Consider the following 144179-nt stretch of genomic DNA (forward strand, 5'->3'; position numbering starts at 1 on the left):
ACCTCACAAACTCACCCCTCACTCCACCGCATGCGTGTTCCTTGGGTATCATGCCTTGCACCACAGTTATCGGTGTCTAGACTTACCGTCGCGCCGCATCATCATCTCTCGCCATGTCATTTTTTACGAACACACCTTTCCCTTTGCCACCACTCGCATCGCTCAGTCTCCGGACGATCTCGACTTTCTCCTAGACCTGGTCGCCACACAGCCGGCTCCTGTGGTCGTCGTGCCCCTAGCGGGCCAGCCCAACATGGTGCCGGCCTCCCCGGCCCAGCCCGCTTTGCATGGCACGGGGCCTGTAACCCCGACGTCGATCGCCACAGCGCCCGCCTCACCTGTGCCGCCCCCGTCTGCGTCCCCCGGCCAATCCCCTTCCCCACCACCGCCGTCACCTCCTCCCCCTCCTCGTCGGTCTCGCGGCAGCACCGCTTCCACCACCAACATCCATACCATGCTCACTCGCGCCAAGCGTGACATTTTTCAGCCCATTGACAAACTTAATCTCTCGGCTGAACACTCCTCCATATCCCCTATTCCAAAAACCTATCGCTCTGCTCTCCAGGATCCTCTTTGGCGTGCAGCCATGTCCGAGGAGTACGATGCAATTCTTCAGAACAGCACTTGGACTCTTGTTCCTCGTCCGGTTGGTGCTAACATTGTTTTAGGGAAGTGGATCTTCAAGCACAAGTTTGGTGCTGATGGTGCTCTTGCTCGGTACAAGGCCAGGTGGGTGGTCCGTGGATTCTCGCAGTAGCCTGGTATTGACTACGATGAGACTTTTAGTCCCATCATCAAGCCGGCCACGATCCGCGTTGAAGATTAAGTTTCTCAATGGGCTGCGAGAGTGTCCAGCCTTTCTCTATATCGCCGTCTCACATGCTTGGCCGGTTCATCAGCTGGACGTCAAAACGCCTTTCTCCATGGCGATCTCGACGAGGTGGTACATTGTGAGCAGCCGCCCGGCTTCATCGACCCTACACGCCCTCACCACGTCTGCCTGCTCCACAAGTCCCTCTATGGACTCAAGCAGGCGCCCCATGTGTGGTACCAGCGGTTCGCTCATCACGCTCATCGACTGGGATTTGTGGCTTCCCAGAGCGACGTGTCTCTGTTCGTGCTTCGGCGTGGCTCTGAGATGGCCTATTTGCTTCTCTACGTGGACGACATCATCCTCACCGCGTCCAGCGCCGGGCTTCTTCAGCACATCACCGACCAGCTCCACCGGGAGTTCTCCATGACCGATCTCGGGGACTTGACTTACTTCCTCGGGATCTCGGTCTCTCGGTCCGCTTCAGGGATGCTTCTCTCAAAGCGCCAGTACGACATCGACCTTCTTCAGCGCGCTGGCATGATGGATTGCAACCTGTGTGTTACGCCCATTGACACCCGTTGCAAGCTCTCCGCCGATGAGGGTCCCCTCGTCACTGATGCCACTGAGTAGTGGAATTTTCTCGGGGCCCTTCAGTACCTGACGCTCACTCGCCCTGACATTGCTCATGCTGTCCAGCAAGCATGCCTCTACATGCACGCTCCCCGGGAACCTCATCTCAACCTCGTCAAAGCGGATTCTTCGCTATGTTCGTGGCACTCTCGACCTCGGTCTTCAGCTCCACTCCACACCGGCCGCCTCGCTCACTGCCTACTCCGACGCAGATTGGGTCGGCTGCCCCGACACCCGACGCTCTACATCTGGCTACTATGTCTACCTCGATGACAACCTGGCGTCTTGGTCCTCCAAACGCCAGGCCACGGTATCTCCCTCCAGTGCCGAGGCCGAGTACAGAGCCGTGGCACATGTCGTGGCTGAGTGTTGCTGGCTTCGTCAGCTTCTTCTTGAGCTTCATCGTCCTCTTTCGTCTGCGACCGTTGTCTTCTGTGATAACGTCAGTGCTGTTTACATGGCAGGTAACCCGGTCCGGCATCGCCGCACGAAGCACGTTGAGATTGACATCCACTTCGTTCGCGAGAAGGTGTCTCTCGGTCAGATTCGGGTTCTCCACGTGCCATCCTCACAGCAGTTTGCCGATATCTTGACGAAGGGCTTACCGTCTCAGCTCTTCCTGGACTTTCGGTACAGTTTATGTGTTCGACCGACGCACAAACTGCGGGGGGGTGTTAACGTATAACTTTGTATAGCTAACCTCTCGTATTCTGTTTGCATACGGTTGTACATATACACGTATAGGGTTTATTTCTTGGTCTCCAAGACTTGTAATCCTGCTATAAATATATGAGCCGATCGCCCCTTGAGAGGCGTCTTCCCTCAAACTGTTTCACGTTTATAGTTAGCAACTTTTTAGCTAATTTCGCCAGAACTGAAGGTAGAACAGTAGTTTGGTTGGGCTCTGGCCCCTGGAGGCAGTGGTGGGAGAAGAGAGCGGGGAAAGCTGTAGAAAGAGGCTCTGGAAATATTCATCTATCTAACCAGAAAAAGGTGGATGTGCCATCACCGATCATCACCTATGAAATATCACAAAGAGTATCTAGATGTTTGAAGATGGCCTTGCCAAGGAAAGAGGATTTTTTTTTCCTAGACCTATGTGGAGAGGGGAATGGCACATAATCTAGTCTTTCCAAGGCAAGTTTTTTATAGTGGAGGGATTTGTAAGCAGATTTTAACATAAGGCAAAAAAATTGTGCTTGTAAGTTTTTGGTAGGCATGTACTCCCTTTGTACTGAAATACTTGTAGTTGGGGGAAACTAGTACAAGTTCCCCCAACTACAAATATTTCGGTACACAGGGAGTAGTAATGATAAGCTAGATGCTGGGAGTTGCCTTTCAAGTCACCTCGGTCAAGATCACCTTGCCAAGTCCATTTCATGGCAGTCATTATTGCACTCATTGTCCTTGTTCTCACAGTCCTTTCGACCTAGGGTTGATCTGTGTCACTCTCTGCTACTTTATTTGCTACAACTACAATGCTACTCACACATTGGTTAGTTGTGTAGTTTCCATATTCGTGTATGTGCATACAGTTCACACTAGGTTATGAATAAATACAGGTAAAAAGAGAAAGGAAAACAAATGTGAACCTTTAGAGCAACCCTAGCAGAGTCATCATAATATTAATCGCCACCCCATGTAGTTTTGTTAATGCCATGCATAAACTCAGAATCGCTATAAATGGATCCTCTATTTCTTTTATTGTGTAGCATATGTTTATCATTGGCTATAAGATCTCTTCGTTCTTCCCCTCAACATTTGAAGTTTCGAACAATGAACATGGATTTCAACATATATAGATTACAACTAGAATTTGGACATGTATTACAACTAAGATTTAAACAACCATTTAAAACTATGATTCTCAACTATGGGCTCTTCATCCATTTGGAAGTGACCTCGCATGCGGGGGAGGCTTTGACCACCACAACTTGTGCGGCCACGCGGTCAACGAACGCATGTGCGCCCTGGATGCGGGATAAGGCGATAATTTAGAAGGACGACTTGAGCGCGGCATCCATTTCTGTGGAGGCGGACATCGAGATGTGGTCAAAGAATTCGAGGGTGGTGGGGGGAGGCATGGCTGACGGTTGCTTCAGCCTTACAGCAAGCATCCTCATCTACCCACTAGGACTAGTTCCACGACACCTCACAGAACTCTCCTGGCTCGCTCCTCTTCGGTCTCGCCGGGGAAAGGTTTGCAAGAAGGACGCGACCGTTACATGGTCGATGGGGGATGAATGTGGCAGTGACTATGAAGGGTGGACATAGGGGCAGTGTGGCACAAAGGGGCGATAGGGGTTTATATATCCGTGAATGGGCGTGCTCCTGCGAGGAATGGGGGCGGATTATGTGTGCCCATGGGAAACAGGTGTGAAACACGGTGGTGGACATTTATTGGTACTCTTCCCAGTGGAAAAGTGGTTGCGCCATTGGCCTGGGTGAAAGTGGCAGTCATACGAACGACATCGCTATTGACCGGGCTATAGGCAGCGGGAATAGTCCGGGATGAAACTTCCCTCGCATATGAACGGTTGCGGATGGAGGCCACTGCATCTCAGCGCCCTAGCCTCCGAATATCAAGGCTCGCAGCCTTGATTTAGAGTGTGCTCCATATATTATGCATGCCGAGGGGTGCGTATATGGTGACTCTGTTAGAGCAGCCTTTTTGACCGCGATCGGTATAGGGGTGGTTATTATGCCGATCAGGGCCATATGGCGACTCTTTTAGAGTTCCTCTTATATGCTCAGAGAATCCAGATGGCCCTATCACTAGTACCAATTCTTGTCTCAACTCTCAACTCAAGCTCCCTAACCGTGGGAGCATTTATGGACAGAATTTCCATTGCTTTAGAGCAACCCACGAGTTGTCGTGCTCCATATTCCCGGAGGAGCCGCCGTCATGGCGCAATCCCCAGCTTAGGGTCGTGTGATGCGACGGGCGGGATGCGGATCGTGTTGTTGTACAAGAACGACCTCAGGCCTTCGTCTGACGGAACAAGAGTAGCAATGATGAGTGGGTAGAGGAGAGAAGGATCCCGCCATGGGCGTAGATCTGGGTGGTGGAGGGTTCCATCGTGCTGGGGACAGCGGGAGTCTCTGGCCTCATCTCCCTCGACCTCTTCACCATGGAGTTTAAGCGCCTGAGTGACAAGGACAAGTACTCCAACGCCCATGGGCCGACGCGGTTGGCAGCGGCAGTGCGGTGATCGATGGCGGCGACGGTGGTCGGCAGCGGCAGCGCGTTGGTGGGTGGTCGGAGGCGGCGACGCGGTGGGCATGATGGTGGCACGCTAATGTGGCACTTTTACGAGAAGATTTACGGAAAGGATATCGAAGAAAAGCTGGGCAGTTTTTATAGTGCACCCTTTAAAAATAGGGCGCTGATAGGCGCCGGCGGACCGGCCCAACTTTTGTGCCGGTCGTTGCGTGTACGTCCGATAGAGTCTTTTTCAACCGTCAGATTAAAATTAACTTCGTCCCCATAAAGTCAACACACGCAGGAAAAAACAGATCAGAAAAAAGTGAGCATGCACGCATGCCCCACTCCGTGCAAGCTCGTCGGCCGCCTCGCTTGTCCTCGGCTACCCGAGCTTGCCGGTGACTCGTGCCACCACGCCGGCCATCCGCGCTCGCCGGCGACCCATGCCACTTTGCTCGCCTTGGCTGCCTCCACTCACCATGGTTGAAGCTCGAACACAAGAAGGGTCTAGAGCGCCATCACCATGGTTGCAGCATCCCGACGTCCTCGTCTCCGGCTCGCCGCCGTCGTCGACTTGCACCGTCATCTCCAGCAAAAAAATCTAAAGTAACAAAAAACTTCGGTACTCCGTTGAAACAAAAATATTTGCCACTTCCAGCAAAACTTAATAGTGGTTCCAGCAAAAATCCCAGCAGCAAAAAACTCCGATGATCGATTGTATCAAACACATTAGCCAATTCCAGCAAAAGAAAACACTGGTTCCAGCAAAACAATCTCGAAGCAAAAAACACCAGTGCCGATGGTAGCACATCGTCGTGCTGGTTGTAGCAAAAACATGCATCGCCGCTGATGGTCGCAACAAAATTTCTCGACGGATCCAGCAAAAAATCCTGCCAGTTGTAGCAAAGAAAGGAGGTGGCAGAAAAAACTACTCGACGATTGCCTGGTTTCAGCACTGGTCAATGTGGTTGAAGCTTTTTTGCCGGCCGGTTCCAGCAAAAAGACTCACCGGTTGTAGCACCGGAGGCCATCGTTTCCATCGCCTGCTCCAGCGCCACGACCACGACCAGATGAGGGGGAGGCGGCGGCCATGGCGTTGATGGCTAGCAGCAGCAACCTCACAACAGCGACTCCGCTCCTTCTCGGCCCCGCCCCCTTGCATCAGTGCGAGCTGCAGCCGTATGTACTGCCAGGGGAGAAAGCCGATGGGGATGCAGCGGCTGCGGTGTGTGTGGAGCTCGTCGCCGAAGGGGGATGGGGATCGAAGAGGAAAGAGGAGAACGGCCGGCCGGAGCTCGTCGGATTTTGTGAGGGAGCAAGAGAGAGATGGATTTTAAGGTGGTGACGAGGTGGATGGGAGAAAGGATTTCGGAGAAATTCATCGTGGGAGAAGATAAGGCAGAGCAAGAGAAGATAAGGGAGAGTGGGGCTGCCCCGTGGACCTACAGCAGATACCTCGTGGTCGTTGGATCAAATTCAATCCCACGTCCCGCACGCATCCGGTGGAGCGTTCGGCCGGTGCTCCGGCCTGAAACGTTTTCCTTAAAAATAATCGCGCTTACAGGACTTGTTAACGCACTTTTTTTGTCCAACTTTCCCTAAACCAGATTCCTTGTATAGAAAAGAGGACTCGTTGGAGATAAGACGACGCGTGCTCATCCATCTAGCATGGACCGATCATGTTAGCCTGACAAAACTTCGCTAGGGTTTTGCCTCCGCCGCAAGAATACGACACCACGCCGTGAGCCGGACTTTTGATACTGCAGGTGGCCATGGCAGACCGCGGCGAGAACACTGCGGCACCGCTTGCGACGACGACGACGACGGTGCACGATGTCCCCGACGACCCGCTCGAGCTGATCCTCCTGCGCCTCCCCACGTCCCTCCACCTCGTCCGCGCCGCGTGCGCGTGCAAGCGCTGGCGCCGCGTCATCGCCGACGGCGGGTTCCTTGCCCGCTTCCGGTCGCTCCACGCGCGCCCCGTCGTCGCCGGCCACTACCGCGTCGACGAGCGCAAGCACGGATCGCGCCCCCGGGCTGCAACCCCGTCTTCTCCCTCTCGGCGTCGGCGGACACCGCCGGCATGTGGCCCCAGCACTTCTCGATCTGCTTTCTCCCAGACAGCTGCGGCGGCCGCGGCTGGGACCTCGCCGATAGCCGGGGCGGCGTGCTCCTCCTCACCAGATGCGCCGGCTTCGGCGAGTCCAACTACTGGCCATGCCTCGTGGTCTGCGATCCCACCACGCGGCGCTGCAGCAGGGTGATCAGCTACCCCTCGTTCCTCCGCAACTGGTGCTGCCTTGGGGCCTTCCTGCTCGACGGCGACGACGGGGGCATTAGCCCGTCGAACTTCAGGATAATCATCGCGGCGGCGTACGACCAGGGCGCAGTCACGACCAGCGTGTTCACCTCCGCTGATGACAACTGGCGGGTCGGCGGGATCCCCTACTCTGGGCCGTGGGACGGCTTCTTCTTCCTCGCCGGTAACACCCAGGACGCCGTCTACTGGACGGCCTGGATCACCAACAACATGCGCTCAGAGGTCATCGCCCTCGACAAGCGCACCCACGAGTTCTCGTCCTCCCTGTTCCCGGCACAGCTGCCGTAACGGTGCCACCCCCAGCTGAGGGCCGTGCGCTGCAACGACGGTGTGGTGCGGATCGCGCTACCGTACAGAAACTGAAAGATCGTGGATGTCGCCTAGAGGGGGTTGAATAGGCGCTTTAAAATAATTACGGTTTAGGCTTGAACAAATGCGGAATAAACCTAGCGGTTAATTTGACAAGCACAAAACCTACAACAACTAGGCTCACCTATGTGCACCAACAACTTATGCTAAGCAAGATAAACAACTAAGTGATAGCAAGATATATTACAAGAAACAATATGGCTATCACAAAGTAAAGTGCATAAGTAAGGGTTCGGGTAAGAGATAACCGAGGCACGCGGAGACGACGATGTATCCTGAAGTTCACACCCTTGCGGATGCTAATCTCCGTTTGGAGCGGTGTGGAGGCACAATGCTCCCAAGAAGCCACTAGGGCCACCGTAATCTCCTCACACCCTCGCACAATGCAAGATGCCGTGATTCCACTAAGGGACCGTTGAGGGCGGTCACCGAACCCGTACAAATGGAAACCCTTGGGGGCGGTCACCGAACCCGTACACTTTGGCAACCCTTGGGGGCGGTCACCGGAACCCGTCAAATTGCACGGGGCGATCTCCACAACCTAATTGGAGACCCCGATTCTTGCCCGGAGCTTTACACCACAATGATTGAGCTCCGAACACCACCAACCGTCTAGGGCGCCCAAGCACCCAAGAGGAACAAGCTCAAGGGTACCAAGCACCCAAGAGTAATAAGCTTCTCAACTTGTAACTTCCACGTATCACCGTGGAGAACTCAAACCGATGCACCAAATGCAATGGCAAGGGCACACGGAGTGCCCAAGTCCTTCTCTCTCAAATCCCACCGAAGCAACTAATGCTAGGGAGGAAAATGAGAGGAAGAACAAGAAGGAGAACACCAAGAACTCCAAGATCTAGATCCAAGGGGTTCCCCTCACATAGAGGAGAAAGTGATTGGTGGAAATGTGGATCTAGATCTCCTCTCTCTTTTCCCTAAAAAACTAGCAAGAATCCATGGAGGGATTGAGAGTTAGCAAGCTCGAAGAAGGTCAACAATGGGGGGAGAACACAAGCTCAAAGGATAAGGTTTATTGGGAAAGAAGACCCCCTTTTGGATACAAGACGACGAGTAGCATCAAAACAGTGACTGGTTATAGTAAGAAGAGGCAGGGGAGGTATGCCAACAAATAGAGGAGTGAAACCTCCAACCGAGAAGAACTGGCATAACCTCCAACATCGAAAACATCATAGAAGATGCGAGTGAACTCCGTTTTCGATGAACTCGAGCTTGTCATCAAGATGACCATAAGCTCCAAAACTCACAAAGAGAGAAACCAAACAAGAACCAATAAACATGATGCAAGGATGCAATGGTTTGAGCTCTCTATGAACGATACGATCAAGCTACTCATCGAGAGCCCCCCTTGATAGTATGGCAAACGATCCTATAACCCGGTCTTCCAACTACCATCATGGTACCAGTAAAATAGAAAACCTATCAAGAGCACACCTTTGCCTTGCACATGGTCCACTTGAGCTAGATGATGACGATCTTGACTCCCTCAAGTTGGACCACCTTTCTTGGTTGCATTGGCTCGATGAAGACTAGTTGATTGCTCCCCCATGCTCCACTATGGGTGAGCCACTCTTCCGCACATCTTCACAAGTCCATTGTCACCATAATGGACGGCAAGCTTCAAGCATTTGATCTCTTCATGATGCTTCACTTGAACTTGCACACCGCAACATCTTCACAAGTCCATTGTCACCACAATGGACGGCAAGCTTCAAGCATTTGATCTCTTCATGATGCTTCACTTGAACTTGCACACCGCAACCTAACCCCACAAAGAACTCTCACGAAGATCGTGGGTTAGTACACAAAGCGTAATTGACAATGCTTACCACACCATGGGATCGCTTGATCCCTCTCGGTACATCTTCTACGCTTTGTGAGTTGATCAAGTTGATTCACTCTTGACTTAGTCTTGATCAACCATGAATCTTTTCAACTCTCTTCATTTGGATGATGTCTTGAAGATATACATGAATGATCACACAATCTTCTTCTCCAAGACATGCTTGCAATAAGCTCAACTCTCACATGACCAATCTTTGGATAATTCCTTAATAACACCTTGGTCACCACATAAACTCCTTGAAACCAACACATGAACTTCAAGAAATGCCTATGGACAAATCCTTCAAATATAACTCAAGGCAACCATTAGTCCATAGAGATTGTCATCAATTACCAAAACCAAACATGGGAGCACCGCATATTCTTTCAGAAACGAACTTAGGACCTTCGGTCGACGGAACAACCTCGGTCGTGATGAGTGGGCAGAGGAGAGGACGATCCCACTGCCACAGTCAACCTGGGGGCTTCAAGGTTCCGGTAAACGAGTGCTCATGCCAATGAAGATCCTCACGGTGGTGGAGGGGTCCGTCGTGCCGGGGACGGCGCGAGGCTCTGGCATCATCTCCGTCGATCTCTCCACCATGAAATTCAAGCGCATGAGCGATGGCGACAAGTACTCCAACGGGCCAGCGTACGAGTACCAGCTGCCATGGCCTCCCACCATCCGAGCTTGCCTAGACTGAACTGAACAATCATGGCCGACAGAGGGCACATACACCGATTTTAATTGTTCAACAGTAATGCTGAAAATTCTGCTTCAAAAACTACAAGCATTATTTTGCATAAAGGTCGAAAAATGAAAATTCAGTAGCGACATTCTCATTCCATGTGGCAACTAGCGTATGTCCAGGATCGAACAATGGAACTTGGGTGTTGAACCCCTGGGAAGCCATAAACATGAGCCTCCGCGAGATCTTTCTGTACTCGTCCTCCTCCCGCTTCTCCAGAAGGTATGAGATGATGCCTTTCACCTCCGACTTGATGTGCGCATAGAGAACCGTCGCGGCCCGACGGCCGGTGAGGACGTCCTGCCTGCCCCTCATTGGGATCGGCTTCGCGAACCGGTAGTAGAACCGGCCCGGGATCTTCATGCACACACCGGGGAAGATCACCTCGTGCTTGGCATCCCTGCGGCAGCCAGAAGACAGATATGTTATTCCTAGTTATGAACTGGACCGGAAAAAAGAGTTAGTAGCAGCAGGGCATACCGTACCAGAGATTCAGATGCTTACTGTAGGCCCTCATTATCTCCTTGTAGAATGGCGCGCTCCTGATACCATCAAATGTGCAAAGCAGCTGTGGTTTTTAGAAATAAATTGGCTTATGTTTACATTCTAAATATCTAGCGGTTTCAGGATTGATAAACTCTGGCTAGGGATCTAAGCTTGAACCTAAGAAGGTTCACATGCAAATTAAGAAAGGGATGACCAAATCCGGTAATGGCTTACATTCACGATGTCATCCTCTCCGACGACTCCAAATGGCACTATTGTGGCGTTGCACTGCGCTGCCATCCTAACAAATTCAGTCTGTTCTGGCCAGAAAATCCTGTGCTCTTCACCCTACAATCCACAAGTTTAAATGTAAGTAAGTCCACAACAGTTTCTAGAGTATAATAAATCCAACCAATGAAATCAACAAATTTTATTCTGCAAGTAGCTTGCAGTGGAGTGCCTCCCTGTAGCCACCCGGATAGAGGAGCACGAACTCCCCAGCTGCTAGCAACTCGTATATGTACTTGTAGGTCATGGGCACACCTCCCCACAGGTTGAGGAAGTCGAATAAATCGTGTCCCTCCGACCATGTCTTCGTCTTCTTCGGGAATAGCAGCGGGTGCGCGATGCCACGGACCACGACCTTCTTATGCCGCATGAACTCCGCGGCAAGAGAGTGAGCTCAATCCCCAGCAGCATGTGGTTGCCTACCAGCAGCACCGGCCCATCCTCGGGCACCCCGGCGAGTCCCCGCACCACCGTGCCGTCCTCCATTGTAGAGAACATCGCTGGGCACGTTCTGAACAATAGGTCGCTGCATTGTACCAATGCATAAATGTGACGTGCAATCAATGTGTTCAGGATTCAGCGCATATGATTTAAGGATTTGCTGGGTGGTGATTTTGATTACATGCTAGCTTTGTCGACTTCCTTTAACTCGGTTGTGGATGGCGGGATGTAGTCGAAAACTCGATGATAGCGCCTCGAATGGCGGTAGAGACCAGCACACTTGATGATGGATGAGACATGGACACCATGCTCCTGAAATTTGGAATGGACATCATCGGCATTGTCCCTTCGAGGTATATGACTTGTTCCTTCCAGTGCAAAAGATATACAGCAATCTGATAAAGTCAGCTAAAACTCACCAGCAGTAAGCTGTGCCCATGCTTCTCAAAGAAGAAGACTTTGGATTTAGGTAACTTGTTCTGCAGCCTGTAGGCTTCAGATTTGCTCGGAAGTAAGTTGTCAGCACAGCTGAGTGCAAGCATACAAAAGAACTTCAGTCATGATAAAAAATACGCCACCGTGTTGGTCGTCCAGATTGATGGAATGCCGCTGCGCTTCACCAACGGGGTTGACGTAGATCAAGTCACCGGTCAAGTCTACTTCACCCACAGTTCGATGAACTACGACAGGTCAGAACACGAGATGGTCACCAAGACAGGGGACTCCACAGGCCGCCTCATGATGTATGATCCACGAACATCAGACGACACCGTGCTCCAACCAAGGATGACATACCCAAACGGCGTCGCGCTCAGCGCCGACCGCACGTACCTCGTGGTCGCATCTACTGCCCGTGCAAGCTGCTGAGGCACTAGATCAAAGGGGTCGACGCGGGCAAGTCCGAGCCTTTTGCCGACCTGCCGGGCTACGTACCCAGATAACGTCAGGCCCGACAGGAAAGGAGGTTATTGGGTGGCGTTGCACCGTGAGAAGAATGAGTTGCCCTTTGGCCATGATAGCCATCTTCTTGCTGTCAGGGTTGGTGCCGACGGGAAGATAGTCGAGCAGATGAGAGGGTCAAAGAAAGTCAGGCCAACCGAGATCATGGAAAGAGATGATGGCAAACTCTACTTGGTTTCGGTGGAGCTTCCTTATGTCGGCATAGTAAAAAGGAAGTAGCGAGAAGTAGACAATAGTATGTATAGGATGGCTCTTAGTTTCGTATTATTCTTGCGACTAAATGTAATTATCCAATTTGTTTTCGTACCGGAAAAACTATTGTAATCCTTCTTTTTAGTAGCATATTGCGCAGCCCATTCGATGAGTTTCATCTTCCATTTCAGTGTGTCTTCTGGTAGTTTGTCCAGTATATTACGCAATTAAAGGCATACATATTTTCCTTTAAAACGGTTGAATGCACATATTCTGGACGCACCTTAACCTTGCAGACCAAGAGAAACGTGGGAGAAAGATAGTGCGGAAAGACACCTTAACCTCGCTCGGTTAGATAGCTGGGCCGGCCGCTGACATGGAGGGCTTTCTGCCATAGGAATGCCCAGACTTTGGCCAGACATCTAGGCGCGCCTGAAAACCAACCCAGATTTAGGCAAAACTGGCCATAACCTGTCATTCCCGCAAAAAGTCCATTTTCGCTTATTTTAGTAGGCCATGCCTCGTTCCAGGCCAGACTTTGGCCGCCTACTTCTGGGCATTTACCCGGTCTCGCCTGCACATAGGGGCCATTTCATTTGGGCCTCGTTTCTCTTTCTCCCATCCCATGCGAGGCCGCGTTCCTAGGACTCAATTCTATACGGTGATTTGCACCAGCAATTCAAGTTGGCATGCATATGCGTCCTCCTAGGTTTATCGACATGCTGAGTTTCTAGGCATGCAGACAATGCGTGTACATAGTGCAGGAACTCAAGATGATAATATGATGATGCGAAAATCCATATCTGCACCCGAGCTCATTAAATTAAAACAAATACTAGAAAAATTCAAAAAATTCCAATTTTTTGTGCGGTAGACAATTTGATGCGTGAGGTCCGCTCCAATTTTCAAGTCACTTGGACATATGAGGAGCTCTCACCAAAAAAGACAAATTGAGAGTCTATAAAAATGTTTACTGTTCATGTACTGTTTTGGCTCGATTTGTCTTTTTTTGCTGAGAGCTGCTCAGATGTCCAAATGACTTGAAATTTGGGACGGGCCTCACGCATCAAATTGTCTACCGCACAAAGTTTTTTGGAATTTTTTGAATTTATTTCGATTTTTTTACGAATTTTTTTCTAACCGGATGCAGATGAGCCTGGGCACCGAAACGCCCTACTCCGATGCGATGTGTCTATCTTCCCGCTCTCGATCGGCGAAATCAAAGCATTCAACAATATGCATCCTCTAAGCAGCCAGAACCGCGAGCTAAGCCTCTTCATGGAGCTTTGCAACCAGTCGAACAAGCGCCCGACTCGACTCAAGGCGGGGATCTCAGAGAACTCACGTGGATAACGTCAGCCGTCTACTTCTATAAAAAAACTAGGTGATAGATTGTGGTCCCAAGCGCAAGGATACTGCTTTACGACATCACCATCCACATCCAGTTGATCCAAGCGATGATGAGCTCTATAAAGAAACTAGCTCCCACTTCTTCGATCCACATCACACCACACTCACCACCTGCTCACACCCCTCTCTACCGAAGTAATCAGGTCCAAGGAGGTCCTCTTTCCCAACTCTATTGAGAAGGCTCGCCGCCAATCATTCCGCTCGCTTTTGTGAGACATCCCCGAATTCTATGCACCCAAAGCATCACCGAGCAACCCCTTTGCTTGATCAGGCACCTCACTATAGATGCATTCTTCCTCCAGCACCACACTTCCACAACAACCGTGCCGCTTCAGGTAGCGAAAACGACCGACATGTCTTTTATGTGCAAGCCGGGGATGCACACATGATTAGGCGTCATCGCCGTCACCTCACGACCATGAAGACACCACACAAGCATCCTACCGAGTCCCTCAGAGACACCGACAAGGCCAACTCCGTGGAGTTCCGATGCCCATAATAGCCGGGGAGAGAACTCCATGAGTGTAACATCATTTAGAAACGATGTGAGTCACTGCATGTGCGCCCTTGACATTGGGGTGGAGTCTTAATCGCTAATAACCACTCCACCTTACAATTACCACGTGCTTAGACCTGGTATCATTCAACCATACACGCACGGTCGGGCGGTGTTGTATAAGCCTCGTGTCGCTAACCTAGCTAGTGGCGGGCATCGCTCCGACGGTGGTGCAGAAGGCAGGCGTACCTACTATAGCGGGACGAGGAGGAGGGGAGAGGGGGGGAAGGCGGGACGGGACGCCCGCGCCAAGCGGCCGGCAGCGGCGGGAAGGGGCTAGGGCCCGCTGACAGCGGGGGAAACCCTAGCGGGAGCGGGGGTTCCTCCTCACGAGCCCTCAAGTCTCAGCGTTTTCACACGTGCTGTTTAGTTGCACATATATAAGCCGTGGTTGTCAGACTTGTTATAAGCCATGCATGGATTAGTCCGTGACATCGTACAAGAACAGAGTATACAGGGTTTATTTCTCAATCGATTGAGAAATGCCAATCCCGGACCGTAAAAAAAATTCGGTACGTACGTGTGGAGTGACGTGCGTACCTCCGTTGGTAGGTGGTGCTGTTGTCCGTGAAGTAGACGTCGCCGTCTCCTGGTAGACGTCGACCCCGTTCAGGACTTGAAGGGCACGCCGCCGGCCTCCGTGGCAACCACCTCTGCCTGCCCGCCGCGCCACCCCACTCTCATCAGCCCCAGGCACTACTGGAATCGAGCTATATGCCAAGTGCCACGGACATTCAGCAAAGGGCCTATAACCACCGGCAAAGCCTTTGCCGAGTGCTACACTCGGCAAAGCCAACCGGCGTACACTTCTCCGGTAAACAGGAATCTGTCATGAGACAGGGCATGGGCACTCGGCAAAGTCTTTGCCGAGAGCCAAATAGTATAACTTGGCAAAATAAAGTGACTTTCACGTCGGCTGGTTCCGTCAGCTGTTTTTCAAGAGTGGCTCTCGGCAAAGATGCCACAGCCAACAGCTGGCGCATGCCACTTTTCCGAGAGTGGCTCTCGGCAAAGCCGCCACAGCCAACTGCCAGCGTGCCACTTTGCCAAGAGCGGCTCTCAGCAAAGATCCTTTCACACACAACTTTTTACTGCTTTCCTCCTGATCCCAGCCGCAAAAATTTATATACAATACACAAACAAGCATTTCAAGTCTCAATGCCTAACAACAAACTCACATAACCATTACATAAAATAGTTCACACGAACTTCTTTTGAGATCACAAGCTGGTAGCTCTTTAGTACAAATGCCTACTTACTAAATAATAAAGTGGTCAATGCATTTCTATATGCGACCACAAGATAAAAGCAGCACCATAATTATCACAAACTGAAGAAGAATTATCAAGTTTTTCCATCCACTAAACCCGATAAGCCGTTTCTGGTTAGCACATCCAGTCAACCCATCCACCGAACCCACTAATTCAGATTTTCTCTTCTGCAGCACATACTGATTGTAATGATACTCCGCCTTCTCTCTACTATTGAACGAGTCGTGGGAGCTGTCTTCATAGTAAATCACTTGTTCATTGCATTCAAACCATGAATCGTAAACTCATGGACATCTACCTCTGTACACCGCATACCACTTCATGTGCAAAGATAGAGAAAAAAGGTAGTGAAATAATGCAAGGTTAAAATAGCACATCATACATAATCCACGTAAGCGTTCATCACTTATACTACAATCAAAAGCATCGCAAGTGGCAATCTAATAAGTCCATACCAGCATCTACATGACTACATCACTAAATCAACGCCAAACTATCTAGGTGGACTACTCAGAGGTGTAGTCTGTGAAACCGGTAATCGTGGAGTCAGAGCACGTCGTGGCATCCCCCACGGTGGAGGACCAAGCGTCGTCGGTAATGTACGTCGGTGGACTCAATGTCGTCGAGTCGTCACACTCCTTACGTGGTGGGGCCTTCTTCTCCTTGGTTGGGGAATTCTTCTTAGCCAGATCCTCAAAATACTCTATTAGGATCAGCTGCGGGTTCTTCGCAATGAGCGCCGCCAAGCGGTCCTCGGCGAGCTTCTCCTTGACCGCGGAGTCAACCCTAATGGAAGATGCGTTGTTGGAGGAAGCCATAGCCACGAAATCGATCGGTGCTAACACACCTTTCATCACACAAAGAAAAATAGCATAAGAATCAAACATCAAAGATTACTTCTAAGCAAATTAATCATGATGGACACTATCTCACGGATATTTCGACTTTCAGTGATGGTCGATCTGGGCGAGTCCACCGTGCGTGAAAAATGTATATCACAGGTCAACCGCCATCGGCAAAAGACGATTTTTTCCCTCCAATAACAACTCTCATCTCTCTCACGTATATATGGTGGAACTCTCTCTGCTGGTGGTATATATGGTGGACACTATCTCACGGATATTTCGACTTTCGGTGATGGTCGAGCTGGGCGAGTTCATCGTGCGTGACAAATGTACATCACAAGAAGAACTCGCCCAGATCAACCGCCATCGTGAAAAGTCGATTTTCTTCCTCCAATAACAACTCTCATCTCTCTCACATATATATGGTGGAACTCTCTCTGCTAGTGGTATATATGGTGGACACTATCTCACGGATATTTCGACTTTCGGTGATGGTCAATCTGGGTGAATCCATCGTGCGTGACAAATGTATATCACAAGAAGAATTCGCCCAGATTGACCGCCATCGTCAAAAGTCATTTTTCTTCCTCCATATAGCATCCATACGAACAACAAGAACTATTAAATGCAACAACAATTAATTATCTATACAAAAAAAATAACAATTATCTACATTCATCCATACTTCTTTGCATCCATCTATGCATTCATGCATACATACATACATCTATATATTGATACATAACAAAAACTATTAAAAAAATTACTACAAAAAAAGTTCATGCATTAATACATACATATATACATTCATACATCCATGCATCCATCAATCCTTGCATCCATATAAAAATCCATGCATCCATCAATCCTTGGGGGCCGCCGGTGAGGAGGGCGCCGGTGGGGTCGGGGGCGCCGGTGCGGAGGGCGCTGGCCGGGGCAGGGGGGCACCAGTGGGGTGTGGTGGGGGCGTCGGTGAGAAAGAGAGAGAAGTGAGAGAGAGAGAGAGAGAAGAGACCGCGCGGGGGGTTAAGTGTTCGGCGACCTTTACTGAGCGTCTGTTGGTGCGGCTCTCGGTAAAGGTACAAGACCTAGATCTAGGTTTTACACCTTTTTCGAGAGAAATGCTCGGCAAAGGATAAAGCACACTCGGAAATGGCAAACATACCGAGCGAGGCACTCAGAAATGACACTCCTCACTCATCCAATCAAGGCGTAGGCATGCCACAAGGACATCACAAATGATTCCTCATGCCATTACCCGGCATGATTTCATGTGCCGCCTTGCTGATCTGCAATTCCCGGCGATGAAATCCTAGCAGAGCAATAAATTTCTCGAATATTGCGCGCGTCCCCGAAAAATGTGAGGCTGTGGCACGTGCCATGCGGTTGCCCCCTCTTAGAGCACGAGAAGTTTCGAGGGCAACGGAGCAATAGGACCAGCACTTCCCACACAAACCGGACACGTTCCCTCTTGATACCCAGATACTAGCTCGGAGACGCTGCGGTTTACAAGCGGCCTCGGGGGAGGCTTACTCGAAACGCGTCCAAGCTTTTACCACACCCTACAGAAGCCCTGTGATGACACCGTGCTAGATCCCGAGCAATCCTACCATTGTACGATTTTCCGAGGATTTCAACGGTTGCATCAGGAATGACATCGAGGTACTTTTGGTAACCCGGTGGCAGGGCATGCCCCTCCCTCGTCTGTGCAAGGTGTAGGCATGCCAGAAGGACATCACAAATGATTCCCCATGCCGCTACCCGGCATGATTTCATGTGCCACCTTGCTGATCTGCAATTCCCGGTGATGAAACGCTAGTAGAGCAATAAATTCCTCGAATATTGCGCGCGTCCCCGAAAAAAGCGAGGTCGTGGCACGTGTCATGTGGTTTCCCCCTCTTAGAACACGAGAAGTTTTGAGGCCAACGGAGCAACAGGACCAGCACTTCCTGCACAAACAGGACACGTTCCCTCTCGATACCCAGATACTAGCTCGGAGACGCTGCGGTTTACAAGCGGCCTCAGGGGAGGTTTACTCGAAACGCGTCCAAACTTTTACCACACCCTATAGAGGCCCTGTGATGACACCGTGCCAGATCCCGAGCAATCCTACCATCGACATCACAAATAGTCCATCTCCTTAACAAGGGTGTAATGAATACCGAAGCTTACTGCATCTGGACTACCCCACTATTTATATTTAAACAGGTCTTGTTGCTTGTCTGTAGGCGAGGTGGGACTAAACATTGATGGTGGTGTTATCTTTACCGAGATCCACTCTCGGCAACTGCTCGTTTACCGAGAACCAGTCTCGGCAACTGCTCGTTTACCGAGAGCCACTCTCGGGTAGCCGAGTATAGCTCCGAAAAAATACATCCGTCATCCATGCTCTCCACTTGAAGAATATACATGATGAATATAGATGATAAATCATACTCATCCTGCATATCCTCCAAATAGAGTGCAAGGAAGACACACGCTTGTAACAATCTAATAGATGAAGGTATTTAAGCAGGTGCTGGACTTGCTGGGGGGGCAAGGTGGGACTAAACTTTGATGGTGGCCTTATCTTCACCGAAAGGCACTCTTGGCAACTGCTCGTTTACCGAGAGCCGTCTGGTGCTAACTGACGGACCCGTCTAGTGCGAACGGACATGCCACGTGGCTCCTCTTTGCCATGCGCGGCTCTCGGCGTCTGCGTCATTTGCCGTTCGGTGCTTGTTCGCCGTGAGCCAGTGATGGCATAGTAAGCAGTTGCCGTGAGACCAGGTTTGCCGAGTGCCGTTCTCGGCGTCGTTTAGTTTGCCGAGTGCCTGCGTTTTGGCTCTCGGTGAAGACGCCCACACCCGGCGTATACGAAAATTCCAGTAGTGAGGTACGCGTCGACATTGCCTGGCCTTCGCCATATCCATCAATTTGAGAAGCAGCGCCACGGCCGACATATGCCGTTTTAGAGCATCTCCAGCCGTTGGCCCCCTAGGGGGCGCCTAAAATCGTCGCCTAGGGGTGAGCCGGCGCAAAAAATCGGCCTGGGGGGCGAGTTGGTCCCCAGCCGCCGGCCCCAGGGCCGCCCCCAGGCGCGTTCAAAAAAGAAAAATATATAGCAAATTTCGGCGAAGTTCGGCTAAACACGACTAAATTTCGGCAAACTTGCGCATATATTAGACATGTTCGCGGATTTTCATTACATAGCAAATATATAACTAATCTAAAAAAGAAACTGGCTGAACGCCGAGTAGTCGCCGTCGGCGGCGGCGGCGCTCCGGAGAGGTAGACCTCGGCGGCTAGGGCGGGGCTGGTGTGGTCAGAGGTGAGCGAGGCCATCGGCTTATATAGCCGGGCTGCGCCCGTGTGTACGCGTGCGAGGGAGGGGAGGCGTCGGCGCGCCGTCCCGTGACGCGCCGCCCTTGAGGAATCAATGGCAAGGCTGACCGGCGGCAGCCTTGCCACTGATTCCCCGGGGGAAACCGAGGCGTTGGGGGAAGACGGGGCGCTGTGTCACTGACGCGGCTGGCCCGCGGCTCTTTCGCGCCAAAACCGCTCGCCCCGGCGCCCCCGGGCACCCCCAGCGTGCCGGGTTCGGCCTGGGTCCACCGGGCGCTGATTTCGGCCCAGACCGGCGAACATCGGGCTCCTGGGGCGCGACTGGGCGTTTTTTCAGCGCCGGCGCGAAAAAATCGCCTGGGGAGGCCTTTCTGGGGCGCGGCTAGAGATGCTCTTATAAAAGCGGCCAGGACATATACCTCGCCGGCATCTATCCCTTCAAGTCACGTCGATCGAAATCACCTGCCATTCAATGGGTGTTATATTATTCATGTTTGTATTCAAACCTGGCCCTGTCACTCGTACCAATTCTTGTCTCTCAGGAACTCTCAACCGCAAGCTCCCTAACCGTACCAACGTTTATGAACAGGATTTTCATTGCTTTAGCCCGGCTAGTGCGTACAGTTTGCATTAACAGTATATCTGCATCAACGGAAGTTGAAGAGATATATCATACTACTACCTAATATAACGGGTAGTATTAAACTAATCCAACGTTCTTGATAATTCCCATTTAGGGGTATATTTCTCCTTTCTGATTTTTAACTGTAACGATTCAGATAATTAATTAAAATATGATTCATCTGCACATTGTCGTCCCCAACCTTCAGCATCCCGACACGCCGCCGCCAATAATCACAGTCGACCCAGCCTACGGGCCGCCGGCGGCAACCCCCAACCTTCGCGTCCCAACGCCACTTGCAGGCCACCGCCCCCACCAAGACTTCCATCATCTTGACGCTGCCTGCAATCCTCCCGGCGCGCACCCTCGTCCATGGCGGTGTGAGTTAGCAAGGCTGCAAGTTGGAGTGGACTAGCAAGCCTATGTCGCTCAAGGCTCATGCAGGTATGTATTGATTAGTATACAATTTTGTACGCAGCAGCCAGCACACACCAATCCATCACACACACTACGCTCCAGCGCCCCCCACGCGCACACACCCATCGTTAAGCTAGCACAGACACCCAGCACTCGGCACGAATGACCAAAACACACAAGGAACCGGAGGAGAGATAAAGACGAGGGACTAAGCTACCTTCGTGAGGGGGGGGGGGGGGGGGGGGGGGGGGGGGGGGGCTTACGATGGGTGCCGGTGGTGACACGGGGAAGGAATTGATCTCGGAGCAATGGCCGGAGGTGGTGTCTGTGGCGTGGGGCTCCGTGTGATGGAGAAAGGCCGCCGAGCGTCCGAGTAGACCGCAGCCGAGCGGCGTGGTGGACGGCTCCGTCGAATTGCTGGGTCCGCCTTCGTGCGTCGGTGACCTCAGGGCGTCCTTGCCTGGCTGAGTTTTAACGGATTACTACCGAAAATGCCCCTACCGTCTTAATATACATACTACCCAAACCGTGTTGTAGTATTGATAAATCTGGATCGTTCGTCCACTTAAATGGATGGATAATATATCTTAGAGAGACCCACTTCGGTACAACCCCCCTCCTAAAATGTACTTACTCTTTTTTTTCTTTTCTTTTTTTGACCTGGAACACCATGCATTCCAATTAACCAGTGGACACGGTTAAATCACCGGCCACGGCACTGAGTACATCAGGAGGTAAATTATTGAGCCAAATACGCTCACTACCCCTCACCATCCTAGAACCAAAACTAGCTAGTTTATGCGCAGGCATATTACATTAACGTGATTTCTGAACTAGCTTAAATTGAATGAAACCTATCTGTAGTTGATACTTGGTCTCACGAAAAAGACTCCCCAGCTGTGAACGATCTGCATTACTGTCATCTATGGCTTGCTTCAAAGGTAGACAATCTGTCATAAATATCACCCGGCCCATACCAAAATTCTCTGCAAAATTGATGGTCCTCATTAGAGCAAGAGCTTCTGCATGCAATGGATTAGACACATCCACCAGGGGGCAGCTGCAGCACATAAGACATCGCCGGCTGCATATCTCGCTATACAGCCCCACCCACCGGTTCCCAAGCCCCCAATGAAAGAAGCATCAAAATTCAACATAACCCAGTCCTGGGAGGGGGTTCCCACTGATTGATCTGCACTTTCGGGGGTCTGGTAGGTGGAGAATGGAACTGAATCCATTCCTCAATAAGCATTGATATTTGTCTTGCAAATTCCGGCGGCAAAGTCATACCCTCCCCATGTCTTCTTCTATTGCGTTCAGATACTTTTGTATGTACGGTAGGTAGCCCGCTGGACGTATTTGTATGTACGGTGGGTAGCCCGCTGGACGTGTACGTACAGAAGACCACCAATTTGGCCGGCCCATTAAGGTAGCGTATAGCAGCGCTTCAAAAATAAAACCACGCCTGCAAGAGTTCGAACTCGCGACTTCCAGACTTCGACAAACGTGGTACAACCAGCTCGCCTAACCACCGTCATTGGATTAAAGGCAGCGCGAAGCATTAAGTATAACATCACAGAGAATATTTTTAAAATCTTCCAACGCAAAATATTTTTTTGTAAACAAAACGTGATTTTTGTGTGAATCCCAAACACTTTTCAGATTTTTGAACAAATATATAATAAAATGAAACATTTTTTAAAAATCATGAAAAATTTTGAAACGCAATTTTTTTTTAAATCACAACATTTTTTCTAATTATTTTTTATGGAAACACAAACAATTTTTGGAACGTGAAATTTTTTTGCAACTCCAGAAAATAAATGGAAAAACAACAAACATTTTTGTAATTGCGAACAATTTTTGTAACAGAAGCATAAGACCATCATTTTTGAAATTTTTGGGAAAAATATGAAAACAGGAACTTTGATTGAAATTTGAAAGAAATTATAATACATGAAAAAAATTGGAATCCCAATCATTTCTCTAATGGTTGTGAAAATTTTGAATAAACACATTTTGAAGAATTTTTGGAAAACACGTTCATTTTCTGAAATTCCTGACTTTTTCTTTGAAAAATGACAAGCAAAAGTTGAAGATATGTACGTTTTTTTTTAATTATGAACATTTTCTGATTTTTTTTAACATTGATTAATAAATATAAATATTTTTGAAATTCTGAAAATTGGTTTTAAAAATATTCGAAATATTGAAGGTTCAGTGGTCGCTAAGGATGCTAAATAGGCCAGACCATAACGTTATTTGCTCCGCTCGTTCTATCTGTTTGATTGATAACTTCATGCGACGAGTGTCAATTAGGAAATTCCATATGTTTCGAGAGTAGCGTCAAATAGAAGGCAACACATGCAGGAGGCTGGCCGACTGGGCTGGCCCATTGACGCTCGCAAAAAAAAGGAATTTGTTCACCAATATGATAGTTTTAAGTAACTATTTTAAATTATGATTTTAAATACTTTTTTCCCTCGTACCGAACGCACGGCACCTCCGCGATCTGCACACGTTCAGCTCGGTGACGTCCCTCGTACTCTTGATCCAGCTGAGGCCGAGGGAGAATTTCGTCAGCACGACGGCGTGATGACGGTGATGATGAAGTTGCCGACGCAGGGCTTCGCCTAAGCACTACAACGATAGGACCGAGGTGAAAATCTGTGGAGGGGGGCACCGCACACGGCTAAACAATCAACTTGTGTGTCTATGGGGTGCCCCCCTCCCCCGTATATAAAGGAGTGGAGAAGGGGAGGGCCGGCCCTCTCTATGGCGCGCCCCAAGGGGGATTCCTACTCCTAGTAGGAGTAGGTCCCCCCCCCCTTCCCTAGTTGGAGTAGGAGAAGAAGGAAGAGGGAGAAGGAAAGAAGGAAAGCCCCCCCCCCCCCCCCCCAAATTCGAATTGGGCTTGGGGGGCGCGCGCCTCCCACTTGGCCGCCTCCTCCTCTCTCCCACCATGGCCCATTAAGGCCCATTAACTCCCCGGGGGTTTCGGTAACCACCCGGTATTCCGGAAAATGCCCGAACTCATCCGAAACCTTTCCAGTGTCCAAACATAGCCTTCCAATATATCAGTCTTCATGTCTCGACCATTTCGAGACTCCTCGTCATGTCCGTGATCACATCCGGGACTCCGAACAACCTTCGGTACATCAAAACACATAAACTCATAATACCGATCGTTATCGAACGTTAAGCGTGCGGACCCTACGGGTTCGAGAACTATGTAGACATGACCGAGACTCATCTCTGGTCAATAACCAATAGTGGAACCTGGATGCTCATATTGGCTCCCACATATTCTACGAAGATCTTTATCGGTCAAACCGCATAACAACATACGTTGTTCCCTTTGTCATCGATATGTTACTTGCCCGAGATTCGATCGTCGGTATCTTGATACCTAGTTCAATCTCGTTACCGGCAAGTCTCTTTACTCGTTCCATAATGCATCATCCCGCAACTAACTCATTAGTCACATTGCTTGCAAGGCTTATAGTGCTGTGCATTACCGAGAGAGCCCAGAGATACCTCTCCAACAATATATGCCAACTCAACAAACACCATCGGAGACACCTGTAGAGCATCTTTATAATCACCTAGTTACGTTGCGACGTTTGATAGCACACTGAGTGTTCCTCCGGTATTCGGGAGTTGCATAATCTCATAGTCATAGGAACATGTATAAGTCATGAAGAAAGCAATAGCAACAAACTAAACGATCATCGTGCTAAGCTAACGGATGGGTCTTGTCAATCACATCATTCTGTAATGATGTGATCCCGTTAATCAAATGACAACTCATGTCTATGGTCAGGAAACTTAACCATCTTTAATTAACGAGCTAGTCAAGTAGAGGCATACTAATGACACTCTATTTGTCTATGTATTCACACATGTACTAAGTTTCCGGTTAATACAATATAGCATGAATAATAAACATTTATCATAATGTAAGAAAATATAAATAACAACTTTATTATTGCCTCTAGGGCATATTTCCTTCCGCTCCCTCATGCGTGTCACCCAACACCAAAGGCTTAATCGTGCGCGCGTGTCCAACCATGCAGGATACGAAGGGCCCAGTGCATGCTTTTGTTCACACCTTGTTGCAAGGCCCAAGGGCAACTACTCGTACTTCTATGGGCAGGCAGAGCATGCAACGGCAAACGTCTTATTTGTTTAGTACCACATCGCGTAGGTATCCTCAGAGGATAAAGGTTGTCATGGATATTAGAGAACGGCACGAGGGAAGTGCTAGTAGTTGTATCGTAGCTTGTATGTGTGCTCTACAAAAAGATTTTCATTATAAACCGAAAACCAAACGAAATCAGGTTGTTAACGAAATATCGATTTGTTGTATTGGGTTGACATTTTCGAGTTTTAGGTTTGCTAACCAAAATAAAAAACAAAATGGTAAAAATGGAAGTTTCAATTTCTACCACACTACCACCCTGATGGGTGATCTCATCACTCCGGTCAGGCACCTATTGGGTCGGCCCAAGCGTTCGTAGATTTGAAATAAGTTCATCGATGCTGAAAAAATGTTCATGTTGAAAGTTTTCCAAAAAAGACCACCAAAAAAGTTGAAAAATAAGCTCGAGAAGTTGAAAAGGATTGAAAATTTTGAGAACTAATTCATGATTTTTTTTATTTTAAAAGGTTCACACATTTGAAATAACAGGAAAAAAATAAAAAGGGAAACAAAGGGATAAACTAAAAAAAGGAAAACAAACCAGAATAAAGCCCGGTTTTAAAAAAATGAAAACGGCCTAAAACTTCACGAAGTTACATTTGCCACATAATAAGCCAGAAAGAAAGCAAGTGTTCAAGTTGTGTTCATAAAATTGTTCAGAATGTTACCTCTTAAGTTAGCACGCTCCTCATATCTCCTTAAAATTATTGAAAATGTTGTTCCAAAGAATATTCTGAACATTTTGAACTAACATATCTCTTTTTCTGGAATGTTCATGCTTTTAAAAAATGTTGCTCAAATTTTTCGAAATATGTCATGCTTCTAAAACAATGAAATTTTTGAAAACAGTTGGATTTTAAAATATTATTTCAATTGTAAAAATTTATTCAGATTTTCCAACAAATGTTTGAATTTTTTGAAAAGGTACCTGAATTCTTCATTAGTGTTAGTTCTTAAGTATGCGCGCTCCTCGTTTTGCACAAACATTAGTCAGCTTAACTGGTATGCCACTCACGGTTGTTGCAAGAGATATGTGGTTAGATTCCTAGCTGGTTCATTTCTTTAGTGACTTTTTACACGAACAGGCGCGCTCCCTGCTGTTAGTTTTTAAGATTTCATGGTCATTAGCTAACATAGTCATCAGCCGGGTCAACTGGTGAGCCACTCACGCTTGTAGCAAGAGGTCTGCGGCTCGAATCGTGGTAGCTTTAGTTGTTTTGGGTTTCTTTTCAATTTTTACTTCCAGTGAAGGGACACGCTTACTACGGCGATCACCATTGGGCCCGGCCCAGACCGGCGGGGTTGGGTGTCGTATACACGCTGGCGGATAAAAAAAACCATCCTTTATTATGAAGGGGTATAAACAAATCTCCACCGTCGATGTGTTTAGGGAGGTTGTACCGAAGAAGAAGTGTATCTTAGATGTACTGTAAAAGGTCTCTTGAAATATGGATTACAATAGTTTGCGTGATACAAAAAGAAACTGGAGGATTATATTTAGCCGCAAAAATAATAAGAAACTAAATCCATCCTATATCGACTATACTCTACTTCTCTACTTCCTTTTTACTACACCGACATAAGGAAGCTCCACCGAGCCCAAGTAGAGTTTGCCGTCATCTCTTTCCATGATCTCGGTTGGCCTAACTTTCTTTGGTCCTCTCATCTCCTCGACTATCTTCCCATCAGCAGCGACCCTCACAGCAAGAAGATGGCTATCACGACCAAAGGGCAACTCATTTCTCTCACGATGCAATGCCACCCAGTAGCCACCTTTCCTGTCAGGCCTCACGTTATCTGGGTTTCTTTTCAATTTTTACTTCCAGTGAAGGGACACGCTTACTACGGCGATCACCATTGGGCCCGGCCCAGACCGGCGGGGTTGGGTGTCGTATACACGCTGGCGGATAAAAAAAACCATCCTTTATTATGAAGGGGTATAAACAAATCTCCACCGTCGATGTGTTTAGGGAGGTTGTACCGAAGAAGAAGTGTATCTTAGATGTACTGTAAAAGGTCTCTTGAAATATGGATTACAATAGTTTGCGTGATACAAAAAGAAACTGGAGGATTACATTTAGCCGCAAAAATAATAAGAAACTAAATCCATCCTATATCGACTATACTCTACTTCTCTACTTCCTTTTTACTACTTCTCTACTTTCTTTTCAATTTTTACTTCCAGTGAAGGGACGCGCTTACTACGGCGATCACCATTGGGCCCGGCCCTGACCGGCGGGGTTGGGTGTTGTATACACGCTGGCGGATAAAAAAAACCATCCTTTATTATGAAGGGGTATAAACAAATCTCCACCGTCGATGTGTTTAGGGAGGTTGTACCGAAGAAGAAGTGTATCTTAGATGTACTGTAAAAGGTCTCTTGAAATATGGATTACAATAGTTTGCGTGATACAAAAAGAAACTGGAGGATTACATTTAGCCGCAAAAATAATAAGAAACTAAATCCATCCTATATCGACTATACTCTACTTCTCTACTTCCTTTTTACTACACCGACATAAGGAAGCTCCACCGAGCCCAAGTAGAGTTTGCCGTCATCTCTTTCCATGATCGCGGTTGGCCTAACTTTCTTTGGTCCTCTCATCTCCTCGACTATCTTCCCATCAGCAGCGACCCTCACAGCAAGAAGATGGCTATCACGACCAAAGGGCAACTCATTTCTCTCACGATGCAATGCCACCCAGTAGCCACCTTTCCTGTCAGGCCTCACGTTATCTGGGTAACCCGGCAGGTCGGCAAAAGGCTCGGACTTGCCCGCGTCGACCCCTTTGATCCAGTGCCTCAGCAGCTTACACGGGCCAGTAGATGCGACCACGAGGTGCGTGCGGTCAACGCTGAGCGCGACACCGTTCGGGTATGTCATCCTTGGTTGGAGCACACTGGCGTCCGATGTTCGTGGATCGTACATCATGAGGCGGCCCGTGGAGTCCCCCGTCTTGGTGACCATCTCGTGTTCTGACCTGTCGTAGTTCATCGTGCTCAAAAGGAAAACAGATACTAGCTCATCTTTCCTGTCGGGCCACCCAGTAGCCACCTTTCCTGTCAGGCCTCACCTTTCCTGTCGGACGGAGGCAATTGAGTCGGAGTCCAATCGGCAACCGAATCCGGCCGGGTACAAGGAAAACAGATACTAGCTCATCTCTACACGTACGCGCGCCATGAGAAATCGTTAAAGACGACGTACGTACGTGTTCTTTTTTTTCAAGCAACCGGCACAAGCTCTGTCTTTTCATTTTCATACAGAAGAAGAGAATTGACCGGTTAATAAGAAAAACTGGTCAAAACGGATACAACTCAGCGAGACTACGTACCAATCGAGCCGACGAGTCAGCCTCCCAAGCGACCAGAGCTGACACCCTATAACATGACCCGGAGCCGCCACTCGGGCTTATAAAGAACACATACACACCATCCCCGAGGCCGCGCACCAGATGAGCCAACGAACCAATTTCGGAGCCACCGTTCCGGCTTCCACACCAGCCTCGAGGCCACGCACCAGTCGAGTTGGCGACTCCGTCACCCAAGCGACCAAAGTCGACGGCCCACACAAGCAACCAGCTCCGGAGCCACCGCTACGGCTTATAAAGAACACATACACACCAACCCCGAGGCCGCGCACCAGATGAGCCGATGACTCTGCCACCCCAAGCGACCAAAGATGACACCCTACAAACAACCAACTCCGGAGCCACCGCTCCGGCTTCCACACCAGCCTCGAGGCCACGCACCAGCCGAGTTGACGACTCCGTCACCCAAGCGACCAAAGTCGACAGCCCACACAAGCAACCAGCTCTGGAGCCGCCGCTCCGGCTTCCGCACCTGCCTAGCCGATGTCAAAACTACGAGAAAACACGAGACCCTAGGTAGAAGACTAGACTTCCAAAGTCGAAACTTGAGTTTTCACCCGGAGAGCTTGATACCCAAATGACTGGGCAGGTGAAGAGGCTCCTCAACGACGCCTCCGAGGAGGGAAACAATGTGCTAGGACGTACGTCGTTACCGGCATCCACCATAGAAGTTTTTTTTTTGCAAAGGAAAGGGAGTTTTATTACTGAGTAACAGTGTTACAATCAAGAGGTCATAAATCCTCGATACAAGGTGGAGCCGAGGTCAACCACATAGCAGTTGGGCTCTCGGTGCGGCTGTAATTGGCCAAACGATCTGCAGCTCTATTTTGACTACGAGAAATTTTCTGAGGATAGAACTCCCTACTAGACATTAACTCTTTGATCTCACTAACCAAATGACCATATGTTGAGCGCTCAAGTCCCCGGTTCAACAAGCAAGAGAGCGCTTCCGTTGAGTCTGACTGAACGATAACGGGAAGAGAAGAGTGTTGGACAGCCAAAGCCATGCCCTGCATGATCACATGTATCTCAGTATCCAAAGAGTTGTTGCAGTGGAAGATCACACGGTACGCCGAGAAGATGATATGTCCAGTATTGTCGTGAAGTACCATCCCAGCGGCCGCCGAACTGTCAGAAGCATTGAAGGACCCATCCACTGAGAGTGCTACTTGCCCTAGTACTGGTTTCGGCCATGGTGCTACTAGAGGCCCTGGTTTCTCAGCCATGAAAGGGGTAGCCGAAGTTGGCATCTTCCCTTTGATAATTTCATCCGTTGAAAACCTCCCAGCTAATCTGACCGACTGGTAGTAGCTGTCCAGGAATTCTACCGTTACCTGAACTGGAGGAACCTCTTTTCCATGTGTTTGGTCTGACCGCAGCTGCCAAATACGCCAACAAAGCATGATGATCATATCACGTGTATTCTCTGAACATCTAGACAGAAGATGCAGCAGCCACTCCTTTCCATTATCAATCAGCATTTCATCGCCAGGTAGTGGCCATCTTATCCGCATACTGATCCAAACATTCCTGGCATGAGGACACGCCACCAAGACATGATAGGATCATTCCTCCTCGACGCCACATAAGGGGCACGTGGATCTTGTTGTGAGATATCTGAACATTTTACACTTTTGTGTTGGAAGGGCCCCCGTAGCTACTTTCCAAGCTGATATTTTCATGCGTTGGGGAACCGGAGATTTCCATATGCAATTCCATAACATGCGTCGTCCACACAGGACGGAGCTGGAAAAGCCTCCTGCAAAGGTGGCATCATGATCACATGTGGCCAATTTGTACGCACTTCTCACTGTAAACAGCCCACTTTTCTCAGGCGCCCACGCGACAAAATCAGTCCGCTGCCTTGGAGAAGTTCGTATCTTTAGTATATGCTCTATATCCATTGCCCAAAAGTGATCTCTTAGTATGTCCATCCTCCAAGCACCATTTACATCCAAGAAATCTGAAACTCTATTGAAACGACAATTGCGCTTCGGGGTGATAGGCCGGTAAGAGTACGGTCGTGGGATCCAAGGATCTCTCCAGGTCCGAATGAGAGTCCCATTCCCGATGCGCCACATTATACCCTTCTTTAACAGCTCAAGCCCATGCAGGATGCCCTTCCACACCGCCGAGCCATTACCTGAGAGCACTGTATCGAGAAGATGACCAGAAGCATAGTACTTGGCTTTCAACAGTCCAGCACACAAGCTATCAGGTGTTTCAATGAGCCTCCATGCCTGTTTATCAAGAAGGGCCTGGTTGAAAGCCCTCATATCTCTGAAGCCCATGCCGCCCATGGCTTTCGGTAGTCTCATCTTCTCCCAACTTAGCCACGCCATTTTCCTCTTTCCTTTTTCCACACCTCCCCCCCCCCCCCCCCCCCCCCCCCCCCCCCCCCGCAGTACTGACGAATCATACGTGTGAGTTCATCACATACTGACATAGGGAGCTTAAAGACACTCATTACATAAGTCGGAATCGCTTGGGCCACTGACTTGATAAGAATCTCTTTATTGCCTGAGGAAATGTACTGCTCCCCCCAGTCTACCAATCTCTTCCTGAGTCTCTCCTGGACAGTTTCAAAAATTACCTTGGTGCATTCTCCCCTCCAGCACTGGGAGTCCAAGATACTTAGGCTCAAAACATTCCTGAGTAATTTCGAGATCTTTACTTCTGTAACGACTGCCGGCGAGCAATGATAGAAGAAAAGGATGGAGCACTTTGATGGATTAATTAGTTGGCCCGTGGCCATCCACCACAGAAGTTGGTGCGAGGTTTTCACCCGAAGCTTGCCAAACCCCACATCGTTGCTTCATGCTCAGCCAAATACCAAGCCACGCGCCGGCATCGCGTCATCGTAAGTACGGCGTCGCATACTCGTATTTTGTTTTGAACTTGCAAGGAGGAACCACTTGCGTTGCGACGTGCCTCATTTCACATGATGAAGGAGAGCCTCATTTCACATCCAACGAGTCAGAGATATAAGACCATACATGACACATGTGGTTCCTACGTGCAACTAGTTTTTCTTTTTCTTTCGACAAAACGTTTAGCTAGCTACACATGCATGCATGCATTCTAGCCAGTATAGCTAGACTACTCCTGCCTGTACTGTACGAATTAATCGATCCATCCATTGTAAAGATCTCGTCCTTAAATGGGTCAAAGCGAGTGGGCCAGTTTGGGAGAGAGTGAGATTAGAGAGAGAAAGAGAGTGGGGGACCAATCGATCAAAGCCAACTCAAGTTATATGGAAGGTGAGGGGCCGATTGGTTGTCTACCGGTTTGGCTGCCTCTGATGGGCCAAATGGGTCAAAGAAAAATGGGCCAGATGGGCCAATACAGCCACCGTCCCTTTTGGTTTTATATAACTTAAGTGAAAGAAATGGTTAACGATAAATATGATTTAAAAAGTGTTAAAGATAAAATACTTAAAAGACTCCAAAAATCATATAAAATGAATATTGTTTCAAATAATATTCTTGATTTAATAAAATTAGTATCAAGATTTTTAGTCCACTTAAATTAAATCATTAATTAATCCAAGTTAGATAGTAATGAATAGCAAACAGAAATCACTAGTAAATCCATTTAACAATCCAATAAAATAGTTCCATAATTTTTGGAAAAATTAAATATGATGAACTAGGAAACAAGAGTTGACAATAACCAGTATTAATTAGAATTCATTAATAAAATTCACTTATAATCTAATAAGTGGGATTTTGAGGGAGAAAAGTCATGTCATCATATGCATAATTAATACCATGAAACCGTCGTATTTGGAAGTCTCAAGTTGCACTACTTCTTTTCCACCTGGCAAGTTCATAGCTTGCGCATGTCCTTTGTGTGTGCTTTCGCAAAGAACATTTGCAAAATTCTATTATTATTCATACCTATTCATTGCATTAAATAAAAGTACTTTTACATTATAAATTGTGGTGGCACTACCAGGAAGAGGCTTATAGGTGGCACCAAATGAGTGGCGGCATGGCTAGGAACCCGCCACTGCAATTTGGAAAACTAGCGGTGGTGGGTAAAAATAAAAGCCCTCCACTAAAATTACAACAACAGTGGCGGGCTGAAATACTGACCCGCCATTTGTAAACTCTTCCAAATTTGCCCGCATGATGAAAGCAAGCAGTTGCTGGCACGCCAGAAGTTCCCGCCTGCAATAGTGCTGGACCAAACTTATGTCCGCCACAACAATAAATTCAAACATTGCAGAAGTTAGCGATGGTGGGTCGTATGAGCCGCCCGCCACAGATATGTTAGGTCCAAAATTTCTCAGTAAATCATATTTACTAAACCTAGAATGGTCTCAAAGTTGAGCTTGGGATTTGGATGGTATGTATTACTAATGGAGTAGGGTGCGGAAGGCGGTGGTTTTCGTTCGAGAACCCGACACTTCGCGTGAGAGTGTTTAGTTTAGGGAAAACTTTGTTTTTGCCACTCTAGCTTTTGCGCACTTTGCTTATGCCACTCCAGAATTTGACATGTCATTTTTTCCACTCTTAGTTTTTGACAATACATCACAAATGCCATTCTGTGGCAAAAGCAATAACTTTTCATTTCACTTTTGCCACTCTTAGATTTTGACAATGTATCACTATTGCCACTCTAAAATTATTGCTTTTGAGCCTTGGCTTAGTGGTTAGGTATGCGGTTGTGCAGCCCAACGACCCGAGTTCAATTCCCAGAATTGACATGTGATGCACAGGGGTTTTCTCCCGTTTATTGAGGATCAAGCTTGATATATGGTGGAACCACTCATCAAGAAATATCTTGATACTCATTCAAAAAAAATTCTGAGGACCATGTTTATCTTGGTACTCATACTAAAATGGCCGTATGCATCCTTAGTTGGTGCAGAGGCCGGGAAGTGAAATTCTCTCCCATTTTTAAGGTGTTAAACTGAGAATATCATTTTTCCCGACCCCCACGTCGCCCTCCTCTGGCGACACGGGGGGAAACCCTAGCCGCGCCGCCGGGGGGATCCCGCCCTCCTCCCCCGCTGCGCCGCCACTGGAGGGGGCGCCGGCGAAGCCGGGCGTGCCCTGGGAAGGTGGCAGCGGGGCGATTTCTTCGACTTGGGCAGAGATCGCGGCGGTCCAGCGTCAGGCGGCCCGTGCTGCTCGTCTCTCGCCGCAGGGCAGGCTGGGTTGGGGCGGGGCCTCGCGACGGCATGGGGCGGGCCAGTCTTCGCGGAGGCCTTCGGATCCAGCGGCGGCGGCCCCTGCTGGCGGGGCGTGCGTCGTGGATGGCGAGCCGCAGGCCTGCCAGATCTTGAGGTATTGCCCCCTTCCCTTCCATGCATCCCTTCCCAGTCCCCGGTTCGGTTTGGATCTTCCGGATCCACCTCCGGTGTGTTCTGGTGGAGTAGATCGGTGTCCGGGGGAAACCTTGGCCGCCTTGGCTGGCCGGCAGCAGCGACGCCGATTTTTGGCGCCGTTTTCCTCCTTGGGGGCGCTGCTGAGGGCACCATCTCTCCTCTCCGAACCATGTCCGGGTGAAAGCCCAAGATCCGTTGCGGATCGGGCGTCGGCGGCGCCCTGTGCACCGTTACCTTCCTGGAGGCGACGCCAAGGACATTGGGATAGGATGGAAGGGTCTGTAGGTGAGGGGTGGGGGTGTGTTGCCTCCCTTTCGGTGGAGCGGTGTTTCTTTATACATATTCTTGGCGGCGGCTCTTGGCGGCATGGAGCAGCGGAGGCTTGGCGTCAGATATGTGGTGACGGACACGCGTAGGAGGTCGACGCTGTCTGGCGTCGTGGTGGCGTCGGCGGCAGCGAGACCGGGCAAGGCCGTTGCAACAGTACAGCTCTGAAGATGGATATGTGGTAGGTGGTTGTGGCGGCCTCATACTCGGCAGGCGGCCTGGTTGAGGAGCACGCCGGACTGGTGGGTGCCCATACCCGGCAGGCGTCCAGGTTGGGACCTCAGGTCTTAGATGTTAGGTTTGGCTGCGAGGTCTGTTTGGTATTAGGCCCAGACCGTCAGCGCCCCTTCATCAGTTAGATAGGAGTAGCGACAGAGGTTGCGAAGACGGTGGCTTTGGTCTTACTGTTGTACGACTTTGTAAGGTTTTGTGCTAATAATTAATAAATTAGCCGTATGCATCGATCAGATGTAGAGGCCGGGGGTATTCCTCCTTTTCTAAAAAAAACCACGGAATGACAATTGTGATGTATTGTCAACAACTAAGAGTGGCAAAAGTGACATGTCAAATTCTAGAGTGGCATAAGCAAAGTTTTCCGTTTAGTTTATACATGAAGTGAAACAAGTTTTTGTCGTAACGCTTTCAAATTTTACCACACCATGTCAGGTTTGATCCCTTTCTGAACTCGTTTGCACGCTCAAAGCTTTTTCTCCTTTTTAGTGTCCGAGCAATTAGTTAATGTCCCGTAAATAGCAGACCAACTCGAAAAGTGGCAAAATTTGAGCATATGGGTTTTGGATGGTGTGTATTAATCAATATAAAAGTTTGAACTTCAAATGATTTTAAATAACAGAGTTGTTTGTGTAAGGCAGCGTTTTCTGTTTGAAACCCTGACACTTCAGAGGAGAGCATCGGTTAGTACACGAGGTGCATCAAGTTTTTGGTGTAACACTATCAACTTTTTACCACACCCTACAGGTGTCCATTTAAGACACCATGCCAGGTGTCGTACCTTTCGGTGCTAGTTTGCACTCTATTTTCATGATGAGCGTTCTGCCTTTTTAAGTGGCCGAAAAATCATTAAATGCCTCAAAAATAGCAGACAAACTCTAAAAGGTTCCAAATTTGAGCATGGGGCTTTGAATTGTGTGTATTAATCACAGAAAAAGTCTAAAGTCCATATGAAGTAGAAAAATAAGCTAACGATGTAGAGCATGTTATGATGCTCACATGAAAATAAAGAATGAAAACATAAATGGGAGCATCATATAACATGTCACAAGAACATTTAAGTCTAACCCTCTTCCTATATATATGCATATTATAAGTAAACAAATTATCAATGCAAGCAATAACTAGCATATGCAAGCAAGATGAATCTTCATTAATAACTTCAGCAAAGAGAGGGGTAATTTAGTGACATGAAGATTTCCATAACCATATTTTTCCCCCTCATAATAATTGTATGTAGAATCATAATCAAATTCAACAATATAGTTATCACATAAAATATTCTCTTTTATTATCCACATGCATACAATTTCGTAATCTTCCCAAATAGTGAGATTAAATTTAAATAAAGTCATGACCTCTTCAAACCAAATTTTATAAAAAAAAATAAGATTGATATTTCTCCAATATATATAGTGGGATCTTTATTACCTAAAGTTGACACTCTTCCAAACCCACTTTCGATAGTATTAAATAAAGTATCATGTTTAGCAAATAAATAGATTTTGCGGTGTTTGGCGACTTCTTCTCTTATGCATCAGATATCTTATGGCCAAGAGAATTAAATCTAATTAATACTTTTGGTATGCACAAGATCAGATTTGAGAGATATGAGCAGTAGACAGTAATAGGTATTAGGATTTCTTTTAGTCTAAATAATATTATTATTTTTAGGATTCAAGTAATAGGTATTAGGTGGTGTTAGGTAGTGCTAACCTTGGTTTTGCTCCTTGGCTGGAGTTAGCCCATTAGATGAATTAGCCCATTACTTAAATATTAGTCGGACTCTTAGTAGGAAAAATTAGCTAGTCCATTGCTACCTATGAAAATAAGCTAGCCCATTGTTTATCACATACGTGCATACATGCATGGACCTTTTTTAAAACCATCCGTGCATGCACCGGTGATAGGGTAAACCACGGCCAATAGTAAAATTTGCCTGACAGCCAACGAGCCCGGCCAAGTGCCCGGGGCGGCTGGGCGCTGGCTCCGTCCCTGCGGCGAGCACCGCCGCAAGGCGGAATACGTCGATGATGTCTAACGGTGGGGAAGCGTGCAGCATGAGGCGTCACCGGGTTTAGGTCCGTGCGCGGCTGGAGTAGGGATGACGTAGCTAGCTATACACTGTTGAAGATGAGATCTTTATAATCGATGGATCAATTAATCCGTACAGTGAAGGCAGGAGCTAGAATGCATGCATATCCATGCATGTGTAGAGAAAAGTGATTCTACCATGCACGGGATATAGCTGAGCCTTCCATCTTTGTTAGAGATTCATGCACCCATGCCATGAGTATTTGAAGTCATCTCACAAGAAATGCTACTGCAGCTTACTATGCTAAGTCGATGCACTCCATCCCTCTCTTCCAACTACTAGTTCTCTCTCCTACACACTAGTGCATGGATTTTACTTTCATTCTTTAACTTCAAACAACCATATATTTTAACAAAAATATAGGATTAATCAGTGGATGATATCTTTGAAACAAGGTCAATATTTAATATGTTTTAGCAATTTTGAGTTATCAGTTTTTGAAACACAGTGAACCGTGTACTAAATGGTGTATGAATATGCATGCGACGCACGTGATGCCGGTGGGAAACACGTACGTACGTCGTCTTTAACGTTTTCTCATGGCGCGCGTACGTGTAGAGATGAGCTAGTATCTGTTTTCCTTGTACCCGGCCGGACTCGGTTGCCGATTGGACTCCGACTCAATCGCCTCCGTCCGACTCGCCCTACGTGACTGGGAACCATGGATGGTCCGAGTCGGACCCTTAGTTGTCCGTCATAGTACATATAATAGGACCGCTAGCGACCTCCCATCAATCCATCAAACCAAACCATATCCAGCAGAAGATCGACCACGCTCCATCGAACAAGTACGTACCGACGTGATCGAGGTTGATCGATCCACAAGCTTAAGGTAGCCAGCCAGCGAGGAGGGTAGCCGCCAACATGGGCTGCGGCATGAGCCGCCTCCTCAAGGCCACCGTCGCTCTCGTCATACTCGTCCTTCTCTTCATGCCCGGGGCCATGGCAGCCGCCGCCGCAAGCTTCGACGCCTCCCGGGCACAGCAGCTGCCCCTGCCGCCCGGAGAAGTGCACGGGCCGGAGAGCGTCGCCTTCGACGCTCAGGGCCGAGGCCCCTACAGCGGCGTCTCCGACGGCCGCATCCTGAGGTGGAATGGGCCCAAGCTCGGTTGGACAACATACGCCTACGGACCAGGCTACGACACCGAAACGTGCACCACATCCAGGTTTGGCACGGAGGCGGACATAGAGAGCCGCTGCGGCCGCCCGCTTGGCCTGCGTTTCAACCAGAAAACGGGCGACCTCTACGTGGCCGATGCGTACAAAGGGCTTATGCGTGTGCCGCCCGGCGGCGGGGAGGCCACCGTGTTGGTCGACCAGATTGATGGCATGCCGCTGCGCTTCACCAACGGAGTTGACGTTGATCAAGTCACCGGTCAGGTCTACTTCACCCATAGTTCGATGAACTACGACAGGTCAGAACACGAGATGGTCACCAAGACGGGGGACTCCACGGGCCGCCTCATGATGTATGATCCACGAACATCGGACGCCACCGTGCTCCAACCAAGGATGACATACCCGAACGGCGTCGCGCTCAGCGCCGACCGCACGCACCTCGTGGTCGCATCTACTGGCCCGTGCAAGCTGCTGAGGCACTGGATCAAAGGGGTCGACGCGGGCAAGTCCGAGCCTTTTGCCGACCTGCCGGGCTACCCAGATAACGTCAGGCCCGATAGGAAAGGAGGCTACTGGGTGGCGTTGCACCGTGAGAGAAATGAGTTGCCCTTTGGTCGTGATAGCCATCTTCTTGCTGTGAGGGTCGCTGCTGACGGGAAGATAGTCGAGGAGATGAGAGGGCCAAAGAAAGTCAGGCCAACCGAGATCATGGAAAGAGATGACGGCAAACTCTACTTGGGCTCGGTGGAGCTTCCTTATGTCGGCGTAGTAAAAAGGAAGTAGAGAAGTAGAGTATAGTAGATATAGGATGGATTTAGTTTCTTATTATTCTTGCGGCTAAATGTAATGCTCCAGTTTCTTTTTTATCAGGCAAACTATTGTAATCCTTATTTTTTATTAGCAAACCATTTATTTCTTGCTTCATTTTAATGTCGGGCGTGATACTGATGTCGTTTACTGCTATGGGCTAGAGAGATGCAAACTTGAAGAGACGGACGTAGGGCATGTCGACGGAGCCGATCCACAGCGACCCGTTCCGCTCCACCACCTCACTCACCGTGGAGTCACTGAACCCGCGCAGCGCCACGGCCACCGTGCCGCTCTTGGCATCTCCGGTGACGGCGACCCTGATGGCGCTCATGGAGTTTGCCATGGTACCGTCCAGTTCCCCCTGCTTTTCTCGGTTCAAGCCCACCCATCCTAATAGCGCTTCGAGTCCCCTGTAGCTGGATTGCACTCTCCCGCCGTGTCTGGACTGGAGAAATTGTTTTCCCACCTAAAATTCTGGGTTTGGGCCACCGCTCCGCTCCGCTGTGGGGGGTTTTGTTTTGGTTTGAAAACCGATACGCGCGAGCCCCGGAATTTTGAGAGAGAAACGCACGCGGGAGTTGCCGAAGAAAATTTTGAGAGAGAAACTCCTCCTCCCACGGATCGCTCTGTGTGACTCAATCTCGGCCCCTCCTCTCTCCTGGATCCGACGGCGCCCCACCGCTCTGTCAAATTTGCGTATAGAGGTTGATACGATCTTTCCAGGCCCATACAAATGTCATGGCGCGCCCGGGGGACTCAAGAACAGCAAAAGTATGAAGTGTGATGTGGAAACGAAATCCCACATACAGTCCAGATATTTGTTGGCGCGTCCTTCATGGAATTATCTCGTCGATACTCACTAACTGACACATCAACTCAGATGGGGCGTGCCTGATTTGTCATCAGGATGCGGAGGATATCCTTAATTTGTTGTTTGATTGCTGTCACGCTAAGGAGTTACGGAACCACCTAGGCATTTCAGATATTGTGGAGGAGGCCAAACAAATTGATCGATCAGGGCTGTCATAATGGAGCACCTAATCTTAGCGTCAGATAATCCATTGTCAATTAAGCCAAATCTAAATGTCAAACAGGCACTATTGGTTGGCACCTGATATCTTTGGTGGATCAGGCGCCAGTTCACTCATGATGGTATTCCACCACCCCCTATGAGAGGGCATATGTCAGTCCTAGCAATTACAAATATTTATCATGAGGCTATCACCAAACAGATTGTCACAAGGGAGCAAAAGTGGTGCAAACCAGATCCTAGGTTTGTGAAGGTGAATGCTGATGCTGCTTTCTTTGTTGGTGAAGGGGTGGGAGCTACAGCAGCAGTAATTATCAGAGAAGATAAAGGACACTTCCTAGCAGCACAGTGTAAGTACATCACCCATGCGGCTGATGTGACACGTGAAGCAACTGCAATGTGAGATGGACATGTTTTTGCAAACTCTCTAGGATTTCCTCAGGTGCAAGCTGAATCAGATTCCCTAAATGTTATAAACTTATATGATGGTCAGTCAAGATATTGGGATGCATCGGCAACATTATTCACCGAGTGTATGGGTGTGGCTTCTTTGATTGGGAAAGACGTTTTTAAACATTGTTTCCGTTCTAGTAATCAAGCGGTGCACATGCTAATTTTTATTATTGTAATAAGACTTCTCTTAGTTCGACAGATGAGCTCCTGTCTCATCTGGATGATGTATTACCTTTGTTAAATCAAAGGAAAAGGCTATTAATAATCAGCTGCCAGATCGCTCGGCCGCATCCACCGCCTGCTTCATTTGTGTTCGCTGTCGTGACTCATCGGAGATGCTTTGCAACAAGGGTTGTGTTGCAATGAGGTTCTGCAACAGGATCTGTGTTGCAAACAAATTCTGTAAAAAAAAATCTACAACATGACCTCTGTTTCAAAAGAGTTCCACAACAGGATCCATTGCAAAACTTTCTGCAACACGAATTTTGTTGCAAAAGTTTTTGCAACATAACCTCAACACTGTCGTTGTTGCGGTCGTAAGGACTAGTCTAAGTCGTTAGTTGGCACCGGATCTAATGGTTGTCGGGGCGCAGATCTTTAAACGGCTGACGTGTAGCATATGCCCCTAAATCAAATCAATAAAGCTAGCCATGATGTCTATAAAAAAACCTAGCCATGAGCCCCTGATAACCTTTCACACAAAAAAAGCTTTTTCTTCCAACTTACCCTAAACCACATTTCTTTTATGGAAAAGAGGACTCGTTGGAGATGAGGACGCCTGCTCATCCATCTAGCAATCGACCGAGCATGTTATGTTAGCCCGATCAAAATTTTGCTAGGGTTTTGCCTCCGCCGCCAGAAGACGAGTAATGTTTTAAATAGCCGGCTATAGCCCGCTATATAGCCTTTTCACTAGGGTGCCGCTAAATAGTCCCAGGTACAAATAGCCCGCTGTAGCCTGCTATAGCCCGCTATAACTCCGCTATAGCTGATTTTGATGTCCGCCACTATTTGGCAATAGCCCGCTGTTTAAAACATTGAAGACGACACCACGCCGTGAGCCGGCCTTTTGATACTGCAGCCGGCCATGGTAGACCGCGGAGAGAACACCGCGCCTCCGCTTGCGACGACGACGACGGTGCACGACGTCCCCAACGACCCGCTCGAGCTGATCTTCCTGCACCTCCCCACGTCCCTCCACCTCGTCCGCGCCGCGTGCGCGTGCAAGCGCTGGCGCCGCGTCATCGCCGGCGGCGGGTTCCTCGCCCACTTCCGCTCGCTCCATGAGCGCCCCGTCGTCGCCGGCCACTACCACGTCGATGAGTGCAAGCACGGGTCGCGCCCCCCTGGCTGCAACCCCATCTTCTCCCTCTTGACGTCGGCGGACACTGCCGGCATGTGGCCCCAGCACTTCTCGCTCTGCTTTCTCCCGGACAGCAGCGGCGGCCGCGGCTGGGACCTCGCCGACAGCCGGGACGGCGTGCTCCTCCTCACGAGGTGCCCCGGCTTCCGCAACAACGACTACCGGCCCTCACTCGTCGTCTGCGATCCCACCACGCAGTGCTGCAGCAGGGTGATCAACCACCCATCATTCCTCGGCAACTGGAGCTGCTTCGGGGCCTTCCTTCTCCATGGCGACGGCGGGGGCATCAGCCCGTCGAACTTCAGGATAATCGTCACGGCGTGCGACCAGGGTGCGGTCACCACCAGCGTGTTCACCTCCGCCGACGACGACTGGCGAATCGGCGGGATCCCCTACACGGCTCCATGGGGCGGCTTCTTCTCCCTCGCGGGTAACACCCAGGATGCCGTCTACTGAACAGGCAGGGACAGCGCCACCGGGCGCTCGGAGGTGCTCGTCTTCTTTTTTTTTTTGCGTTCGGAGGTGCTCGTCTTCGACAAGGGCACCCAGGAGTTCTCGTCCTCCCTGTTCCCGGAGCAGCTGCCGTACCGGTGCGACCCCCAGCTGAGGGCCGTGCGCTGCGGCGACGGCGCGGTGCGGATCGCGCTGCTGTACAGGAACGAACTTAGGACCTTCGGCCGGCGGAACAGCCTCGGCCGTGATGAGTGGGCAGAGGAGAGGAGGATCCCACTGCAGCCAGCGATCTGGGCGCTCCAACGTGCCAGCAAACTGCCCCTTCCGAGGGAGATCCTTGCCGTGGTGGAGGGGTCCGTCTTGCTGGGGACGGCGGGAGGCTCTGGCTTCATCTCCGTCGATCTCTCCACCATGAAGTTCAGGCGCATGAGCAACGGCGACAAGTACTCCAGCGGGCCAGCGTACGAGTACCAGCTGCCATGGCCTCCCACCATCCGAGCTTGCCTAGACGACTGAACAATCATGGCCGACAGAGTGCACACACACCGAATTTAAATTTTTGAACAGTAATGCTGAAAATTCAGCTTCACAAATTACAAGCATTATTTTGCATAAATGTCTGATCGGAGGTCGAAAAATGAATATTCAGTAGCGACATTCTCATTTCATGTGGCATCTAGCGTATGTCAAGGATCGAACGATGGAACTTGGGTGTTGAACCCCTGGGAAGCCATGAACATGAGCCTCCGCGAGATCTTTCTGTACTCGTCCTCCTCCCGCTTCTCCAGCAGGTATGAGATGATGCCTTTCACCTCCGACTTTATGTGCGCATAGAGAACCGTCGCGGCTCGACGGTCGGTGAGGACGTCCTGCCTCCCCCTCATCGGAATCGGCTTCCCGAACCGGTAGTAGAACCGGCCCGGGATCTTCATGCACACGCCCGGGAAGATCACCTCGTGCTTGGCATCCCTGCGGCAGCCAGAAGACAGATGGGTTATTCCTAGTAGTTATGAATTGGACCTGACAAAAGGAGTTGGTAGCAGCAGGGCATGCCGTACCTGAGATTCAGATGCTTACTGTAGGCCCGCATTATCTCCTTGCCGAAGGGCGCGCTCCTGATACCGTCGAATGTGCAAAGCAGCTGTGATTTTTAGAATAAATTAGTTTATGGTTACATTCTAAATCTCTAGCGGTTTCAGGATTGATAAACTCTGACTATGGATCCACGCGTGAACCGAAGAAGGTTCACTTGCAAATTAAGCAAGGGATGACCTAATCCGGTAATGGCTTACATTCACGATGTCATCCTCTCCGACGACTCCAAATGGCACGATTGTGGCATTGCACTGCGCTGCCATCCTAACAAATTCAGTCTGTTCTGGCCAGAAAATCCTGTGCTCTTCACCCTACAATCCATCGGCTTAAATGTAAGTTACTTCACAACAGTAGCATTTACTCTGAAAAAATTCTACTCCCTCCGTTCCTAAATACTTGTCTTTCTAGGCATTTCAACAAGTGACTACATACGAAGTAAAATGAGTGAATCTACACTCTAAAATATGTCTACATACATCCGTATGTGATAGTCATTTGAAATGCCTAAAAAGACAAGTATTTAGGAACGGAGGGAGTAGAGTATAATAAATCCAACCAATGAAATCAACAAATTTTATTCTGCAAGTACCTTGCAGTGGAGTGCCTCCCTGTAGCCACCCGGATAGAGGAGCACGAACTCCCCGGCTGCTAGCAACTCGTATATGTACTTGTAGGTCATGGGCACGCCTCCCCACAGGTTGAGGAAGTCGAAGAAGTCGTGTCCCTCCGACCACGTCTTCGTCTTCTTCGGGAACAGCAGCGGGTGCGCGATGCCACGGACCACGACCTTCTTATGCCGCATGAACTCCGCGGCAAGAGAGATGAGCTCGATCCCCAGCAGCATGTGGTTGCCTACCAGCAGCACCGGCCCATCCTCGGGCACCCCGGCGAGTCCCCGCACCACCGTGCCGTCCTCCAGCGTCGAGAACATCGCTGGGCACGTTCTGAACAATAGGTCGCTGCATTGTACCAATGCATAAACGTGACGTGCAATCGATGTGTTCAGGATTCAGCGCATATGATTGAAGGATTTGCTGGGTGGTGATTTTGATTACATGCTAGCTTTGTCGACTTCCTTTAACTCGGTTGTGGATGGCGGGATGTAGTCGAAAACTCGATGATAGCGCCTCGAATGGCGGTAGAGACCAGCACACTTGATGATGGATGAGACATGGACACCATGCTCCTGAAATTTGGAATGGACATCATCGGGATTGTCCCTTCGAGGTATATGACTTGTTCCTTCCAGTGCAAAAGATATACAGCAGTCTGATAAAGTCAGCTAAAACTCACCAGCAGTAAGCTGTGCCCATGCTTCTCAAAGAAGAAGATTTTGGATTTAGGTATTTTGTTCTGTAGCCTGTAGGCTTCAGATTTGCTCGGGAGTAAGTTGTCATCGCAGCTGAGTACAAGCATAGAGAAGAACTTCAGCCATGATAAAAATACGACAAAAAATACACATTCAGACAAGAAACCTTAATAAACCATGCGGTAGAATTTACCATGTGACAAAATTCTGCAAAGCTAACGATGAAATTGGAAGTAGAGAACTGAGCTTAGGGCCACAAACCTGGCTAGCAGTAGCACCTCAGCTGTAACTGATTGTAAACGGCAATTAGCGTATTGCGCAGCCCGTTTCATCAGTTTCATCTTCCATTGTAGTGTGTCTTCTGGTAGTTTGTCCAGTACGTTCTGCAATTAAAGGCACACATATTTTCCTTACAAGATGGACATATTCTGAAAACACCTTAACCTACAGAGCAAGAGAAACATGAGAAAAAAAGATAGTAGGCAACGGAATTCATTTTCACTTCCTTAATTTGTATTTTTTTTCTATGGAGAATAACCTCTGGCCTCTGCATCGATTGATCCACGCAACTATTTATTAACTTATTTCCTCCCTTAATTAGTATTTTCTTGATAAATTAGATACATAGAAACATTACGCAATGAAGTCAATGGTACAAACCGTATGCTTCAGGGAAGACGACATGTTATTTGTCAATCTGATGAGTGCTTCTAAAGGATGCTTCCCACTTTGCATTCTACTCAGTGCCATGTTCACCTCGTTGTCTGGTCTCATGATCAGGAAGAACAGAAGAAGCAAGTACGAAGAAATTAAAGAACAGATGTAAACAGATGTATATCGTGCTAATTATCAGACAACCTGAAGTCCAACAAATGCATCACCATTCCTGCTTAATTTCTAGTACTAGCTTATTTCAACACTTGTTCTGTCTTCAATTTTATATGCTGGACCCTACGAGGTACTTACCGATGTTGTAGTTCAGTAGAGCTGTAATTGCAATACAGGCGTTGTTTGATAATGGGCTGAAAACCGACAGAAGCTTTTTTATTTCTGACCTCTCAAACGATGTAGCTTTCCCAGGAGAAAACAGAGACAAAACAAAATTGTGCATATTAGAAATTTCATAAATAGGAAGGTTCACTCGCATACCATCAGATTTTCTTGCCTACCTGGATTAACTAGTACCAGTATCAAATCAATACGAGGATTGCGAGCAGCAACTGCAAGAGCTAAGCATCCTCCAAACGAATTCCCCAATAGATACATGGGCTTATTAGGAGAAGTGGAGTGCTCTGCCCTCACAACATCTTCTACCATTGTGACAAGTTCTGAAAACGAAAAGCAGCTAAAATCATACAAATAATATTTCGAATTTAATGACTGGCCAGGCGGCTAGGTGACGTAGATCGGCTCTGCTTAAATGTGTTTTTGGCATCTTTTTCTTTTCCCACATGTTAACCTGAAGGTATCTATCTAAACACGACTTCATGTGCTGTGTGCAACTTCTTGGTGTGGACGCTGGGAGAAACGAAGTTTTCCTTTTCAAACCAAAAGGATGTCTTTCACTCTGAATCTTAAAGTAAACTCAAAATTTTCAATTCAGATGCAAAATGCTTCAGAGATAAATTAATCAGTTAATACACAGGTATCTGATACCTTCGAATGGCGTGCGGTCGTGAAAAGGAATGTGCAAGCATCTAAGTTCAAATATCCTGCAAATGGAGAAACAAGTGTATAATATATTTCAAGTATCATAACTTCCCTCCTGGTTTGCCATCAATTTTCCAGGGAACTTCTATTTGTATCTAACCTTCCAAGAGCCTTGTGGTGCATGCAGAGCCCCATCCCCATTCCATCCACCCCTGAAAAGATTAAGTTTTAACCTCAAATCAGCACCTGAAATCAGTGTGTACTACTAACCTAAACATTCAGGCATCAACACACTGGAAAGAAATGCAGAGAGAGACACAGGAAAATGTCGACGACACATCATTTCCACACATACTCGATCGTTTACCTGGCAAATACAGCATGAGCGGAGCATCCTCGACTGTCGAGCCGGCGTCGACGGGGCATAACCAGCAGGGCGGCCCACTGTCATGCTCAACCAGCTGCCCGAGTGCCTGATAGAAGTAGTCCAGGTCCTTGACTGTCCCGTACCCATCATCATACAGAGCTTCAAGCCCTCTGTAACTGGATTGCACCCTCCCGGCGTGTCTGAACTGGCAGCTTGGCGAGCCATGCAGTCGCCGCGGCCCTTGTCGCCAGAGGGAGACCTGCGGGTGTACCAGAGGGAGAGAAAGAGTCGCCATTGCTGCATTGAGCTGCGAAGCTTTTTTGAGTATCCCAGTCCTGATTTCAAGGGAGGCTTTAGGAAGCATGAGCCACGCATGCACTCATGCATCCGGTGCGTAATAGAAATAACCGAGTTTTAGTGAGGCGCAAAGAGTGTGAGTAACACCATGGCATGGCGGTTCAGTAAGGACCACACTATAATAATTGTTGTGGAGATCTGATGTTGGCATGTCAGTATGGGTAAAGACTTTGGACACCTACGTGATCAGATGCTGGTGATACTCAAAGATGACGGTCTAATATCAACAACAAAAAATTCCCTCAACACAAAAACCTTCAAAAATATACTATTAACGTAGGCTCTTCCATTGTCCATTATGTGTCTAATGCGTATAGCAGTAGGAAACAGAGGTATTAATATCAAGTAATATAGCCAGTACAGATCTGCAATCATGGGTAACCAGAGAGTCATACCAACATCAAGATTTAATTGGAAGGGTGACAAACATAGTAAAACACCAGAGTGCAGCCATGTCGCACAAGAATTCTGTGACGAAACAACTACTTTACCTCAGAGTTTCGAAAACTTCACCGTCCATCTAATAATCTGCACCAAAACAGCCCAGGCTTAGATTCTTTCAAATGTAGTCAGAGACGGTATCGAAGAAACCTAACCTACGATAACAATCACTATTAGGGGCAAAAACTAAAATGCAGGTCATACACTTCCTGATATACTGCAAAAAGAACATAAATATCATTGCCTTGAATAGATCCTTCCACAATGCACAAGGCTTTCCACCATCTACCTAAGAAGATTCTTGCCTAGACACATCACTAGACTGAACGAATTTCGGAAACAATTCAAGCCGCGATACAAACTCTGCTGTAGAAGATATGTTTCAGATTTTAATGCATGAAGAATGAGGGTCAGTAAGAAAATTATTGTCAAAACCATATCCCAATACCAAGGAACACGAACAATTTATTATGATATAAAGTTGCTTCTTGGGTACTCTTTCACAATTTATAGCAGATATTCATAATTGTAGAACAGAAATAGAAAGTTATGGACCTTTTAGCATTCTTTCCTTAGTGATGTCTCATCTAGGAAGAACTGGGTGTCCTGAATCAACAACTTGGGGTCTTTGCCAACAGTTAAACATGATAGTGCTGCTGGCAGCATGATTAACAGGTAAAGCGATACAAATCGAGCAAGTCAATCTGCTGAAATCAGTTCATTGTTCAGGGACGGTGATAACTAATAAATACTAAAATGTGCGTTTTTTTCCCTTGAAAAGTTGAGCCACTAAAGCGCCTGCTTTATGAAATTTAGTGGAAGTATTTGATTCCAGTAGATAAAGTAGTTAGCATCCGGTTTGGTCCTATGATAATACCCATAGTGAAGGAATACTATATTCTCCAGAATATAAGCCACTCGAAAGCAATTCCATCAGAAAACCCCATTTCCGTTTTATAATCAGTTACCAAGCAGATAAAAGAAAAAACATGACTACATCTCTTCAGGTTTTACTTTCCACGAGGATGACTCAAATTAACCCCTAGCTACTACTAACATTCATCTGTACATATTCTCTTAGAACCAACTCCCTGAACCGAGTTATGCAGTCCATTGCCTGGTCGAATTCGCTGCTCTCGAGAGCAAAGCTGAACCGGCAGTAGTCCGGTATCCCAGTCCACTTGCTGCTGGATATGCAGAGCCCAGTGGATCTAAGGAGCGCTTCCCTGATGTTGCAGCCATCGAGCTCACCTTCGAAAGTATCTATCTTGAACGATTTGCCGATGTAGGCCATCGGTTTCGCCAGCATTGAGATACCACCATGGCAGCCGACGACATCCCAGCCACAGCTCTCGAGTGTCTGTTCATTGCAGGAAATCAGAAAATGAAAACAAAAAAGGGGCGTGCATGTCAAACATAAGATTTCTCTGAACTGCCAATCTTTATCCTTTGTCTCTGAACTACAAACCTCCCATCTCTGGACTAAGATTTGGGAGGGGACACAAAATTTGAGAGGGCGATTTAGACTGTCACAGAGCGCTAACCTTAGTCAACTTGTCGGCACGATGCTTCAGTGTTTCCTTTTGCTCCTTGATGAGATCAGAGAAGCGCTGGTCCCTCTTGTTCTTAAGACACAACAGTTTTCTGAAAGTATACTTCAATGTGCGATGTGGTTGACTCAGGCTTGTTAACATATGTTTGATCAAGGACGGGTCAATGTAAATCATAAACCCGAAGTCAAACCCACTCATGGTCAGCTGAAGGGACAGCTCCCTGAGCATAAAAACGCGGAGTGCGAGACATGAAGCAATATTATAAGAAAAACGATCCAAATTCCACAGGCTGCAGCCATCTCCGGTTTGGAACTCCAGACCAGAGAAGGAGGTGTCTATCACTACCCTAGCTCCATGTTCGGCACAAACAGAAAGTAAATCTTTTATCTCCTCATCACTGTACAGGGAACCGGAAGGGTTAACTGTAGGGCCAGAAATATACACCCATGGCCAATGTACATTCTCATTCTCACATGCATCATCCAGAGCTGCTCGTTTTTTTTTTTTGAAAAGGGGGGTCTCCCCGGCCTCTGCATCAGAACGATGCATACGGCCACATAGATATATAAATAAAGTTGTTCAACAAGGTCGTAAAGTCTGAAAGCAAAATAACGGCGAGCTCACAAAGAGCCACAAACGCCAGAAACACAAGGCCTAAAAGCCACAACCGGCTGGCAAAACAAAGATAGGTAAACTAATTGCCTATCCTATTACATGACCGCCATCTAAACCGGTTGAAGATATCCCGCGCTACCATCTCCCACCGGACAGATCCAGTAACCAAACGCTCCCTGGCCTCCATCGGAGTGAGTAAGGACCACATACGGATCAGCGTTGTAGCTCGGAATAAAACATGCAAAAAATGAATATTCGTTTTTCTGTTAAAGGTCAAATCATTTCTGCAATTCCAAATTGCCCACAACAAAGCACATACTCCTACACGAATGTGTCTGGCTGTTTCGGACTCTATCCCAACAAGCCACGTTCCAAATAACGTACTGACCGAATTCGGAGGAGTAATGTTAAAGGCAATATGCACCGTGTGCCACAAGACCTTTGCCAAAGGGCAGTCAAAGAAGAGGTGCTTGATGGTTTCGTCCCGACCACAAAAACTACACCTAGTAGATCCTGTCCAGTTGCGCTTAACCAAATTATCCTTTGTTAGAATGACTTGTTTATGCACAAACCACATAAACACTTTAATTTTCAAAGGAACTTTGACTTTCCAAACCTCTATGGAACTAGGGATATGGAAGTGCGTTATATCGACTAGAGGGGGGGTGAATAGGCGATTTTTATGAATTCTTCACTGAGGAATTTGCTAGTGAGGAAATTCCTTAGCGAAGAACTACTTGCAGCGGAATAAGTACTCAAAAGTATGTATAGCAGAACACAAGTATAGTCATCATGATGAAATGAAAACAAGCATAGAGTACAGAAAGCGTAAACACAGGATAACACAGGATGAAGACAAACAGACTGAGGAAATTGAACTGAGGAAATTGAGAAAGTCTTCAGTCAAAGTCTTCAAACACAGATATGAACAAGCATACAACACAGTAATGAGGAAATGGAAGAGTTGAGGAAATAGAACCAGTAAGCTTGGTGAAGACAATGATTTGGTAGACCAGTTCCAACGGTTGTCTCGGTTGTACGTCTGGTTGGAGCGGCTAGGTATTTAAACCTGAGGACACACAGTCCTCACCGTATTCTCCTTGAGCTAAGGTCACACAGACCTCGCCCAATCACTCGTGGTAAGTCTTCAGGTGACTTCCAAACCTTCACAAACTCGGTCACTCGGCGATCCACAATTTTCTCTTGGATGCTCTAGACCATGACGCCTAACCGTCTGGAAGAAGCACAGTCTTCGAAGGTAACAAGCGTCGGATCCACGCAGGATCAATCTCTTTAGTGATGCTCAATCACTTTGGGTTTGTAGGTGTTTGGGTTTGGGGTTTTCCTCACTTGATGATTTTCGCTCAAAGTCCTCGGGGGATGGGATGCTCTCAAATGACAAGTGTCAGTTTCTCTTGGAGCAGCCAACCAGCTAGTGGTTGTAGGGGGCGGCTATTTATAGCCTAGGGAGCAGCCCGACATGATAAGACATAAATGCCCTTCAATGATATGACCGTTAGGTGTGTAGATATTTTGAGACAGCTGGCGCATAGCACAGCAACGGTCGGAAATTTGAGGCTCAACTTCCTCAGGGCTATCATGTTCCTCACCGTGTAGGCAATCCGCACTGGCGAATTCCTAACTCCTCAGTCAGAACAAATTCTTCAGAGACCAGAAGAACTTCATCTCTGTCACTGAAGAATATGACTGAACTGTATGAGATTTCCAATGACTTCACTCGAAGGGATTGGTAGGTGTAGGATTTTGAGTTGAGTATCACATGGAAATTTTTCCTTAGTATTTCCTCGACCCCCTTTAACAGTACGGTGTTTCCTATGACTCAAGAAAGAGAAAATGAAACTACAAAAACAAAAGTCTTCACGCTTCATGTTCCTCAAATGAATACCAAGTCTTCAAGGTTACACCAATTTCTTCACTTTCAAAGTCTTCAGAAAGTCTTCAGAAATACCAAAGTCTTCAGTCGAAGAACTTCATTTTTAGGGGTCGACTTTCTCTGTAAATATCAAACTCCTCATAGACTTATAGACCTGTGTACACTCACAAATGCATTAGTCCCTTAACCTGTAAGTCTTCAATACACCAAAATCACTAAGGGGCACTAGATGCACTTACAGGATAACACTTGAGTTTATGACATCGATATACATCGACTTGACAGAGAACTCACCAGACCTAGTAAGCTTCCAACACAACTTATCGAGTTGGTGAGATTGCTGAACCTCCATCAGTCTACTCACCAAGTGAAGCCATGCTTCCCACCGGTCGCCCACAAGCGCCCTCCTAAACTGAATATTAAGGGGAATGGACTACAAAATCGTGGCAACAAGAGCATCACGTCGTTGAGTAATACGATACAGGGATGGATACTGAAGCGCCAATGGCGTTTCACCAAGCCAAGTATCCTCCCAGAAGCGAGTGGTACTACCATTACCGACTATAAACTTAGTTCTGTTAAAGAAGGCAGCTTTGACTCTCATAAGCCCCTTCCAAAACGGCGAGTCTGTGGGTCTCACTGTCACTTGGGACAACGTCTTGGACTGCAGATACTTACTTCGAAGAATCTGCACCCACGTGGCCTCGGTGTCAACTGAAAGTTTATACAGCCACTTGCTGAGAAGACATCTGTTTTTGACTTCAAGATTCTCAATACCAAGGCCCCCTGGTCCTTTGGTCGACAGATGATATCCCATTTGGCTAGTCGGTATTTTCTCTTTGTTTCATCACTCTGCCAGAAGAACCGGGATCGATAGAAGTCCAGCCTTTTCCTAACACCAACTGGGACTTCAAAAAAAGATAAGAGAAACGTAGGCATACTCGTGAGCACCGAATGAATAAGTATTAGTCGGCCTCCATAAGACATGAGTTTGCCCTTCCAGCAACTTAGTTTCTTCTCAAACCGGTCTTCGATGCTCGTCCATTCTCTGTTTGTCAGCTACGATGGTGAATGGGTATACCTAAGTAGGTGAAAGGTAATGCCCCCAATTCGCATCCAAACAATTGCCTATAAGCCTCTTGTTCCTCATTGGCTCTACCAAAGCAGAACAACTCGCTTTTATGAAAATTGATCTTCAGTCCGGTCAATTGTTCAAATAAGCATAACACCAGCTTCATATTTCTCGCTTTCGCCAAGTCGTGCTCCATAAAGATGATTGTATCATCAGCGTACTGCAGGATGGATACACCTCCATCAACTAGATGAGGCACCAATCCACCCACCTGACCAGCCTCCTTGGCCCTTCCTATCAGAATTGCCAACATGTCAACCACAATGTTGAACAGAATAGGAGACATTGGATCACCTTGTCTCAAGCCCTTGTGTGTCTGGAAATAATGACCAATGTCATCATTCACTTTAATTCCAACACTCCCTTTTTGCGTGAAGGATTCTACCTGGCGTCGCCAAGCTTCATCAAAACCCTTCATGTGTAAGGCCTGCTGAAGGAAAGGCCATTTGACTTTGTCGTACGCTTTCTCGAAATCCACCTTGAAAACAACTCTGTCTAGCTTTTTCGTGTGGATCTCATGAAGTGTTTCATGAAGGACCACAACCCCTTCCAGGATGTTCCTGTTCGGCATGAAAGCAGTTTGGGTAGGTTGCACCACAGCATGCGCGATCTGTGTGAGCCTATTAGTCCCGACCTTGGTGAAAATTTTGAAACTAACATTGAGAAGACAGATTGGCCTAAATTGCTCAATTCTCACAGCCTCTGTTTTCTTAGGAAGAAGGATTATTGTTCCAAAATTCAGTTGGAAAAGCTGAAGCTGCCCAGAGAAGAGATCATTGAACAAGGGCAACAGATCCCCCTTAATGATGTGCCATCACTTCTTATAGAACTCAGCCGGAAATCCATCAGGGCCGGGAGCCTTATTATTTTTCATTTGCGATATAGCCTCGAAAACTTCTTTCTCAGTGAACGGGGCCGCCAAAATATCGTTCTCCACTGCTGTTAGTTGAGGAACATCCTCAATCCTGGACTCATCCAGAGACACACAGTTATCCTCTGGGGGTCCAAACAACCGCTTGTAATACTCGGTAATGTATAATTTTAGGTTTTTCTGTCCTAAAATCGTTCCTTCATCTTGTTCAAGCTGGAAGATCCTCTTCTTTCTGTATTTACCATTAGCGATCATGTGAAAGAATTGAGTGTTCGCGCCCCCCTGGACTACTCGCCGGACCTTGGCCCGCAATGCCCACTTCAATTCCTCCTCTCGAAGAAGCTCTTTCAGCCTCATCTCCGCGTCAAGCTTGGCATGAAGCTCCGAGGATGGCAGAACAGTGGTTTCTACTTTTACATCTAAGGACTGAATAAGGTTAAGGAGCCTTTCCTTTTCGACCTTATAGATCCCACTAAGATGCTTAGCCCACCCACGCAGAAAACTTCTCAAATGCCTGATCTTATTCTGCCAGCGCTCAAGCGCAGACTTACCTCCGGAATCCTTAGCCCACTCTCTGGCTACGAGATCAAAGAAGCCGTCTCGCTCAAACCAAGCAAGCTCAAAAGAGAACGTATTCTTATTTCCCACGTGGGTGGCCTCACCAGAGTCAACAAATAACGGCGTGTGGTCAGAAATTCCACGGGAAAGGGCCTGAACAGTTACAAAGGGAAACTTCTGTTCCCATTCAACGCTAGCCAACACGCGATCCAACTTTTCAAACGTCGGATTTGGCATCGCGTTAGCCCAAGTGAATTTTCTTCCCGAAAGCTCAATCTCTCTCAGATCCAAGCTTTCAATGATAGTATTAAACATGAACGACCATCTGCCGTCAAAGTTGTCATTGTTCTTTGAAGGAAATATGCCCTAGAGGCAATAATAAAGTATTATATATTTCCTTATATCATGATAAATGTTTATTATTCATGCTAGAATTGTATTAACCGGAAACATAATACATGTGTGAATACATAGACAAACAAAGTGTCACTAGTATGCCTCTACTTGACTAGTTCGTTAATCAAAGATGGTTATGTTTCCTAGCCATAGACATGAGCTGTCATTTGATTAACGGGATCACCTCATTAGGAGAATGACGTGATTGACATGACCCATTACGTTAGCTTAGTACCCGATCGTTTAGTATATTGCTATTGCTTTCTTCATGACTTATACATGTTCCTATGACTATGAGATTATGCAACTCCCGTTTACCGGAGGAACACTTTGTGTGCTACCAAACGTCACAACGTAACTGGGTGATTATAAAGGTGCTCTACAGGTGTCTCCAAAGGTACTTGTTGGGTTGGCGTATTTCGAGATTAGGATTTGTCACTCCGATTGTCGGAGAGGTATCTCTGGGCCCACTCGGTAATGCACATCACTATAAGCCTTGCAAGCATTGTGACTAATGAGTTAGTTACGGGATGATGTATTACGGAACGAGTAAAGAGACTTGCCGGTAACGAGATTGAACTAGGTATCGAGATACCGACGATCGAATCTCGGGCAAGTAACATACCGATGACAAAGGGAACAACGTATGTTGTTATGCGGTCTGACCGATAAAGATCTTCGTAGAATATGTGGGAGCCAATATGGGCATCCAGGTCCCGCTATTGGTTATTGACCGGAGAGGTGTCTCGGTCATGTCTACATAGTTCTCGAACCCGAAGGGTCCGCACGCTTAAAGTTACGATGACAGTTTTATTATGAGTTTATGTATGTTGATGTACCGAAGGAGTTCGGAGTCCCGGATGAGATCGGGGACATGACGAGGAGTCTCGAAATGGTCGAGACGTAAAGATCGATATATTGGATGACTATATTCGGACTTCGGAAAGGTTCCGAGTGATTCGGGTATTTTTCGGAGTACCGGAGAGTTACGGGAATTCGTATTGGGCCTTAATGGGCCATACGGGAAAGGAGAGAAAGACCCCAAAGGGTGGCCGCACCCCTCCCCATGGGCTAGTCCGAATTGGACTAGGGAGGGGGGGCGCCCCCTTCCTTCTTTCTCCTTCCCCCTTCCCTTCTCCTACTCCCACAAGGAAAGGAGGAGTCCTACTCCCGGTGGGAGTAGGACTCCCCCCTTTGGCGCGCCTCTCCCTTGGCCGGCTGCCTCCTCCTTGCTCCTTTATATACGGGGGCAGGGGGCACCCCATAGACACAACAATTGATCCTTGAGATCTCTTAGCCGTGTGCGGTGCCCCCCTCCACCAAATTACACCTTGATAATACCGTTGCGGAGCTTAGGCGAAGCCCTGCGTCGGTGGAACATCATCATCGTCACCACGCCGTCGTGCTGACGAAACTCTCCCTCAACACTCGGCTGGATCGGAGTTCGAGGGACGTCATCGAGCTGAACGTGTGTAGAACTCGGAGGTGCCGTGCGTTCGGTACTTGATCAGTCGGATCGTGAAGACGTACGACTACATCAACCGCGTTGTGATAACGCTTCCGCTGTCGGTCTACGAGGGTACGTGGACAACACTATCCCCTCTCGTTGCTATGCATCACCATGATCTTGCGTGTGCGTAGGAATTTTTTTGAAATTACTACGTTCCCCAACAGTGGCATCCGAGCCTGGTTTTATGCGTTGATGCTATGCACGAGTAGAACACAAGTGAGTTGTGGGCGATATAAGTCATACTGCTTACCAGCATGTCATACTTTGGTTCAGCGGTATTGTGAGATGAAGCGGCCCGGACCGATATTACGCGTATGCTTACGCGAGACTGGTTTCACCGTTTGGAGCACTCGTTGCTTAAAGGTGACTGGCGGGTGTCTGTCTCTCTCACTTTAGTTGAACCGAGTGTGGCTACGCCCGGTCCTTGCGAAGGTTAAAACAGCACCAACTTGACAAACTATCGTTGTGGTTTTGATGCGTAGGTAAGAACCGTTCTTGCTAAGCCCGTAGCAGCCACGTAAAACTTGCAACAACAAAGTAGAGGACGTCTAACTTGTTTTTGCAGGGCATGTTGTGATGTGATATGGTCAAGACATGATGTGATATAATGTGTTGTATGAGATGATCATGTTTTGTAACCGAGTTATCGGCAACTGGCAGGAGCCATATGGTTGTCGTTTATTGTATGAGATGTAATCGCCATGTAATAGTTTTACTTTATCACTAAACGGTAGCGATAGTCGTAGAAGCAATAAGTTGGCGAGACGACAACGATGCTACGATGGAGATCAAGGTGTTGCGCCGGTGACGATGGTGATCATGACGGTGCTTCGGAGATGGAGATCACGAGCACGGTGCTTCGGAGATGGAGATCACAAGCACAAGATGATGATGGCCATATCATATCACTTATATTGATTTCATGTGATGTTAATCCTTTATGCATCTTGTCTTGCTTTGATTGACGGTAGCATTATAAGATGATCTCTCACTAAAATTTCAAGATAAAAGTGTTCTCCCTGAGTATGCACCGTTGCAAAAGTTCTTCGTGCTGAGACGCCACGTGTTAATCGGGTGTGATAGGCTCTACGTTCAAATACAACGGGTGCAAAACAGTTGCACACGCGGAATACTCAGGTTAAACTTGACGAGCCTAGCATATACAGATATGGCCTCGGAACACAGAGACCGAAAGGTCGAGCATGAATCATATAGTAGATATGATCAACATAGTGATGTTCACCATTGAAACTACTCCATCTCACGTGTTAATCGGACATGGTTTAGTTGCTTTGGATCACGTAATCACTTAGATGATTAGAGGGATGTCTATCTAAGTGGGAGTTCTTAAGTAATATGATTAATTGAACTTAAATTTATCATGAACTTAGTCCTGATAGTATTTTGCAAATTATGTTGTAGATCAATAGCTCGCGTTGTTGCTTCCCTGTGTTTATTTTTGATATGTTCCTAGAGAAAAATTATGTTGAAAAATGTTAGTAGCAAAGATGCCGATTGGATCCGTGATCTGAGGATTATCCTCATTGCTGCACAGAAAAATTATGTCCTTGATGCACCGCTAGGTGACAGACCTATTGCAGGAGCAGATGCAGACGTTATGAACGTTTGGCTAGCTCAATATGATGACTACTTGATAGTTTAGTGCACCATGCTTAACGGCTTAGAATCGGGACTTCAAAGACGTTTGAACGTCATGGACCATATAAGATGTTCCAGGAGTTGAAGTTAATATTTCAAGCAAATACCCGAGTTGAGAGATATGAAGTCTCCAACAAGTTCTATGGCTAAAAGATGGAGGAGAATCGCTCAACTAGTGAGCATGTGCTCAGATTGTCTGGGTACTACAATCGCTTGAATCAAGTGGGAGTTAATCTTCCAGATAAAATAGTGATTGACAGAATTCTCTAGTCACCATCACCAAGTTAGCAGAACTTCGTGATGAACTATAATATGCAAGGGATGACGAAAGTAATTCCCGAGATCTTCATGATGCTGAATCGACGAAGGTAGAAATCAAGAAAAACATCAAGTGTTGATGGTTAACAAGACAACTAGTTTCAAGAAAAGGGCAAAGGGAAGAAGGGGAACTTCAAAAAGAATGGCAAGCAAGTTGCTACTCAACTGAAGAAGCCCAAGTCTGTACCTAAGCCTGAGACTAAGTGCTTCTACTGCAAAGGGACTGGTCACTGGAGGCGGAACTGCCCCAAGTATTTGGTGAATAAGAAGGATGGCAAAGTGAACAAAGGTATATTGGATATACATGTTATTGATGTGTACTTACTAATGTTTATAGAAACCCCTCAGTATTTGATACTGGTTCAGTTGCTAAAGAGTAGTAACTCGAAAACGGGAGTTGCAGAATAAACAGAGACTAGTAAAAGGCGAGGTGACGATGTGTGTTGGAAGTAGTTCCAAGATTGATATGATCATCATCGCACACTCCCTATACTTTCGGGATTAGTGTTGAAACTAAATAAGTGTTATTTGGTGTTTGCGTTGAGCATGAATATGATTTGATCATGTTTATTGCAATACGGTTATTCATTTAAGTTAGAGAACAATTGTTGTTCTGTTTACATGAATAAAAACCTTTTATGGTCATACACACCAACGAAAATGGTTTGTTGGATCTCAGTGATACACATATTCATAATATTGAAGCCAAAAGATGCAAAGTTAATAATGATAGTGCAACTTATTTGTGGCACTGCCGTTTAGGTCATATTGGTGTAAAGCGCATGAAGAAACTCCATACTGATGGGATTTTGGAATCACTTGATTATGAATCACTTGATGCTTGCGAACCGTGCCTCATGGGCAAGATGACTAAAATGCCGTTCTTCGGAACTATGGAGAGAGCTACAGATTTGTTGGAAATCATACATACAGATGTATGTGGTCCAATGAATATTGAGGCTCGCTGCAGGTATCATTATTTTCTGACCTTCACAGATGATTTGAGCAGATATGGGTATATCTACTTGATGAAACACAAGTCTGAAACATTTGAAAAGTTCAAAGAATTTCAGAGTGAAGTGGAGAATCATCGTAACAAGAAAATAAAAGTTTCTACGATATGATCGCAGAGGTAAAATATTTGAGTTACGAGTTTGGCCTTCAGTCAAAACAAAGTGAAATAGTTTCACTACTCACGCCACCTGGAACACCACAGCATAATGGTGTGTCCGAACGTCATAACCGTACTTTATTGGATATAGTGCAATCTATGATGTCTCTTACCAATTTACCACTATCGTTTTGGGGTTATGCATTAGAGACAGCTACATTCACGTTAAATAGGGCACCATCAAAATCCGTTGAGACGACGCCTTATGAACTGTGGTTTGGCAAGAAACCAAAGTTGTCATTTCTTATAGTTTGGGGTTGTGATGCTTATGTGAAAAGGTTTCATCCTGATAAGCTCAAACCCAAATCGGAGAAATGTATCTTCATAGGATACCCAAAGGAGACAGTTGGGTACACCTTCTACCACAGATCCGAAGGCAAGACATTCGTTGCTTAGTATGGATCCTTTCTAGAGAAGGAGTTTCTCTCGAAAGATGTGAGTGGGACGAAAGTAGAACTTGATGAGGTAACTGTACCTGCTCCCTTATTGGAAAGTAGTTCATCACAGAAATCTGTTCCTGTGACTCCTACACCAATTAGTGAGAAAGTTAATGATGATGATCATGTAACTTCAGATCAAGTTACTACCAAACCTCGTAGGTAAAGCAGAGTAAGATCCGCACCAGAGTGGTACAGTAATCCTCTTCTGGAGGTCATGTTACTAGACCATGGCGAACCTACGAACTATGAAGAAGCGATGGTGAGCCCAGATTCCGCAAAATGGCTTGAGGCCATGAAATCTGAGATAAGATCCATATATGAGAACAAAGTATGGACTTTGATTGACTTGCCCAATGATCGGCGAGCCATTGAGATTAAATGGATCTTCAAGAGAAAGACGGACGCTGATAGTAGTGTAACTATCTACAAAGCTAGAATTGTCGCAAAAGGTTTTCGACAAGTTCAAGATGTTGACTACGATGAGAGTTTCTCACTCGTATCTATGCTTAAGTCTGTCCGAATCATGTTAGCAATTGCCGCATTTTATGAAATATGGCAAATGGATAAACAAAACTGCATTCCTTAATGGATTTATTAAGAAGAGTTGTATATGATGCAACCAGAAGGTTTTGTCAATCCTAAAGGTGCTAACAAAATATGCAAGCTCCAGCGATCCATCTATGGACTGGTGCAAGCATCTCGGAGTTGGAATATACACTTTGATAAGTTGATCAAAGAATATAGTGTTATACAGACTTGCGGTGAAGCCTGTATTTACAAGAAAGTGAGTGGGAGCACTACAGCATTTCTGATAAGTATATGTGAAGGACATATTGTTGATCAGAAATAATGTAGAATTATTCTGCAAAGCATAAAGGAGTGTTTGAAAGAAGTTTTTTCAAAGATAGACCTCGGTAAAGCTGCTTACATATTGAGCATCAAGATCTATAGAGATAGATCAAAACACTTGATAAGTTTTTTCAATGAGTACATACCTTAACAAGATTTTGAAGTAGTTCAAAATAGAACAGTCAAAGAAAGAGTTCTTGCCTGTGTTACAAGGTGTGAAATTGAGTAAGACTCAAAGCCCGACCACGGCAGAAGATAGAAAGAGAATGAAAGTCATTCCCTATGCCTTGGCCATAGGTTCTATAAAGTATGCCATGCTGTGTACCAGATCTATTGTATACCCTACACTGATTTTGGCAAGGGAGTACAATAGTGATCTAGGAGTAGATCACTGGACAGCGGTCAAAATTATCCTTAGTGGAATAAGGATATGTTTCTCGATTATGAAAGTGACAAAAGGTTCATCGTAAAGGGTTACGTCGATGCAAGTTTTGACACTAAATCTAGATGACTCTGAGTCTCGGTCTAGATACATATTGAAAGTGGGAGCAATTAGCTAGAGTAGCTCCGTGCAAAGCATTATAGACATAGAAATTTGCAAAATACTTACGGATCTGGATGTGACAGACCCGTTGACTAAAATTATCTCACAATCAAAACATGATCACACCTTAGTACTCTTTGGGTGTTAATCACATAGCGATGTGAACTAGATTATTGACTCTAGTAAACCCTTTGAGTGTTGGTCACATAGAGATGTGAACTATGGGTGTTAATCACATGGTGATGTGAATTATTGATGTTAAATCACATGGCGATGTGAACTAGATTATTGACTCTAGTGCAAGTGGGAGACTGAAGGAAATATGCCCTAGAGGCAATAATAAAGTATTATATATTTCCTTATATCATGATAAATGTTTATTATTCATGCTAGAATTGTATTAACCGGAAACATAATACATGTGTGAATACATAGACAAACAAAGTGTCACTAGTATGCCTCTACTTGACTAGTTCGTTAATCAAAGATGGTTATGTTTCCTAGCCATAGACATGAGTTGTCATTTGATTAACGGGATCACCTCATTAGGAGAATGACGTGATTGACATGACCCATTACGTTAGCTTAGCACCCGATCGTTTAGTATATTGCTATTGCTTTCTTCATGACTTATACATGTTCCTATGACTATGAGATTATGCAACTCCCGTTTACCGGAGGAACACTTTGTGTGCTACCAAACGTCACAACGTAACTGGGTGATTATAAAGGTGCTCTACAGGTGTCTCCAAAGGTACTTGTTGGGTTGGCGTATTTCGAGATTAGGATTTGTCACTCCGATTGTCGGAGAGGTATCTCTGGGCCCACTCGGTAATGCACATCACTATAAGCCTTGCAAGCATTGTGACTAATGAGTTAGTTACGGGATGATGTATTACGGAACGAGTAAAGAGACTTGCCGGTAACGAGATTGAACTAGGTATCGAGATACCGACGATCGAATCTCGGGCAAGTAACATACCGATGACAAAGGGAACAACGTATGTTGTTATGCGGTCTGACCGATAAAGATCTTCGTAGAATATGTGGGAGCCAATATGGGCATCCAGGTCCCGCTATTGGTTATTGACCGGAGAGGTGTCTCGGTCATGTCTACATAGTTCTCGAACCCGAAGGGTCCGCACGCTTGAAGTTACGATGACAGTTTTATTATGAGTTTATGTATGTTGATGTACCGAAGGAGTTCGGAGTCCCGGATGAGATCGGGGACATGACGAGGAGTCTCGAAATGGTCGAGACGTAAAGATCGATATATTGGATGACTATATTCGGACTTCGGAAAGGTTCCGAGTGATTCGGGTATTTTTCGGAGTACCGGAGAGTTACGGGAATTCGTATTGGGCCTTAATGGGCCATACGGGAAAGGAGAGAAAGACCCCAAAGGGTGGCCGCACCCCTCCCCATGGGCTAGTCCGAATTGGACTAGGGAGGGGGGGCGCCCCCTTCCTTCTTTCTCCTTCCCCCTTCCCTTCTCCTACTCCCACAAGGAAAGGAGGAGTCCTACTCCCGGTGGGAGTAGGACTCCCCCCTTTGGCGCGCCTCTCCCTTGGCCGGCTGCCTCCTCCTTGCTCCTTTATATACGGGGGCAGGGGGGCACCCCATAGACACAACAATTGATCCTTGAGATCTCTTAGCCGTGTGCGGTGCCCCCCTCCACCAAATTACACCTTGATAATACCGTTGCGGAGCTTAGGCGAAGCCCTGCGTCGGTGGAACATCATCATCGTCACCGCGCCGTCGTGCTGACGAAACTCTCCCTCAACACTCGGCTGGATCGGAGTTCGAGGGACGTCATCGAGCTGAACGTGTGTAGAACTCGGAGGTGCCGTACGTTCGGTACTTGATCGGTCGGATCGTGAAGACGTACGACTACATCAACCGTGTTGTGATAACGCTTCCGCTGTCGGCCTACGAGGGTACGTGGACAACACTCTCCCCTCTCGTTGCTATGCATCACCATGATCTTGCGTGTGCGTAGGAATTTTTTTGAAATTACTACGTTCCCCAACATTCTTCTCCTCACGCCTCTAATGATGTTAAAATCACCCCCCACCAGGATAGGGAGCTGCTCAGAGCCACAAATCCTAACCAGATCAGCCAAGAACTCAGGCTTAAGTTCAGGCTGTGCGGCCCCATATACTGCCACCAAAGCCCAATTGAACCCATCGGCCTTTGACCGCACCCGAAACTTGACTGCAAAATCTCCCATAACCACACTTCGAACCTCGAGCGAATCGCATCGAACTCCGAGTAAGATCCCACCCGATCTCCCTCTCGGTGGGAAACAGTGCCAGTCAACAATACCTCCCGACAAGGTATTTAGAAATTGTGGCGCAAAATTATCTCTACCAGTTTCCGATAAAGCAATAAAATCTAATCTATGCTCTAGAGACGCCTCCGCCAGAAACCTTCTTTTAGCCAAGTCTTTCAGACCTCTGCTATTCCAAAAGATTCCTTTCATAATTCATCATGGAATTTTTTTTTGTCGTACGGATCCTTGCACTCCTACGCACTGTGGACACCGGATAAACCTTCCGCTTCCACTTGCGTTTGGTGATATTCTGACTCTTCAACCAGTTCTCACAACCAGTCTCAGCAGGTCTCGCGACATCAATCACCGCTGTATCATCCTCCTCCTCCGACTCAGGCATGGGAGGAATAAGATCCGCACAAAAGTTATCGAGCACTCTGACCCCCAATGCATCAAACTCTGAATCACTCATGGGCTTAACCGCTGCTAAGTTGCGAATCATCTCTAAAGCCCGCTCAGCCTCTAAATCCAGGAGGTCATTAACAGAATTTGAAATTTCAGTAACATTACTACCTAGTGAAACTCCTAACTAATTTGCATTATCGACAATCTCATCATTAGAAAAATGCAAAATGGAATGAGAGGTATTAACCGACATACCAGTACTGACCTCGACGTCACGAAGCTTGGCCGCCCTCATAGCGCACCGCTGCTGAATGTCGTCCACCTCCGGATGATTCTGGAGACGGCAGCTCAACCGTCGTCCCTCAGAAATCGAATCCGGAATCCCTCCAAACGCAATGACCTCCTCTCGAGAAATCCTGCTCGATGTGTGGCCTCCTGCCTCACCCCGAACACGGAGCTGGTTAGCCTCTACGGACGCTCTAGCGTCAATGCCAGGACGCGGTGAGGCCCTCGCCAACGCCGGAGAAGTCGGACGCGCCCCACAGGGCGGAGACGGCAGCGCACCGGGGGAAGGAAGTGCATGGGCCACCTGCCCGAACTCCCCTCCCCCCCAGCACCGGAGAGGCAGCCACCATAGGCGCCCCAAGAGAGTAAGGCCCCGAGGCCTCCTGCCCCGAGCCCCCTCTCGAAGGCGATGCCGCAACCTGCAGAGCAGACCAAGCGGTGGGAGAAGGGGGATCCGAGCCCACCTGCATCGGGCCCCCTCCCAAAGGTGAGACCGCCACCGCCGAGGCCTCGTCCAGCCCTGACGAAAGGGAAGACATGGGGGCCACCTGCCCCGAGTCCCCAACAGAAGGCTGAACCGCCCCCTCCAACACCTGCACCTCGACAGTAGAGGAGAGAACCAAGGCCGCTTGCCCCGGGATTCCTCCTGAAGACAGCGCCTCAAGCACCGGATCCAGTACCTGATGAGAGACACTGTGCTGAGCACGTGAGGTAGTGGCCACCTGCCCGCGCACCTCCTCCTCTCCCCTGACTGAGACCGTCGAAGCCCGAGGAACGGGACTCACAGCATTCTCAAAAACCAAAGCAGGTAACGCAAGCTCAACAGCCTCATCCGAATCCACTCGATCACTCCACAACCTCGGTGGTGCAGACGCAGGCTCGAAAGCCCCAAATCTCAGAGTCGTCGTAGGCACCGATGATAGTGGAACCGCCCCATCCTCGGTCGTCGTAGACCCGGACCCCGGTCCCTTGGACAACTATCGTCCCGTATCATCGACCGTAGTCTCCTTAGCTCCCGCGTTGTCATCACCCTCGTGCATATCCACGTCAGTCCCGTTAGCCCCCTCGGCCAACAGGGTCTCGTCCTCAAACTCAATCAGAAGGTCAAAAACCTTTCCACGATAAGTCCACTTGACAACCTCAGGCACATACTCAATATCCAAAATACTAACCAGTATACGAGCAATCCCATGAGCTCTGGTGAAAGCCATATCCACACGCTCAGGCTTCCCCACCATGATTCCCAAGCTAGCCACGACCCTAGCATCCTGCATCGGCTTGGAAGGGGCCCCGGAAAAACGCAACCACGCCTGAGTAAGTGGCTTGCCCTGAGGCTCCACCTGCTTCCACTCATGGAACTCAAGGATGCAATCTGTGCCCGGCACTTTGCACATCCCAAAACTCAGAAGCCTCTGCAGATCCTCCACCGAAGGAAACTCAACCCGAAACATCTTATCCGCGAGACTGACAAGCTCCCACTGAAAGTCCCCAGGGGCCAACTCCCGGAGCCTCTGCACAATCTGAGTCTCGGAGACCTCTCCTTTGGTCACCTTAACAATCCCAGTAGTCATGCTCTGGGCCTCATCAGGAACCTCCCTCTCATTAGGAGATTCAAAGAACATGAGTTCAGCACAATACACTCCATACATCATGAGAGATGGTGCCTGATCTCGCAGAAGTGGGCAATCCCCCGAATCATGTTCTGGCTTACCACAAGTGTCACATAACACAGCTATACACTCAGCAATAAAATGACCCTTGTCACTCCAGAGCTGCTCGTAGAGCGGTCGGTTCAATCTTGAAGCCTGAACCTACATTTGTTGGAATCGTCAATGTTTTTGCGTTCATAAACTTTGCTGCCGAGACATAGTGCCCATTGGTGCCCATGGGGAAAAGGAAGGCGCCTTGCTCCCTCATACAGCAAAGGACAAGCTTGTTGAAGAGTGTAGGTGCTGCCAGCCTGCCATATATAATTTCCTTAGAGAAGCCACATGAACGGTTGTTAAATGTAACGTCGGGACAACTGTCTCCTGGGAAACCATAGTTATCTCCCACCAGCTGTTCGATGCTGGAACGAACGTCAGTTTCAAAATCCATGATGTTCCGCCGAGCAAAACTTTCTAAAATGGAGGCGCCCAGTGGAGAAGGTACTGGTAAGAAGCTGCGGTCTAAATCCATATGAATGACACTAGAATCCTTGGAATCAGGAGTGAAAAATTCAGCTTCTTTTAGGGTAGACATGGCTGAATTAGAAAACTGTATCATCTTCTCAGGTATCTTTTCTGCCGCTTGTCTCTGAAAAAGATATTAAAAGCCAACAAACCAAAACAGTTAAACATTAAGGTCACAAAAGTATTCCACAGGCGCCCTTTTTTTCTTGAGGGTGGTTTTCCATAGGTGCCTGGCCATATTATTAATAATTTTACTTGCTATTAGTCATGATGAAAACATAATCAAATATCCCACTGATAAATTTAGCTGGTCACTGTAAATAAGTGTGTATCCAACTAAGGGAGGAGCGACAAACCCAGGATTTTAGAACTAGCTGACTTATGCCGGGAAATTAGACAAACCCAAGATGTTATCGTGAGGCGGAGAATCGGAGGAGGGAAATTCTGCTTACCACTTGATGTGCATGCTGATGACGGTCACCAATTTGAAACGCCAGCAGCTCATGGAAAAGAGAGCCATAATATTGCTGGCTGATCAGAGAAGTATTTCCTTCCAATAGCTCAATTGTTTGTGACAATGCCTTGCAGACAGAAGCATCCTCAGAAATGGCAAAAGCAACTTCCAGATCAGAATAAACCTGCAAATTTTGACCAAAAGTAAGATGGAGCAGATACAAAATGAAACCTTAAGACTGTTTCCAATGTAGGTGCAAGAATGCACAGAAGTTCTAATAGAGTTCCAGGCTAAATGGTATGAAATGGTATATAAGTCTCCTTCACAGAAAGCACAACTCAAAGTATGGCTTTTTACTCATGATCATCTTATGGTGTAAATATCTGATGAGGGAGATCAGGTTGTTAATTCATCATAACAAAATCATACTTAACATGCCATATGTGCAGTCATTCTGAAATGGGAAAAATAAATTTCTCTGGTAAGTTATAGGCACCTGGTTTTTTACTAGACCCCACAATATAGCCGCATGTGAAGGTAGGGTGTTTCCAACAAGATATTTCAACACACCATTTGAGCTTGGCAGACAAGACCACTCCAGGTTCTCTGAAATATCTAGGAACAACCGGCAACCAACATCTTCTGTTGCGCTTAGTATGTCCGAGAAAGCAGCACTGGTGATAGCCTCAAACTGGGTAATGCTAGTAACGACAACCTGAGGCTTCAGTTTTCTGACCAACTCAATCAGTAAATCTGATTGGCGTGGTGCTTCAATTACAGTGATCACGCCTTCAGCATTGTTGCAATCTATTCTTCCCTGAAATTTCGAAAAGAAGCAGTAGTATTCAACATTCTTGAGCCAACATTTTTCTTCACATAACAGGCATGTCTTTTCCACTGTTCCCATCAAACAAGATATTTTTATAGAACACTACTAAGCAGTACAGATCAGATGCTGCTCAAACAAGAAGTGTTGCATGACACACACGCACGCACACACACACAGAGAGAAAGAGAGAGACAGACAGACAGAGAGGTACCTCGATTTCTGAATATCCTAACCATTGCATGGGCAAGTGCCTGGTCAAATGTTCATCAACAATTGCAAGCGCTGGTGAGAACAGTCGAAGATAATTTTCGACTGCCACCGCACGGGAAGGGAATACAACAAAATTCTGGTGTACAAGAAATGAAAAGGGAGCATCATATAATGCATAAGATACAAGCACAGAATAGCTCGATATAAGAAATTATGGTATAAGTAATTGTAAAGACAATAGCCACCAAGCCTTACATCAGCATTTAATGGGATGTAGTGGTAGCTCTTAATAAATTCAGCAACAAGATTCCGGAAGTTCAATCATTCAGCTGGAGGTTGACAAGGATTCGGCTTGTTTGCATTTAAGAAACTAGCTAGGTATACTAGGAATGTGATCTTTTCATGGGCACTAGAATCATCAGCGAAGGACAAATCAAGGGACCTGCTGAGTTCATGGAATCCATTTTTAAGTATCTCAATTAGTTTATTCACCTGAAAAGTCTCTGAATTAGTAATATTTATGTCGCTATAACATTGTTTTTACAAATCTAAAGAGAATGATAAAGAACCTGGTTGGGTTGGCGAAGTTGACAGCTATACACGGACAAAGCATGTGAAACATGGCCACCAGATTTCATGTACGCCAAGGCAGTGCGTGCAGAAATGGGCTGATCCCCCACAGAACCCATGAAGAACTCAAAGCGATGCGGGCTATTTTTCTCAAATTCAACTAAGGCTGAAATATCTGTGTTCGCAGCCTGCAAACAACCCAACTAGTTGGTAATCCACACAAAAAGTGGCATTTTAATATATAATGATAAGCCGGCATTTCCTTGCAATATAACCCTACTAACTGTAGTACAACTCAAAATACTTCTTTTAAGAAATCTCAGAGTATATATTGTTGGCCAAACAAGGAATTCCTGGTTAATTAACATATGGTATGTCACAGCAATGCTACCTGCATAATTTTTGTTTGCCGGAGCTTAGTGATGCGAAATCCACGGCGTAGAAATAGGCATTCACAGACACCTTGACCTGGTCGGCCTCCCACGTTGAATATCATAGTACCCGTAGGCTTTATGACAGCCATCCCTTCTTCAACTGCCCGAGCAATCAACCCGAGGCCAAATTGGTCCTCCACAAAACCCTGGAGGCAGTAAGTCATGCAGTAAGTTTACAAGCATACAAGAAATGAACAAAAGGGAAATTGGAATAAGAAATATTGACTTTATGAGAAAATATGTGTACATCATGTCAGACAGATTATCAATGCATAGCAACAAATCAAAACTCTATTCAAACAGAGAAAAATTGAATACCACTGCTAATAATTCCAGTATTCTAGAAGAAACTGTGAATAACTCCATATTTCAGCAATCATTCATTCATTTTTCATGGAAAAGTGTGGAATGCTAATCATGTTTATAGTTATAAATTGTAACACAATAAAGCCATGCAAAGTTGAGATGAGGAAAGGATTACTCCCCAAGAAAGTAATTCTACTGTCCATCATTTGTTCTGGTTGCCCATGTTAGTGTAGAGCCCAAAGCTGTTAACTCAAATATAGTCATACAGATCATATAGTATTTCTGAAGTATACTTTTATTATATCAGGGGTAGGAACACGCCTACAAGGAAATGACATATGTTTGAAACACATTTTTTTTTCTTCTAATCTGGTTATAAAGAACAATAATGCAGTTACAGAAAAAAAAATGTGTAGGTTTAAAGTTCACTCTTGATCCTGTTAAACCACATTGATATGTACGTGACAAGGAGGCTGCCGCACCGTATCATCTTAGGTAGTTGGTAGTTTGTTAGCTAGAGTTTATCTTCCCTTTGTAATCTTATCTCTATCTAGCTTCCTCTCCAAGATGTAATCTAAACTGTATGCGCTATCAGGGAGGTGCGCCCCTGCCTATAAACACGTACGGCGTCCCCTCGAGTAGAGGCACGACGCTTTCCGCCATCGCACATGGTAATCAGAGCCCTTCTCTTCCACAACGTCTAAACCCTAGAACTCCAGTGCAACTATGTCGTCTTCTTCTTCCTCCGGTGCCTCCCAGGCTGGCCCCAACGGCCAAGTCACGGAGAGGCTCTCCCGCACCAACTACGTCCTCTGGCGCGCGCAGATCGTGCCGCAGCTGAGGGGCGCGGGTGTCTTCGGCTACGTCGACGACACGACACCGGAGCCGGCCAGGATCCTCCACACCAAGGACAAAGATGGGAAGGAATCAACTGAGCCGAATCCCCTCCACTTCATCTGGATGCGAGAGGACCAGCAGGTGCTCGGGTACCTGCTGAACAACCTCACCAAGGAGGTGCTCGTGCAGGTGACCGCGATCACCATGGCGCACGAGCTCTGGACGGCGCTGTCGGGGATGTTCTCCTCGCAGTCGCTCAGTCGCGTCAACAACATCAGAACCTCTCTGGTGAACGCCCAGAAGGGCAACAAGACCGTCACCACCTACTTCGCGAGATGCGCGGCTTCGCTGATGAGCTGGTCGCCACCGGGAAACCTCTCCAGGATGATGAGCTCATCTCCTACATCCTGCACGGCCTCGACATGGACTACCAGCCACTTGTCTCCGCCCTCGACGCCCGCATCACCCCGGTATCCCTCGATGAGCTTTTTTCAATGCTTAGCAACTTTGGTCAGAGGGTGGCGTAGTACCAGGGATCGGGCGGCTCCAAATTGTCGGCTAACGCCGCGACGCGCGGGCGCGGCGGCTACGCACGTCACCGTGGTCCCCCTCGCTCCAAGGGCAAGCAGGGGAGCGGTGGCAGCAACGGCGGGTCCAACTCCCGCAATGGACGGCCCAACTCCACCAACACCAGGGGCCGCCGCGGCGGGTCTTCCAGGTCGCGCCCGGACGCGGTGCGCTGCCATATCTGCGGCAAACCAGGCCACACGGCGAGGGACTGCTGGTACCGGTTCGATGAGGATGAGGCCTCCTCTGAAGATGAAGAAAAGGTGGCTGCTGCTGCTAACGGCTCATATGGCGTCGATACCAATTGGTATCTCGACAGCGGCGCAATGAACCACCTCACCAGCGAACTAGAGAAGGTGACACTCAAGGAGAAATATCATGGCAAAGACCAGATCCACACCGCAAGTGGTGCAGGTATGAGGATACGTCACATCGGTCATTCAGTTTTTCGTACCCCACGTCGAAAATTTCATCTTAGGAAAATTTTGCATGTCCCTAGCACTGACAAGAATCTTCTATCTGTCCATCGAATCACCCTTGATAATCATGTTTATATTGAATTTCATCCCTTTTTCTTTTTGATCAAGGATCAGGTCACGAGGAAAACACTCTATCGTGGTAGATGTGTTCGAGGCTTTTACTCGTTGATTCCGGAGCTTCGAAGATACAATAAACAAGCTTGTGGTGCTATCAAGCTTTCGGCCACACGATGGCACGGCCGCTTAGGGCATGCTTCATTTTCCTTAGTTGATTGTTTACTTACAAAGAATAAGCTCCCGTTTGTTGGTGAGCGCAATGTTGAAACCATTTGTGATTCTTGTCAGAAAGCAAAAGGTCATCAACTTCCTTATCCTGTTTCCACTAGTGTTTCTACTCAACCGTTGCAATTAAATTTTTTTTTCTGATGTGTGGGGTCCTGCCCCAAGCTCTGTTGGTAGACATACATACTACGTTAGCTTCATTGATGACTACAGCAAGTTTTCTTGGCTCTATCTTCTTAAAAAGAGGTCAGAAGTTTTCCAAGTCTTTAAAAACTTTCAAGCTCTTGTTGAACGGCAGTTTGACAAAGAGATTCTTGCTGTCCAATCCGACTGGGGAGGGGAATACGAAAAACTAAACACTTTTTTCCAACCGTTAGGGATTTCCCATCATGTGTCATGCCCTCGCGCTCACCAACAAAATGGGTCTGCGGAACGTAAGCATAGGCACATTGTTGAGGTTGGCCATGCTCTCTTGGCCGGAGCTTCTATGCCCTTAAAATTTTGGGACGAAGCATGTTGGAAATATGCCCTAGAGGCAATAATAAATAGGTTATTATTATATTTCCTTGTTCATGATAATCATTTATTATCTATGCTAGAATTGTATTGATAGGAAACTCAGATACATGTGTGGATACATAGACAACACCATGTCCCTAGTAAGCCTCTAGTTGACTAGCTCGTTGATCAATAGATGGTTACGGTTTCCTGACCATGGACATTGGATGTCGTTGATAACGGGATCACATCATTAGGAGAATGATGTGATGGACAAGACCCAATCCTAAGCCTAGCACAAGATCGTGTAGTTTGTTTGCTCAGAGCTTTTCTAATGTCAAGTATCAGTTCCTTAGACCATGAGATTGTGCAACTCCCGGATACCGTAGGAATGCTTTGGGTGTACCAAACGTCACAACGTAACTGGGTGGCTATACAGGTGCACTACAGGTATCTCCGAAAGTGTCTGTTAGGTTGGCACGAATCGAGACTGGGATTTGTCACTCCGTGTAAACGGAGAGGTATCTCTGGGCCCACTCGGTAGGACATCATCATAATGTGCACAATGTGACCAAGGAGTTGATCACGGGATGATGTGAGTTACGGAACGAGTAAAGAGACTTGCCGGTAACGAGATTGAACAAGGTATAGGGATACCGACGATCGAATCTCGGGCAAGTAACATATCGATAGACAAAGGGAATTGCATACGGGATTGATTGAATCCCCGACATCGTGGTTCATCCGATGAGATCATCGTGGAACATGTGGGAGCCAACATGGGTATCCAGATCCCGCTGTTGGTTATTGACCGGAGAACGTCTCGGTCATGTCTGCATGGTTCCCGAACCCGTAGGGTCTACACACTTAAGGTTCGATGACGCTAGGGTTATAGGGAAAGTATGTACGTGGTTACCGAATGTTGTTCGGAGTCCTGGATGAGATCCCGGACGTCACGAGGAGTTCCGGAATGGTCCGGAGGTAAAGATTTATATATGGAAAGTTGTTGTTCGGGTTCCGGGAAAAGTTCGGGTTTTTTCGGTATTGTACCGAGAAGCTTCCAGAAGATTCCGGAGGATTCCGGAGGGGTCCGGAGGTCCGGAAAATGTTCCACCACGTCCAATACAGTAGCATGGGCTGTAAGGGGGCGCCCTAGCCTTAATGGGCCAGGGGCACCAGCCCCCCCAAGGCCCATGCGCATGGGAGAGGGGAAACCCTAAGGGGGAGGGCCTCCACTTGACTTGGGAGGCACTCCTCCCCCCTTTGGCCGCCCCCCAAGCCCCATCTAGGGCTGGCCGCACCCCTTGGGGGTGGGAAACCCTAGATGGGGGCGCAGCCCTCCCCCTCCCCTATATATAGTTGAGGTTTGGGGCTGCCCAAGACATGAGAACGTCTCCTTTTTGGCGCAGCCCTACCCCTCTTCCTCCTCCTCCTCTCCCGCGGTGCTTGGCGAAGCCCTGCAGGATTGCCACGCTCCTCCACCACCACCATGCCGTCGTGTTGCTGCTGGATGGAGTCTTCCCCAACCTCTCCCTCTCTCCTTGCTGGATCAAGGCGTGGGAGACGTCACCGGGCTGCACGTGTGTTGAACGCGGAGGCACCGTTCTTCGGTGCTTAGATCGGAATCAACTGCGATCTGAATCGCTACGAGTATGACTCCCTCATCCGCGTTCTTGCAACGCTTCCGCATCGTGATCTACAATGGTATGTAGATGCACTCTCCTTCCCTCTCGTTGCTAGTAAACTCCATAGATTGATCTTGGTGATGCGTAGAAAATTTTGAATTTCTGCTATGTTACCCAACAGTGGCATCATGAGATAGGTCTATGCGTAGTTTCTATGCACGAGTAGAACACAAAGTAGTTGTGGGCGTAGATGTTGCCAATTCTTCTTGCCGCTACTAGTCTTATCTTGTTTCGGCGGCATTGTGGGATGAAGCGGCCCGGACCGACCTTACACGTACGCTTACGTGAGACAGGTTCCACCGACTGACATGCACTAGTTGCATAAGGTGGCTAGCGGGTGTCTGTCTCTCCCACTTTAGTCGGAACGGATTCGATGAAAAGGGTCCTTATGAAGGGTAAATAGAAATTGGCATATCACGTTGTGGTCTTACGTAGGTAAGAAACGTTCTTGCTAGAAACCTATACAAGCCACGTAAAACTTGCAACAACAATTAGAGGACGTCTAACTTGTTTTTGCAGCATGTGCTATGTGATGTGATATGGCCAGAAGATGTGATGAATGATATATGTGATGTATGAGATTGATCATATTCTTGTAATAGGAATCACGACTTGCATGTCGATGAGTATGACAACCGGCAGGAGCCATAGGAGTTGTCTTTATTTTTTGTATGACCTGCGTGTCATTGAATAACGCCATGTAAATTACTTTACTTTATTGCTAAGAGCGTTAGCCATAGAAGTAGAAGTAATCGTTGGCGTGACAACTTCATGAAGACACAATGATGGAGATCATGGTGTCATGCCGGTGACGAAGATGATCATGGTGCCCCGAAGATGGAGATCAAAGGAGCAAAATGATATTGGCCATATCATGTCACTATTTGATTGCATGTGATGTTTATCATGTTTTGCATCTTATTTGCTTAGAACGACGGTAGTAAGTAAGATGATCCCTCACTAAAATTTCAAGAGATGTGTTCCCCCTAACTGTGCACCGTTGCGAAGGTTCGTTGTTTCGAAGCACCACGTGATGATCGGGTGTGATAGATTCTAACGTTCGAATACAACGGGTGTTGACGAGCCTAGCATGTACAGACATGGCCTCGGAACACATGCGAAACACTTAGGTTGACTTGACGAGCCTAGCATGTACAGACATGGCCTCGGAACACAAGAGACCGAAAGGTCGAACATGAGTCGTATAGCAGATACGATCAACATGGAGATGTTCACCGATGATGACTAGTCCGTCTCACGTGATGATCGGACATGGCCTAGTTTGACTCGGATCATGTATCACTTAGATGACTAGAGGGATGTCTATCTGAGTGGGAGTTCATTCAATAATCAGATGAACTTCATTATCATGAACATAGTCAAAAGGTCTTTGCAAATTATGTCATACGCTTTAGTTCTACTGTTTAAGATATGTTCCTAGAGAAAATTTAGTTGAAAGTTGGTAGTAGCAATTATGTGGACTGGGTCCGTAAACTGAGGATTGTCCTCATTGCTGCACAGAAGGCTTATGTCCTTAATGCACCGCTCGGTGTGCTGAACCTCAGTGTCGTCTGTAGATGTTGCGAAACATCTGACATACACGTTTTGATGACTACGTGATAGTTCTAATGGTTTAGAATTGTGGCACCAAAGACGTTTGTGAAACGTCGCAAAACATATGAGATGTTCCGAAGACTGAAATTGGGATTTCAGACTAGTGCCTACGTCAAGAGGTATGAGACCTCTGACAAGTTTCTTAAGCCTGCAAACTAAGGGAGAAAAGCTCAATCGTTGAGCATGTGCTCAGATTGTCTGAGTACCACAATCGCTTGAATCGAGTGGGAGTTAATTTCCCAGATGAGATAGTGATAGTTCTCCATAGTCACTGCCACCAAGCTAGTAGAGCTTCGTGATGAACTATAACATATCAGGGATAGTTATGATGATCCTTGAGCTATTCGCGATGTTTGACACCGCGAGAGTAGAAATTAAGAAGGAGCATCAGTTGTTGATGGTTAGTAAAACCACTAGTTTAAGAAGGGCAAGGGCAAAAGGGATACTTCATGAAACAACAAGTCGTTTGCTGCTCTAGTGCAGAATCCCAAGGTTGAACCCAAACCCGAGACTAAGTGCTTCTGTAATGAGGGGAACGGTCACTGAAGCGGAACTACCCTAGATACTTGGTAGATGAGAAGGCGGGCAAGGTCGACAGAAGTATATTGGATATACGTTATATGAATGTGTACTTTACTAGTACTCCTAGCAGCACTAGGGTATTAGATACCGGTTCGGTTGCTAAGTGTTAGTAACTCAAAATAAAGGCTGCGGAATAAACGAAGACTAGCTAAAGGTGAGATGACGATATGTGTTGGAAGTGTTTCCAAGGTTGATGTGATCAAGCATCGCATGCTCCCTCTACCATCGAGATTTGGTGTTTGCATTGAGCATGATTGGATTATGTTTATCGCAATACGGTTATTCATTTAAGGAGAATAATAGTTACTCTGTTTATTTGAATAATACCTTCAATGGTCTTGCACCTAAAATGAATCTCGATCGTAGTGATACACATGTTCATGCCAAAAGATATAAGATAGTAATGATAGTACCACATACTTGTGGCACTGCCACTTGAGTCATATTGGTATAGAACGCATGAAGAAGCTCCATGTAGATGGATCTTTGGACTCACTCGTTTTGAAAAGAATGATACATGCGAACCATATCTATTGGTATATATGCACGAAGAAACTCCATGCAGATGGATCGTTTGGACTCACTTGATTTTGAATCACTTGAGACATGCAAATCATACCACATGGGCAAGATGACTGAAAGGCCTCGTTTTCAGTAAGATGGAACAAGAGAGCAACTTATTGGAAGTAATACATTTTGATGTATGCAGTCCAATGAGTGCTGAGGCATGCAGTGGATATCGTTATGTTCTTACTTCACAGATGATTTGAGTAGATGCTGAGTGTATTTACTTGATGAAACACAAGTCTGAATTATTGAAAGGTTCAAGTAATTTCGGAGTGAAGTTGAAGATCGTCGTGACAAGAGGATAAAATGACTGTGATATGATCATAGAGATGAGTGTCTGAGTTACGAGTTTGGCACACAATTAAGACATTGTGGAAAGTGTTTCACAATTAATACCGCCTGGAACACCATAGTGTGATGGTGTGTCCGAACATCATAACTGCACCCTATTGGATATGGTGCATACCATGATGTTTCTTATCGAATTACCACTATCATTTATGGGTTAGGCATTAGAGACAACCGCATTCACTTTAAACAGGGCACCACGCAATTCGTTGAGACAACACCGTTTAGAGAAACCTAAGTTGTCGTTTCTTAAAAGTTTGGGGCGGCGATGCTTATGTGAAAAAGTTTCAGGCTGATAAGCTCGAACCCAAAGCGGATAAATGCATCTTCATAAGAATACCCAAAACAGTTGGGTATACCTCCTATTTCAGATCTGGAAGCAAAAGTAATTGCTTCTAGAAACGGTTCCTTTCTCGAGGAAAAGTTTCTCTCGAAAGAATTGAGTGGGAGGATGGTGGAGACTTGATAAGGTTATTGAACCATAACTTCAACTAGTGTGTAGCAGGGCATAGGAAGTTGTTCCTGTGGCACCTACACCAATTGAAGTGGAAGCTTATGATAGTGATCATGAAACTTCGGATCAAGTCACTACCAAACCTCGTAGGACGACGAGGATGCGTGCTACTTCAGAGTGGTACGTGATCCTGTCTGAGATATCATGTTGTTAGACAATACTGAACCTACGAGCTATGGAGAAGCGATGGTAGGCCCATATTCCGACAAATGGTTAGAAGCCATGAAATCCGAGATAAATGGATCTTTAAGAACAAGACGGACATGGACGGTAATGTTACCGTCTATGAAGCTCAACTTGTGGCAAAGAGTATTTCCACAAGTTCAAGGAGTTGACTACGATGAGATTTTCTCATCCGTAGCGATGCTTAAGTCCGTCGGAATCACGTTAGCATTAGCTGCATTTATGAAATCTGGCAGATGGATGTCAAAACAAGTTTCCTTACTAGTTTTCGTAAGGAAATGTTGTATGTGATACAATCAGAAAGGTTTTGTCGATCCTAAGGATGCTAAAAGGTATGCTAGCTCCAGCGATCCTTCCATGGATTAGAGCAAGCATCTCGGAGTCAGAATATACGCTTTGATGGAGTGATCAAAGTTTTTGGGTTTATACAAAGTTTGTTAGAAACTTGTATTTACAATAAAGTGAGTGGGAGCGCTACAACATTTCTGATAAGTATATGTGAATGACATATTGTTGATCCGAAATGATGTAAAATTTCTGGAAAGCGTAAAGGGTTGTTTGAAAGGACTTTTTTCAAAGGAAGACCTGGATAAAGCTGCTTACATATTGGGCATCAAGATCTATAGAGATAGATCAAGACGCCTGATGATACTTTCAAAGAACGCACACCTTGACATGATTTTGAAAGAGTTCAAAATAGATCAGCAAAGAAGGAGTTCTTGGCTGTGTTACAAGGTGTGAGTATTGAGTAAGACTCAAGACCTGACCACAGCAGAAGAGAGAGAAAGGACGAAGGTCGTCCCCTATGCTTTAGACGTAGGCTCTACAGTATGCTATGTTGTGTACCGCACATGAAGTGTGCCTTGCCATGAGTTGGTCAAGGGGTACAATAGTGATCCGGGAATGGATCACATGACAGCGGTCGAACTTATCCTTAGTATCTAGTGGACTAAGGAATTTTCTTGATTATGGAGGTGAAAAGGAGTTCGTCGTAAAGGGTTACGTCGATGCGAACTTTGACACTAATCCGGATGGCTCTGAGTAGTAAACCGGATTCGTATAGTAGAGCAATTATTTGAAATGGCTCCAAATAGCGCGTGGTAGCATTCACAAGATGACATAGATATTCGTAAAGCACACACGAATCTGAAAGGTTCAGACCCGTTGACTAATAACCTCTCTCACAAGCATAACATGATCAAACCAGAACTCATTGAGTGTTAATCACATAGAGATGTGAACTAGATTGTTGACTCTAGTAAACTCTTGGGTGTTGGTCACATGGTGATGTGACCTGTCAGTGTTAATCACATGGTGATGTGAACTAGATTATTGACTCTAGTGCAAGTGGGAGACTGTTGGAAATATGCCCTAGAGGCAATAATAAATAGGTTATTATTATATTTCCTTGTTCATGATAATCGTTTATTATCCATGCTAGAATTGTATTGATAGGAAACTCAGATACATGTGTGGATACATAGACAACACCATGTCCCTAGTAAGCCTCTAGTTGACTAGCTCGTTGATCAATAGATGGTTACGGTTTCCTGACCATGGACATTGGATGTCGTTGATAACGGGATCACATCATTAGGAGAATAATGTGATGGACAAGACCCAATCCTAAGCCTAACACAAGATCGTGTAGTTCGTTTGCTCAGAGCTTTTCTAATGTCAAGTATCAGTTCCTTAGACCATGAGATTGTGCAACTCCCGGATACCGTAGGAATGCTTTGGGTGTACCAAACGTCACAACGTAACTGGGTGGCTATACAGGTGCACTACAGGTATCTCTGAAAGTGTCTGTTGGGTTGGCACGAATCGAGACTGGGATTTGTCACTCCGTGTAAACGGAGAGGTATCTCTGGGCCCACTCGGTAGGGCATCATCATAATGTGCACAATGTGACCAAGGAGTTGATCACGGGATGATGTGAGTTACGGAACGAGTAAAGAGACTTGCCGGTAACGAGATTGAACAAGGTATAGGGATACCGACGATCGAATCTCGGGCAAGTAACATATCGATAGACAAAGGGAATTGCATACGGGATTGATTGAATCCCCGACATCGTGGTTCATCCGATGAGATCATCGTGGAACATGTGGGAGCCAACATGGGTATCCAGATCCCGCTGTTGGTTATTGACCGGAGAACGTCTCGGTCATGTCTGCATGGTTCCCGAAACCGTAGGGTCTACACACTTAAGGTTCGATGACGCTAGGGTTATAGGGAAAGTATGTACGTGGTTACTGAATGTTGTTCGGAGTCCTGGATGAGATCCCGGACGTCACGAGGAGTTCCGGAATGGTCCGGAGGTAAAGATTTATATATGGAAAGTTGTTGTTCGGGTTCCGGGAAAAGTTCGGGTTTTTTCGGTATTGTACCGGGAAGCTTCCAGAAGATTCCGGAGGATTCCGGAGGGGTCCGGAGGTCCGGAAAATGTTCCCGAACTCCTTGCTTAAATTTTCAGTGATAATCTTTGACATTGCCTCTGGACTGGGTTTAAGAATCTGAAAATTAGATTATAAGAGTCAGCATTTTCCTTCAGTTCTGGGTCTACTACAATTTCGTTTGACCCTACCTGCGGTATGCATCCAACAATGCTATCAAGTTCTATCTTGTTGTCTCTACAGTAAAAAAGAAGATCAGATTCATGGAATTCAACTCTATCAAGTAGTGTTTTCCCCTCCCTGTCGTAAATTGGAAGACCATCGTCGTCTAGTGCATTCAAATAAAGATTTATCCATGCAATCTTGATTGCCCTTGGGTTAATATCCAGACCATAGACCTTCAAAGAAACAAAAGACGCTCAGCTTGGATTCTGACAAAAATATATGGCTGGACTATTGAGGTAATGTAGAGCTGAGCCAGAACTAATTCGGTTCCCTGGCATCTGAGGCTCAAATAATCTGCCGACTAACTTAGACAGTCGGCAGATTATCAGAAGTCTGAGAAGTATCATATCATCAAACCTGAGTAAATACCTAACTATGGAGCTCCCACTTCTATAAACAAATGTCAAACTGCTGCAGTTCCCACTTACGTAGCGACGATCATAAGGTAAATGTCCACAGGAGACGGGACGAGAGACACCAACCTTGGAAGGGCACCATTTTTCTGTAAGCGCAATGGATATCCAACCATTGCCACATCCCAGCTGTGCGACGGTCTTACTCCTGAAAATGGAATCTGGATCTGGATGATGATTGATGCCCTCGTAGAGAGTGATGGACCTATCTCTGGGACCGAAAACGCTAGGTATCTCCATCATTATCAGCTTCTTTCTTTGCTGGGATCCTGAAAGCATTTGATAAATTTCTTATGCAACCAGAACAAAAATCAGTAATAATGAAAGTTTTTACCATCGTGACATGCGCCAACTACAGACAACAGTTAATAATCTATACGTACAAATAATAACAAAGGAATCATGTCAGGTCCGGACTCCAGTCCAGATAATGTAAGAAACTTGTAAATTGCAGTTTTTCCTGCACAAAGACCACTACATCTATATACAATAACCCTAAAAACATCTATACATGATATTAACTAAATACATGGTGGACAGACGCCCTATTATAGTTGTTATGGCGATAAATTTGCGATATTCATCTTTTGTGCTTCTGATGGCCTTCCCCTCCACAATTAGTTGTTATATCAATAAGTTTGCGATACTAATCCGTAAACGGTGCTTAGAGCATATGTCTGAACAATGCATATAATAAATTAATGTAAAGAGCTTTTAGGAATCTGATACCCTAAGAAATGATCCCCACAAAAGGGAAATTCTGGAGCAAAAACCTAATAAGAGCTAAACTGCGGTAGTAAAATATGTCAGACAGATTTCAAACTTTAAGCAAACCGATTACAAAGTTCAGTACTGATGGGTGATGGCCGGATCAACATTCGACTTTTACCGATTCGTTTTGCCGGGGAGTGGGGAGGATGGGGGCCCAATCTTGCAGGACGACGTCGCGGATGCGGAGGTTGAAGGCGGGGAAGCGCTCCTCCTCCTGCTGCCCGCCGGCGGGGTCGTCGGCGAGGCAGCGACGGACGGCGCCGAGGAGGCGCCTCGCCTGGGCGCGCGTGGCGGGGGCCTTGAGGCGTTCGAGCACGTCCCTGGCGGCGCCGTACGCCTCGTCTCCGGACGCCGCGCACGACGCCAGGAAGGCCTCCACGCCGCCGTTCCTGCTGTCGTCCTCGCTCGCCGCCATGCGTCCCCGGCCAGGTCAGGGTCGATGGTTCGGGCGGGGGATGAGGAGGAGCCCGGACACGAGGAAAGATTGTGGCTACGAAGAGAAGATGAGGAGTGGGCGGCGCCGGCGGCGAGGAAGGGTGGGGGCGAACTCCAAAAGTACAACCTTTTTGTTTGTTTTGTGCAGTGGGACATGGACAGTGGAGTGGAGTCTTGCGGTGGTCAACTTAAATCTCCTCTCCTACAGAAACCGGTACAATGCCCGTGCGTTGCCACGGGCTTTTGAAATAGTTTGCAAGAGTTATATAAAGATAATGCATGTTAAATTTCACACGTACGGACAATATAACACAGACACAATTATTTAATAATTAAAGTACATTTTTGCAATGTAAATTACCAAAAAGAAAAATTAACGGCATGTCCATGTAACAAACTTAATGGAGTTCCAACTAAACATCTATTATAAAATTATTAATATCTAGGTTATACGTTTAAGAAATTCTTTCACAATATATGGAAAGTTGTCTTTAGCTTCATTCCCACGATGTTTTAGCAAGTATAATAAAATCTGCTTTCTCAACTCATATCCATCCTGCACAAACAATATATGTAGTTAGTATGAAAATAAGTAACGGACAATACTCACCGCGCAAACCGGCTTGACCGTTCCACCAGAGCATAAAATGAATTATCGCTAATCATAATTCCCATTAACATCAACCAGTATTCTTGGTGTTTATTAATGTTAGTCAACTGGCATTTCAAGTTTCATTACTGCCTGAATTGAAGGTTATCACTCTAAAATAGCATGGTCATATTAGTGACCGTGCAAACTTCAAGATTTAAAACCGATAAGCAGCCCTTCAAATTGGAAAGGGTGCACGTGCAACGCACGTAAGTTTAGGAATTTCTTCATCATTTTGATTATCTAAATCAATTTTTTTTCATAATAGTTGTCACAATAACATGTTATGTTTAACAAGAATTGGTCTAAACTGAAATTTTATAACAATCCAAAGTCCAATTTCGGCAAACAGCCTCCTCGCTAGCAAGATGTGTCAGCACCATCCAATCGCCATCTCGCAACTGTCATCCTGGTGGTTTGGATTTCTGAATATGTTTATCTCTTTCCTGCCGCACGCAACACTTTATCTCCATGTCACGCCGAATCTTCTTTTTGGGCTATCATCAGGGGATTTTGTCTACCTAAATATAATTACGCACCATGAAGACAAGCTCGAATTGCTGGTGGCTTGGATCGTCTCAACAACACCCAACCAAGAACCAACCGACCAGGCTCGATCCTCTGCAAGGAGGGCATACCAAATCATCTCCTTTTTTATCAACACAGATAGAATGTTCAAAACAATGCCATCGTAATCAACATGGGCAAAACATAGCAAAAAATAAGGACATGCTATTGTTCTACGCGAGACAATAAGCAACTTCAGCATCCAGTGTCCCATCATCTACCATGAAGATTGGGAACTCCGTCGTTCCAAGATATGCTTCAATATTTCAATATTTCAAGATTGGGAACTCATTGCATGTAACTTTTTTCTTGCTTGTTAGCATAAACCCAGACATTGTCACCCCACAACAGAAAACATTAAGGTTTCAAAACAAAAGAAAACATTTGAACAAAAGAAAGTTAATGTATAGCAGATCTCAACCCATCTTACATCGCAAACTGTTAACCCCAATATTTCATGATCTGAATGGGGGAATTAAGGTTGGATTTTGTCTCTGACGAATCAGATTTCTGGACATTGTCAACATCAAGATTCCATCGCATGGTTTCATAACAATCAACCTGTACATGGATCTCTGATTAAATTCTAGCCACTACCATGAAGCTCCCGGTCAGCAAGAGTTGTATTTTTTCTGTTTAAGCGGGCACCTAGTTTTTCTAATACATGGATGTAATTCTCCCCATGTGGCTCAAAAGAAGCATGATGCCCCTGGGTTCCTGAACCTTGACCCAACGCCACCCATTTATTTGTGACAATTTATGCCCAAATTTATCTCAAACAAAAGGTATGCCCAGATCTATAACACAAGCAGCTGAACAATTAAAAAATATAAATATCCTAGCCTTCTTTTTCATACAACTCATGAGATTCTACAGCAACAAAAATGATTTTACATTGTTTTTCACACACACATGAACCAGAGCTGCTAGGCAGCAATATTCCACCATTTGACAGTAACTATAACGATAAAGAATGACTACCATACCATATCCTTTACTACACAATGGAATACTAATGTGCAAACAAATGCCACTATTGCTCCTGAAGTATTCATATCATCGAGTAAGAATGGTTGCATGTTTATCACCTTTTCCAATCCAATGAAACTGATGTTATAACGCATTACACATGCTATGAAAGAAATTGATGAGAACAATATTACATTTGCTCTTACTGCAAATCAACACCAACAAATCTATAATAGGTTCATGCATAAAGCAAGTGAATTTGAAAAAGAAACCAGAACCTTATTAAGTGATCCTAATTCCATGCGAAGTTGCCTAGGAAAAATAGAAGTGGAGGATAAAGGTGGATTCCAAATAATAGTAATATAATACTCCTTCAAGGTAAAAAATGAAATCTAGTGGGTACAAGCATTTTGAATAATAAAGAAAATTAAGATCTAACTATATACGTGCAATGCATGTTTCTAAAATTCAAAGTATGTATGAATATATGTAAATAAAAGTTTTGCTTAGGTCATAATTTTTCATACTTCACAAACATTTTATCCTGTCAAATCATTGGCGCACATCCCCATTGTGCAGGATTTTTTTGGAACTTCCTATCTCCACTTACATCATGGATAGCATACAGCAAAAGTTAATTAAAATTCAATAGACTTCTATGAGATAACATGAGTGATGATCGGTGCAGGTTTATGGCATTGAGCATCATCTACTAACCCTTCAAAATGATGATTTTCATTTGGACCAAGTACATCTCAAGCTGCAAGCACAATAAAATCACCATGGGCTTGGAGCCCACCATCTCTCCACGTTCCTGCATGTGAAGAATTAACCAGTGCCCCAAGTCAGAACTACTGCTAACCTTATTCATGTAGACCTTACTAAAAATTCAGAAAATATGCAGAGTATCCATTTTTGTTAACCTAGCTATCTGCAGTCCAAGACAGAGCGTGACCATAATCCACACTACAACACATGAATATAGCTACCTTATGGGGCATATATGCCTAATCCTCATATCTTCTTGTTTGGAAAAGAGTTGACCATTTGCACATAGTATAGAATGGCGAAGATTGAACATGCTCTCGTACAATTGGGGAATGGTGTGGAGCTCCATAAGCGACGACGGCGATGCCGGCTACAGTTGTTCTGACAGGAACTAATTTGCTTACTCTTCGTTTTCAGTTAACCACATAGTACTACACTACCATATACAAAATCAGGAGAGGAAGGTACCTTCTGTACGCCCACTGCACGGGAGAGTTTTGTGGTGGACTGTATACCTGGACGCGATAATCTTGTTTCGGAGGAGCGCCAAACTGCGGCATGGAGGTCAGAGAGGGGTGAGAGCCGGACCGGCGTGATTCACACAGTGCAAACCTGATAAACAAAACGCAAAAGTCCAGCACCTGGTTTACTGCAAGGAGCTCGCTGGTGTCCAGATTCAACCCAAGGTAGACTTGCCCATTATCTCGCCCTTCCGCCATCGGATCGGCGGGATGTCCCCTGCTCAGCCGCTCCCGTCGACAGGTACGGCCGTCCGCGACTGCAGGCGTTGTGGCGGCGAGGGACTCTTGGAGATGCGATCGAGCAGCCTACCCCTTGACTTGCAGAGGCATGAGCTGATACGGACGTCGATCCCACTGACGGGCCCGGCGGAGTGCTGGTGCGGACTTGATGAATCGACACATGAAGTCGAATAGATCATGGAGCCCGGCACCGCCGCCGGCATCAGCGGGGTCCCGTCGCATGGGTCGTGGTCTAGGCTCGGGGGTCGTGTCGACAACGGCATGGAGGTAAGAGAGGTGAGAGCCTGCTGGTCGTGCCCTTCCTCCCCTCCCTTCCTTCTGTTCTCCCTGGAACCGCAGTAGGCCATGGAGGAGCTCAGCCACCGCCGTCGTCCCTCCGACTCTCGCCGGAGCCGTCCGTCGTCGACCCGATCCTGCTGCCATCCGCCAGATCCACAGCAGCCCCGCCGGAGCCCACAACTTGGCCATCACCGTTCCCTCGAGATGCCGCTGCCTCCCCGTGTTGACCGCGTCGCTCACCTGCATTCAGTGATCTTTCGATATCGGATTGGGTTTTCCTTTCCTTGGATTAGGAAACGATGTACCGGGGTCGACGCGGGGCGCGCGGAACGTTTGGTACGGCAGAGTTTTCGTCCGCCCAGGTAAATTGCTAAGCGCGTTTTTGGCTCTGGATTAGATTAAATTAAGTGATTCTGATCGTTTGGTTATAATTGAGCTATATTGTTATGTGTACGTTAGGCTAGGTACACTTAGCGATGTACATGTTTTCTTCTTTAATAAGTAGCAGAGATGGTTTACTTATGAATTTCTTTAAATCCATTATTTGTTTCCTCAAAATCTATTATTTATTTCCTAAAGCAAATTGCATTAATGAGAGAAATTCACTGATTTGGTTAAGGTAGGAAAGAATCTATTATTTGTTTCCTAAAGCAAATTGCATTTATAAAACAGATTCGTTGATCTGGCTAAGCTAGGAAAGTTAGATCCGTGATCTTTTGTCATTAGGAAAGTGTTGAAAATAAACCGTATTAAATCCATTATTTGTTTCCTGAAAATCTATTAATTATTTCCTAAAGCAAATTGCATTAATGAGAGAAATTCACTGATTTGGTTAAGGTAGGAAAGAATCTATTATTTGTTTCCTAAAGCAAATTGCATTAATGGAAAAGATCTGTTGATTTGGTTAAGGTAGGAAAGAATCTATTATTTGTTTCCTAAAGCAAATTGCATTTATGAAAGAGATTCGTTGATTTGGCTAAGCTAGGAAAGTTAGATCCGTGATCTTTTGTCATTAGGAAAGTGTTGAAAATAAACCGTATTAAATCCATTATTTGTTTCCTCAAAATCTATTATTTATTTCCTAAAGCAAATTGCATTAATGAGAGAAATTCACTGATTTGGTTAAGGTAGGAAAGAATCTATTATTTGTTTCCTAAAGCAAATTGCATTTATAAAACAGATTCGTTGATCTGGCTAAGCTAGGAAAGTTAGATCCGTGATCTTTTGTCATTAGGAAAGTGTTGAAAATAAACCGTATTAAATCCATTATTTGTTTCCTGAAAATCTATTAATTATTTCCTAAAGCAAATTGCATTAATGAGAGAAATTCACTGATTTGGTTAAGGTAGGAAAGAATCTATTATTTGTTTCCTAAAGCAAATTGCATTAATGGAAAAGATCTGTTGATTTGGTTAAGGTAGGAAAGAATCTATTATTTGTTTCCTAAAGCAAATTGCATTTATGAAAGAGATTCGTTGATTTGGCTAAGCTAGGAAAGTTAGATCCGTGATCTTTTGTCATTAGGAAAGTGTTGAAAATAAACCGTATTAAATCCATTATTTGTTTCCTGAAAATCTATTAATTATTTCCTAAAGCAAATTGCATTAATGAGAGAAATTCACTGATTTGGCTAAGGTAGGAAAGAATCTATTATTTGTTTCCTAAAGCAAATTGCATTTATAAAACAGATTCGTTGATCTGGCTAAGCTAGGAAAGTTAGATCCGTGATCTTTTGTCATTAGGAAAGTGTTGAAAATAAACCGTATTAAATCCATTATTTGTTTCCTGAAAATCTATTAATTATTTCCTAAAGCAAATTGCATTAATGAGAGAAATTCACTGATTTGGTTAAGGTAGGAAAGAATCTATTATTTGTTTCCTAAAGCAAATTGCATTAATGGAAAAGATCTGTTGATTTGGTTAAGGTAGGAAAGAATCTATTATTTGTTTCCTAAAGCAAATTGCATTTATGAAAGAGATTCGTTGATTTGGCTAAGCTAGGAAAGTTAGATCCGTGATCTTTTGTCATTAGGAAAGTGTTGAAAATAAACCGTATTAAATCCATTATTTGTTTCCTGAAAATCTATTAATTATTTCCTAAAGCAAATTGCATTAATGAGAGAAATTCACTGATTTGGCTAAGGTAGGAAAGAATCTATTATTTGTTTCCTAAAGCAAATTGCATTTATAAAACAGATTCGTTGATCTGGCTAAGCTAGGAAAGTTAGATCCGTGATCTTTTGTCATTAGGAAAGTGTTGAAAATAAACCGTATTAAATCCATTATTTGTTTCCTGAAAATCTATTAATTATTTCCTAAAGCAAATTGCATTAATGAGAGAAATTCACTGATTTGGTTAAGGTAGGAAAGAATCTATTATTTGTTTCCTAAAGCAAATTGCATTAATGGAAGAGATCTGTTGATTTGGTTAAGGTAGGAAAGAATCTATTATTTGTTTCCTAAAGCAAATTGCATTTATGAAAGAGATTCGTTGATTTGGCTAAGCTAGGAAAGTTAGATCCGTGATCTTTTGTCATTAGGAAAGTGTTGAAAATAAACCGTATTAAATCCATTATTTGTTTCCTGAAAATCTATTAATTATTTCCTAAAGCAAATTGCATTAATGAGAGAAATTCACTGATTTGGCTAAGGTAGGAAAGAATCTATTATTTGTTTCCTAAAGCAAATTGCATTTATAAAACAGATTCGTTGATTTGGCTAAGCTAGTAAAGTTAGATCCGTGATCTTTTGTCATTAGGAAAGTGTTGAAAATAAACCGTATTAAATCCATTATTTGTTTCCTGAAAATCTATTAATTATTTCCTAAAGCAAATTGCATTAATGAGAGAAATTCACTGATTTGGCTAAGGTAGGAAAGAATCTATTATTTGTTTCCTAAAGCAAATTGCATTTATAAAACAGATTCGTTGATTTGGCTAAGCTAGTAGAGTTAGATCCGTGATCTTTTGTCATTAGGAAAGTATTGAAAATAAACCGTACCGGACTACCAACTCCTCCATTAGGTTTTTTTCGCTGGTTAATCTTGGTAGGTCTTTTTTCGTTGGTTAACCTTCGTAGGTCTATTTTTTTGGTACGTGGATGGGTGCGGGTTGGGGCCTCAGGAGGAGGTTTTTTCGGTTTCTGATGGATAAGTCAGAGGTGGGAGTGAGGACGAAAAAAAACTGGACGAAAATGGTGGGACGAAAATAAACCCGGAACGGAGACTACCAACTGCTCCATTAGGAGTAGAGATGGGTCAACCCCGATTTTTCTTCTTATTATTTTTTCAAGGAAGAGTCAACCCGGATTTCTTGGTGCCATGGTTTGACGACTGCACTGCGCAAAATGATGAAGCTCTTGGACTGGGACATTGTGATGTGTGCGGCAATTCTTGAGGACTTTGGGGAACCCTCTAGTTTAAGGATCAACCAGGCAAAGTGTGTTCTTCTGCCGATTAGATGCTCTCCAGATCAAGTGGATCTACCGTGGCATGGACTTTGATGCACTGTTGGGAATTTACCACGCAGATGCTTGGGCCGTCCACTTTGCCTAAGGAAGCCAATAGCGGTGCACTTCCCAGAGATTGTCGATGGGATTGCCAAAAAATTACCAACATGGAAAACCACTTCAATGGACAAGGCCCGGCATCTGGTTATTGTTCTATCGGTGCTATGTGTGACGCCCATCCATGCTATGATGGCCCTCGATGTGCCACCAAAGGTTATAACCAGTGTCGTCAAAATCTGCACAGGGTTCTTGTGGGCCGGGAGTGCGGACGTGAGAGGTGGCAAGTGCGTAGTGGCTTGGAGCACCGTGTGTACCCTGAAGTGGTCGTCGGGTGGCCTTGGCATACCCAATCTACGTTGGCACAACTTTGCACTTCGTGCGAGATGGCTATGGCTTAAGCGCTTAGATGGATCCAGGTCACGGGCGGAGTTTGACCTCAACTTGTCGCCGGAGTCTCGTGCTATATATCAAGACGAAGTGTTTGTGGGTCTTAGAAATGGGCGAGGTTCTTTCTTCTGGGAGGACAGATGGATCAATGGAATGAGGATTCTGGGCATTGCCACCAAAACTATATGATCGGGTCCGGCCACGTATTAGGGATGCTAGAACGGTGGAGGAGGCGGGGAATGGTGCATGGCCAAGGGACATGGGCCCTGACTTGACCGTAGCAAAAATTGAGTACATGCCCCTATGGGAGCAAGTTAGCGTGGTCACCCTGCAGCCGGGTGTGATGGACGTTGTCAGAAGGGCTTGGGAGCCCAATGGTGTGTATTCTACACATTCAGCGTACGCGTGCAGGTTTGCAGGTTTACAACTTAACCCGGCAACTACGGTTGTTTCGGAAGTCCCGTGCCCCGTTGAGATGCCGTTTCTTCATCTGGCTGACTTTGCGTAACAGATTGTGGACGCCTGACATACTAGCTAGGCGAGGGCTGCCACACCAGAGCGCTTGCCCTTTGTACGGGCTGTAATATGGTTCAATCCTCAATTGAAGCACTGCACAACTAACATTGGGGTGCATTATGACACTTGAGTTCACAATGGAAGTATTAGTTAGGAATTTCAATAAGTGTGGGTTGATTTTTAGAAAGAAGGTTGCGGCACATCTATGCTGTCGTGAGGGAAGTACGCTAATCAACTATTCTTAAATAGTTGATCCCCACTAACTCTAATTCTCTCGACATGAGGCCTTCCATCAAGTGCGCCATGTCAACATCCACTTACGCTTTTTGCGTCCCCATGCAAACCACATGCATAGTCTTTGTTCACACGCAGTGCAAGTATAAACCATTTCTAGTTGATAATAGTTACTTTACCATTCCCTTTATCTTTCTTCGAAGAATGCTTAATCAGACTTAGTTTATTTATAAACTTTGTAGAACTTAAGCATGCCAAATTTTCCTTCATCTATTCCGGAGTCTCCTATTGACATGGAATATAGATTAGCCCTCACTAAATTTGTTGTTAATTTTTGTACATAGAAGGGGATGTAGCTCAGATGGTAGAGCGCTCGCTTAGCATGCGAGAGGTATGGGGATCGATACCCCACTTCTCCATTCTGCTTTTTTTGTTTTTTTATTTCTTTGCAGATCTGAGTGCTCTAGAATCCAAATTAAACTACCAAAGGAAAACACCACCAAAGCGCATCTGGTGTAGTGGTATCATAGTACCCTCCCACGGTACTGACCAGGGTTCGATTCCCTGGATGCGCATTTTTTTTCTCTCTTTTTTGTCTTTTTTCCTCTATAGTAATTTGGTGTCACTGCCGCTTCTAAAAAAACAATTTTGTAGATATATAATGGTGGAAGCATCTGAAATAGCACATTTACTTCCTCCATGAGTGGTATTTTTTAATATTTTTTCTACAAATGTAGAGGTGTCACTGCGGCAGTCAAATTATCACCAATTTTTTAGATAGAGATGAATTGGGAATTAGCACATTTTTCTGGTCCTTTTTTTGGGGGTAAAAGGAACAAGACCAGGTCCTACTATGATGAACAAGAACACAAAGACATGAAAAATAACGCCGGCCAACACAAATCCTGGTCAGAGAAGCAATACTTACAACAAGATTATAACTAGTGAAAGTCAATCAGGACAGCATAACACACACCAAATGTAAATGGTAATAGCAGCAAAGTGCTACTTCAGACATACATAGTGTTCAGTTCTACCAGTACTATAACATAGTGCCAGAAACACTTTTATATTTGAACGCCATGTCAGGATGCTCTTGAGTCAGAACTGAATGCTACTCCCTCCGTTCCAAATTACTCGTCGTGGTTCCAAATTTGAACTAAAACCACGACGAGTAATTTGAAACGGAGGGAGTATTTCTGAAGGTGTTTCACTAGCTCTACAATGGAGTATTTTGCCCATAGTTGTTGAATCGGACTGCCTCGAGGCCGTTAACGTACTGGGAGACAAGGAAGTTGATAGATGAAGAAACTCTTTCCTGATTCGGGAGATCAAAAGGAAACGGAACGAACGAGATATTGTATTACTCACATGCGGTAGGGTTCTTACTGACACGCGGCGAGAGACTGGCGCTGGTGCGGCACGTCCTTTGCTCCATGCCGGCCACATGCTTGCGGCGATCGTCCTCAACGCCCATGTGCTCAAACAAGTCGATCGTGTCATCAGGGAATTCCTGTGGCATGGTCGGAAGGACAAGGCTGCGGGGCATTGTGCGGTCAACTGGCGTCGAGTTTGCATGCCCCTGGAGCTTGGTGGCCTCGGCGTTCGCGATTTGCACCGCACCGGGATCTCCCTCCGGGTGCGCTGGCTTTGACTGCGGGTCACGGACCCCTCCCGTCCTCATCGGCTGCTCCTTCTCCCGCACGGTTTGGCACGACGTCTATGCATCCCTGTGGATGACCGGTACCACGCCGCACGAGACGAGCTATTCTACCACTGGTGGCAGTGCACCACCACGGACGCACCCGCATCTCTCGGAATTCTGGTCGCGTGGTTGGTCGCTCTGGAAGCACAGGAGCGCATGCACTTTCGACAGAATCCAAACCGTCGGCCTCCGCCCTGACTCAAACCATTCTTGACGAGGCTAGATTGTGGGCGTCTGCACGGGCGAGAGCCGAGAGGGCTAGCCCAATTCACGTTCGACCCACCCTGAATCTTGTATTTTCCTTTTCTTTTCGCTCGCTAGCATGACCACCCTTTGTATGTGGTTAGGCGTAGCGATTGTAACTCTACTCTACCTATCAATGCAATGATACGCACCCCGCGTATTCGCGAAAATGCTGTAGGTTTCAAAGCTGTACGGCTGTTTTTTCTGTTAGGGTCATGACCTCCTGAGGTCGTTAAACTTTGGGGAAACTGAACGCAAAAAAGAAAGAAGTGGGGTATACCTACGTAACCACCTTTTTGTACACCACACAGTTGCGATTTTCAATAAGACATGTAGATATCTCGGCCAAAAAAAAAGGCAAGACACGTAAACTACACTCTAGTTAAATATATTAGTTAATTGTACCTAACAAAGAAGGGGATGTAGCTCAGATGGTAGAGCGCTCGCTTAGCATGCGAGAGGTATGGGGATCGATACCCCACTTCTCCAATATTTTGCGTTTTTTTTTTTGCAAATATGAATACTTTAGAATCCAATGGATGGGCGTTTCTTCTCATTTTTATCTTTTGGTAAGTTTAATTCCCTGGATGCGCATTTTTATCTTTTTGTAAGTTTAAGTTCTTTTATACATCTCGACTTCTCGAGGTGTTGCTGTGGAAACGGTCGCCATCTGAATCAGCCAAATTACCATCATTTTGTTATAGATACCCCACTTCTCCAATATAAAATTTTCGTGTTTTTTTTTTGCAAATATGAATACTTTAGAATCCAATGGATGCGCGTTTCTTCTCATTTTTATCTTTTTGTAAGTTTAATTCCCTGGATGCACATTTTTTATCTTTTTGTAAGTTTAAGTTCTTTTATACATCTCGACTTCTCGAGGTGTTGCTGTGGAAAATGTCGCCATCTGAATCAGCCAAATTACCATCATTTTGTTATAGATAAAATAAATGGAAACATCATGGTGAAACTGTCACCAAAGCAACCTACAAAACTACATCCAGATAAAGATGAACTAGGAATTAGCACATTGATGGTAAAAGGAGCAAGACCAGGTTACACTATGGTGAACAAAAACACTGGGCAACAAATTTATTCAGTCAAATCGAGTGTCCAAAAAAAAAGCCAAACGAATGGTCAATCTAATGCTCACCATCTCTGAAGTAAACAACAAGAGAAAGATCACTGAAATTGCTGAATTAGCACATTTACCTCGTCCATGAGTGGTCCTTTCTTCTTTTTTCTTTTGGTGAACTAACAAGACAAGAGACATGCAACAGCAGAAAATTAACCCCGTCTAATACCAGACTTCCAGCAGAACATACATAAATAATAGAAACACCATGGTGAAACTGTCACCATGCAAGCTAGATAAAGATGAACTGGGAATTAACACATTTATACCTGGTCCATTTAGGGGGGGGGGGGGATAAAAGGAACAAACTAGGTTCCACTATGATGAACAAAAACAAAAAGACATGGAACCTTACAGAAAATTAACGCCGGCCAACACAAACCTTGTCACAGAAGCAGCAGCAAAGAAAGACCCCAGCTAGCAACACTCACAAGATTATATATCACCGAAGTACCAGCCTTTTTTCTGCCAACTGGTGAAAGCCGATCAACAAAAATTCACAACTTATTCCTACCCAGTTGCCAAAATCAGTAGGACCAATGTGTGCACTGAGCATGAAGGATCAAAAATATTAAGCCACGGACCATTTCAACGACTAAAATGCCACAAATTCTCACCAAGAAATTGGCATTTCAGACTGCAACCACTCCCTAGTAACAATGAAAACTGAGAGCAAACAGGGGGGAACATTATAACAGTTCTATATAGCCTTAACATGATGTACGTCGCATAACGGTAACAATGCAGCATTTCAGGCAGCCTTTACACTTTGGAGGAGTCTTTCACTCATCCTGCCCTTCATTTTGTAGGTAAGCAGATTGTGTATGTACAGGAAAGGAAAGCACAGAAATCCCTGATTTCATCAGATGGTTCTCCTAGAATTGATAATTTTATGTCTGGAAAAAACTTTTACATGGCAACTCTTCAGCCTGCAGTTAAGAAGACCTCTTGCTCCTTCGTTGTTGTGAAACTTCATTTGTAGGAGAGTGCACCCTCCTTTTCTAGACGGCTTAGGCTATCAGAACTCTGAAGACTGAAGATTGGTGATGCTTTGGATATATGAAATGCATGGAGAACTATATTTTGATTGGTCTCTGATGAAAAAAATCGGTTGTGTTTCCCACTGCTCCAGAAGAAGCAAAACAGTGTAATGACCTGATCCATATGGATATGATTTTGCTCTAGTTCAGTACAACTGGATACGAATAAGTCTATATAATAACTCTGAACATGGCAACTAATATAACTAACTATAATGTATTCATATCTGTAGGCCAGTGTCAAATAGAAAAACAACAAAATGTGACATGATATTTTTCGCATGACACGTAAATTAGCGCAAAACATATATTGTTTCGGAAAATAAAAGCTATTCGTAATCAAGCTTCAAGCACAAGATGTCAATAATTTTGTCAGTAATAATTATATTGTGATAAATAAGATAACCAATTGTTGGACTATTTTGCTTATGCAGGTTTGCCTAAGCTAGATGGGAATTAATGATAGACAGATGGATTGAAAGGAGCTGCACAACATACTATCAATGATAGACCTGGATGGACCATATCATGGGTAGCTAGCTTGATTCGAACAGCGTCAATTAATTTCGCGTTCTTCCTGAAATGGAAGATCAGTACAGTGTACACCATTTGCCAACCTCTTCCACAAACTGCAATTCACCAATAGAGCAACAAAAGTAGCACTGCACGGCTTGTGTCCCATCTAATAGCATCAACAAATGTAGAAGAGTTGTACAATCTTGCAGTTATTTTCAGTCACTATCTCTCAACAATCAACAACCAATGGAATCAAGCTAATCCGTAGCACCGGTTTCTTCTGTAATCTAAAAAATTCCTTGGCACCTATACGGCATTCACATTCGCATTCGTCCCATCAAAATCTGGGAGCTACAAACAATTTGAGGGCACAGTGGCCGTACCTCTGATCAAGGAGCCTGGATTGATCAATCCTTGTGTATGATTTCAGCTCCTTGCCGGCTTTCGCAGCACCGCGGAGAGGTAGGTTGATGTCGCCGCACCGCCGGCCTTCTCTCCGGCGACCCACTTGAGCTTCTTGTAACCAAACCTCTCTATCAGCTTGGCAACCACCCGCCTCCTCTCCTCGCTCTGGCACAGGTAGCTGTCGATCCAGAGCAGCCCGCCGGCGCGCAGCACCCGGTCGACGTCGAACATGAAGAACTCCAGCGCCTCCGGCGTCGCCGCCTGCCCCATCGCGGGCGCCCCGGCCTCGTCCAGCGCCGCGGTGCCGACGTGCACCAGGTCGAACACCCCGTCGTAGAAGGGGAACCGGTGCGCCGGCGAGAGCAGGAGCGGGAACAGGCCCCTTGACGCCACGAACTCGTTCATCGGCTTCCCGGGCCCGTCGAGCACGGAGGTGACGACGGTGACCCCGCGCTCCCTCATCCGGGCGGCGAAGTTGGCGGCGCCGCCGGCGACGTCGAGGCCGATCCGGATCTTGGACGCGCCCAGGCGCAGCACGTCGTCGACGAGGAACTCGTGGCCGCCGCCGCGCGCGGGGCCGGCCCAGCGGCGGTGGTCGAGGCCCATGCCGGATGCCGGGAGCGGGGCGCGGGGCCCGCGGGAGAGGCACCGGCGGCGGGGCAGCGGCTCGCAGCCCTTGGAGACGAGGCGGCGCGGGAGGGTGGCGTTGCGCGGGCAGGCGGAGTGGGGCGCGTAGGACATGAAGGCCGAGAGGAGCGCCAGCGCGGACGGGGACCGGAGGCAGGAGGCGGCGACGGAGGCCGGCATGTGGGTGAGCCCCGTCCGCGCGTCGCGGCCGAGCGGCAGCGCGTGCGGGGTGAGGAAGAGGAGCAGCTCCGGGGGCAGGCCGTCTGGGAGGCGGCCGCCGGAGGAGGAGGCGCCGTCGCCGATCTCGAGCGCGATGGCGGCGACGTGCGCGGAGAGGTTGGCGGAGGAGGAGGGGGTTGTGCCGGCGGCGGGGTCGTGGCGGGTCGGGGCGGCGAAGAAGGCGAAGAAGGCGAGGAGGTTGGTGCAGAGGAGGGAGAGCAGCATGAGGAGGTTGAGCGGCGCCGGTGAGCAGAGGCAGGAGAGGGGGCCGCCGTGGCGGCGGCGGGACGCCGGCAGCTTCAGGGACACCGACCCCATGGCGCGCGCCGCCGGCTCCGGTGCTCCCCCGAGCGCGCGAGAAGAGGGAGGGAAGGCAGCGGCTTTTGCGAGCCCGGCGCGGCGGGGAGGGATCTCGGGCGCCGCCGGCTTGCTCAGCGAGAGCGAGAGGGAGTGGAGTGGGGACTGAGATAGCGAGGACCGAGGGGCTTGTCGTTGTGTATGACATCCGGTCTCGTAGATACCTCCTTAATTTATTTGTTATCCCAAACACATTAGTACATTTCTTTAGTTCTAAAATACATCAGGTTCTAGGATTTTTTGAAGTTTTTATTACAGATTCGGGGCGAACGAAAATGACCGGGGAAAACACAGTCGATGTGAATGCATCCACTCGTCTTGGCACCACTCATCCCTATCTCTCTCCTGCCGCTAACCGTCCATCTCCTCTTTCTTCCTACCAGGCACCCACTCCATTTGTTGACCAGCTAGCGGTGCCGAATCATTCCTTCCCTCAGGTAGTCGGGTGGTTTTCCGGCGAAGGTGTTGTCCTGATTCCTTGCTATTAGAGAGAGAGAGAGAGAGAGAGAGAGAGAGAGAGAGAGAGAGAGAGAGAGGGGTACATAACAAAAAATGTTCTAAGTATTAGTTATGTACTCTTTTGAGAGTATAACTAAAACCTCACTTGGTAGCAAAAATGTTCTAAGTATTGTTATTTGACAAAAAGGTTCTAAGTATTCTTATAATACCTTTTTTTTAATGGTCATGCTTTTAATTACCGTGAATTGTTAACGCGATAACCAAATAAAAAAAAAGGGCCGGTCACATGGAACTCCAATACTTGTGGTGGGGTCACCTTAGAGAATAAATAAAAAATGAAAATAAAGAAGTTTTCTAAAAATGAATGAAATTAGTTGCATCAGTATTACACTTAGAAATAAAGAGTACATAACAAAAATTAATCTAATAATGGAACAATTAGCACACAATTTTACAAAGAAAATTGCACTTGTTTGTAGTATGCAACAATAAGCATATAAGAAATGGAAGTTTTCTAAGAAGGAATAAATTAGTTGCTTTGGTATTACCCTTACAAAGAGAGAATATATAAAAATTAAATCAAATAATGATAAAATTTGCACATGATTTAGATAGAAGTTGCGCATTTTTATAATATGTAAAAATAAGCGTCTAATAGTGAAATTTTTGCAAATAGAATTTTCTAAGTAGGAACTAATTAGTGGCATTGATATTATCCTTAAAGAAGAACGAAAATAAAAACTAAAACAAAATCAAAATAATGAAGTTTTCTAAGAAAACATGAATTAGTGAAATTGGAATTACCCTTTCAGGAGAAATAAAATAAAATAATAAAATTTATAAGGATAAAATAATTAGTGGAATTCGGATTACCCTTTTAGAAGAAAGAAATAAAAAAAGACTAAAATGAAATAAAAAATAATGAAGTTTTCTAAGGAAGAATGAATCAGTGACATTGGCATTACCCTTTTAGAAGAAAGAAAATAAAAAGTAGACTAAAAAAATGAAAATAACGAAGTTTCCTTAGAAAGAATAAATTAGTGGCATTCGTACTACCCTTCTAGAAGAAACAAAATAATAAGCGTAACACAAAAGTAAAAAGAATCAAGTTTTATAAGACTGAAATAATAGCGTTGTTATTACCCAAGAATTGTAAAGAGATTACACGGGAATTGCACTTTGTTATAATATGCAAGAATAAACATATAATTGTGGAATTTTTACAACAAACAAAGTTTTTGAAGAAATAATGAATTAGTGGCATTGGTATTTGATCCATGGTGTCTTCACTTCACGAAATCAAAATAATGAAGTTTTCTAAGAAAAAATTAATTACTTGCAATGGAATTACACTTTAAGAAAAAGGGAAATAATGTCAAAACTTACAGACAATTTATGCATAAATTATGCTTTTTATAATATGAAGGAACAAACATATAATTGTGAAATTTTCGCAAAAAAAAATCCTAAGGAATAAATTAGTGGCATTGGTTTTACCCTTCAAGAAGAAAGAAAATCGAAAAAGTTTAAAAAAACTTGCACACAACTTCGCTCTAAAATTGCACTTTTTATAGTATGTGAACATTAATCACATAATAGTATAATTTTTGCGCATATTGCATAATATTGATGTGCATACATTTACACTCATCCAACATCCCAAAAATACCAACAAAAGAAAAAAACCAACTAACAGAGAAAAAAACACATAAAAACAGAAAGACATATATAAAAAAAACAAAGGACAGAGAGGAGGTTGGATATAGTGAATGGGCTTCGGCCCAGTTGCAAATTGAAAAACACAAGGCCAGCACATCAAGCAGCGCATGCGAGAAAAAATGCAGCACGAATCTAAAAGGAAAATCAACGACCAAGAAGTTGACTTATCCAAATTGAAAATCAGACAACTTCGAAGTCGCTAAAGTGTAATACTAGTATATAATGGAGGACGATATGGGGGAGAGCCAAACTGGAAATATAAACAGAAATGGTGCTTTCAGCCGCTAGCAACGGGAGTAGAACAACGTTATCTCCACCTCTGATAATCTATAGTACATGTCAACTATCTAGCCGTTGACATTCATTCTCCCATCCTGCTCGTAGTACAACGCAGTAGTACGTAGTACACATGCAAGTACACAAGCGCAAGCAGTACTAGAAACTGAAATGGAACGAGACGGAAGCCATTTCACGAGCCTGTAATATCCTCCTATATATAGACGGGTGGGCGTGTGGTCTACTGCATATATACCTTCTCAAGCTAATAACGATCATAATAGAGATGGCGTCGGGATCAGCAGCTCTGTCTGTCGTCGCCGTGGCCATGGCGGCTGCGCTCCTTGCCCTGTGTGGCTCGACGGAGGCCCACACGCAGTTCGGGGCGTACAACAAGACGTGCCCACAGGCGGAGGACATCGTGTTCAAGGAGATGACGGCCGTCGTCGCCAAGTCGCCCGGCCTCGCCGGATCCCTGCTCCGGCTCTTCTCCGTCGACTGCTTCGTCGGAGTAAGTCAAGCTCATAACCCAGCTATCTATCTATAGCTAGCTATCTAGGCTAGTCAAGTTCACAACTGTGCCTGTGCGCAGGGTTGCGAGGGGTCGATTCTTCTGGACTCGACGACCAACAACACGGCGGAGAAGGACTCGCCGCTCAACAAGGGCCTCCGCGGCTACGACGTCATCGACTCCATCAAGGCGAAGCTCGAGGCGGCCTGCCCCGGCGTCGTCTCCTGCGCCGACGTCCTCGCCCTCGCTGCGCGCGACTCCGTGCGAATTGTACGTCGTCGTCTCAGCAAATAATTGTCTCCTTCCCATTCATCTTTGGGAGCCAAACTAAATTGCACTTTTAACGCTGAATTGAAAATGACGACGCCTGCGATTTTCCACTACAGCACTAGATTTGAAGTCATTTAGCTAGCCCGCTAAGCCGCTATACAAACCATCCTTCTGCATTATCTTTTGTTCTTGTTTATTTTTTTTTCGAAAAGAGGATCTCCCCGGCCTCTGCATCAGAGTGATGCATACGGCCATCTTATTAATGAAATAAAAGGTTCCAACAAGGTTCCAAAGTCTTCGACTGAAAAGAAATAAAAAGACAGCTCACACAGAGCTACAGAGGCTGGACACACAGACTAGCCAAGGTAAGACGCCACAACCGGCTGGTTAAAGATAGATAGGTAAACTAATTGCCTATCCTATTACATGACCGCCATCCAAACCGGTTGAAGATATCCCGAGCTACCATCTCCCAGCGGATAGATCCAGTAACCAAATGCTCCCTGGCCTCCATCGGAGTGAGTAGCGACCATGAACGGATCACGGCCGTGGCTCGGAAAATAACCTGCAAAAAGTGAATACGTGATGTTCTGTTAAAAACCAAATCATTTCTGCAAGTCCAGATAGTCCACAACAAAGCGCAAACTCCAACACGAATATGTCTCGCTAATTCAGGCTCAATCCCAGTGAGCCATGTCCCAAATAACGTAGTGACAGAATTCGGTGGAGTAATATTAAAAGCAATGTGAACCGTCCGCCAACGTACTCTGGCAAACGGGCAATCAAAAAAGAGATGCTTGATCGTCTCGTCCCGATCACAGAAGCTACACCTCGTAGGTCCTGTCCAATTACGCTAATCAAGTTATCCTTGGTTAAAATAACCTGTTTATGGACAAACCACATAAACACTTTTATCTTCAAGGGAACTTTGACAGCCCAAACATGTTTGGAGGTAGGAATGGAGCTCGAATTAATTACATCAATATACATTGATTTAACCATGAATACTCCAGACCTAGTCAGTTTCCAGCGTAATTCATCGGGTTGTTGAGAAAGATGGACATCCATTAGTCTCCGAACTAGACGGAGCCAATCTTCCCAACGATTGCCCACTAACGACCGTCTGAACTGAATATTAAGGGGGATGGATTGAAACACCGTAGCAACGAAAACCTCACGTCGTTGAACAATGCGATATAAAGACGGATATTGAATGGCCAAGGGTGTCTCGCCGAGCCAAGTATCCTCCCAGAAGCGTGTACTAGCGCCGTTGCCAATGACAACCTTTGTCCTATTAAACAAAGATTGTTTGACTTTCATCAGGCCTTTCCAGAAAGGCGAGTCAGTTGGCCTGACTGTGACATGGGACAAGGACTTTGTCTGTAGGTACTTGCTGCGGAGGATTTGTGCCCACATGGCATCAGTCTCAAAAGAAAGCTTCCACAGCCACTTGCTAAGAAGACATCTGTTCTTAACTTCAAGATTCTCAATACCAAGACCCCCTTGGTCTTTCGGTCTACAGATGATATCCCATTTTGCAAGTCTGTATTTTCTTTTTAGATCATCACCCTGCCAGAAGAAACGCGATCGATAAAAGTCCAGTCTTTTCCTAACACCTACTGGGACTTGAAAGAACGATAAGAGAAACATAGGCATACTCGTGAGCACCGAATTAATCAGAATTAATCGGCCTCCATATGACATGAGCTTGCCCTTCCAGCAACTCAATTTCTTCTCAAACCGGTCTTCGATGCACTTCCATTCTCTATTGGTCAGCTTTCTATGGTGGATTGGAATACCTAGGTAAGAGAAAGGTAATTCCCCCAAGTCGCACCCAAACAATTGCCTATAAGCCTCCTGTTCGTCTTTGGCTCTACCAAAGCAGAACAGCTCGCTCTTATGAAAGTTAATTTTTAACCCGGTCAATTGTTCGAAGAGGCATAACACCAGCTTCATATTTCTCGCCTTGGCCAGGTCATGCTCCATAAAGATGATTGTATCATCAGCGTACTGAAGGATGGATACACCTCCATCAACCAGATGAGGTACCAAGCCACCCACTTGACCATTCTCCTTAGCCCTTCCTATCAAGATGGCTAACATATCAACCACAATGTTAAACAAGATAGGGGACATCGGATCTCCTTGTCTAAGGCCTTTATGTGTCTGGAAGTAATGACCAATATCGTCATTCACTTTAATTCCCACACTCCCTTTTTGCGTAAATGATTCAACCTGGCGTCGCCAGGCTTCAACAAAACCTTTCTTACGCAATGCCTGCTGGAGAAATGGCCATTTAACCTTATCATACGCTTTCTCGAAATCCACCTTAAAAATGACACCATCTAACTTCTTGGAGTGGATTTCATGGAGCGTTTCATGAAGGACAACCACCCCTTCAAGGATGTTCCTGTCCGGCATGAAGGCAGTTTGGGAGTGCTGCACCACAGAATGCGCAATCTGTGTGAGCCTATTAGTCCCGACCTTGGTGAATATTTTAAAACTAACATTGAGTAGGCAGATCGGCCTGAACTGCTCAATTCTCACAGCATCCGTCTTCTTAGGAAGCAGTGTGATAGTTCCAAAATTCAAGTGAAATAATTGAAGCTGTCCAGAGAACAGATCCTGAAACATAGGTAGCAAATCCCCCTTAATAATATGCCAGCACTTCTTGTAGAACTCTACCGGAAATCCATCCGGTCCGGGAGCCTTATTATTTTTCAACTGTGGTATAGCATCAAACACCTCCTTCTCCGAAAACGGGGCAACCAGAATATCATTTTCAGCAGCCGAAAGTTGAGGCACATCCTCAGTTCTGGACTCATCGAGAGATACACAACTATCCTCCGGAGGTCCAAATAACTGCCTATAATATTCGGTTATATATGTTTTTAGGTTATCCTGTCCTAAAATAGTGCCCTCATCTTGTTCAAGCTGGAATATTCTCTTCTTTCTGTGCTTACCATTAGCAATCAGATGAAAGAATTGAGTATTTGCGTCCCCTTGGACCACTTTGCGAACCTTAGCCCGCAAAGCCCACTTCAATTCTTCTTCACGGAGAAGTTCTTTCAACCTCTTCTCTGCTTCAGTTTTAACCTGGAGCTCAGCAGGCATCAAAATCGTGGATTCGGCCTTGACGTCCAGATTCTGTATAAGAGAGAGAAGCCTGTCCTTCTCAATCTTATATACCCCACTAAGGTGCTTAGCCCAACCCCGTAAGAAGCTTCTCAAACTCCTAATCTTATTTTGCCAACGCTCGACCGCGGTCCTACCGCCTACACCCTTCGCCCATTCCCGAGCGATCAGGTCTAGGAACCCTTCGCGTTCGAACCAGGCCATCTCAAAAGAAAAGGTGTTTTTATTTCCCACGTGGTTCGGCTCCCCTGAGTCAACGAACAGGGGTGTGTGATCGGAAAACCCCCGGGAAAGAGCTTGAACCGTCACAAGCGTGAACTTCTGTTCCCACTGCACACTCGCAAGAACACGATCAAGCTTTTCGTACGTCGGGTTGGGCAAAGAGTTAGCCCAGGTGAACTTTCTACCAGAAAGCTGTATCTCCCTCAGATCCAGGCTTTCAATAATAGTATTGAACATGAACGACCATCTGCCGTCAAAGTTATCATTATTCTTCTCCTCTCTCCTCCTAATGATGTTGAAATCTCCCCCAACTAAGATTGGAAGCTGCTCGGACCCACAAATCCGAACAAGATCCGCTAAAAAATCTGGTTTAAGCTCGGGCTGTGCGGCACCATAAACCGCCACCAACGCCCAGTTGAAACCATCAACCTTAGACCTGACTCGAAACTTAACCGCGAAGTCGCCCATGACTACACTCCGGACTTCAAGCGAATCGCATCTCACACCCAGCAAGATACCACCCGATCTTCCTCGCGGAGGGAGGCAATGCCAATCAAAATCAACACCACCCGCAAGAGAGGAAAGGAACTGGGGCGCAAAGTTATCTCTACCAGTTTCCGATAGAGCAATAAAATCTAAACGATGCTCCAGAGATGCCTCAGCAAGAAACCTTCTTTTAGCCAAGTCTTTCAGACCTCTGCTATTCCAAAAGATTCCTTTCATCACTCATCATGAAATTTTTTAGTAGTCCGAATCCTAGCACTCCTACGAACTGCAGAATCGGGGTAAATTTTCCGTTTCCACTTACGCTTGGGTTTGCTAGGTCCTGACTCCCGATCCTCATAACCGGGCTCAGCGGAACAAACAACTGCATTCTCTATGGGCATATCATCGTCCTCTGACTCATGATTGGATGGTGCTAAATCCACACACATATTGTTAAGCACGCTAACCCCTAATGCATCAATTTCATTGTCATTCATGGGTTTAACCGCTGCAAGATTACGAATAGTTTCTAAGGCACGCTCCGCCTCCAAATCTAACAAATCATTCACCGAACTGGAAATCTCACTATCTGTAGCCCCGAGAGAAACTCCCAATTGGTTTGCATTATTTATAATCTCCTCATTAGAAAAATGCAATAAAGAGTTAGATATGTTGACGGACATACCAGTAGAGATAGCAGCATCCTGAAGCTTAGCCACCCTCATGGCACATCGCTGCTGAATGTCGTCCACTTCCGGCTGTGTCTGGAGACAGGCACTCACCCGTCGTCCCTCAGACATCGGATCCGGTATCCCACCGAACGCAATCACCTCCTCCCGAGAAATCATGGTCGGAGTAAGGCCTCCTGCCCCACCCCAACCGCCAGGCCGGTCCGTCTGGACGGACTGGCTCTCCCCACGGGACTGCACCGGTGGCGAACAGGGGGACGGGAGTGCCAGGGCCGCCTGCCCTAACCCCCCCAGGACCGCAGAAGCCACCAGCATGGGCGCCTTAGGAGAAGGAGGCCCCGAGGCCACCTGCCCCGAGCCCCCCCCAAAGGCACCGACGCCACCAGCATAGAGGAGCAGGCGACGGGAGAGGAGGTATCCGTGGCCACCTGCCTCAGATCCCCTCCCAACGCAGAGAGGGACACGGGAGCCACCTGCCCCGAGTCCCCTACCTCAGCCGGAGAAGAGCGACCGGAGGCCGCCTGCCCCGGGGTCCCTCCCGACAACCCATCCACGACCACTGGCGTCACGCCCTGAGAATGGACACCGTGCTGAGCAGGAGAGAGAGTGGCCACCTGCCGACTCACCTCTACCCCTCCGCTGCCCGAGATCGACGACACCTCAGTAACCACAGGCATAGAACAGACAGTATCCTCAAACCCCAAAGCAGGCAACGCAAGCTCAAAAGCCTCGTCGGACTCGACCCGATCACTCCAGAGCCTCGGGGGTGCAGAAGCGGGCTCAAAAGACCCAAATCTCAGTGATGTCACAGGCAGCGAGGAGGGTGGCTCCGCTCCCTTCTCGGTCATCGCAGTGTCGGGCCCCGGTCCCTTGGACATCTGTCGTCCAGAATCCTCGACCGGCGGCTCCCTCGCTCCTGCGCTGCCATCACCCTCGTGCATATCCACATCGGACCCGTGAGTCGCCGCAACCAAAAGGCTCTCATCCTCAAACTCAATAACCAAATCATAGATCCTGCCTTGGTAAGCCCACTTAACCACTTTCGGCACATACTCAACGTTCAGAATACTAACCAAAACCCGAGCAATCCCATGAGCTCTGGTGAACGCCATATCCACTCGCTCAGGCTTCCCAATCAAAATACCCAAGCTGGCCACAACGCGAGCATCCTGCAAAGGCTTGGATGGGGCCCCGGAAAAACGCAACCACGCCTGAGTAAGCGGCGCACCCTGAGGCTCCACCAGCTTCCATTCGTGGAACTCAAGGATGCCATCAGTTCCCGGTACATTACACATCCCAAAACTCAGCAACCTCTGCAGGTCCTCAACCGAAGGAAACTCAACTCTGAACATCTTATCATCGAGACTGACGAGGTCCCACTGGAATTCCCCAGGGACAAGCTCCCGAAGCCTCTGCACGATCTGCGTCTCAGAGACCTCCCCTCTGGCGACCTTAACAATCCCCGTAGTCATGTTCGGGGTCTCATCAGTAACCTCTCGCTCATACGGAGACTTAAAAAACGTGAGCTCAGCACAGTAAAGACCATACATCATAAGTGACGGTGCCTGCTCTCGTAGAATCGGGCAGTCCCCGGAATCATGTGCCGGTTTGCCGCAGGTGTCGCATAGCCGAGCCACACACTCCGCAATGAAGTGGCCCTTGTCGCCACAACGATAGCACAGCATCTTTTCCTTCTTACGCGCCCATTTGGACGCCCTATCTGACTCAGCCCTTTCCGTCGTTTCCGCAGACACATCAGTCATAACCTCATTCTCAGGGACCTGGACAGTAGCAAGAGCCGTTACCACCTCCATAGCGTGCCCGGTCAGAACTGGTTCCTTGGCAGCCCCGCTAACTGTTTCCTGCTCGACAACAACAGGAGGGGGTGGTTGACGAGGACGGTACCGGCCCCCTCGGCCTCCCCGACCCCCCCGATAGCCACGGTAACCACCACGCTGCCGATTGTCCGGACCAGACTGCCCCTCAACAAAGCCACCGGACGGACCCAAGAATGGCCTCTCAGCTGTACCATCGCTTTGCCAAGCGTAACCTCGACCTCCACCCATTGACGAAGAACCGCGGTGTTGTCCAGTCCCGTAGACATCGTAGCCGTCATCCCCCCATTGACCCCGGGGCACAGCCACAGAGCCACCCCCGTTCTGCGGTGACGGAGATGGGCGAGCAACGACGTGGGGAGGAGGGGCCGGCCTAGGCAGCGGAACCGACGACACCGGCGCCTTCGGGAGAGGAGCCCCCCAGCCCGCAGCGGGCATCATAGCCCCGTTGGCGGCCATGGGGCGGGGACCGGACGCCGGCCCGCCTCGCCCGCCCGCCGACAAGATGGGAGCCGGCGACTTCCCGGCGGGCGCCACACCAACGCCCCCTGCCCCGCGACCCGCCACAACCTTGGGGGGCCCGCTCCGCCCCGTCCAGCCCCAGGCGCCGGCGCCGGCGACACACCCCGGCCACCTCCTTGGCCCGGCGGCGGCGGCACAACAGCCCGTGCTGACCCAATCTATATGTCGTTGGTTGCTTTATATATAAAGCGGGAAAAAAGCTTTTTTTGGTATAGTTTTTCATAGCATCCGGCCAAGCCGCCGCTAAATGGTATAGCCCGTTATTCAAAACATTGGTCTCATCTGTATCTGATGCCATGTGGCTCATGCCTCGCCTCTGCTAGACCAAAGGCCCCTACATCCCGGTCCCGACGGGGCGGGAGGACGGCAACAGGTCGTCTGCCGCCGATGTCACCCCCAACACCCCCAAGCCAGACGCCAGCATCACCGGCCTCATCACCTTCTTCGGGAAGTTCAACCTCACCGCCAAGGACCTCGCCGTCCTCTCCGGCGCACACACCATCGGCAAGGCTCACTGCTCCGCCTTCTCCACCCGCCTCTACAACTTCACTGCCAGCAACAACATCTCCGACCCCACGCTCGATGCCAACTACACGGCCACGCTTCGCGGCCAGTGTGCGGCCGGTGACCTCGCCACCCTGGTCGACCTCGACCCCAACAGCGGCACGACATTCGACCTCGGGTACTACAGGGGCGTCGCAGCGAGCATGGGCCTCCTCTCCACTGACGGCGCGCTGCTCCTCAACGAGGACACCAGGGCCTACGTGACGTGCCAGGCCAACGCCACCGCGCCTGCCGAGTTCTTCGCCGACTTCGCCGCGTCCTTCATCAATATGAGCAAGATCGGCGTGTTGTCGCACCATAAGGGCCAGATAAGGAGGCACTGCTCCGCCGTCAACCCTCTGTCCGCCTCCTCACAGGCGCCCGTCACCATGGGCGCGCACGCCGCCGTGCTACTCGCCAGCTCTTTCGTCTCCATCGTCGCTCTGGCGCTTGTGCTCTAGCCAGCATGCAACTTGCATTCTGTGAAGTGTTTGGTTTGGGTTTGTTTTTATCTGCTGATTGCTTATTTGTCTCTATTGATTTGCGTTGGTAAGTATGGATGCTATCATGTCAAGCTGAGCATGCCATTCCCTGATTTCTGAATGTAAGTATATGTTGCTGGTCGCAGGCTCTCGATGATGATAGTTGTTATGGCACTTGTACCTGTTTTAAGTTTGATGGGTGTTGGAATTTAAGTTTGAGTTGAATAAAGTTTAACCATTTTTCAATCAGTTTTAGACAAAGAAAAGGGTCAATTCCTTTTCTAAAGAAAAGGGTCAATTCTTATTGAAGGGGGCAAGACCTATAAGCATCAAAACTGTAGAAGATATAGGCACATAGCATTGCAAACATCGTAAGGTCTAGATAGTCAAAATATTACCCGTTGTTAAGAAATATAAATGAAAATTGCATATCTATTAATTTGAATTTGAAGTCGGTTCTCTACAACCACCTTGGTCAGAGATCTTGATAATTTGTTGAGAACTCGACTTAGGTCTTCCCACATCATGTGTTTTTAACCCGACACTAGTAGAGAAATGGTTAGCCACAACTTTAATTGTTGTCGCGCCAGTTTCAATCCACGTCATCACTATTTTTTTAAAATAATGTTGGTGTTGATATATCTGGTACGCCCCCTTTATTGTTTTGTGGTGGCGTGACTTTTTTGTAACACGCCATAAGTTTGTGGGATAATGTTATTGGTCATGACACAAGTTAGCGGTGGCATGTGACTCCTATGCACGCCGTAGGTACTTATACTAGTGGTGGTGTGCTTGTTCTGGCATGCGACCACTAACCTTCTCATATGTAAGAGTATTGGCAGCGTCCTTGTTCCTCAAACAGTTTCACTTCTTTGTCCACAAAAATCTTCTCCTAGCTAGCTCCTCTCAATTTTGATCTTCCCCTAGTAGCCATGTGGCCAGTAAAGGACCAACCGGAGCTTGTAGAATCAACATGAGCCCCCTGTGCGAGCCCACGTTGGCCGAGAGTGCCAAAAGATTGGGGATCTGCCATCTTCAACTATTTAATTTTGTTGAGTACTTAGTGCAAAAAAATAAAATGTAAATAAAAATCAACTCAAAAAATAAACTATATATAAAACATAAATAAAATCTAAAACAAATAAATATATCAAAACATCAATAGTAAAATTTAAAACAAAATAAATGAAACCTAAACAAAAATGAATTAAATTTAAAAACAAATAAAATGTAAATAGAAAATTACCTTAAAACTAGAATAAATAAACTGTATATATTAAAAATATAAATATAAATAAACCGTATAAAAATGAATTAATTTAAACTATATATAAAATGTCAATAAAATAGAAAATAAAGTAAATAAGATGAAAATCAATAAAGTAATAAAAATAATGTTGGTAAAAATAAACTATATATAAATATTAATAAAAAGAACTATATTTAAAAAATGTTAAAAAATAGGGCCCCTTTTCAACTTAAATATCCCATGCTTTAGCATCTAGATTATCACATCTATCATAAACGTTGACAATAAAGTTGGTGGTTCATGTACAGGCTCACTCAAATTATTATCATCCCCATCTTGAGTTTTCATGCGCACTTGCAACATTGTCGCCCTCAACCAAGTTTTCGTTCCCACTCGCAGGATTCTGTGCATTGGGTTATTCTTTAACAATGTCAATGGTTAAATTCAACTAGTTAACATTTCTAGCACTAGTATTTGATTCTTGGTGTGGAGTTTAGTGAAGTCGATGATTTTTAATGTTGTGAAAGGTTTTCCGGTACATTACAAACATGTATCGGTTTGGCTGTGTACACACACGCGCACACGTCTCTTGTGACTAATTCCCTTGGTAGGACATCAACGCTAATGAGTGGTGCACAGTGGGCATGGACATGTAGACGCCTCACCAATATAGACACGCATGCAGCTGCCCCGCTCGGCCCAAGCTCCTCTACGCATGGTTTGTTTGGTTTGAACTAATGATAATCGACGTGGGGTGCTTCTCATTCACACACACAAACATGCATGTAGAAACCGTCAACCGCACCAAATTATGAACCCCAATTATTTGCGTCCAGGCTCCAGCTATGGCTATGGCTCCACAAAATCAGATGGAGGACTTAACTAAGGCTGTTCCTTTCTAAATTTATGTACCGTAGGTTTCACTGTGTGTGAGAGAGAGGGGGAGAGCGAGAGGATGGCGTTTTGGCTCCGTGTACGTTATATTTGTGAAATTGTTTATGCAAAACATAAACTTATGCTTCCTCAGTGAAAATACAAAGTTGAGTGCCATTAAAATGTAAAAAATTGCAAACAAACAATCAAAGGTCAAGAACATGTATATGTAATGTTTTTGTATTTTTTTTCTACGTTCATTCAAGCATTTTTGGCATGCAGGAACATATGTTCCCAGGAGTCAAATTGGAAATCCAAAACTTTGCTACGATCGCTTGGTGGTGTGTGTGTATCTTTCAAGCAGTTAAGATCCTACACTCTGGCGGTCTGGCCGGTGGTTGGCTTATTTAAGCCGGCCGGCCTCTCCTCCTCTACTTCCTGCACTGCATCTTCAGCCAGCAAGCACACTAGCCACCTACCCAGATCTTCCACTTTCTATGTGTGTTTCATGCTTGCATAGCTCCAGGTAAGAGATGGACGCTGAGCCTCGGCGGCAGCAACAAGAGGAGGAGGAGGAAGAGGAGGGCACGACGAAGGAGCAGGACTCCGGCGACGGCGATGGCGCCGACGCAGAGCCCGTCCACAACCACCGCGGATGGAAGGTCATGCCATACGTCATAGGTGATCTTCTCTCAGATCTCCCTCTGCTCAACTCAGTAGCGTAGCAATCTGCATAGCTTATCTCTGCCGGATTGCTCTTATTTTGTTGTTGTTGTTGTTAGTTGTACTGGATCGATCTTAGCAAGCTCTGTGCCTGCCTGCCTGCCGATCGATCTGATGAGCCGACCGAAAAAGCAGACAGTAATAGATCGAGTGCATATCAATATCAATTGAGGTTCTAAAGGATCCACCTCAATCACTGATTGGGTGACCAGTGGGGCTTGTATTCACAAATTTCAACCACCAAGGACAAACTCAGTCCTAGGATTGCTTCTTTGCTTTTTTGTTGTTGAGAAAACCCTCTTTTTTGTTCTCGGAAAAAAAGAAAACCCTCTTTTTCTCAGAGCTTTCCCTGGAGCAACATTTTCTTTTCACACAATTTAAGAAAAGCTTTAGTTTCTTAACCTTACTGGATAATTCATAATTGTCCATGCATTGCAATGGATGCACACGTTTTTTTTGTACGCAACCAAAATAAATTACTTGCCAGTTTATTGTCAACTTGATTACGTACCAAAAATAAAATTTAAATAATAATTGTCGGTACTTATTGGCTTAGCAAAGAAAGCATGATTTTATTTGCTAAGCCAATGAGACATGGGGCTGCTGCGAGCTGGTTTCAAGAAAAGAAGAGGAAACATCGACAAAACCGAAAACGGAGGTGGGGGTGGGAGCAGTGGCGAATCTACCGGTGAGGCTTCGATAGGCTCGAGCCTACCCTCAAAAATCGTAAATTATCTTTCTACTACTATGCATCGGCAGGCCCAACCCAGGAAAAGCAAGCCAGCCGGCCCTTGTAAGAGAATTAGGCAGGCGAGGAAACCAGCATGCAGTCCCACGGCCGCACGCTCCCCGTCTCTCGTAAAGCAGCCCTAAAAAAAATCTCTCGATGACTTAGCCGCTGGACGAGTGGATTTGGAGAACAGATTCGATTTTTTGTTCAAAAATTGATATTAAAAAAACCAAAAAAATCTAGTAAATACTACTCCCTCCGTTCCTAAATATAAGTCTTTGTAGAGATTCCACTATGAACCATATACGGATGTATATAGATGCATTTTAAGTGTAGATTCATTCAATTTGCTCCGTATGTAGTCCACCTAGTGGGATCACTAGAAAGACTTATATTTAGGAACGGAGGGAGTACATGTTTCCAGTAGTAATATGGGATTTTTTTCAAAATTTATTTGCACAAAACGATTAAGAGATAATCAATTTTTTCTTCAAAAGAGCGTTCAAATTTCTCGGCGTAAACTTTGAGCCCACCCTCCATTTTCTTTCTAGATTCGCCACTGGGTGGGAGGATGGACGAACGAAACAAATGGAACCTTACTTATTTTAGGTAGGAGAGAAAAGAAAGCCCAGTGAAAAAATCGACAAAACTGAAAACGAAGGTGGGCTAGGGAGGGAAGAAAAAGTAACCAACAAAACCTTACTTATTTTTTGGGCAGGAAAGACAAGAAAACCCAACAAAAAAATCGACAAAACCAGAAACAAAGGTGGGTTGGGGAGAGACGACGAAAAAGGAACGTAAGATGAAACCTTTAGTTTTTAGGCAGGAGAAATGAATGCAGTGATATGTTAGGCTCTTTCCCTCCCTTCTAGACGGTGATGTTTGGTTATGAGTTTCTGTTTTCTGTAGTACTATTGTAGACTCAAGCAGGCATTGTTTATATTTATCTGCCGGAGATTTATTGGTAATTATTTTAATATTTTATATCATTAATAATTTTTATGCTGGCCATATTTGGGGAGTTTTCATAAGCTAATTAGAGTAAAAGCAAGTCTTAGAGCAAAGCAAACACTTCGTGCTCAAAGTCCACAAAATATGGTGACAAATGTTTGATGCAACTTGGACAAACTTTGGAAAATGGCAACAAACTTCTAATAAAAAAGTAATCAATTAAGTTTTTTTATGAATTTGATTTTGGAAGTACGTAGCTTGTGATGAGATTTTGGGATTTGATTGGGATCATGCAATTATGTAAAGACGAAATGATATGTTTGTTGCAGGGAACGAGACGTTTGAGAAGCTTGGCACGATCGGGACGTTGTCCAACATGCTGGTGTACCTGACGACGGTGTATCACATGCAGAGCGTCAGCGCCGCCACCCTCCTCAACGTCTTCTCCGGCACCAGCAACCTTGCCACCGTCCTCGGCGCCTTCGTCAGCGACACCTACCTAGGCCGCTACACCACCATTGCCATCTCCATCGTCGCCTCCTTCCTCGGCATGCTCCTGCTCACCCTCACCGCCGCCCTCCCCTCCCTCCACCCTCCCACCTGCAACACATCCAAAGGGCAACCATGCCAAGGCCCATCCACCTCCCACTTCGCCGCTCTCCTCGCCTCCTTCTTCTTCCTGGTCGTCGGCGCCAGCGGCGTTCGGCCATGCAGCCTCGCCTTTGGGGCAGACCAGTTTGACCCGCGCACCGCCGACGGACGCCGTGGCATCGCCAGCTTCTTCAACTGGTACTACTTTACTTTCACCATCGCCATCATGCTCTCGGCTACCGTCATCATCTACCTCCAAAGCAACGTCAACTGGGCGCTGGGGCTCGCCGTCCCCGCCGTGCTCATGGGCATCTCATGTGTCGTCTTCTTCATGGGCACCCGCCTCTATGTTCGTGTCCGCCCCGAGGGCAGCCCCTTGACTAGTTTTGCACAGGTCCTCGTCGCCGCTACACGCAAGCGCCACCTCCGGCGAGCTCGTGGCGTCGCCGAGCTGTTCGACCTGCCGCACCGGAGCAAGCTCGTCTCCAAGCTAGCGTACACCGACCAGTTCACGTGCCTCGACAAGGCGGCCATGCGGACCCCTGAGGACGCGCTCCACTCCGAGGAGAAGACGCCGGTGAATCCATGGAGGTTGTGCACGGTGCAGCAAGTGGAGGAGGTGAAGTGCCTAGCCCGCATCATCCCGGTATGGTCATCGGGCACCGTCTACTTTGTGGTGCTCACCCAGCTTGGCACCTACGTCGTGCTCCAGGCAGCGCAGACCGACCGGCGGATCAGCAGCGCCAGCAGCTTCCAGATCCCGCAGGGCTCCTTGATCGTCTTCTCCATGCTCTCCCTCACTCTATGGATACCCGTGTACGACCGGCTGGTGGTGCCGGCGCTCCGCCGCTTCACCAAGCACGAGGGCGGCATCACCCTGCTCCAGCGCATCGGCGTCGGCCTTGCGCTCTCCGTCGCGACGATGCTGGTGTCGGCGGCCGTGGAGCACCGACGACGGCGCCGAACCGCCATGATGTCGTGCTTCTGGCTGGTGCCGCAGCTGCTGCTGGCGGGCCTGTCGGAGGCGTTCGCGGGCATCGGGCAGCTCGAGTTCTTCTACCGGCAGTTCCCGGAGAACATGCGGAGCGTGGCGGGGGCGCTCTACTGCCTGGGGTTCGCCCTCGCGAGCTACGCGAGCGGGGTCATGGTGACGGTGGTGCACCGGGCGACGAGGGGGCGGGACGGTCGGCCGGACTGGCTGGCGCAGGACCTGGACCAGGGGAGGGTCGACCTGTTCTACCTCGTCACCGCCGCCATCGCCGCCGTCAACCTCATATACTTCATTGCCTGCGCCCGGTGGTACAGATTCAAGGAGTCCAACGACGACGACGACGGCTCCCACGCCAACGGCGATGATGTCGAGCTTGTCGACGGAAGACTGGAGAAGTCCGCGAGTGCCGCGCCGGTTTAGCTTAGTTCGGCCGTGATGCATGGATTGGTAGATTACTGGACATGTATGTATGTATTGTATACGATGATAGTACTAGAATGATGCACCAGGCATTCAAGGAATGGCATCCAAGAGCAGAGCATCACAAACACAGATAGGCAGCTCCAACATTAATATTTCGGGCTTCCTAAAAATCAGTCGACTGAGATTTAACCAAGTCTCAGTCGACCATGCAACATTTTTTCTTAACGTTTGCAACTTTTTTTCCTACCGGTTGTAGCATTCGTCTTGTTGGTTGTAGCATGTTGTCCCTCATCGGTTGTAGCATATCGTCTCACCGGTTGTAACATCTGTCATTGACGGTTGTAGCATTTTAATCACACCGGCTGCACCACCAATTTTCATTGCTTGTTAAACCGTTGCAACATTTTTCATCATCGGTTGTAGCATCTAGCCGTGCCGCTTGCAGCAAAAGAACTATGCAGACGTCACTCGACTGAGACTTGGTTAAGACTCAGTCGACTGAGTTCTAGACACACCTACTCCCTTCGTTCGAAAAACTTATCCCAAATTTGTCTCTCAAATGGATATATCTCGAAAAATCTTGTCCCAAAGATGAATGTATCTCGAAAAATCTTGTCCCAAACTTGTCTCTCGAATGGATGTATCTAGCACTAACTTGGTGCTAGATATATTCATTTGAAGGACAAGTTTTTTCGGACAGAGGGAGTACCCTCGCCTATTAACCGGACTAACTGTGCTTGCATGTGTCAGTGTCACGACCGATCAGCTAGCGCTAGCTGCAGTGCAGGTCCAGCAGCGCGACTTGGCTGCAGAGTCTTTCCTATATGAATAAATTGAGCTGCCGAGTCTTTTGGCGTGTCATCGTTGAGCAACCATGCAAAGCCAAGATGATTCCTACGTTGGCAGCCAGCTGAGGAGACGAGGAGTAGCTGCGTGCTGGAGCAGGGCGCTTGTGCAATGCAGACGTAGTAGCTCTGACCTGTGAGTAGTCAAGACGACCACTGAAAGTACATCAAAAGGTTAGCAAGATTATAAAAAAAATTGAAACAGTTTTTCTAATGGAGTGCAAAACTTCGTTGAGATTTGACATGGGAGGAGCTCGGGGCAGAAAAAGGAAAATCATTGCTCCAAATCGATTTCTTTTAACGTTTATCGTAACCGATTTTTATTTTTGTCCAGAACTCCTATGGCCAATTGCCATGAAATTTCGCACGCGCTTAGAAAACATGTTCATCTTTTATGTACAAAAAGAAAATCAGATTGTGTATGCATAAACCTGTGGGTGCTCGGTCAGAGCCAAAGGAGAAGAGGGGATTCATCACTAGCTGCTTCAAGAATAAGCCTGTTGGTGCCCTAGAACTGGAGGTGCTGATCCTGCCCCTACTGCCCTCTTTTAGCCGTTGTGGTGGTAGAATGAGTTAGCGGTATGAACAAACAGAATAAATAAAAACTTGCACACAACTTTGCACTTTTTTAGTATGTATAAGAAATAAATATATAATGGTGCAATTTTCACTCTAATACTATAATTTATACACATGTTATATAGTACTTTTGTGTATACATTTTGCACTCGCCGAATGTCACAAAAATACCCATAAAAATACAGTAAAAATAGAAATGCAAAAAAGAGAAACAAACAGAAGAATGGGGAGGTGACACTAGTAGAAAAAGAGGCTTCCATACGCCCCCATTAGTCCCCAAAATAATCGAACCGCGACAAAAGGGGTCTTTAGTCGCGGTTCGGGAGGAGACCCGCGACCAACTATCTGGGACCCGCGACCAACTATCTGGACCCAGCGCGCTCGGTCGACAGCTGGCGGACGGGAGGGGCTTTAGTCCCGGTTGGCCTGGCCAACCGGGACTAAAGGTCCCCGAAGGCCTTCAGTCGCGGTTGGCCAGGCCAACCGGGACTAAAGGCCCATCCAGCTGGCGGACGGGAGGGGCTTTAGTCCCGGTTGGCCTGGCCAACCGGGACTAAAGGTCCCCGAAGGCCTTTAGTCGCGGTTGGCGAGGCCAACCGGGACTAAAGGCCCATCCCTATATATAGGACTCAGCTCACTTCACTTCACTCAGCTCACTTCACAATTTTCAGAAGGGGGTGGTGGGTTTGCTTTTGGTTCCTCCTATGCACACAAGGTGTTCGATGAAATGCCCGAGAGCCTGAAACAAACATGATATGAAGTGTCCGAGCCACACTTGAGCTTTCTCATTTATTTTTCCTCCGCGATCGCGGTTAGCAACTTGAACCTTTCATGTGTCATTGATAAAATATGCATGTGTGTAGTTCATTGTTTAATTTGTATTATTTCTAGCTAGTTAGTTTAACAAATTCATGATGGTTAATTATATACTTTATATAATAATAATGCAGATGAATCGGCAATGGATGTACGGTCCCCGACTCTCCGGCGAGTTCACTACGGGTTTGAAAGATTTCCTCGTAGTGGCAAATGCGAACAAGCAGCGAGGTTTTATTATCTGTCCATGTGCTGCCTGTAAGAATCAGAAGGGTTACTCCTCCTCAAGAGAGGTTCACATGCACCTGCTTCGGCGCGGTTTCATGCGAAGCTATAATTGTTGGACCAAGCATGGAGAAAGAGGGGTTAGAATGGAAGAAGATGAAGAAGGGGATGATATCGATGACAACTATCATGATCATTTCGGTGATACTTTCATGGTGGATGATGCTGAAGGTGGGGAAGGGTTAGGTGAAGGTGAAGAAGAGGCACATGATGAGCCCGCTGATGATCTTGGTCGGACCATTGCTGATGCACGGAGACGCTGCGAAACTGACAAGGATAGGGAGAATTTGGATCGCATGTTAGAGGATCACAAAAAGTCGTTGTATCCAGGATGCGATAATAGTCTGAAAAAGCTGGGCTGCATACTAGATTTGCTAAAATGGAAGGCACAGGAAGGTGTAGGTGACTCATCATTTGAAAATTTGCTGAAAATGTTGAAGAATATGTTTCCGAAGAATAACGAGTTGCCCGCCAGTACGTACGAAGCAAAGAAGGTTGTCTGCCCTCTAGGTTTAGAGGTTCTGAAGATACATGCATGCATTAACGACTGCATCCTCTACCGCGGTGAATACGAGAATTTGAATGAATGCCCTGTATGAACTGCATTGCGTTATAAGATCAGAGGCGATGACCCTGGTGACGATGTTGAGGGCGAGAAACCCAGGAAGAGGGTTCCCGCCAAGGTGATGTGGTATGCTCCTATAATACCACGGTTGAAACGTCTGTTCAGGAACGAAAAGCATGCCAAGTTGTTGCGATGGCACAAAGAGGACCGTAAGTCCGACGGGGAGTTGAGGCACACCGCTGATGGAACGCAATGGAGAAAGATCGACAGAGTGCTCAAAGATTTTGCAGCTGACGCAAGGAACATAAGATTTGGTCTAAGTACTGATGGCATGAATCCTTTTGGCGAGCAGAGCTCCAGCCATAGCACCTGGCCCATGACTCTATGCATCTACAACCTTCCTCCTTGGTTGTGCATGAAGCGGAAGTTCATTATGATGCCAGTGCTCATCCAAGGCCCTAAGCAACCCGGCAACGACATCGATGTGTACCTAAGGCCATTAGTTGAAGAACTCTTACAGTTGTGGGCCAGACCTGGTGTACGTGTCTGGGATGAGCACAAAGGAGAGGAATTTGACCTACGAGCGTTGCTTTTTGTAACCATCAACGATTGGCCTGCTCTCAGTAACCTTTCGGGACAGACAAATAAGGGATACAATGCATGCACGCACTGCTTACATGAGACTGAAAGTGTACGTTTGGTTAATTGTAAGAAGAACGTGTACCTGGGTCATCGTCGATTTCTTCCCCGAAATCATAACGTAAGAAAGAAAGGCAAGCATTTCAACGGCAAGGCAGATCACCGGCCGAAGCCCGCGGAACGTACTGGTGCTGAGATATTTGATATGGTCAAGGATTTGAAAGTCATCTTTGGAAAGGGTCCTGGCGGACAATCAGTTCCGCCGGGAGTTGACGGGCACGCACCCATGTGGAAGAAGAAATCTATATTTTGGGAGCTAGAATATTGGAAAGTCCTAGATGTCCGCTCTGCAATCGACGTGATGCATGTTACGAAGAATATTTGCGTGAACCTGCTAAGCTTCTTGGGCGTGTATGGGAAGACAAATGATACAAAAGAAGCACGGCAGGACCAGCAACTTTTGAAAGACCCAGATGACCGGCATCCGGAATGGTTTCAAGGTCGTGCCAGCTACGCTCTTACCAAAGAAGAGAAGGTCATTTTTTTTGAATGCCTGAGCAGTATGAAGGTCCCATCTGGCTTCTCGTCGAATATAAAGGGAATAATAAACATGGCGGAGAAAAAGTTCCAAAACCTGAAGTCTCATGACTACCACGTGATTATGACGCAATTGCTTCCGATTGCTTTGAGGGGGCTCCTACCGGAAAATGTTCGAGTAGCCATTGTGAAGCTATGTGCATTCCTCAATGCAATCTCTCAGAAGGTAATCAATCCAGAAGATCTACCACGGTTACAGAATGATGTGGTCCAATGCCTTGTCAGTTTCGAGTTGGTGTTCCCACCATCCTTCTTCGATATTATGACGCACCTCCTGCTCCACCTAGTCGAAGAGATTTCCATTCTCGGTCCTGTATTTCTACACAATATGTTCCCCTTTGAGAGGTTCATGGGAGTATTAAAGAAATATGTTCATAACCGTGCTAGGCCAGAAGGAAGCATCGTCAAGGGCTATGGAAATGAGGAGGTAATTGAGTTCTGTATTGACTATGTTCCTGACCTTAAGCCGATTGGTATTCCTCAATCGCGGCACGAGGGGAGACTAAGTGGAAAAGGCAAGATCGGAAGGAAATCCACGATATGTATGGACGGTCATTCTATGACTGAAGCACACCACACAGTTCTGCAAAATTCCAGCTTTGTGGCTCCGTACTTCGAGCAACACAAGAATATTTTACGCTCGGACAACCCGGGGAAGCCTCAATACTGGATTAGAAAGGCCCACATGGAGACTTTCGGCAGTTGGTTGCGAAAACATTTAATGAATGACAATAATGTTGGAGATCAGCTGTACATGTTGGCCAAGAAACCATCTTCGACTATAACGATTTTCCAAGGGTACGAGATAAATGGGAATACATTTTACACCATCGCCCAAGATAAAAAGAGCACCAACCAAAACAGTGGTGTCCGCTTTGATGCAGCAACCGAGAATGGGCGAAAGGTCACATATTATGGTTACATAGAGGAGATATGGGAACTTGACTATGGACCCTCCTTTAAGGTCCCTTTGTTCCGGTGCAAATGGTTCAAGCTAACAGGAGCTGGGGTAAAGGTGGACGAGCAATACGGAATGACAATGGTGGATTTCAACAATCTTGGTTACCTTGACGAACCATTCGTCCTTGCCAAAGATGTCGCTCAGGTTTTTTATTTGAAGGACATGAGTAGCAAACCGAGGAAACGGAAAGATAAGAAAACGATCAGTACATCATGCGATGATCCAAAGCGCCACATTGTTCTTTCAGGGAAAACAAACATCGTGGGAGTGGAGGACAAGACAGACATGTCAGAAGATTATAATATGTTTGGTGAAATTCCGCCCTTCAAAGTGAACACTGACCCAAGCATTAAGTTAAATGATGAGGATGCTCCATGGATACGGCACAATCGTAAGCAAGCAGGGACACAAGGGAAGAATTGATGTGTAATAATTTATTGTACCAAACTTTGTATTTGGTCGATGAACTGAATGATGTATCAAACCTTTTGTCAAACCTTCAAGGGTTTGATGAACTGAATTTTTTGATATATTATTTGTATTTTTAAGATTTTAAAATGGATTAGTTTTATTTTTCTGATTTTTTTGATATATAATTGTATTTTTAAGATTTTAAAATGAATTAGTTTTATTTTTCTGATTTTTTTGATATATAATTGTATTTTTAAGATTTTAAAATGAATTAGAAACAAAATAATATAAACTTTAATAAAATATATAAGTACAAACAAAATAAAATAAATTTTAATAACATAAATAAAATTTATGACACTAAAATTATCAAAGTATTTTCTGTTCAAAACATTATAAGCAACCTCTAGTATTTTTGAAACTAAAATTATATAAAATTGATTCAACTAAAAATATCGAAGTATTTTCTGTTCAAAATCATTGAAAGCTAAAAGAATTTTCATAAAGAACTTTTTTTCTTAGAAACTTTAATAGCAAAAATAATTATCATAAAGTAAAATAAATAAGTAATTAGAAACAAAATAAAATAAAATAAATAAGTTTTTTGTTGTAAGTAGAAACAAAACAAAATAAATAAAGCAAAAAAGAAAACAAAAAACAGGCAAAAAATAAAAAATATGCCACCTACTGGGCCACCACGGCCTGAATACGACTAGAAACCCATCGATGGGCCAGGATTCAGGCCCGCAGAAGGCCCAGTAGACCCATCAGGCATAGCAGTCACAATTAGGCCCGTAAGCCTGCAATGGAGAGGAGCTCAAGAGGGGAGCGGCAGTGGGGCTTATAAACCACTGCGCGCCCCTCTCAACTAGCGAGGTGGGACTAAACTAGCGAGGGGAGCGGCAGTGGTAGCAGCACAATGCCTTTAGTCGCGGTTGGGGAGGCGGACCGCGACTAAAGGGGTACCCTTTAGTCGCGGTTGTTGTCCCCAACCGCGACTAAAGGGTCTTTCTGCGCGGGAACGAAAGCGGCGCCAAAACCCTTTAGTCCCGGTTGGGGAGGAGGACCGCGACTAAAGGTACCCTTTAGTCGCGGTTGGTGTGGCCAACCGCGACTAAAGGGTACCTTTAGTCGCGGTCCTCCTCCCCAACCGGGACTAAAGGTACGTCTATATATACTGCACTTAGCAGTTTCCGCCACTTCCCATTCTCCTCTCTCGATGCCGAAGGCCTGCCCCGACGCCGATCACCGCCCGACGCCCTGCCCCGACGCCGAAGCCCTGCCCCGACGCCGACGCCGACGCCGAAGCCCTGCGCGCCGCCGCCCCCGTCCCCAGTGAGCGCCGCCGCCGCCCGTGCCCTGCCCTTAGCGCTCCGCCGCCGCCGCAGCGTGCCCGTGGCCCTTGCCCGCCCTTGCCCGCCGCCCGACGCCCTGCCGCCCGCCGTCCGCTGCCCCTGCCTGCCGTCCTCCGCGCGCCGGCAGAAGAAGAAGAAGGAAGAAGAAAAAGGAAGAAGAAGAAGAAAGAAAAAGGAAAAAGGAAGAAGAAGAAAGAAGGAAGAAGAAAACAAAAGAAAAACAGAAGAAAAACAAGAAAAAGGAAGAAAAAAGGAAAAAGGAAGAAAAAAAAGAAAACAAAAGAAAAAGGAAGAAAAAAGCAAAAAAGAAAACAAAAGAAAACACAAGAAAAACAAACAGAAGAAAAAACAGAAGAAAAAAGGAAAAAGGAAAAAAGGAAACAAAAGAAAACACAAGAAAAACAAACAGAAGAAAAAAACTGAAGAAAAAAGGAAAAAGGAAAAAAGGAAGAAAAAACTGAAGAAAAACAAAAGAAAACAAAAGAAAACAGAAGAAAAAGGAAGAAGAAAAAAAGACGAAAGAAAAAGGAAGAAGAAAAAAAATGAAAACCAAATGAAAACCAAAAGAAAGAAGAAAGAAAAAGGAAGAAGAAAAAAATGAAAACACAATGAAAGAAGAAAGAAAAAGGAAGAAGAAAAAAAAGAAGAAGAAAGGAAGAAGAAAGGAAGAAGAAGAAAGAAAGAAGAAAGAAAAAGGAAGAAGAAAAAAAGGAAGTAGAAAAAAAGAAAGAAGAAAGAAAGAAAGAAGAAAGAAAGAAGAAAAAGGAAGAAGAAAAAAGGAAGAAGAAAAAAAGAAAGAAGAAAGAAAGAAGAAAAAGGAAGAATAAAAAAAGGAAGAAGAAAAAAAGAAAGAAGAAAGAAAGAAGAAAGAAGAAAAAAAGAAGAAAGAAAAAGGAAGAAGAAAAAAAGAAGAAAGAAAAAGGAAGAAGAAAAAAATGAAAACCAAATGAAAACCAAAAGAAAGAAGAAAGAAAAAGGAAGAAGAAAAAAAGAAGAAGAAAGGAAGAAGAAAGGAAGAAGAAAAAAAGAAGAAGAAAGGAAGAAGAAAGGAAGAAGAAGAAAGAAAGAAGAAAGAAAAAGGAAGAAGAAGAAAGAAAGAAGAAAGAGGAAGAAGAAAGGAAGAAGAAGAAAAAAAGAAGAAAAAAGGAAGAAGAAAGAACCAAATGAAAACCAAAAAGAAAAACAAAGAAAACAAAACAAAATACTTGGCAGTGCTCAATAATCTTATTTTTTAATTCCTCCTCCTGTATGTCCCCTTAATCTTATTTTTTAATTCCTTTATACTTAAAGAATTTTTACTACATGCAGGAGTGACATATGGCGGACGATAGAGCCGAGCCGCTTAGGGATCCGGAGGCTGAACGTTATCTAATGGGCATCATCAACAACGAGATTCCTTATGTGCCGGGCTCAGAATATGAGCAAGAAGAGGATGTAGTCTCTTCTTTTCTGAACCTTGAAGGTGGAACAGAGATTGTCGATGATCAAGAAGGTGAAGGAACGGACATTGTCGACGGAGGTCAACCATCAACAAACGACGATCTCGAATTGCAAGTAGCAACCACCTCCGGCGAGGTATATATATACATTGAGCCTCTCGTGATACAAACTTACTGAAATGTGAATACATATGTATTAACGCGCGCGACTCTCTTTCTTTTTTTAGCCCTCCGGATCGAGTACGACAAAGCGTGGCAAATCCAAGGCGATGAAAACAGGAGAAACATATGCCATTGAGTTTGTCAGTGAAACCGGCAAGGCCCTACAGCACACCTCAAAGTTTATCAACCAATGCGGAGTCGTTGTTAGAGACAACGTCCCGATCACCGTCCAGGAATGGAAGGAGCCAAAGAAGGCACGTATTGGTTTCAGTTTTGTCGACAAGAGAACGAAAAAGGATTGCTGGAGAAAGCTTATGGAACATTTCATTCTACCTCCGGAATACAACAAAGTCGATGAATTCGGTAACGAGGTTCCGGGTGGACGTCAGAGGAGGAGGCTAGTTAAAGAGTTCGCTCTTCAGAAGATGGGCGAAGCATTCCGGAACTTCAAGAAAAATTTAACCCGTGACTATGTCAACAAGGGCAAGACTCCGGATTTCAATGGACAACATGAGAAACTGAAAGATGATTGGCCAGAATTTGTGAGGCAAAAGCAATCGGAGCATTTCAAGGAAATATCGAAAAAAATAAGGATAATGCGAGTAAGAAAAAGTTCCATCATATTATGGGGCCAGGAGGATACCGCCTTTCGGAGCCTAGGTGGCAGAAGATGGAGGAGGACCTGAGGGTGCGAGGAATCCCTCTAGGTACAGAGGGATGGAACCCAAGGGCCAAAAGCTGGTGGTACGGGCATGGGGGATCGCTAGACCCGGAGACAGGGGTGTGTGTTCACCGACAGAGACAGTTTGCTCCCACCCAAGCCCTTATTGACGCAATGACCCAAGCTCAAGAGGGCTTGATCAAGTTCAACAGAGAGAAAGACGCACTGACAATAGCCCTCGGGAATGATGAACACGGAGGACGTGTACGAGGCAAAGGCAAAGTTCCGTGGAAAGTAGGGTTTTCCCAGGACAAAGACCCGTACTGTTACAGAAGCCGTAAGAGAAAGACGGACCGGGATGCAGATCTTATGACGAAGTTTGCATCGGAACTCCATGAGTTGAAGCAGACCGTGCATGAACTAGTAAAAGAAAAATCGGCTGCAGGGCCGCATGAAGATCATGAAGCGGATCGCGGAAGCCAGCAGCGGAGAAGCAGCGTGGCTTCCACGGATGCCCCGCCTGGTGCTAGTGCACCGATGATCGAGATTCGTGCACCGGAGCCTCACTACCCCGTGGATGATGTAAAGGAGATGAAAGAATGTGATCTGCATTATCCCGTGGGGAACGTTTCCACGAAGGTAGCTAGCGGCAGTGCTTTACCCTGTACACCTGGAGCACTCCACCACAACAACCCCATTGCATATGGCTATGCTCGTGTCACGGTGGAAGACATAGTCCAAGGGTTTGAGGACCTGGAGATTGACAAACCTACACCCGAAGGGGAGAGAAGACTTGGAGATGTCAAGCGCCAGTTCATTCTATGGAAAAAGAAGTACATAGTGTTTCCAGGCGAGGCGCCAAGGCTAGCAAGTCCACCCCCCTCCGATGGTGGTGGTGGTGGTGGTGGCGGTGGTGGCGGTGGTGGTGGTCGTGGTGGTTCACCTACACCTCCTTCACGCCATTCGACGCCGTCCCCCGATCCACAACCTCCGGCGGGTAGGACGCCCCCCAATCCTCCTCCGGCGGGTACGACGCCCCCCAATCCACCTCCGGCGAAGAAGCAGAAGCAGGCGGACAGCAAGGAAACCCGCTCCTGGACTATTAACCCGGACCCTTATGTACCTAAGACCACAAGGGTACCGGAGCCATCACTGAAGCCTCTCCTCCCAAGGCCTGGGGAACTTAGTGAAGCTGAAACCAAATTGGCCGCGTCTACTGATTATGAGAAATGGAAGGCGGATATGAAGGCGATAAAAGAGCCTGAGCCCAAGCAAGTATTCACTGAGAAGCAAAAGAAGTGGGCTAAGGATTTTTTGACGACACCGTCCCAAGCCGAGCTGAATATGCCTGACGACTATGGACATGAACTTCGTAGGCAAGCAAAAATATTGAAGGAGGAGAAAGAAGAAAGTAAAAAAAGCGGGAAACAAGTTGACCAGCTCGGGATGCAGAAGAAACAATCGATCCCCCCGCTCATAGTGAAAGCCGGTCCGGAAGAGGACCCCGAGATCATAGCAGCTGCGGCTGCACTTGGATTGACTGTAGCGAGTGCCATGAAACAAGCGTCCGAGATGGGTTTGACTCTTCGTGCCTTCTTAGGCCTTGAGGATGCGCCAGTATGTGAGATAGCATTACAATATGTGCGGAATGGGCCTCTCGTCGAGCCTGCGCGGGAGAAGAGTCTACCGCCACAAATGCAAAATCTGCTACGTTGGTACAAGCAATTCATAACATGGGCCGACAAAGAATATATTTATGCGGATGTTACAGAGGAGCATCACACCAAACGGTACTCTGTATAAGTTCATATGAGTGAATTGTTCCAGCTGTTCAATCTGCGCGACCTCGACAAATCTATGCCGAGTTGCTACGTTCTGTAAGTGATTTATTTCTACCTCATCTCGTTCTTCATTGCCTGCACTATATATATATATATATATATATATATATATATATATATATATATTGTCCTAACTATATTGTTGCGTACGCTATTATGCAGATTGAAGATTTGGGAATGCAAAATAAGAAACATCCATGATGTTGGGTTCATTGACCCACATATCGTTAATGGACATGTGTTACAATATCACCCCGAAGACGTGGAGAAAGACTTGTACAAGTTTCTTAGAAAGCATCAACTCAAAAGTAATATTCTATTTCCTTACCATTTTGGGTGAGTGTTTCTCTCTTGTGCCCATTCTCTTTTGTTTACTCCATGCATGGTATGTCTAATCGATGAGTTATGCATGACTGTGCATGTAACGTGTCCGCAGGTTCCACTGGATTCTGCTAAATATTGAACTTCACACCTCCAGAGTTCTAATCATGGACTCTATGGATTCGGATCCAAAGCGTTGGGCCGACATGAGAAAAATGCTGCAAAAGTAATTATTTTCAATCATTTGAGCTCTATATCGATCGGTCTCTTTCGTTCATTTCCTAATATCAAGTAACTAATAACTCCCTTGTTCATTTAATTTTCTTTGCCCTGTAGGGTTTGGAGACGGTTCTCAGAAGAAATTGTCGGTGAATTCAAACATGAGCTAGATTTTAGAAGGTTAGTTAATGTGGATAAGCAGCCACCGGGGACCAATCTATGTGGATACTATGTTTGTGAGAACATCCGGAGACTAACCTCTGAGCGGAAGGCATCGGATAGCGTGCGGAACGCGACGGATAACTTGCGGAGGAGGCTTAGTCCAGAAGCTCGCTTCCGACCAATTCAAGATGAATTAGCAGGATTTTTCTTCAGGGAAGTCATCAATCCTAAAGGAGAACACTATACCGAGGACGCAGACATTTATATGCATACCCGAGATTGAAACTTGTTCGAAGTTGTATATGGTCCTCCATCCTAATTGTGTATGGAAACTTGTTCGAAGTTGTATATGGTCACCCGAGATTGAATATATATTATATATTCCTCTTGAATTCTTCTTGTTTGAAATTTCATATGCATGTATATAGTATCGTAGAATATGTGTACTGAAACTTCATCAAAATTAAAACAAAACACAAAATAAAATATAAAAGAAATAAAACACTACAAATTAAAAAGAAACCAGGTTTAGGGGGGCTAAAACCCTAAACCTGCGGACGAGGCCTTTAGTCCCGGGACTAAAGGTCCTCCGCCCCGACGGACCCCTGGCGGCCACGTGGACGGGCCTTTAGTCCCGGTCAGCCACGAGAACCGGGACTAAAGCCTTTAGTCGCGGTTCGTAAGTGGCGCGACTAAAGGGGGGGGGGGCTTTAGTCGCGCATATTTAGTCCCGGTTGCACAACCGGGACTAAAGGCTGTTGCGAACCGGGACTAAAGGGCTTTTTTCAACCAGTGTGATAGAAGGAAACACGAAATGGGCTTCAAACCAATAAGGAATCGGCTGACCCACACAATAGCTGTCAGTCAAAACTTTCAGCCCAAAGCATGACAGCACACACAAAAGGAAAAAAACAAGCAACACGGATCTTGAGATAGAGATCAATGGTTCAAAAATCAACTGACTCAAACACATTTTTTCAGCTGATTGACACATAGCTAAAGTGAGTTTGCTCTGTGACTTGTGTAAATCCGATGATGTGTTTCAATTCTAAAACACGAAACCTTTGTAAAGATTTGTTGATACAACTAATAGTGTAATTAAAGACAACGAGTGCATGTTCAAAACAAACGAGTCCTACATCATTTCAGAACATAAATGCATTTGTTCCAGAGTAAATAGTTCAACTTCCATGGGAAAACGGCTGGGCTTTTTTTCCGGGTGCGATCAGGGTAGCGTGTGGTCTGTCCGTCATCATTTCAACAAAGATGCTTCAGTCAAGCTCGACTGAGTGGCGGCCCCGCCCGCTGCTGCCACCAAAGATGTACACGTGATGCCATTGATGTCGCCTGTTACCATTGATGAAGATGTGCAACTCTCTGTACCACTGACTGCTGGCATGTAGCTTGCAGCCGGCATCCTTGAGGGGAGGCTCGGTAGCGGGGCCTCAAACCGCAACATGTTGACAGCCCGCCTGATAGACGGTCTCAGTTTCAGATCAAGATGAGCACACCAGAGCCCGACGATCATCACGCACTCCATCTCTCGGGCATCGAATTCTCCGCCCAGCCGTGTGTCGACGGCTTCCAGAACATTCCCTCTTCCATACGAATTCCAGACCCATTGAGCCAGGTGTTGGGAATCGTAGCATAATTTTAAAATTTTCCTACGCTCACCAAGATGCATCTATGGAGTATACTAGCAACGAGGGGAAAGGAGTGCATCTACATACCCTTGTAGATCGCGAGCGGAAGCGTTCCAATGAACGTGGATGACGGAGTCGTACTCGCCGTGATTCAAATCACCGATGACCGAGTGCCGAACGGACAGCATCTCCGCGTTCAACACACGTACGGTGCAGCGACGTCTCCTCCTTCTTGATCCAGCAAGGGGAAGGAGAGGTTGATGGAGATCCAGCAGCACGACGGCGTGGTGGTGGATGTAGCGGGTCTCGGCAGGGCTACGCCGAGCTTCTGCGAGAAGGAGAGGTGTAACAGGGGAAGAGGGAGGCGCCAGGGGCTGGTGTGTTGCTGCCCTCCCCCCCCACTATTTATAGGACCCCTGGGGGGCGCCAGCCCAAAGGGGGTGGCTTCCCCCACAAGCCAAAGGGGGGCGCCCCCCACCCCTAGGGTTTCCAACCCTAGGCGCAGGGGGAGGCCCAAGGGGGGCGCCCCAGCCCACTAGGGGCTGGTTCCCTTCCCACTTCAGCCCACGGGGCCCTCCGGGATAGGTGGCCCCACCCGGTGGACCCCCGGGACCCTTCCGGTGGTCCCGGTACAATACCGATAACCCCCGAAACTTTCTCGGTGGCGGAAACTGAACTTCCTATATATAATTCTTCACCTCCGGACCATTCCGGAACTCCTCGTGATGTCCGGGATCTCATCCGGGACTCCGAACAACTTTCGGGTTTCCGCACATTCATATCTCTACAACCCTAGCGTCACCGAACCTTAAGTGTGTAGACCCTACGGGTTCGGGAGACATGCAGACATGACCGAGACGCCTCTCCGGTCAATAACCAACAACGGGATCTAGATACCCATGTTGGCTCCCACATGTTCCACGATGATCTCATCGGATGAACCACGATGTTGAGGATTCAATCAATCCCGTATGCAATTCCCTTTGTCAATCGGTATGTTACTTGCCCGAGATTCGATCGTCGGTATCCCAATACCTTGTTCAATCTCGTTACCGGCAAGTCTCTTTACTCGTACCGCAATGCATGATCCCGTGACTAACGCCTTAGTCACACTGAGCTCATTATGATGATGCATTACCGAGTGGGCCCAGAGATACCTCTCCGTCATACGGAGTGACAAATCCCAGTCTCGATCCGTGCCAACCCAACAGACACTTTCGGAGATACCCGTAGTGCACCTTTATAGTCACCCAGTTACGTTGTGACGTTTGGCACACCCAAAGCACTCCTACGGTATCCGGGAGTTGCACGATCTCATGGTCTAAGGAAAAGATACTTGACATTGGAAAAGCTCTAGCAAACGAAACTACACGATCTTTATGCTATGCTTAGGATTGGGTCTTGTCCATCACATCATTCTCCTAATGATGTGATCCCGTTATCAACGACATCCAATGTCCATAGTCAGGAAACCATGACTATCTGTTGATCAACGAGCTAGTCAACTAGAGGCTTACTAGGGACACGTTGTGGTCTATGTATTCACACATGTATCACGATTTCCGGATAACACAATTATAGCATGAATAATAGACAATTACCATGAACAAAGAAATATAATAATAACTATTTATTATTGCCTCTAGGGCATATTTCCAACAGTCTCCCACTTGCACTAGAGTCAATAATCTAGTTACATTGTGATGAATCGAACACCCATTGCGTCCTGGTGTTGATCATGTTTTGCTCTAGGGGGAGGTTTAGTCAACGGATCTGCTACATTTAGGTCCGTATGTACTTTACAAATATCTATGTCTCCATTTTGAACACTTTCACGAATGGAGTTGAAGCGACGCTTGATATGCCTGGTCTTCCTGTGAAACCTGGGCTCCTTCGCAAGGGAAATAGCTCCAGTGTTGTCACAGAAGAGAGTCATCGGGCCCGACGCATTGGGAATCACCCCTAGGTCGGTAATGAACTCCTTCATCCAGACTGCTTCCTGTGCTGCCTCCGAGGCTGCCATGTACTCCGCTTCACATGTAGATCGCGCCACGACGCTTTGCTTGCAACTGCACCAGCTTACTGCTCCTCCATTCAAAATATACACGTATCCGGTTTGTAACTTCGAGTCATCCAGATCTGTGTCGAAGCTAGCGTCGACGTAACCCTTTACGACGAGCTCTTCGTCACCTCCATAAACGAGAAACATATCCTTAGTCCTTTTCAGGTACTTTAGGATATTCTTGACCGCTGTCCAGTGTTCTATGCCGGGATTACTTTGGTACCTTCCTACCAAACTCACGGCAAGGTTTACATCAGGTCTGGTACACAGCATGGCATACATAATAGACCCTATGGCCGAGGCATAGGGGATGACACTCATCTTTTCTATATCTTCTGCCGTGGTCGGGCATTGAGCCGTGCTCAATTGCACACCTTGCAATACAGGCAAGAACCCCTTCTTGGACTGATCCATATTGAACTTCTTCAATATCTTGTCAAGGTATGTACTCTGTGAAAGACCAATGAGGCGTCTTGATCTATCTCTATAGATTTTGATGCCTAATATATAAGCAGCTTCTCCAAGGTCCTTCATTGAAAAACACTTATTCAAATAGGCCTTTATACTTTCCAAGAATTCTATATCATTTCCCATCAATAATATGTCGTCCACATATAATAAGAGAAATGCTACAGAGCTCCCACTCACTTTCTTGTAAACACAGGCTTCTCCATAAGTCTGTGTAAACCCAAATGCTTTGATCATCTCATCAAAGCGAATGTTCCAACTCCGAGATGCTTGCACCAGCCCATAGATTGAGCGCTGGAGCTTGCATACTTTGTTAGCATTCTTAGGATCGACAAAACCTTCCAGCTGCATCATATACAACTCTTCCTTAAGGAAGCCGTTAAGGAATGCCGTTTTGACGTCCATCTGCCATATCTCATAATCATAGTATGCGGCAATTGCTAACATGATTCGGACGGACTTCAGCTTCGCTACGGGTGAGAAAGTCTCATCGTAGTCAACCCCTTGAACTTGTCGATAACCCTTAGCGACTAGTCGAGCTTTGTAGATGGTCACGTTACCATCCGCGTCCGTCTTCTTCTTAAAGATCCATTTGTTTTCTATGGCTCGCCGATCATCGGGCAAGTCAGTCAAAGTCCATACTTCGTTTTCATACATGGATCCTATCTCGGATTTCATGGCTTCTAGCCATTTGTCGGAATCCGGGCCCGCCATCGCTTCTTCATAGTTCGAAGGTTCACCGTTGTCTAACAACATGATTTCCAGGACAGGGTTGCCGTACCACTCTAGTGCAGAACGTGTCCTTGTGGACCTACGAGGTTCAGTAGTAACTTGATCCGAAGCTTCATGATCATCATCATTAACTTCCTCCCCAGTAGGTGTAGGCACCTCAGGAACATTTTCCCGCGCTACGCTACTTTCCGGTACGGAAGGGGTGACTGTCACCTCATCAAGTTCCAATTTCCTCCCACTCAATTCTTCAGAGAGAAACTCCTTCTCCAGAAAGGACCCGTTCTTGGCAACGAAGATCTTGCCTTCGGATCTGAGGTAGAAGGTATACCCAATAGTTTCCTTAGGGTATCCTATGAAGACGCATTTTTCCGACTTGGGTTCGAGCTTTTCAGGTTGAAGTTTCTTGACATAAGCATCGCATCCCCAAACTTTTAGAAATGACAGCTTAGGTTTCTTCCCAAACCATAATTCATACGGTGTCGTCTCAACGGATTTCGACGGAGCCCTATTTAAAGTGAATGCGGCAGTCTCTAAAGCATAGTCCCAAAATGAGAGCGGTAAATCGGTAAGAGACATCATAGATCGCACCATATCCAATAGAGTGCGATTACGACGTTCGGACACACCGTTTCGCTGAGGTGTTCCAGGCGGCGTGAGTTGTGAAACTATTCCACATTTCCTTAAGTGTGTACCAAATTCGTGACTTAAATATTCTCCACCACGATCTGATCGTAAGAATTTTATTTTCCTGTCACGTTGATTCTCAACCTCACTCTGAAATTCCTTGAACTTTTCAAAGGTTTCAGACTTGTGTTTCATTAGGTAGACATACCCATATCTACTTAAGTCATCAGTGAGAGTGAGAACATAACGATATCCTCCGCGAGCCTCAACACTCATTGGACCGCACACATCGGTATGTATGATTTCCAATAAGTTGGTCGCTCGCTCCATTGTTCCGGAGAACGGAGTCTTGGTCATCTTACCCATGAGGCATGGTTCGCACGTGTCAAATGATTCGTAATCAAGAGACTCCAAAAGTCCATCTGCATGGAGCTTCTTCATGCGCTTGACACCAATGTGACCAAGGCGGCAGTGCCACAAGTATGTGGGACTATCGTTATCAACTTTACATCTTTTGGTATTCACATTATGAACATGTGTAACATCACGTTCGAGATTCAGAATAAACCGTTGACCAGCGGGGCATGACCATAAAACATATCTCTCATATAAATGGAACAACCATTATTCTCGGATTTAAATGAGTAGCCATCTCGAATTAAACGAGATCCAGATACAATGTTCATGCTCAAAGCTGGCACTAAATAACAATTATTGAGGTTCAAAACTAATCCCGTGGGTAGATGCAGAGGTAGCGTGCCGACGGCGATCACATCGACCTTGGAACCATTCCCGACGCGCATCGTCACCTCGTCCTTCGCCAGTCTCCGTTTATTCCGTAGTTCCTGTTTTGAGTTACAAATATGAGCAACCGCACCGGTATCAAATACCCAGGAGCTACTACGAGTACTGGTAAGGTACACATCAATTACATGTATATCACATATACCTTTGGTGTTGCCGACCTTCTTGTCCGCTAAGTATTTGGGGCAGTTCCGCTTCCAGTGACCACTTCCCTTGCAGTAAAAGCACTCAGTTTCTGGCTTGGGTCCATTCTTTGACTTCTTCCCAGTAACTGGTTTACCGGGCGCGGCAACTCCCTTGCCGTCCTTCTTGAAGTTCTTCTTACCCTTGCCCTTCTTGAACTTAGTGGTTTTATTCACCATCAACACTTGATGTTCTTTTCTGATTTCTACCTCCGCTGATTTCAGCATCGAATATACCTCAGGAATGGTCTTTTCCATCCCCTGCATATTGTAGTTCATCACAAAGCTCTTGAAGCTTGGTGGAAGCGACTGAAGGATTCTGTCAATGACCGCGTCATCCGGGAGATTAACTCCCAACTGAGTCAAGCGGTTGTGCAACCCAGACATTCTGAGTATGTGCTCACTAACAGAACTATTCTCCTCCATTTTACAGCTGAAGAACTTGTCGGAGACTTCATATCTCTCGACCCGGGCATGAGCTTGGAAAACCAATTTCAGCTCCTCGAACATCTCATATGCTCCATGTTTCTCAAAACGCTTTTGGAGACCCGGTTCTAAGCTGTAAAGCATGCCGCACTGAACGAGGGAGTAATCATCAGCACGTGTTTGCCAAGCGTTCATAACGTCTTGGTTCTCTGGGATTGGTGCTTCACCTAGCGGTGCTTCTAAGACATAATCTTTCTTGGCTACTATGAGGATGAGCCTCAGGTTCCGGACCCAGTCCGTATAGTTGCTGCCATCATCTTTCAGCTTGGTTTTCTCTAGGAACGCGTTGAAATTGAGGACAACATTGGCCATTTGATCTACAAGACATATTGTAAAGATTTTAGACTAAGTTCATGATAATTAAGTTCATCTAATCAAATTATTTAATGAACTCCCACTCAGATAGACATCCCTCTAGTCATCTAAGTGAAACATGATCCGAGTTAACTAGGCCGTGTCCGATCATCACGTGAGACGGACTAGTCAAGATCGGTGAACATCTCCATGTTGATCGTATCTTCTATACGACTCATGCTCGACCTTTCGGTCCTCCGTGTTCCGAGGCCATGTCTGTACATGCTAGGCTCGTCAAGTTAACCTAAGTGTTTTACGTGTGTTCCGAGGCCATGTCTGTACATGCTAGGCTCGTCAACACCCGTTGTATGCGAACGTTAGAATCTATCACACCCGATCATCACGTGGTGCTTCGAAACAACGAACCTTCGCAACGGTGCACAGTTAGGGTGAACACTTTCTTGAAATTATTATAAGGGATCATCTTACTTACTACCGTCGTTCTAAGCAAATAAGATGCAAAAACATGATAAACATCACATGCAATCAAATAGTGACATGATATGGCCAATATCATTATGCTCCTTTGATCTCCATCTTCGGGGCACCATGATCATCTTCGTCACCGGCATGACACCATGATCTCCATCATTGTGTCCTCATGAAGTCGTCACGCCAACGATTACTTCTACTTCTATGGCTAACACGTTTAGCAACAAAGTGAAGTAATTTACATGGCGTTATTTAATGACACGCAGGTCATACAAAATAATAAAGACAACTCCTATGGCTCCTGCCGGTTGTCATACTCATCGACATGCAAGTCGTGATTCCTATTACAAGAATATGATCAATCTCATACATCACATATATCATTCATCACATCTTCTGGCCATATCACATCACATAGCACTTGCTGCAAAAACAAGTTAGACGTCCTCTAATTGTTGTTGCAAGTTTTTAGGTGGTTTGTAGGTTTCTATCAAGAACGTTTCTTAGCTACGTATGACCACAACGTGATTTGCCAATTTCTATTTACCCTTCATAAAGACCCTTTTCATCGAATCCGTTCCGACTAAAGTAGGAGAGACAGACACCCGCTAGCCACCTTATGCAACTAGTGCATGTCAGTCGGTGGAACCTGTCTCACGTAAGCGTACGTGTAAGGTCGGTCCAGGCCGCTTCATCCTACAATGCCGCCGAAACAAGATACGACTAGTAGCGGCAAGAAGAATTGGCAAACTCAACGCCCACAACTGCTTTGTGTTCTACTCGTGCATAGTAACTACGCATAGGCCTGGCTCATGATGCCACTGTTGGGAATCGTAGCATAATTTTAAAATTTTCCTACGCTCACCAAGATGCATCTATGGAGTATACTAGCAACGAGGGGAAAGGTGTGCATCTACATACCCTTGTAGATCGCGAGCGGAAGCGTTCCAATGAACGTGGTGACGGAGTCGTACTCGCCGTGATTCAAATCACCGATGACCGAGTGCCGAACGGACAGCACCTCCGCGTTCAACACACGTACGGTGCAGCGACGTCTCCTCCTTCTTGATCCAGCAAGGGGAAGGAGAGGTTGATGGAGATCCAGCAGCACGACGGCGTGGTGGTGGATGTAGCGGGTCTCGGCAGGGCTACGCCGAGCTTCTGCGAGAAGGAGAGGTGTAACAGGGGAAGAGGGAGGCGCCAGGGGCTGGTGTTTTGCTGCCCTCCCTCCCCCCCACTATTTATAGGACCCCTGGGGGGCGCCAGCCCTTGGGAGATCAGATCTCCAAGGGGGGGCGGCGGCCAAGGGGGGGAAAGTGGGTGGCTTCCCCCACAAGCCAAAGGGGGGCGCCCCCACCCCTAGGGTTTCCAACCCTAGGCGCAGGGGGAGGCCCAAGGGGGGCGCCCCAGTCCACTAGGGGCTGGTTCCCTTCCCACTTCAGCCCACGGGGCCCTCCGGGTAGGTGGCCCCACCCGATGGACCCCCGGGACCCTTCCGGTGGTCCCGGTACAATACCGATAACCCCCGAAACTTTCCCAGTGGCCGAAACTGGACTTCCTATATATAATTCTTCACCTCCGGACCATTCCGGAACTCCTCGTGACGTCTGGGATCTCATCCGGGACTCCGAACAGCTTTCGGGTTTCCGCACATTCATATCTCTACAACCCTAGCGTCACCGAACCTTAAGTGTGTAGACCCTACGGGTTCGGGAGACATGCAGACATGACCGAGACGCCTCTCCGGTCAATAACCAACAGCGGGATCTGGATACCCATGTTGGCTCCCACATGTTCCACGATGATCTCATCGGATGAACCACGATGTCGAGGATTCAATCAATCACGTATGCAATTCCCTTTGTCAATCGGTATGTTACTTGCCCGAGATTCGATCGTCGGTATCCCAATACCTTGTTCAATCTCGTTACCGGCAAGTCTCTTTACTCGTACCGCAATGCATGATCCCGTGACTAACGCCTTAGTCACATTGAGCTCATTATGATGATGCATTACCGAGTGGGCCCAGAGATACCTCTCCGTCATACGGAGTGACAAATCCCAGTCTCGATCCGTGCCAACCCGACAGACACTTTCGGAGATACCCGTAGTGCACCTTTATAGTCACCCAGTTACGTTGTGACGTTTGGCACACCCAAAGCACTCCTACGGTATCCGGGAGTTGCACGATCTCATGGTCTAAGGAAAAGATACTTGACATTGGAAAAGCTCTAGCAAACGAAACTACACGATCTTTATGCTATGCTTAGGATCGGGTCTTGTCCATCACATCATTCTCCTAATGATGTGATCCCGTTATCAACGACATCCAATGTCCATAGTCAGGAAACCATGACTATCTGTTGATCAACGAGCTAGTCAACTAGAGGCTTACTAGGGACACGTTGTGGTCTATGTATTCACACATGTATCACGATTTCCGGATAACACAATTATAGCATGAATAATAGACAATTACCATGAACAAAGAAATATAATAATAACCATTTATTATTGCCTCTAGGGCATATTTCCAACACCAGGTGCACTGCATCATCTTCTTCTTCTTGAAGCACCACGACGGGCCGTCTTCCACAGGCAATCTCGAGGAGGACGACGCCGAAGCTGTAAACGTCTGACTCGGTGTTGGTCCTGCCGGTGGTCATACATTCTGGATCCATGTATCCCATTGTGCCGACGAGCGCCGTCGTGAGCGAACCTCGGCCGTGTTCGACGAGCCTGGCGAGAGCAAAGCCACCAAGCTTGGCGTTGAAGGACGCATCCAGCATAACGTTGCTTGGCTTGATGTCCCTGTGTAGGACGCACTGCTCCCACTCCTGGTGTAGGTAGAGAAGCCCGGATCCTAACCCGAGCACAATCTCATGCCTGAAGATAGAAAAAATATAACATTAATCATCATCAGCTGAGGGATAAAGCAATTGAGGATCATCAAGTGGTTGGCCAGCTCTCGCCGCATCATGCCAGTCAGTTTTCGGCTTTCTCTACTGAGACGCTTGACCAGATGAACCGGAAACGCAATCGTAGTAGTTCTCCCTTTACTACCTTAGCCGATAGGACGGAATGTAAGGTAGTAAGCACAGGAGCTGGGCAACCCAACTATTGACCAAAGACATGATTCGGAGCTGATGCATATAAGGCTAAACTCATGACGCCGAAGTGTGCTATAAAGCTGTTCGGACTTGCGGCAACTCATATGTTTCCATATCGAGCCCCTGGCAATTTGTGCCGAGGTGCGTGCGTGAAACAACTGAAGAAGCAAAATTCAGTTCTTAGAAAAAGCAAATACTGAATACGGACTATGTTCACCGGAATCTGATTGATACGTCAAACGCGATCTTGCATATTATAACGCCACTACCCGGGCTATTTAACATGCCAGGGGTCGAAGGCTGAGGAAAAGGCACTTTACAGGTTTGAAATAAAGAGTGCGGTCTACAAAAAATCATTTGGACCTCCTGTCGCACGTCTGCGCTGCCTTGCCTCGGCGAAAGGACTCCTTGGCAGGAATAGCCTTTGGTTATCTATACGAAGCCGAACTCAAAAAGAGTTCGTAAGATGACCAGGCTTTGAGTCACCTGTGGTAAAAGATAAAAAATAGTTAGAAAAAGGGGAAAAGGCTATGCGAGTGCGGACCGTATTGTAGGCCTGTCCATATTGTGCCTTCGCCGATGACTAGGGTATTTTAAGTGCATAATTATGTATGCACGGTACAAACTTTGCGGCTATATGAGGCGAACGACGGAGGCCGAACTGCTAATCCAGCTCTGAGATTGATCGGTCCTATTTAATAGAGACCGGCGGCTTGATGGCCGATGATATACACGGCTTGATGAGGCCGCTCTGTGCTTCGGCTGCAGTAGCTGTAGTATGCTCTTCTATACGGAGGGAGAGTTCCGTATTTCTGTTTACCGTGATGACGCCACGTGTACCGGGCATCTTAAGATTTAGATAGGCGTAGTGTGGGACCGCATTAAAACGAGAAAAAGTGGTACGCCCGAGCAGTGCATGGTAGCTATTGCGGAACGGGACGATATCGAAGGTCAAGCCTTCGCTTCGAAATTTGTTCGGCGAGCCGAAAACGACTTCCAATGTAATTAAGCCCGTGCAGTGAGCTTCTATGCCGGGTACTGCTCCCTTGAAGGTAGTTGTGGTGGGCTTGATTCTTGAGGGATCAATGCCCATCTTGCGGGCAGTGTCTTGGTAGAGTAGATTAAGGCTACTGTCGCCGTCCATAAGGACTTCCGTGAGATGGAACCCATCGATAATTGGGTCGAGGACCAGAGCTGCCGATCCTTCGTGACGGCTGCTAGCTGGGTGGTCCCTGCAATCAAAAGTGATCGGGCAGGCCGCCCATTGGCTAAATTTTGGGGCGACCGGCTCTATGGCATAGGCGTCCCGTAGTGCGCGCTTGCGCTCCCCTGTAGGGATGTGCGTCACGTATACCATGTTTACTGTTTTTACTTCGGGGGAAAATTGCTCTGACCCCTGGTGTTCGGTTGGCGAGTCTCTTTGTCGTCGCTGTAAGAGAATTACATTGAAAATTATGCCAAGTAGCATTCCGCATCAAAAATTCTGTTTTTATCATTTACCTACTAGAGGACGAGCAGGAATTAAGCATGGGGATGCTTGATACGTCTCCAAAGTATCTATATTTTTGATTGCTTCATGCTATATTATATTCTGTTTTGGATGTTAATGGGATTTATTATATATTTTTATATTATTTTTGGGACTAACCTATTAACCGGAGGCCCAGCCCAGAATTGCTGTTTTTTTGCCTATTTCAGTGTTTCGCAGAAAAAGAATATCCAACGGAGTCCAAACGGAATGAAACCTTCGGGAACGTGATTTTCGGAACAAACATGATCCAGAGGACTTGGACCCTACGTCAAGAAAGCAACCAGGAGGGCACGAGGTAGGGGGACGCGCCCTCCACCCTCGTGGGGCCCACGTTGCTCCACCGACGTACTTCTTCCTCCTATATATACCTACGTACCCCCAAACTACCAGATACGGAGCCAAAAACCTAATTCCACCGCCGCAGCCTTCTGTACCCGTGAGATCCCATCTTGGGGCCTTTTCCGGCGCTCCGCCGGAGGGGGCATTGCTCACGGAGGGCTTCTACATCAACACCATAGCCTCTCCGATGATGTGTGAGTAGTTTACCTCAGACCTTCGGGTCCATAGTTATTAGCTAGATGGCTTCTTCTCTCGCTTTGGATCTCAATACAAAGTTCTCCACGATTCTCGTGGAGATCTATTCGATGTAATCTTCTTTTGCGGTGTGTTTGTTGAGACCGATGAATTGTGGGTTTATGATCAAGTTTATCTATGAACAATATTTGAATCTTCTCTGAATTCTTTTATGTATGATTGGTTATCTTTGCATGTCTCTTCGAATTATCAGTTTGGTTTGGCCTACTAGATTGATCTTTCTTGCAATGGGAGAAGTGCTTAGCTTTGGGTTCAATCTTGCGGTGTCCTTTCCCAGTGACAGTAGGGGCAGCAAGGCACGTATTGTATTGTTGCCATCGAGGATAACAAGATGGGGTTTATATCATATTGCATGAGTTTATCCCTCCACATCATGTCATCTTACTTAAAGCGTTACTCTGTTCTTTTGAACTTAATACTCTAGATGCATGCTGGATAGCGGTCGATGTGTGGAGTAATAGTAGTAGATGCAGGCAGGAGTCGGTCTACTTGTCTCGGACGTGATGCCTATATACATGATCATACCTAGATATTCTCATAACTATGCTCAATTCTATCAATTGCTCAACAGTAATTTGTTCACCCACCGTAATACTTATGCTCTCGAGAGAAGCCAGTAGTGAAACCTATGGCCCCCGGGTCTATTTTCCATCATAATAATCTTCCAACACTTAGCTATTTTTATTGACTTTTATTTTACTTTGCATCTTTATCATAAAAATACCAAAAATATTATCTTATCATATCTATCAGATCTCACTCTCGTAAGTGACCGTTGAGGGATTGGCAACCCCTTTATCGCGTTGGTTGCGAGGTTCTTGTTTGTTTGTGTAGGTGCGAGGGACTCGTGCATGGTCTCCTACTGGATTGATACCTTGGTTCTCAAAAACCGAGGGAAATACTTACGCTACTTTACTGTATCACCCTTTCCTCTTCAAGGGAAAACTAACGCAGTGCTCAAGAGGTAGCAGCCACTCATCTCGGACGCTATGTTTAAAGGCCGCGAGGGCTTCGGCGTCCGAACAATCGACAATTTGGTTCTTTTTAATTAAGAACCTAGTCCAGAGCTTCCTGGCTGACTCTCCGGGCTGTTGGACTATGTGACTTAGGTCATCGGCATCCGGAGGTTGGACGTATGTACCTTGGAAGTTATCGCGGAAGGCGTCTTCCAGGTCCTCCCAGCTGCCAATGGAGTTTTCAGGCAGGCTGTTCAACCAGTGCCGAGCTGGTCCCTTGAGTTTTAGTGGGAGGTATTTGATGGCATGAAGATCATCACCGCGGGCCATATGAATATGGAGAAGAAAATATTTAATCCATACCGTGGGGTCTGTTGTCCCATCATATGATTCGATGTTCACGGGTTTAAATCCTTCTGAGAATTCGTGCTTCATTACTTCATGAGTGAAGCAAAGGGGGTGTGCGGCGCCTCTATATCTGGCCACGTCGCGACGTAGCTCAGATGGAGTCCGTCTGCGGTTTTCGGCCCGGGCGTGATTATGCTTGTCACGTCCGGCTAGATAGCCGTCGTCGCGTGTCGGGGCATGCCCCCGCGATTCATAGATCGATCCGGTCTGTCCTGCTCTACTGTCCAGGTCCTGCCGCAGGTCACATGTGTATCCCCGAGCTGTTTTATCTCTGCCTTTACGGCGAGGTAGTACGGACTGGTGTTCGGATTGAGTTGCCCCTTTATTCCGGCCACGTGGTGGTCGATCAGACGCATTACGCGCTGATGGTACGGGCTCAAGTGCCTCGTCATCAAATTGAGGTAGCAATTTGCGCTTCAGGTAACTTTTGGTTGGGCGCTCGAGGCCGTATTCCTCGGGTGCGAGGACATTAGTCCATCTACCGTTGAGCAGATCTTGATCAGCTTGAAACTGCTGCAGCTTCTTTTTCAAGCTCCTTGCAGTGGCTATTAGCCGGCGCTTAAAGCGCTCCTGCTCGAGAGGTTCCTCAGGTACGATGATGTCTTCGTCACCGAGGCTCACCTCATCCTCAGAGAGTGGAAGATAATTACTGTCCTCCGAGTCTTCGTTTATGGCCTGTTCATCAGGGCTAACTTGCCCATCTTCCCGATCGTCCTGTTCGGAAGTTGGCTCGACGGTGTCTTCTCTGTCTTCGGCATCATCCAGAGTGTTGTTGTCTCCTGTGCTGGTATTCCTGTCTTTTCCACGGCGTGATTTAGAGCGGCGCCGCTGACGTCGGCGCTTTGGCTGTATCTCAGGAGGTTTATCCTCAACTGGATCTTCCTTGTCATCGCCGCTATTCTCTTTGGATGTATCCACCATGTACACGTCATACAAAGAGATGGCCGTCCAGCGTCCGGTAAACGGCGGGTTTTGGGCCTCCTCTTCTCCGGCATCGTCGTCCATACCGTCAATGTTTTCGGAGTCGTAATCGAGCATGTCGGTCAAGTCTTCGACAGTGGCTATAAAGTGGGTGGTGGGTGGGATGTAAAATTCCCTGCTCTCAGCCCCTAGTCCAGGCTGGGCATAGTTCGGACGTTGCTCCTCTGTAATGACAAGGGATCGCATTAAGTCCAGAGCCTCGCTTAAAGGCGAGGTTTGATTGGAGAGAAGAGAGTCCGTGGAGTACGACGGGAGGAAGGCTCCCTGGCTGAACTCACACGATGCTGGTCCTGAGAATTCGAGCCGGTATCCGGGGAAGAGTCCGGCTTTGCGATGGATGCCAGTGACGCTACTTCCTCTGGCTCACACTACTGGGTTTAGCGGCCGCAGATAGTTCGGCGAGCTCAGAGAGCCCGTCTTCAGACCTGGTGACACGCCCCGGATCTAAGGCCAGAGCGGAGGTTGGGGGCGCGAATCCTTGGAAGATCAAGTCTCCTCGGATATCAGCGACATAGTCCAGATTTCCAAAACTAATCTGGTGACCTGGGTCGTAGCTGTCGATTTGCTCTAGATGGCCAAGCGAGTTGGCCCGCAGTGCGAAGCCGCCGAACACGAAGATCTGGCCGGGAAGAAAAACCTCCCCCGGGGCAGCATTGTTGTAGATGATTGATGGAGCCATGGAACCTCCCGGTGACGACGCAGCGGAACTCTCAATGAAAGCACCAATGTCGGTGTCAAAACCGGCGGATCTTGGGTAGGGGGTCCCGAACTGTGCGTCTAAGGTCGATGGTAACAGGAGACAGGGGACACGATGTTTACCCAGGTTCGGGCCCTCTCTATGGAGGTAATACCCTACTTCCTGCTTGATTGATCTTGATGAATACGAGTATTACAAGTTGATCTACCACGAGATCATAATGGCTAAAACCCTAGAAGTCTGGCCTGTATGATTATCATTGCCTCTACGGACTAAACCCTCCGATTTATATAAACACTGGAGGGGACTAGGGTTGTACAAAGTCGGTTACAGAGAAAGGAATCTTCATATCCGAATGCCAGGCTTGCCATCCACGCCAAGGAGAGTCCCTTCCGGACACGAGAAAGAGTCTTCTGTCTTGTATCTTCACGGCCCATCAGTCCGGCCCATGTCTAACAGGTCGGATGCCCAAGGACCCCTTAATCCAGGACTCCCTCACCGCCACCACCTCCCCGGCCCACGGTGCGCTACCTCCCAGCCTTCCAGCACGCCGCCGTCCCGTCTCGCGGCACATCGTGTCCTCTTCTCCCAGCGCGCCGCCGCACTGCCCACGTCGCACATCCCGACCACTGTGGGCCGGCGCTGCTCCAGCCCCCCACACCGAACCACTCCTCCCCGACGCTCCTCCTCCGGCGCTTCCCCCAACGAGCATCTGGACTCGCTGTGGACGCGGCCTCCTGGCTCTGCCCCACCCGTGCCTCCTCCCTGTTCTTCCCCTGGCCATGGCCGCGCCGGCGGCCCAACCATCCATGTCGAGCAAAAGAAGTTCAACGCCTCGAGCGCAAGCAGTCCATCCAGGTTCTTGATGTGGGTCTCCCACATCACCCTCGACGACATGCCCAAGGCCGAAGCGGCGACCTGCCTGAGTCCTACAATGTGACCTTCATGCCTGTGTCTTCTCCACCGCCCTCCTTCATCTTCCTATGCGTGTGGTGGACGCCATGGCGTGCTCGCCGGATCCCTGCACAAAAATGTTGCGGGGGTCGCTGGATCCATCCTCCGACCACAACCACCTCGCCCATGGAAGCATGGGGCTTTCTACGACCAACGCTCATTGTCTTTGTCACCCATAGCCCATTTACCTCCTGTGCCCCTCTGTATGTGAGTCACTTATGTGTTAGATTCTGTGTTGTGTTTGTTCCGTGGTAGGCTGATGATAGTTCAGTTATAGGGAAAACAACATGTCGGCTTGTACGCGGCCTACAGATAGAGTAAAATTGATGTTGCTGCTCTGCGTTAAAGATGGCTCCAGATGAAGCACGATCTAGCCGCTGTACTACTTCTTCGACTGTACGTTGTGCCTTTTGTTTGGTGGATCAGCTACTGTTTTGCTAGCTTTGGAGATCAGCTTTTTTTATGCTGCTACATCACTTGGAGCCATGGAGAAGAAAAATGGATAAGAGAGAGATGATGCGGTGGTTAGAAAGTACAAATAGGAGAGGACAAGAGCAGACTTTTGGTGGAAAACACCCGACATAGAATCATTGGTAGTTACCTAAACGAGTGTTCAAGTAAATATACTACAACACTGCATTGGCAAAAAAAGAAACATACCTCTAGCGGCAGTTTAGTGACATATACTTGAAGGATCAAAAAATGTGTGGTGGTGGGATGAACGCGATGTTAAGTCTAATAAATACTCACAAAAACTTTGTTCAATCGGATGTGGTTTCGTGCTCTATACATGTTTGTTGATACGCCTACAATAGACTAACGTTTCTTGACTATGATATATAAGAGGTCCAAAATTTTGATTCGAGATGGATCGAAGTTAGGTGCACAAATATATGATGCGTCCAGAAAATTCTTTTCTTTTGCATCCATTTTGTCCGAAAAAAGTGAACACCTGAAGTTCAAATATTAAACGCGAGGCCATTAAATTGATCTAGTGGTCAAAATAAAATAAAACCTATGAACTTAATAAAAATACACAACTTGAAAAGAAAATAAGCGAACAGTTCGATGTTAAAAAATTGAAAAGTCACTAAACCCCTGAGGGTTCACCCCCAAAAAATGGATTGATGTTTATTTAAGAAGTAATGGATTTCCTCCATTTCAAAAAAAAACTAGAAGTTTGAATTTAAATAACAAAGAAGTTCAATGTTTATTACAAATCAAAAAAGGTCAAATTAAAAAATAGAGTAGTTAAAAAAGTTTATAAAAAAGGGTTTTCCCAGTTTCCAAAAAACTTATAAGTTCAAATTTAAATAACGAAGAAGGTCAAAAACCTAGAAGTTCAAATTTAAAAGGCAGAGCAATTATATATTTATTACTAAACTCGGATTTCTCCAATTACCAAAAGGTCCAAACTAAAATAAGAGAGAAGTTTGATGTTCATATACCAAGAAAAAAAGCGTCACATAGAAAACTTTAACTCTCGAAGTTCAAATTTAATAAATTGGAGAGTTCAAAGAAAATGTTATGAATATACAAAAAAATCCCATGGATTTCCTCGTCATAGAAAAAAGGTAACCAAAAAGTTCAAATTAAAAATTGATCACGACAAAGTAGATCTGCACGTGGCGAAAACCATTTCAAAAGTTACAAAAAATGGATATCCCCATTTCTCGAATATACCTAGAGGTCCAAATATAAAAGACGAAGAAGTTCAATGTTTATTACAAATCGAAGAAGGTCATATTAAGAAAAACAAATCATTTGAAAAAATATTAAAAAATGGATTTTCTCCGTTAAAAGAATCTAGAAGTTCAAAATTTAAAAACAAAGCGGCTGAATGTTTATTAAAAAACTAGGATTTTCCCGTTAATAAAATAAATAAAACTAAGAAGTCCAAGTTAAAAAAAATGGAGAAGTTAGATGTTTATAAGACAATTAGATTTTCCTCGTTATTAAAAGAATGGAAACAAGAAGTTCAAAATGAAATAACGCGGTAGTGCGATGTCTAAAATTGGAAAATCTGAATCTGGTGATGGGAAGATCATAAGAAGTTCAAACAGAAATAACATAGGAGTTCAAAAGATAAAATGGCACGTTGAAGTGGATATTTCACCGTTTATACATAAAAAACAATAAGTTCAAATTCTAAAAA

The 144179-nt window shown here is 46.5% G+C and overlaps 5 protein-coding genes, 3 non-coding genes and 3 pseudogenes across 9 annotated transcripts; 6 read left to right on the top strand and 5 right to left on the bottom strand.

The window, feature by feature from the left end:
* Positions 1-9971: 9971 nt before the first annotated feature.
* LOC109767542 (phytyl ester synthase 1, chloroplastic-like) lies at positions 9972-12511 on the bottom strand (annotated as a pseudogene).
* A 14922-nt stretch (positions 12512-27433) lies between these two features.
* Positions 27434-27934, bottom strand: LOC109767541 (protein STRICTOSIDINE SYNTHASE-LIKE 10-like). Its single transcript, XM_020326298.1, has one exon. It carries the CDS (start codon positions 27932-27934, stop codon positions 27434-27436), a length of 501 nt encoding a protein of 166 aa, XP_020181887.1.
* Positions 27935-37159: 9225 nt separating this feature from the next.
* Positions 37160-38197, top strand: LOC109767548 (protein STRICTOSIDINE SYNTHASE-LIKE 10-like). Its single transcript, XM_020326303.1, has one exon. It carries the CDS (start codon positions 37160-37162, stop codon positions 38195-38197), a length of 1038 nt encoding a protein of 345 aa, XP_020181892.1.
* Positions 38198-42209: 4012 nt separating this feature from the next.
* Positions 42210-46239, bottom strand: LOC109767547 (phytyl ester synthase 1, chloroplastic-like; annotated as a pseudogene).
* Positions 46240-47499: 1260 nt separating this feature from the next.
* LOC109767539 (methionine S-methyltransferase-like) lies at positions 47500-80564 on the bottom strand (annotated as a pseudogene).
* Positions 80565-89567: 9003 nt separating this feature from the next.
* Positions 89568-89640, top strand: TRNAA-AGC (transfer RNA alanine (anticodon AGC)). Its single transcript has one exon. It is a non-coding gene; the product is annotated as a tRNA-Ala (tRNA).
* Positions 89641-89725: 85 nt separating this feature from the next.
* On the top strand, positions 89726-89796 carry TRNAG-CCC (transfer RNA glycine (anticodon CCC)). The gene has a single exon. It is a non-coding gene; the product is annotated as a tRNA-Gly (tRNA).
* A 1789-nt stretch (positions 89797-91585) lies between these two features.
* On the top strand, positions 91586-91658 carry TRNAA-AGC (transfer RNA alanine (anticodon AGC)). The gene has a single exon. It is a non-coding gene; the product is annotated as a tRNA-Ala (tRNA).
* Positions 91659-94015: 2357 nt separating this feature from the next.
* LOC109767546 (probable methyltransferase At1g29790) lies at positions 94016-95704 on the bottom strand. Its single transcript, XM_020326301.4, has one exon. The coding sequence runs from the start codon at positions 95427-95429 to the stop codon at positions 94287-94289; it is 1143 nt and encodes a 380-aa protein (XP_020181890.1). The 5' UTR covers positions 95430-95704; the 3' UTR covers positions 94016-94286.
* Positions 95705-98208: 2504 nt separating this feature from the next.
* Positions 98209-106596, top strand: LOC109767545 (peroxidase 1-like). Its single transcript, XM_020326300.1, has 3 exons — positions 98209-98433; positions 98515-98703; positions 105916-106596. Exons 1-3 carry the CDS (start codon positions 98209-98211, stop codon positions 106594-106596), a joined length of 1095 nt encoding a protein of 364 aa, XP_020181889.1.
* Positions 106597-109077: 2481 nt separating this feature from the next.
* Positions 109078-113394, top strand: LOC109767544 (protein NRT1/ PTR FAMILY 2.11-like). 2 transcript variants are annotated; one of them, XM_040394289.3, is made up of 3 exons: positions 109078-109420; positions 111473-112353; positions 112447-113394. In XM_040394289.3, the coding sequence occupies exons 1-3, from the start codon at positions 109273-109275 to the stop codon at positions 113143-113145; spliced, it is 1728 nt and encodes a 575-aa protein (XP_040250223.1). In that variant the 5' UTR covers positions 109078-109272; the 3' UTR covers positions 113146-113394. The 2 variants fall into 2 exon arrangements, with proteins under 2 accessions (XP_040250223.1, XP_040250222.1); XM_040394288.3 differs by having other exon boundaries at positions 111473-113394.
* Positions 113395-144179: the final 30785 nt, after the last annotated feature.

Source organism: Aegilops tauschii, chromosome 7, assembly GCF_002575655.3.
Source record: "Aegilops tauschii subsp. strangulata cultivar AL8/78 chromosome 7, Aet v6.0, whole genome shotgun sequence".
Taxonomy (NCBI): Eukaryota; Viridiplantae; Streptophyta; class Magnoliopsida; order Poales; family Poaceae; genus Aegilops; species Aegilops tauschii.

Bases quoted from the DNA above. Each gene is read 5' to 3' on its own strand.
- LOC109767544 (XM_040394288.3), top strand. From the start codon at position 109,273: ATGGACGCTGAGCCTCGGCGGCAGCAACAAGAGGAGGAGGAGGAAGAG. The intron at 109,421-111,472 runs GTGATCTTCTCT...TGTTTGTTGCAG, and splicing joins GGTCATGCCATACGTCATAG to GGAACGAGACGTTTGAGAAG.
- LOC109767548 (XM_020326303.1), top strand. From the start codon at position 37,160: ATGGGCTGCGGCATGAGCCGCCTCCTCAAGGCCACCGTCGCTCTCGTC.
- LOC109767546 (XM_020326301.4), bottom strand. From the start codon at position 95,429: ATGGGGTCGGTGTCCCTGAAGCTGCCGGCGTCCCGCCGCCGCCACGGC.
- LOC109767541 (XM_020326298.1), bottom strand. From the start codon at position 27,934: ATGAACTACGACAGGTCAGAACACGAGATGGTCACCAAGACGGGGGAC.
- LOC109767545 (XM_020326300.1), top strand. From the start codon at position 98,209: ATGGCGTCGGGATCAGCAGCTCTGTCTGTCGTCGCCGTGGCCATGGCG. The intron at 98,434-98,514 runs GTAAGTCAAGCT...GCCTGTGCGCAG, and splicing joins CCGTCGACTGCTTCGTCGGA to GGTTGCGAGGGGTCGATTCT. The intron at 98,704-105,915 runs GTACGTCGTCGT...CGCCTCTGCTAG, and splicing joins CGCGCGACTCCGTGCGAATT to ACCAAAGGCCCCTACATCCC.